The sequence below is a fragment of the Phocoena sinus genome, chromosome 9 (genome assembly GCF_008692025.1).
Source record: "Phocoena sinus isolate mPhoSin1 chromosome 9, mPhoSin1.pri, whole genome shotgun sequence".
Taxonomy (NCBI): domain Eukaryota; kingdom Metazoa; phylum Chordata; class Mammalia; order Artiodactyla; family Phocoenidae; genus Phocoena; species Phocoena sinus.
This window is the reverse complement of record NC_045771.1, coordinates 92196410-92318305: the sequence shown is the minus strand read 5'-3', so window position 1 is coordinate 92318305 and position 121896 is coordinate 92196410. Positions and strand designations below refer to the sequence as shown.

Here is a 121896-nt window from a genome sequence, read left to right as displayed (position 1 = left end):
ATCTTCACTTGTCCTTATACATCAGGCCCTATCTTGAGCAGCAAGCATTTCTGACCATGACGTTCCCAAATCTTCCTTTAACACAACTTCCCAATGAACTAAAGTCTCGTCTGGGAAGGAGTAGACACGGGCTTCATTTATCACATCACCATCCAGAGATTTCCAGTAACTGGGAATCGTTCGGGCTGAGGGAAGGAGTCACCGCGTACCAGGACTCCTAGACTTGGTACATGTATATTACCACACGCGATTATTACAACTGCCCTGCATGATAATCATTATCTGCCCATCTTATAGATAAAGAAGTTAAAGCTCAGAGAATTAAAATGATTGGCCAGAGACAGGAAGTCTATGCTCTTTTAACTGGACCTTGAGGCTCTCCTGAAAATTTATAGATCACAATTCTATAGCAAACAGAATACTTGAGGTCAATTTGGGATGGAGCACGTGTCTTTTTTTCTGGGGGAACAGCGGGATGTCTCCTCCCTTCACATTCAAGGCTGTGCCAGCCTGACTTCATCAGGGTAGAGGTCTGAGCTACTGAAGCCCAGGGTCTGTCCTCTTCATCATAAGAGGATAAAAAGAAGTACTGTGCATGGTTCCTACCTCCATGGAGAAAATAAAAGTCACCTTTGTGGAACACTCACTGGTACAATTTATTCTTTTATACTGACTCAGGTGAGCAGGATTGAGTCATTGCAGGCTTCACAGAATACATGAAATGCCAATAAGTTAGCAATGTATTTTCCAAAGTATAAAATCATAACATTCTATTGTTTTCTGGTGCCACCTCTCAAATAATTGTGAAGCAAAGGGCTATCCTGTAATCCATGCATTCTTTTTATGCAGTACATACTAGGCACCCCCTGGATATCATTTTGCATCTGTGCCATGAGTATTCCCTTATTTATTTGATAATTTCCAAAGTCATGGCAACATATTCACCCCCATCATCCCGTCTACTAAGTATTCCAGTCCTATTTCTAATTCAGGGAAGCCATGGAAAGAAAGAAGGGGGATTCACAGGAAAGACTGATATAGAATCAGTCTGTCAGCCTTTCTCTTCTTGCCTCTGATGCAGGCAACCTTTTCTGATTGCATCCCGTCTGTTTAATTTCTGTCCATCTCACTCACTCAGTGTGGGCCGCCATTGATTTCTTGAAATTAAATAGGGCGTTACTGGTTACCTAAACTTTGAACACAAGCTAAGGTAGAGAGCCAGACCTTAGAGAAACCAAAGGTCTGAAAACATAAGCCCTTTTGAGACAGGAACTCGAGGACAAGCTTGTCAACATACTTCTGCTCCCTTCGTGACATGGTTGCCCACTGAGTACTCAAAAGTGCCTCATAAAGCAGTATGAGGTGTCCAAAGCAGGACCCCGTGCGTCACATCTTAGAAGAGAAGTTTCCAGCAGGTTCTTATGTGTCGGACTAAATGGTGAATAACAGGGAAAGATTTACATTGTGTTCAAAGGGTAGAAAACTAGGCAGCCGTTGAAAACAACGTTTTGTGGATTTATTAATAGAATTGAAAAATACCCACAATACAATATAAAGAAAATTCATGAGGATATAACAATCTATTAAAATTATAAAGGTTGTATTGATAGAAGAATTTAAAGAGAGGAGAGGGAGTTCTCCAACATCTTAAGAATATTCTTGAGAAAACAAATAGTTTTATTTCTACTATGTACTTTGATAACCTAACTTTACTAAATGAGCTACTATGGTTTTACTGTAAAAAAGTATCTAACAAAGTAACTTTCTCTTGCTTGATTATAGTAATAACAAGATTTCCTAACATCACTGAAGACTCAGGATGTGCCAGGTACTGATATCTGAGCATTTTCTTCATGTAATAAGATAATGTAAGCCTCCTAAAACATCTGAAAGATATATATGCAGTCAAGGTGTACCTGTGGAAAGCGAGGCAGAAGAAGCTTGAATAGTTCAGCTCATGTCAGATAGGGTAAGTGGTATTGGAAGGTGTTGACTTATCCTTAGTCATTAGAAATAGCATTCACATAGTTTAGTTAAAGCAATGTTGCTTACTATCATAAGTTAACCAAGAGAAGAGAATATAAAGCCCCAATGCAAATCCCACTTAAATGTGTATTTATGTAAATAATATCCAGCAATCCCATCTCTAGCCATAAAAATGTACAGAAAAATTCAAACTGAGAGTAAAGGATGGATGCCTCTTTTGTCCTTCTTTATATCGTACTTTACCCATTTTCTTTGATAAACAAAGGTTACTTATGTGAGTTATCACATTTACCAACTCCACGTCTCTGAATGAGTCTGTTTGCCACTATGCTCACTGGTCACATGGAGATGTTCATACCAGCTCCCTCACTGGCTGATTTAGAGGATTAAATAAAATTATAAGAGAACATTTAGAACCACGCCTGACAAATAGCAAGTCCTCAATGGGTATTAGGTGCCATATTAATTTTAAAGATTACCGTTGCATATTAAACAGAATATTGCTTTTAAAATACTCCTGCATGTGACATAAAGTTCATGAGACTGTTCTCACGTCCAGGTTGAGTGAAGCTGATTTCCATAGATCACTCTGTCTCACAGATCCACTAGCAATTGTAATCTAGTCCCTTTTTGAAGGCACCCCGATTGTAAACAAAGTATGATTTCTCTGACTGATAATTTGCATGGTAACATCTCAATTAATTTAAAAAAAACACAAAAATACCCCAGTGCTTGTGCACATGGCATATTAAATAATGTCCAGAATGGCTCCCCTGGTGGCACAGTGGTTGAGAATCCGCCTGCCAATGCAGGGGACACCGATTCGATCCCCAGTCCGGGAAGATCCCGCATGCCGTGGAGCAACTAAGGCTGTGTGCCACAACTACTGAGCCTGCGCTCTAGAGCCCACGAGCCACGGCTACTGAGCCTGCGTGCCGCAACTACTGAAGCCCGTGCACCTAGAGCCCGTGTTCTGCAACTAGAGAAGCCACCACAATGAGAAGTCTGAGCACTGCAAATACAGTAGCCCCCGCTCGCTGCAACTAGAGAAAGCCCTTGCGCAGCAAGAAGACCCAACACAGACAAAAATAAATAAATTAAATAAATAAATTTTAAAATAATGTCCAGGAGATGTTCTAGTGTCTGATTATTTGCTGTAGCATTACAGAAAAATAAAGGTTAGTTTTCATACCTGAGTCCTGGCTCACCAGCCAGTTACAGAAAGATAGACATAGGGAAAGAGCACAGTAGGGATATTTCTGTAGCAACGTTACATATGTACAATTTCTGTACCTATTTCTGTAGCAATGTTACTACAGCATGGAATTTCAGGGGGATGAGGGGAGTGGCTGTGAGAACTGCTCCACCCCCAGGTATACGCATTCGTCTCAGGGTTTTCTTTCCAGATCGTGAGCCTACTTGGCCCACCTGCCCAGGACTCAGGGGCAGGAAAACCCCACGAAACCAGAACTGCTCATATCCGTAGCAGGTCATGAAGAACCCTAGAGAACCACCGGATCTGATCCATCGCTTCTTCCGAGACACGAGATCCAGCCTGGCTCTCCTGCCACTGGCCTGAGACTTCCCGCCAACAGAGCCCTCACTTTCTTACCTCCTCCCAGGGAGCCAGTCTGGGGACGGGATGGCACTCCTGGAAGCGATCCTCTTCTCCTCCCTCTGGGCTTGTGAGTTGCCTCCGAATCATTTCGGTCTACAGGAGAGACTGAAGAAGGTCTTTATCGTTGCCTCTTTACATGTCATTTGTTTATGGGAATTTCTCTTCTTTGCTTGCAGTTGGCCTTGGGCAAGTAAAGTTGGAGCAACCTGAAAGAGCAGTTACTGGAGTAAGAGATAGGAGTGTACTTATATCTTGCAAGGTGTCCTCTGGAGACTTTAGCAAGGAATACATCCACTGGTACCGGCATAAACCAAATCAGGGTATAGAACATCTAGCATACGTCGTAACAGCCCCTGCTCTAAAAGACTTAGGAGGGAAGAAAAACAAGATTGAGGCCAGAAAAGACGCCCCCACTTCCACTTCTACCTTGAAAATAAGATTCTTAGAGAAAGAAGATGAGGCCACGTACTACTGTGCCTCGTGGTTTTATGTCCACAGTGTTAGAGTTTCTTGGGTAACACACACAAGAACCATCTCCAGCTCTGTGCCTACCCACATCCTCAATACCAGCAACTACTGAGGCTGCACAGCTGAGAGCCCCGCCTAAGTCTCCCATTAAAGAGAGCGAGTCGCATGTGATATTTCTTTTACTATCTAGAGATTACTTGAAAGTTACATGGCTCATCCTCAAAGAGGAAATCACCCATTGCCAGAAAACACGCTGGTGGTGTTACATCTTAGGTCAATGTCACAACACTGTTGCAACGTAATTCTCACTTTTTCTACTTCAATACTAATCATTTGAGGCTTAGCAAGATAAAATGACTTTTTTTTTCAAGCCTGCATCTGATGTTAATTAATTAATTTATTTTTGCTGTGTTGGGTCTTCGTTTCTGTACGAGGGCTTTCTCTAGTTGTGGCAAGCGGAGGCCCCTCTTCGTCGTGGTACGCGGGCCTCTCACTATCGCGGCCTCTCCTGTTGCGGAGCACAGGCTCCAGACGCACAGGCTCAGTAGTTGTGGCTCACGGGACTAGTTGCTCCGCGGCATGTGGGATCCTCCCAGACCAGGGCTCGAACCCGTGTCCCCTGCATTGGCAGGCAGATTCTCAACCACTGCGCCATCAGGGAAGTCCCAAAATGACTTTTTAAGCCTCCAAATCCCATGCTACTTCAACTCTCTCAGGCCATCCTGAATAGGAAGTTTGGTTACTCCCTACATATTTGGGGTGAATGTGGGATGGGGCTCTTGCCCTCCCTTGCAGGAAGGGGGTCACTGTTAACTCCTCACTCAGGGTTTGTGTGACAGCCCGACCAGGGCACTTCCTTTTGCACAGGCCTCTGACCCCCAGGGGCATTAGGTGATCACACAACAAGGTGGAGACTCCTGTCAGGATCCTTTTCCCTGGGATTCTGCTGTGAACCTACAGAGCACCACGGAGTCCATTTATTCAGGCTGCTACTCTCGCTCAGACACTGTTCTAAATCCTTTAGGTCTAATTTTTCTCATGTTTGGGACAATCCGTTGACATCAGTGCTACCATGATTCACATTTTACAGGTGATGAAACACAGGCATGAAGATGTGATTTCTTTTGTGGTAATAGTTACCGAATGGGGGATGAAGCCTGCAGCCAGATGGGGGAAAAATAGTAGACTTTCTTCAGAAAGCATGCAAACAAGAAGACAGTGGACAAAAATCTTTAAAATATTGGAAGGGAAAACTGACATCTCAGTAAAAATATCCTTCGAAAGTCAAGGAGGATTGAAGAATTCTCAGACAAAACAGAAATTGAGGGGTTTCATTGCCAGCCCACCTACTCTTAAGAGATGTTAAAAGAAGTTATTCAGGCATAAAAAATATGGTATAGGTCAAAAATTTGAATTTCCATAAAGAAATGATGTGCATTATGAGTATAATAAATGAAGGTAAACAGTAATCCTTTACATTTTTTTTTTTTTTTTTTTTTTGCGGTACGCGGGCCTCTCACTGTTGTGCCCTCTCCCGTTGCGGAGCACAGACTCCGGACACGCAGGCTCAGCGGCCACGGCTCACGGGTCCAGCAGCTCCGTGGCATGTGGGATCCTCCCGTACTGGGGCACCAACCCGTGTCCCCTGCATCGGCAGGCAGACTCTCAACCACTGCGCCACCAGGGAAGCCCTAAATGTTATTTTTAATTGCGCTAAAATAGGAGTTGGCAGACATTTTCTGTGAGGACCAAAGAGTAATGATTTTCAGTTTTGCGGGCTGTGTAGCCTCTGTCCTTCAGCTTTGGCACGGCAGCATGAAGTCACTCTCCTTTTAGACCTTTAGGGACACGGAACTGCTATGACAACAGGGAGGGTATCTGTATTGAGAGGTCACTTTGGGAATTCCCTGGCGTTCCTGTGGTTAGGACTCAGTGCTCTCACTGCCGAGGGCCCGGGTTCAATCCCTGGTTGGGGAACAAAGATTCCACAAGCAGTGAGGCGTGGCCAAAAGAAAAAAAAGAAAGAGAGGTCACCTGCCAGGAGCTGTGGCCTTTAGTAAAGGGACACAACTGTCTGTCAGTGCAAATCATTCATAAGTCATCTTTAATAGGAAGAGAAAAAAAATTTTTTACTTGAGCTAACCTGAAGACAGCCTAGGAGACACAGATTCAAGGACCACAGCTTTCCTGTCAGTAATTAGGATTAGCGTCGGCAAGGTGTAAAGGGTGACTCTGAGCTGGCAGCTACGAGCAGGTACTGTTTTTGAAAGGGCTTGTCGTGTCCTTGAGTTTGATACACTTCAGAAAATTCAAGTTCCCCGTAATGCAGGAACGTGCCGGAAAACACATCCACAATGGAACCCGGCTCCACTTGGGATGCCTCAAACAGTTTTGTTTCTGTCAGAACAAAGGACAGACATTGAACATGACAAGGGCACACTTCGTCAAGGTCTCAGAGAGACAGATCAGTATGTCCATGGCGACTCAGCTTGACCTCGGTGTCTGGAAAGGAAATCTCATCTTCAAAGGAGTACTAGCATTGACCTCATAGGAAGGGAAGGGCATTCATTTGTATCTTCAAAGTGGACATCCTAAATAATCTGGTAATGCATTCTTTTTTTTCCCTTGAATGTTTAAAGCAAATGTGCAATATGTGTTTGACAGGCCATAAGACAGGCTGTTCTAGTTAGCACAAAGTTCAAGCCAAATGAGGTATAAACAAGAATGACTTCCCCATACCTCCGTATGTGAACATGTCTTCCATCAATACCTACCTATCCTAGTTTGGGTTCCCCAGAATAGATGACTTGGGATATGAGTATAAGTAGTTTATTTGGGAGGTGCAGGCAGTAAGGAAAGGAAACATGAAAGGCAAGGCAGATGACACTAGATGGCTACAGGGAGCATAACAAGGGTTCAAAACTGAGTGATGGGGCTTCCCTGGTGGCGCAGTGGTTGAGAATCCGCCTGCCGATGCAGGGGACACGGGTTCGAGCCCTGGTCTGGGAGGATCCCACATGCCGCGGAGCAACTGGGCCCGTGAGCCACAATACTGAGCCTGCGCGTCTGGAGCCTGTGCTCCGCAACAAGAGAGGCCGAGATAGTGAGAGGCCCGCGCACCGCGACGAAGAGGGGCCTCCGCTTGCCACAACTAGAGAAAGCCCTCGTACAGAAACGAAGACCCAACACAGCAAAAATAAATAAATAAAAAATTTTTTAAAAAAGAATAAAGATGTTAATCTGAGATCACAAAATGATCTTTATTAAAAAAAGAAAACTGAGTGATGAATTGTGTAATGGATTTCCTGTTATGCTCTCCTGTTTTGTGGACTGGCTATGTAAAAAGAATAGAATCTGTGGGACCCTAAGCGATCTGAGTCAACGTGGTGGTGAACCAGGGAATCTTGCTAAGAGTCAGAACACTGCAAGGAAGTACTTACGGAGTAGAAAAACGTTCATGGTATCATATTAAGTAATAAAGACAGAGCACAACCTTAAATATATGATATCATCATATCTATGTGAAACAAATTTTTTAAATGAACAGAAATTAATCTGTAAGTGAATGTACCAACTGTTACCAAGTAATTGTCTCTGAACGATGGGACAAAAAACGATTGTCTTCTCTTCTGTTTGTATTTCTTTATGATCCTTACTGAGGATGCACTCATTATATATTAGGAAATAACAATGGCTTTTGTTTTTAAGGTATATTAAGGCACTACGAGGACACAGCATCTCTAAGGATCCCATTTAATGGTCACATTCAAAAATAAGAGAATATGGGGCTTCCCTGGTGGCGCAGTGGTTGAGAGTCCGCCTGCCGATGCAGGGGACACGGGTTCGTGCCCCGGTCCGGGAAGATCCCACATGCCGCGGAGCGGCTGGGCCCGTGAGCCATGGCCGCTGAGCCTGCGCGTCCGGATCCTGTGCTCCGCAACGGGAGAGGCCACAACAGTGAGAGGCCCGCGTACAGCAAAAAAAAAAAAAAAAAAAAAAAAAAAAAGAGAATCTGAAATGTCTTCTTTAGCTGGGCTACCTAAAGTATAGAGCAGCGTCATACACAAATAAGCTGTCCCTTTAGCCTACATCTGAGATTGCCTGATGCGCTGAAGTGACCGTCAAAGATGTTAGATTAGAAGTTTCCCATGAGGCTTGTCAAGTATGGACGTAGGCCTCTTTCTCCCTCCTTTTCCCTCTCCCTCACTCTGTTAGACCAGTAAAGGACTTCAGTCCTTTAACAAGAAAATGGGTTCTTAACACTAACATCACTGGTTGGTGAAAATCACACAGTAATGAGAGGAATCTGCTGATGAATTAGCAGACCTATTTCCACAGGATGTCTTGAGCGTTTACCACGAGCCCTTTTCTCTGCAGTCTATGGCTCTTAGCTGTGTGTTCCGAGCAGCACTTCCTCTTACTAAATCAGTCCTCCAGTTTGCTCTGCAATATTCCCAATCTTCCCAGTCTTCAATTACCTCTCCTGACTAGAGCTGGCAGCACAGTGCTCCTGCCCCAGGTCTTGGCGGTGGCCTCCCTCTGGACATGTGAGTGGCTTTACCCAAGGGAGGGGATAGCTCACGGACAGTCCCATCACCCCTTCCAGGTGGACACTCGTCACGTGGTCATTCAAGCTAAGCTGACAAATTCCATCATCACCTTGAATTCTTCGGGCAGAAAATGTAAACATCAGTCCCCAGGCTTTTCATGAGGAGAGACCACATGTAGACTATGTTTATGAACATCAAAACTTTGCTAATTTTTCCTCTTGTTTTTCTTTCAGACACAAGTGGAGATATTCAAATAACACAACGCCTAACATCCATTACCAAGAAAAAAGGAAATACGGCAACTCTTGAATGCCAGATAAAAACAGATATGTTAAAGAAGAGTGCATATGTCCACCGGTACCGACAGAAGCCAGAGCAGCCTCTAAACCAAATTCTGTATATTTCCTCCAATGAAAATGTTGTTCACGAACAAGGGATTAGTGAGGAAAGATACGAAGCAAGGAAATGGCCAAGTGATTCACTGGGGAGCCTCAAGGATACACCGAGCAGCCGAGGAGGATGCGGTGCTGTACTACGGCACCTGCTGGGATACACGGTGTGCAAGGGCGCCGCTGCCACTGAACAAACACCCTCCCCCGCCATCACACCTGTGCAGACACACACCCCTCCTCCTTTCTGCCTCCCATAAAGGACTTTTCTCCTGCACGTGTGTCCTGAGCAGTGCCTGAACAAATAGCCCAAGGACCTGATCCGTGAGGCTTCTTGCAGTTAGGTCACGTTATCCTCCATCCTTACCTCTGGGGTCTTGGTACGGTTTGTAAGTGCCCCAGATTGTCTCTGCTTCACCATCTATGGGAGCCTCCTGGGAAGGAAGCCATAATCCAGTGCCGAACATGATGTGTTGGCTTGGAAAGGAGAACGAATGAATGAATGAGTGATGGAAGATTCAAGTCCTTTTTAGTGACATGGGACTGGGTTTCTAACCCCTGCTTAGCCACTCACTGACAGGGTGATATAGGAGAGTTACTGAATTGTTTATTTCTGTTTTCCCAATTTTATTTTATTTCATTTATTTTTAAAAAATTTCCATTGGGGTATAGTTGATTTACCGTGTTTTGTTAGTTTCAGGTGTACAGCAAGTGAATCAGTTATATACATACACTCTTTTTTAGATTCTTTTCCCATATAAATCATTATATTGAGTAGAGTTCCCTGTGCCATACAGTAGGCTCTTGTTGATTATCTATTTTATACATAGCAGTGTGTATATGTCAGTCCCAATCTCCCAATTTATCCCTCCCCCCACCACACCCCCGCTTATGCTCTGGTAACCATAAGTTTGTTTTCTACGTCTGTGACTCTACTTCTGTTTTGTAACTAAGTTCATTTATACTTGTTTTTAGATTCCACATATAAGCGATATCATATGATATTTGTCTTTCAGTGTCTGACTTACTTCACTCAGTATGACAATCTCTAGGTCCACGTTTTCCCAATTTTAAGTGGGCATGGTGCTCACAACTGCATAGGTTGCTGAAGACTGAATGAGGTTCACATATGCAAGTTTCAGCACGGTAGTCAACAAATCACAGTGTCCTTTCCAACTATGACTAAACCACTTCACTGAGCCATCACAGCTAAAGTAGGAGCTTAGGACCCTTTAAAAATCACATCTTACACTGTCCTCCAAACCACAGGAAAACATAGCTTTAATGCTGACAGACTAAGAATGGTGAATAGGAAAACTTGCAGGGTGTTTTGCAAACAAGGGAATTTTGTTTCCTTCAACAATCTTCTTCATTCACAGCAAAATGAAGAAATGTCGTATAATAACATCGTAGTATCCTAGGCAATAACTACAGCAATTGCTAGTATTCACCCAACTTTGTAAGCTTTCTACAAACCAATGATCTATATAATATACAACCTTCTGTATAAGGCTGTGGGATCGTTATTCGTGTATTACTATCTACAGTAATGATAATATCCTTCTAATTCTCATGAGAGCCATACAAAAAATCTATAACTCACAAAGTGAGAACGAGCCCAAGGATAAGTGTGTTTGAAGCCACACGTAAAGGAAAAGTAGGAGACCATTTCTCCCAAGGTGATGTTAACATCAAATGATTACAACATAAATGATTTTTGATGAGCTTGTCGGGAGTCTGAGAGCTCCTTTATACAAGGAAGATGATCAAAATCACACTGCGACATCTTACTGTGAAAGACTTTCATTGGCTCTAAACAAACCTTCCTCCCGTATTCTTGCCTCCACAGAACCAGGGCTGCCACTGCGTCCTCTGTCCTGTCCTGATTCACACCCCATTCTTACTAATCACTGGTCATGCCAACCATGTGGATTTTCCTTGTATCTTTGGCTTGGGTTTGTAGGTTGACTCTTCTCCTTTCTTGTCTTTCCATTGTTTTTGTGACCAGCGTCAGCCTTTTGAAGTGCCTCTGGTTGTCCCCCTTGCTTTTCAGATGGAGACACCAACATGAGAATTTCTCAGGATCAACTCTCCTCTCCCCGAAGACTAGACAGAACAGTGCACGTAAGTTGCAAACTGTCTGGGGTTCCCCTGGAGAATGCCATTGTGCACTGATATGAAGAGAAAGAAGGGGAGCCCCTGAAGCGAATCCTTTATGGCTCAGCTGACAGTTACAAGCGGGATGAACCTAATTCCAACTTGGACACAGATAAGAAAGAGGGTGGAATCATTTACCTGATAATCAATAACGTTGTCAAGTCCGACGAAGCCACCTACTACTGTGCCTGCTGGGATCTCACAGTGTCACAGAGTCAGAAGGGACCTGGAAGAAAACCTTCTCTGTTACTAACTCTCAACCCCCGTCACACTCGGGCAACCACGATAGACTCTTCAATCCTCTCAATCATGGCTTCATAGTTGTTGGAACAGGAAGGGCCTTTAGGACAAATTTAGTCCAATGCCCACACTTCAGATGAGGAAGCTGGGCCCCAGAGATGGCAAGCGGCTTTTTGCAAAGCCAGTTAACCACAGAGGTAGGGCACACCTGCGTTTCAGATTCTCATTCCAGTGCCTTTTCTCGCCTCTCTTGTGGTTAGCGTTGGACTCCTTTTAGTGCAATTACATTTCTCTCAAAGGGAGCTGTGACAAGGATGGCTTGCCTTCATAAGGGATGTCCCCAGAACCCAACTGAGTTTGATCTGTAGGTAAATTATGTGACTGCCACACTGTTTAGAAGGGATAAAGGTCAGCAGGGGATGGACTCCCAGCTCTGTCTACCTCCCTGTTGTTTTCCTATGGCTACCCTATTATCCTATTACCAGTCCCCCTTCATTTCTGTAGCTTCCTATCTGTTGTGAAATCCTCGATGATTGGAATAATTTTCCTGGCATACACATCAAACACGGGGATTGCTTTCTTCACAAATACGTTTGTAAATTCTTTGCCACTTACGGAAGGACCTGCCCAACCAAGCCCTTAATTTCCTGCTCTTCAGTCTGAAACCCGGGACCAATCCTAACCGGATGGTCGTGCACTTGGTTCCAAGTTTGGTAGCCCTGATCTGCTTTTTGCGGTTCTTACCAGCCAGACTCGAAAATAACATGAAGAACAGCAATAACAACAAAATCTACACCCTTACAATACAGCTAAATACCTCTCTTCTTGGATTTCTAATAAGTCGCCAGAATAAAATTATTGATTCCAATTCCATTCCTTCACCCCAATCTGCACAATTTGCATTGTCTTCCCCCCAAACTTTCCTATCTCAGTAAACAGCAAAGGTCTGTGTGTCATTTCACACCACGCAAGAATACTTGGTAAAAACAGATGGTGTTTTCTCGACCTTCCACATCTTTGGCTTTCTTTGGTATTTAGAGAAAAGAAGTGAGGAAACCTGACAGTTCTTTAGGTATTTCCTGTTGTATGAGATCTGAAAGGAGGAGACAGGAGACCCTGGGAACTGTAGATTCATCTGGTAGAAAGGAAACCACAAACCAGGCCAGAGCCTATGGTGTGCTGTCTGAGAACAGAACTGGCTGTCAAGACAAAGCCCAAAACCAAAACTCTCGGCTCTGAGGCAGAGAGCTCCCACTCGTCTGTCTCTCTGACTTGGTGCAAGTGTAGAAACTCTTATTTTCCAGCTGACACGTGCACGGTAATCAGCAAACCCAGCACAGAAATGGCCACATAATCCTAACAATAATTGTGAGATTCATAACTTCTGATGATCTGCCAAATTTTGTTGTATTTGGTCAACTATGAAATCATCATCACACCTGAAAAAGCAATGCAAAACTTCAAGGAATCCTTTTGAAACTTGTGCTTTAGTTCACTTGACTTGCTTGTTATTTCTGTAGTCATTCCTCATACTGAAGAAGAATTTAAGTTGCCTTTGTTGGTCACCTTAGAATGTGGTGAGTGAGGGGTGTGTGTGTTTGCATGTGTTACATAAAGCAGGGTTACGAGAAAAATAATTTTGTAGACAACACTAAGATTTTTCCATTCTTTCCAAGAAAATGAATTCTCTGTTCCTGAACTTTTGCATCATCTTTTCTAGATAAGTTATCTCATGTGAACTTTACAAAAGTCCTGAGAAACAGATATTATCGCCTCCCTTTTAAAGATGAGGTAACCGACACTCTGAGATGTGCCCAAGGACACGTCACAAGGAGCAGAGGATCTAGAATTGGAACCTGATCTTTCTGGTTTTAAAACGTCTTTTTCTTCACTTTCAACCTCCTTAATGGTAATTTGATTTCTCCCATTTGAATTCTTTAGAAGCTCTGATAAACCTGTTAATATTTATTGCACCTGCCCTTCCATCCATCCCCACTGTCACTGCAATAAGCTGGGTCCTCAGATGCTTCTCAGTGGCTCATGGCGACTATCTCTGAAACGTGTCTGCTTCACCAGCATTGCTCCCCTGACAAACCCACCTTTCTGCTCTTACGTTACCTTCTGATCATGTCACTAAAACCTTCAGTAAGTCACCACCATTTATTCTTTTCAAAAAATGTTTATTTGTGGGCTTCCCTGGTGGCGCAGTGGTTGAGAGTCTGCCTGCCGATGCAGGGGACACGGGTTCGTGCCCCAGTCTGGGAGGATCCCACATGCCGTGGAGCGGCTGGGCCCATGAGCCATGGCCGCTGAGCCTGCGCGTCCGGAGCCTGTGCTCCGCAACGGGAGAGGCCACAACAGTGAGAGGCCCGCGTACCGCAAAAAAAAAAAAAAAAAAAAAAAAAATGTTTATTTGAAAATACTGGAAAAAAATAAACGTTCTCCAACTTTCTCCTCTGAAACATTAAGTATTAAGTAAAGGTGCTTCTTAATCCTCTTCCCTTTCCAAGCTCCCCTACACAACAGACCCAATTAGTCCCCTACTTCTTTCCAGCTCACATCTCTAGATTCTTTTTCACTTGGATATTTATCTACTTGGAACCCAATTTATATGGTATGAGGTAGAGAGCTATTTTTGCTTTTTCCAACAGGGTAATCAATAGTCCAAAGCTTTTTAAAAAATAATCTATTATTTCCCTATTATTAAAAAATACCAGATCACTGGGGCTTCCCTGGTGGCGCAATGGTTGGGAATCCGCCTGCCATTGCAGGGGACACGGGTTCAGGCCCTGGTCCGGGAAGATCCCACATACCGCGGAGCAACTAAGCCCGTGAGCCACAACTACTGACCCTGCGCTCTAGAGCCCGCACGCCACAACTACTGAAACCCACGCGCCTAGAGCCCGTGCTCCGCAACAAGAGAAGCCACCGCAGTGAGAAGCCCGCGCACCGCAACGAAGAGTAGCCCCTGCTCCCCACAAGCAGAGAAAAGCCTGTGTGCAGCAACAAAGACCCAACGCAGCCAAAAACAATAAATTAAAAAATATATATACCAGATCACATTTTAATATCAGCATACACTTGGATCACCTTCTGGAGGATTTCTGTGTTATATAAGTTTCACTATTCTTACACCTTTATCCTACTATGTCAGTAGCTTTGTGATAAGTGGTAAAATCTACTATGCTAAATGTCTCTTCACCATTGTTTTTAAAAATATTTTTCAATTATCTCATATTTATTCTTCCCATTAGAATTTAAAATCAACTTATCTAGTCCACCCCGACATCTTACAACAAAGAACAAAAAATAAAAAGTTATCATAATTCTGGTTGGAATTGAGGTCAATTTATATACATGCTTTTAGGAAAGGTTAGCATCTTTATGATCTTGAGTTTTTCCTTTACAGATATGGTATATATCTGTTTATTCAGGTTTTACTTTATGCCCTTTAGTAAAATATTATACTCTTCATCTAGTTTTTGTAATTTAATAAAGGATTTTGTAACTCTTTACTTACTCTTTTGTATTTTACTACCTTCATGGATCCTGAAATATAGACAACTCCTAAAATACCTTATAACTCTCCTCATTTTCTTGGAATAAGGTAAAGCAGAGGAAAAACTATCAGAAAGGAATTGAGTGGGCATCATTTATGTCTACAATAGGTGCAAAGGGCATTTGACAGCTCCAAGTAATAATACCTTTGAATTTTCCGTTAAAAATCCCTTTCTAAACGTGATTTTCATCCAGGTCTTCCCCCATCTGAGCTGCTGTGAATGAACAGTTGCCCACCGTGGCCTCCTCTTACTTTCATTGTCAGGGCAGAGGCAATGATTGCTCACAGGACTGAGGCCGGAACCAAGCGGATCTGGAGAGGGCATGGGGATACTCAGGCCCTACCCTGTCCGGGTCCTGGCAGTTGGACAGCTCATCTGTATTCAGAGGAGCACTCAGCTGCTTCTGGCAATTTCTTTTCCCTCTGATCCATGTTGAGTGACATAACATTACAGGACAGCATCCCAAGATGGCATCTTTCAACTCATCAGGGAACTAGGCTTAGTTTTTAAGGTTTAGTTTAAATAAGGAATCTATTATTTCAAAGAGACAGAATGCTACAAATGTCTTCTTTCATCCCACGAAAAATAGTAAGTCATCACAGGACTTATTTTCTCATTTGACACTGCCTTTTTAAAAATCACGCGGCCCAATGGTAAAAGCGGTTTAGGAGAAAAGAAGAACTTTGTTCACATTGCTCAGTATATTTTTTTTTTTTTTTTTTTTTTTTTGCGGTACGCGGGCCTCTCACTGTTGTGGCCTCTCCCGTTGCGAAGCACAGGCTCTGGACGTGCAGGCTCAGCGGCCATGGCTCACGGGCCCAGCTGCTCCGCGGCATGTGGGATCCTCCCGGACCGGGGCACGAACCCGTGTCCCCTGCATCGGCAGGCGGACTCTCAACCACTGCGCCACCAGGGAAGCCCTGCTCAGTATATTTGTGTTGGCATATTTGCATTCTCAGTTACTGAAGCGTTTCCTCCTTTCAGAAATGCATTCCCTAATCACTAATGGAGCAGCCCTGGTGTTTGTGAGAACAAAAGAGACTTTCTTTGATGCAAACTCAGCAGTTTCAACACAACCGAACACCTGGAAATAAAAAAAAAGCCTTAATCCTCTGAATGCTTTTCCTGGTAATTTAGAAAAGCAGTTGGTTGACCAGTTGGTGCTGAACTGTTCTTTTCCTGCTTTTATCCTTTTCATTTTCTATCCGTGCTTTTTAAAGTTTATGACTTGGAGGAAAACAGACATTTGGGTCAATTGATTTGAGGAAAATCTACAAAATATCAGATGCCATGAAACCTACGTTCAGGTACGTTCGAAAGAACCGGAAGATCAAATTGACTCTACAAAGTTTTTTAACTGCTGGTCATGTCATGAAGCTAGGAGAAGGCTGAGATTTTTGTAGGCGCTCTAACCATTGTGATAGCTCAGGTTGGATCAAGATATTTGGAGGAGGAACTAAGCTCATAGTAACTCTCCCTGGTAAGTAACTTTTCTCTATTTTAACTTAATAGTGAAAAATTCATAGTTGCTTTTTAGAAAAAACAAAACAAAACAATTTAGGGTTCCCCCTTATCTGACTGCTACATTCTTGTCCTCAGCATCTGAACAGCAATTTTGCAGCTACTGGTCCCTATATATGGAAACAAAACTCTCTTGTAAATGGCTTTTCCCTGCTTGTTAGCAGTTCAAATTCTACCTTTAGAAATTCAACTTTTTATCCAAAAAAGAATAGACTCAGGGTAGAAATTAAAGTATTTTGAGGACCATGTCTGTAATCCGTTGCTGTAAGTTATTGGTTCAAAATGCTTTTCTTATAGATGGGCTTTTTAAAAAATAGAGTTTAAAAAATTTTTTATTATTTCTTTGTGTCTTTATTTTTGGCTGGGTTGGGTCTTTGTAGCTGTGCACGGGCTTTTTCTCGTTGCAGCGAGCAGGGGCTACTCTGCGTTGTGTTGCGCAGGCTACTCATTGCGGTGGCTTTTCTTGTTGCGGAGCACGGGCTCTAGGCACACAAGCTTCAGTAGTTGTGACACGTGGGCTCAGTAACTGTGGCACACGGGCTCAGTAGGTCTGTGGTATGTGGGATCTTCCTGGGCCAGGGATCAAACTCGTGTCCCTTACATTGGCAGGCAGATTCTTAACCACTGTGCCACCAGGGAAACGCTATGGATGGGCTTTTAAATGAGAGACAATATTTACCTCTTCTCTGTAGTTTGAGATAAACACATGGCTCCTTTCTCCCAATAACCTGAAAAAATGACATTATTGGTTTTCATCTCATCCTTAACAACAGTGCAAAAAAATTCTTATAGTAAATGACTATAGAACATCGATAAATCCCACTTCTTCTTACTCTAGCTTCTCAGACATAGGCTGAGATCAGCTGAAATTCATGCAGTTACAACCCTTGTTACATTGCCTGGATGTGGACCAGGTTCATGGGATTTGTGAGCGCAGTGAGCTGTATCAGCTCCAAAGTCCATGAAAAGGGTCTGCATGGTTGTATATTCTCACTTGCTCCTTCTCTCAGCAAACATTTATTGAGGACACTTTCTGTGCTGGATGCTGGAGATAAAAGGGTGAACAAGACACAGATAGGACAGGTCCCAACACTCAAACAGCTTCCAGTCTAGTGGAAAAGTCTTCTAGATTCTGGCTTGATTGGGCCCCATATTCTTTGGCCCGTGGCTGCCAGAGAGGTAGGAGGTCTTGCATTGATGAGATTGTTTCCTTTCTTAATTGATGTAATACCTGTAAAATCCATATACTTTGTTTACTGGAAGATTTTCATGAAATGGCCACAACCATCTCATTACAGGGAATAATAATATCACCTACTGTTTACTGAGGACCAGACGCCAAGATAAGTAGTTTCAGTGCCTTATCTCCTTCCTCAACAGGAATCCTCTTCTTCCCATTTCATAGATAAGGAAACTGAGGTTTAGAGAAGTTCAGTTACTTGCCTAAAGGCACATGACTAGTTACTGTGGCAAAATTTGGGACCCAATAGCGACTTGTTGATTCCAAAGTGCAGGGTCTGGACCATTATGTGATGTTAAACGTCATGTTTTTATATTCTGAACATTTAATCTTTTGTATTCTGACCTTTAAAAAGGATTTTGTAATTGACTACCTAATTAGTAATAGTTCATAATTTGTATTAATACTCACGTGTGAAAATAATGCTTCTGCTTCTAATCATGGCACCGAAAAGACCTTGCTCCTCCCAGAAAAGATCATGTAAGTCATACTGAATATCCAATTATTAAATACTCAAAATATGATTCTTAGAGTATCTTTATAGAACGGCAATTCATTTTGACACCATTTCACTCAATTTTCCTTCTGTATTGGCATCAAATTTGCTAAAAATATTGAATCTGGTAAAAGAATTATAGCAAATTGCACAACTTAGAGCTGCTTCTCCAGACATGATGGGAGTGAAAGATACCAAATACACACTATTATATTTAAAATAGATAACCAACAAGGACCTACTCTGCTCAATATTCTGTAACAAGCTAAATGCGAAAAGAATTTGAAAAAGAATAGATACATGTATATGTGTAACTGAATCACTTTGCTGTACACCTGAAACTCACACATTTTTAATCAATTATACTCCAATATTCAATAAAAATTTTTTTAAATAGTGCAGAAAAGGTGGTACCAAATGCTTGAGAAATACCAAACTGAATAGGATTCTCTGATGAGCAGCGGAGGATTTTATTTCAATGCCCTTGAAACCATAAGGTTATTTTCAGGTAGAAAGGAGCAGTCTTTCAGCAATGAATAGCTTAAGAGGCCATCATTAAAAATTCATACTCCTGCCACAACTCATCTGGTCTACTGAACGAGGATTGGATTCTGGAAAGAAGTTACTTTAGAATTAACCCAGATACCTACCTGTCAATACACATATATCACAAAATAGCTATAAAAGGTAATGAATAGACATTTATTAAACAATCAAATACATTATTCCTAGTTCAACTTTGGAAATTAAAGAAACATTAACTGTATACCCTAAGCATGAACTGATTTTATACATGAAAACCCTTTAAGGGAGGATATTTAGAAGATTTAGGCAAAATGGTGAGAAAAGATGGAATCATACTCTCCAGTGTACGTGAGGTGAGATGGGAGCAGATATAACCCAAGATGCCCAATAAGAGCAGGTTCAATTTTTCAATTCTTGACCACGTTCGTACCTAATGTGCTTTTGCTTGAGTTCCACCTTTGTTTATTGTTAGCAGGGCCATTTTTTAAATATATGTATACAAATATTGAAAAAATATGGGCACAATTTTAAAGCAGGCCGAGAGGGAGCTTTCTACAAAGGCTTTTTAGATAGTGGGCTAACACATGGCAAGAGCGTCAAAGTGTTTGGTCTGGAACACAGCTCATTGTTACAGGTAACTATTCTTTAAATTCTGTAGCAAGGTAGGGGAGGGAGGCAAGCAATACAGGCACTGCACACTGCAGTGCTGGTGTTGGCCCAGAATTCTTGGATTTGATCCCTGTTTGGTCACGAATCAGGGTGGGGTCTCTGGAGAGGTCGGTGACTCCATCCAGGTCCTTGGCATCTGCCTGGTTCCTTCTCTGCCTGACCTAGTACAGAGGACATTGACAAGAGTTAGCCAGTTAGACCAAGTGTGAGTCCCTCAGTGGTGGACACATTAGGTTCATTGGGTCTTGGAAAATTTCAAAGACTCTTAGGTGGTTTTTTCATTTGATGCCAGAAATAACTGATGGAAAAATTGGACAAATATTGTTCAACTTGTCATTTAGTTAGAGAATGATTAGTATCAAGTAGCAAGATATTTAACTTTGCAACCATATTCAAGCATGTCTTAAGGTGCATTTTTTTTTTCTAAATTCAATCCAGTAAATTTATTCCCTCTTCATTTGCCTTAAAGTTGAAATTTTGCCTGGATGAGGGGGGAACATCTCTCAAGTACGTTCCTACCCTATGAGATCCACGGAAATGAAAGTTTTAAAAAATTTTCACAAAGTTGATAAAGCATTGAAAAAAATGAAAGAATTATATATTTTGATCTCTTTAGTGGTTGTGATCATATGAACAAATGAATTTGTAAATTGAAAAGCGACATTCCGGTCTCCCTTTTTCAACTGAGTCTATTCAATGTAAAGTATAGCAATCAAATTAAATAAAGGTGACCCAAATATAACTCATAAGTGTCCTGAAAAATGATTTTTAGTAGTGTGTAGTGCAGGGAAAAATATGGACTTTGATTCTGTCACTTTCTGTATGATGATCCTTTAGCAAATAAAATTTGATTCACTGGTTAGTGCTTTAAAAAATTATGCAAATAATGCATGCCCATTGCGGGAAAAAATTGAAAAATACCAAAATAAAGAAAAATTAAAAATTTTTATAGACACATCACTGTTAACAGTTTTATATATTTCTACTCACTTATTCCATCTGTGCAACAACCGTCTCGAGTAGGTGTTGTGAGGATTAAACAAAATGAAAAATGAAAATTACCTACCACAAATGTTGGGACGTGGTCTATGATAAAAAGATCAATTCCTCTCCAGAATTTAAATTGTTACTCATTTACTCATTGGAATTCTTTATGAAATCAGGAGTGCAGCTCAATGTATTAATTACCGTCTAGTCTTAGGTCATTTTAGAACAAATGGTCGGTACTTAAAAATTCTCTCAGTTTCTATGACCAATTGTTACCTGTTTCTAAAAGTGGTAAAATGTAATAAGCATTATCTCAAATGTTATTAGCCTGAATATAAGGTACTCTCTCATCTTGCAGTAGAAATATCTGGAAGTAAAAAAAGTGGTTTTTTTTAAATATTTTTTTTTTTTGCAACTTGAACATATAAGCTTATAGAGATATAGACAAAAGTCAAATATTCAATTGTAGTATTTAATTTCTTATTTGGATTACACCTGAAAGTTAAAAATTATGTCAATACAAAACCAGTTGAGAAATATTGCTTTTTGCCCGCACATTTCATTAAAAATTTTGTTCAGACCCTAAACAGGCACCTAAAACATCTACCTTAGAGCAACTTACTAAGTCATCTCAGGGTCTGTTTGTTTTGTGATCCCCATACGATGATGCCAGTGGGTATTTCATTCAAAGAAATAATTACCCACTTATAAAATAAAAGGAAAGCATTTGTAAATTTTATTCTGTTATTCTATACATGTGCAAGGTAAGCACAAACTGTAGAGACTTCAATCCCAAATAATTTTTACCAGGTAATATTAATACTCCCAAACCAGCTTTAACTGAGTTCCTTTCAGGTTGATATCTTGTCCAGGTAGTACTTTTTAATCAGAGCAGAGTATTAGAAGAGTATCTTTTAATATGAATGGTTGCACAGGCACTGATACATAGGCAGCCCCTTGTTTTGTGAGGGATAATTTTGAGAATAAAAGCCTCACCTTATGTTCTGGCACCCTTGGTCTGTTTGGAATCCTGCATGTTTTGCTTCTATATCACAGAACTAGGATTAGTAAACATATTTTACCATACCTCATATCATACTGGAGTTAGATCTTACTAATTATGAACCCCTAGGGCAGAAAAAACAAGCAACCTATAATGCACAAACTATTTGTCACTTATTTAAACCGCTTGTTTGCAAAATCTATTTGAGAAGACCTAACAGAGCAAACATATATAGAGGCAGAGCATGAAATAAGAATAGAAGATCAAAAGCACTAAGGGAAGCAGAAGGAAAAAGGTCTCTGATAATCTAGCAAGAAGCACAGGGTAAGATTTTATGCTCAAAGGTAGGAGAGTTATGTGTCAGTCATATCTCAGTAAAAAGAAATGAATAAAAAAAGAAAAAGGAAGGTAGGGGAACATGTAGTAGAATACATACCCTTTGTTAACTGATCAAATGAAGCACACCAAATTTTCAAATATGATATGTTTTCCCACCATAAAATTAGAAAAAGACTTCAATGCAGGAGTCTTGAAGGAGGAAAGTGATGTAAAGCATGGACATTGACTTCAATATCCATTCCATAAAATGGAAGAAATGGTCTTTAAGCCAACCCAGTTTATACTCCCAGTGCATCGATGATACGGCACCATAACATGGTGACCCTCAGCAGATAACGTCAGGCAAGGGCATGATTTGGTCCCATGAGATTAAAATGTCATATTGGACCACACAATCATCACAAATTGCTAATAAAATGATAATGATAATAATAATTATAATCTCATTTCTGTAGCATTTTTAATCAAATTGCTCTTCAGATCTTGTTTTATTTCGGTCTCACTTCAGCACTGGTAGGGATGATGAACTGATTTACATTAATATCATTGTTTTCACATAAATAAAGGCTTTAGTTTACCTGATTAGCTCAGACACAGAACTTGTTAAGAGCAAAAAGAACCAGGAACAGAGCCCTGGTCTCTTGAATAGCAGGCTGTTATAGTTCCACTAGGATTTGAAGAAATCAGAGAAGCTAAATTAGTCTAAAGTTTTTGATATGGGTTGAATCACTGTGGAATTAATACATAAAAATTTTCGGCGATGGGACAAAACTTTTGGTCACAGGTAGGTATCAGAGGAATGCAATTTTTTTCAAGTTTTTGGAGGGAGGGAAGAAGAAGTTAGAGTAATAGTTAAGAAACTTTAGAAAAAACAGGGCTGTGATGGTATTTAAATGTAGAAACCTTAGAAGTGGTTTAAAACAAATCTGTATAGTAAAGGACAGCACAGATAACACTGTGCACATACTGTGATAGGAATTAGCTTTGTGTCCATGTGGACTTACACAAAGTGCTCATACGTATGTAATTATTATGAAAGTGTTTGACCCAAGGCTGCAGTTTGCTATTACAGGTAAGTTTTGTGAGTTGACGTATTACTTTGCTGATGGTGAAAGGGTGTTGTCAAGGAGCCTGGGCTTTGGCATCAGGCTGAGCTGGAGCTCCAGGTCCATCACTTACTGCTTATGTGAACTTGGAGATGATCCTCTGGCCTCAGTTTCCTAATCTGAGATTACAGATAAATGGGATAACAGTATGTATCGAGCAGGGCTTGTGCTGGAATTGAATGAGACAGTGTGAACAAATGGGATAACAGTATGTATCGAGCAGGGGTTGTGCTGGAATTGAATGAGACAGTGTGAATAAAGTACTTTGCACATTGGCTAACTCATCATAGGTGCTGGATAGGTGTATCTACAACTTATTCCAGGAGAACTGTGTCCAGGATAGAGTTATTTGCAGCCTATAATATTAACAGAACAGATATTCTCCAGTGAATACAGTTGTACTTCTAACTGCTCAAATGAAAAGTTATTTTACTGTCCACTCACACAAAAGGATTGAATTTAGACATACTTTTTTCTCTTTAGCAGAATTTTTCCTCACTTAGCAAGAAAAATGGGATTAAAATGTGTCTGTTTTTTCATTTCTGTTGTTGTTCTATGTTTGTAAACATAGATTATGAACACTTTAGGCACATAGAACAAGAAAATAAATCTTAATCCTTTATCTCAATTGCTATTATCTCGACACCAATATTTATTGCCTCTAAAATTTATAGCCAATAAGTTTGAGTTTCATACTCATGTTTATAAGGAAAAAAATTAAATTCATACAGAAAATGATCGATATGTAAAATCAGTTAAATGTAGTTAGAAATGTCATAAATTTGAAATTCTCATTTAAATATAAATTAGCTGTAATTAGTTATTTGATTAAAAATGTGACAAGACAAAATAGAACGTGTAAATCAAGATCAACAAAGTACATATACAGTTGGAGAAATTTTTAGTGTCATTATTATAATCAATCAAATATTATTTGTGCTAAAATTGAGATGTATAAAATTAAAATAAGCACACTGTGAACTAACTATATTTACAGTATGAGTAAAAAATCAACATTGTTTGCTTACTGATTTATGATAAAAATCAGGAACTTGGCTACAAAGGCAGAAATTCTCAAGAATATTTTTCCTTTTCTGCTCAATGGAGAAATCCAGTTCTTCTCTTAAGAAATTGCCCATTGAATTATTAAACTAAATCCAAACTAGTCAAAAGACAATATCAGTAAAGCATTAGTGTTTCAGTTGAAGATCAAATTGGAAAGAGTTCTAACATTTATAATTTCAGTTGTTATATTAACAATAAATGTATAATCAAGAACATTCCAGCATTCAAGTGACAGCCTTTGCAAACTGTGATGGTTTTGTACATATCTTGACGTTATGTCTGCAAGAAAACTCGGGAACCATAACTTTTAACATTACACTAATTATATATACTCTTTATTCAGCAGACGTAAACACAGAAATATTTGAGCTTGAAAACAGTTCAGCAGCCCAACAGGGTAGACTCAAATTTGGGGGGAGACAATAAAAGTCAAAATATGGTGCCTTTTTAGTCATGCTTCAACTTCAAATGAAATTCCAAAATAAAATGCGTTCTAGATGAACATTTTCTAAAGTGGAACAAAATTCTGCAAGTGCGTTACTTGGTAAGGTAAATATAAAAGCATTTCCAAAAATAATATATTTTAACAGAAATATTGGAAGTATTGCTGTTTTACTTCTAAACTCAAGGCAGTGTTTTGGAGGTGCAACTTTAATATTGCCCTCCTCAAAAATCTGGAGTGGTTCAGATGTGACATTGAGAAGTTGTACAAAATTAGAAATCAACAAGGAGAACTTCTTCACTTCAGAACTGAGCATGGGACCCACATTTGAAGCTCAAAATTCAACTTGATAGATTGTCAGATACAGATGGAGGTAGAGTCCCATGAATACAAGTAACTGTATATTGCTTTTAAAATGATAACCCCCTCCTGACATTTATTTATTTAGGAATTAAGATAAATATGGTGCATTCCAGAATCAGTTAAATGAAGAATGAGGTTCCACAGAGATGCAGGACATGAGAATGTATTAACCAGCCAAAGAGAGCGTGGTAACAAAACACAGGATAGGAAAGGGAAATAGCTTAGAAGTGACTAAAGATTCTTACCTGTCGAGAGACCATCAAAGTTACATGGTCTTCTCCCCCAACCCTACCACCCACTCTCATCCCCCTTAAAACAGACTCCACTATGATAGAACAAAAGAGATTTAAGAAGATAAATTTGTTCTTGAATGTTCCAAGCATTGATATGGGGCAGTTTTAAGTCATATTCCAACTTAGCAAGTGGAGAAGGAACCAAAGCCAAGGTGCGAGCCAGCCTCTGTTTCTGAACAGCTGTGACTTTGGGCAGGTTATATAACCTCTTGAACATCTCTTCCCATTGAAAATAAGAGCAATAATAAGTACCTAGACATCTACTGTGGATGAAAGGCCATGATGAGAACTAATTCAATGGAAGCTTTTCTGCCTTTTACTATAAGCTAGGTTGTTCCAAACCACACAATATTTATGTTTCTCTAATAATTCTTTTCAATTCTATTCCATTATCCCCTACAGATAGAAGCCTTGATGTAGACATGTCTCCCAAGCCCACTATATTTCTTCCTTCGATTGATGAAATAAACCTCCATGAGGCTGGAACACATCTTTGCCTTCTCGAGAAGTTTTTCCCTGATGTCATTAAGGTCTATTGGAAAGAAAAGAATGGCAACAGAGTTCTGGAATCCCAGCAGGGAAATATCATCAAGACTAATGATACATACATGAAATTCAGCTGGCTGACCGTGACTAAAAGGTCAATGGATAATGAACTCGTATGTATTGTCAAACACCAGAATAATAAAAGAGGAGTTGATCAAGAGATTCTTTTCCCTTCAATTGAGAATAATAAAAGTGGAATTGATCAAGAGATTCTTTTCCCTTCAATTAACAAAGGTATGTGATTATAAAGAAACATAACCTCCCATAATTCTTTTTTCAAAGAAAATACCCCACATTGATGATCAAGCATTAATGAAAAACAAATATAAATTGTTAAATGTTGTTACATTTAATGGTAGCATAAATGTCCTGTTATTTCCCCACAAAATTAAAATTGTATTGGCTTTGAAGCATAAAAAAGAAAAAAATTTACTGAAGCTTTTTCAGCTCAGTTTTATCACCTGAAATATAAAGGTCACAATGATGTATTTTAGGGTTGCTGTATAGATTAAATGAAACAACGCATGTCAAAGTACCTATCAATTTAGCACACAATAAATGCACAAAGAGAGATTCCATTTTTGATGACCTTACTTGATCAGGAAATAAGAACAATCACACATCTTTCAAGAAGGTTCCACTCAGCAAGCAGAGTTCCTCTCACTTCACTCTTACTTTACTCAAAGTATAACCCAGAAATAATGAGTTATTAAATGACAAAATGGTGTTCGTATGAGGAAGCCAGATCATGGCTCAACAAAACGTAGAATAATTCCTGCTGCATGTTTATTATGGTCTTAGGTTTCTGAGGTTTGTGTTTTACCTACCACTTAAGCTAAAATTTTGTAATTGAAGATTGGGTGAGCCTAAAGTGTACAGACTTACTCCCATTTTACATAATGAATGTATTTCTTGCCATTGGTAAACGCCTCTCAAGAAACTTTTCTTGCAGCCCTAGCAAGTGCCGAGCCTGGAGGGATGTGTGGATGAACACTCTCGGGTGAATTACTGTCCCAGGAGGATGCAGTACAGTAAAGAGAATATACACTTTTCCTAATCACTCAGGGTCTCTCATGATTCAGGCATGATGTCCCAAAGGAGACCCTTTGATGCAGATGTTGTGCACATCCGCACAGTGTGGGCAGAGGGCTGGCTGTACCTTGGCCCTGGCAGTGGTCCTTTAACTCACTGGACTCGGGACTTAATGACCTGAGGGTTCACCTAACAGACCAAAGGACCCAGAGTGCCCATCAGAAGAAACCATTTTGTTATCACTTCTTTTCTCTGTGGTTAGGAAAACTTTTTAAGCAGTGGCAACCAAGCATAAAACAAAACTGTGCAGAGATTTTGGTGTGTAGCAGTCTGAATTTCTGAAGCAAGTCTTTATCTTCTCAGATCGTGAGTTCATCCAATGATCAAATTACATCCGAGCACTTGCCTTGGCTTTGTCCTGGGGCTGCGATGAAGAGCACATAAAATAACGTCAGTGAAAATGCTTGCTTTCCAAACCATAACACTGATGTATTTATTCATGCATTCATCATATTTATTGATATGCTTTTCTCAAACTAACTAGAGTAAGATTACAAAAACAACCCTAATTTTCTATTTCTACAGCTAAGAAACAGAGGGGAAGCAAATACGCAAAGTGTAAGTTTAACATAACCTTGGGCTTAAAGGTCTTATTAGGTTTTGATTTTGCTAGTGATCAGGGAAAAACAAAATGATAAGTTCCATGGTGATGACGATCATAAAGGAGAGAAGTTCCAGTTCATAATGCGTTTTACTTGGCACTTCATTTCTGAAATAAATGTCTTCCATGGGCTTCTCAGTGCAACATAGCAAATGAGGGCATTTCTGTCAATGTCATTCTACACTAAATTCCTAATGCTGTTTCATAGAAGTTTTTGTTGGTTGTTGTTTTTGTTGTCTTAATGAAAGATAAAAAATAACATGGAAGCACAAATCAGTGAAGTGATCTTGAAGGCTCATAAAAGTAATCTGGTCCAAGTTCTTGATTGAGAAAGAGAACTTAGGATATTCACACAAATTTTATGATGAAAATTTTTTATGCTATTGTTTTTACCTCAATCAATGCATGGTGATAAGTGATTTTTATTTATCTTATAATAAATAAATTCACTGAAAGGAAAAGAAAGAGGTTTTTAAGACATATTAAAGTCAGTTCTTAAGTATATTTTAACATCTAACATGAGTGTACTAACATTTAACTTCTTGGGATTTACCCCAAAGTCTACACAGGTTTACCCTCTACCTGAAAGTAGATTGTTCCTATGAAACCTTTCCTAAGATGAAAGGCATAAAGCGAAGAAGCAATCATCTTAAGACAGATCTTGCTAACAGATGCGCAAAGTAAGTGGAGATAAGGCACAGATGCTCACAGATACAGTTCAGAGCTATGGCAGCTTGATGCTGAAATGCTGAGTGTAGTCCCTTGGCGATGCTGTTCTCGTTGCTGGAGCGCCCGCTGCCTCTATCATGGCTGGCTGCAAAACAAACACTAAATGCTATTTTTGCTTTTAACCTTTTCTCGTAAAAGTGAAAATCCTCTTCAGATTTCTTTCTGTTAGCAAAAATAGGTACTAATGTAGGTCTTTCGTAAAAGCGAAGTGGTGTAAACTTTTGAAAAATAGGGGATACTTGTACCTTGAAGCCATTTTTTAGAGCAAACGAACTAAAGATCTCCCTGAACCATATCATAAACTAGAACCATATCATATGTACAAAAACACACCTAGGAGAAAAAGGATAAACCAAACCACCTCTGTGTCTCTGATTTCCTCCATCCAACAGTCTACTATTTTTTTTAAGAAATTTTGTTTTTGTATGAATGTAGGAGGAAAAGGATAAACCAAACAACCTCAGTGTCTCTGATTTCCTCCATCCAACAGTCTATTATTTTCTTTAAGAAATTTTGTTTTTGTATGAATGTTTGCCTTTTTTTTTTTCATTGTAGATAAATACAACTTTCACCTCAGGTTTTCATATTAACTAGAAATATGATTTGGTCTATCTCTCTATCCTGGAAAGAATTGATCTGAAATGCTGAGCTCCTGTAATAAATATTTCATTTGTTAAGAATAATTAAGATCTCTGGAAAAGAAGATGTTTTCAGTGTCCACCATGGCGGGATTATGTTGTCTCTCTATAGATTAATTTCTCTGTATTTCTATGGATTATTTTTTACAAAGTACTTCCCACCTACTCTATCTCATTTAATCCCCCATGACCATCCTTTGAATGCACTCTGTCATCACTGATATGACTTATCCTCTAATCTTTATTCCTCTTTTGTACCGTGCAATACCCCCAAATACAACTCACTCCAGTGTCACCGGGGAGTTAAAGGAGATAATGCATATGAAGCATTTAAGCAAGTACCTGGCACAGCAATAATCACTCACTAGCTATTAGCCTCATTTATATTGTTATCCTGACGTCCACAAACTCCACAACTGCAGAAAATCACATACATGAGTTGGGGATACTGGGGGTATGTGTGATCTGGAAAGGTTTGACTGCTTTTTTTTTTGATGGGAAATTTACCTAAGCCAGACTCCTTCAAACATAAGATTCTGTTGTAGATTCTGGGATTGGATGCATCCATTTTGGGAGCATCCCTTCATGTCAGCAGTGGGCGCTGAAGATGTAGAGCAGCTGCTTTTTCTGACGATTTGTCTTTTGACAGTATTTCCTGATCATTTTGGGGTGTAGGAGATGCGAACACAGAAGGAAACCAAGATGGTCTTGGATATTACCCTCCAGTTGTAATAAAGAAAAACAAAAATGTACCCTTCATGAACGTGAACATCCTCAGATACAGAAAACAGTATATGCACTAGATCTACTGAATTACATTGAACCAGACCATCTATTCCCGGATTGTAGGCATCTTATTTTTAATGATTCTCTCCTCTCTCGGCAGATTCTATCAGTCTGTCTATCCAGAGACACACACAGAGATGCACACTGTCAAATAATGGATATAAACAATTCACTAATACTTGCTCTTATTTCTTGTAGAGGTCACTACACATGCCTGCGTGAAAAAAGGAAGTGGTAAGTTTTTGTCTAGGTTTTCCTTTATGCCATGCTGCAGCACATTTTTTTCCTCTGGATAAATTTAACTTTTGAACTTCCTTGGTTTAAGGTAGAAAAACCAGAATGTCTGGATGCTGCAGAAATAGACTGAGTGATAGTTTAAGTAAATCTATCCTCATTTCCTAGGAGTCACCTTAACACAGTAAATGCTGGTTTTGGTGTGACGTGACTCTAAATTAGGGGGTGCAGTGATAGGTTCTGAATTATTTCAACAGTGGATTTCCGCCACTTGCGTGGCTTGTGTTTCTAATGACTAGGGAAACGCGGTATCAAGTTGTTTGTAGATTGTTTTTTAAAGTTTTAGCCCTTGCTAGTACCTAATACATGAACTGACACTAACTGAGAGCTTCGTATACACAAGGTGTTGTGCTGTGTCTTGCCTACATATCCTGTTTACTGCTTATAATACTCCTAGGAGGTGATACAATATTTTCCCCTCACTTTACAGATGAGGGCAGTGAGCTACAATTAACTAAGTCCCTTGTACAAAGCCACACAGCTCTAGCTGCGGATTCAACCCAACCCATTTGAATCAATGGTTCATGCGCTTACTCAGTTCTCTATCCCTCCTCTAAGGTATAAATATAGAGCAAGAATCCCAAGGTCAAAGCCCTGAGACAGAGTGGGCAGGGGTGTAAAAGCGTGAGCTTCCACTATCACAGCCTGGACTTTAACCCCAGTTCTTTCATTACTAGTTGCATGAATCTGGGTAAATTCCTTACATTTTCTGAGCAACACAGTCATCATCCGCCAATAGGGAACAATTACACCCTACTCAGTTATTGCAGACATGAGGTCACATATGTAGAATAGGGTATCCATTTAGCTAGCACAGAATCAGTACTAGTTGGTGGCCCTTTCTCCCTACATGAAGGTTCTAAGTGAATTTAGAAGCACTGGCTCTGGCCCTGCTGATCCTTCTTTCGTTCCCCCTATCAGGGGGCCTGGAACTCACCTAACACCTGAGCTGACTGAGGGCAATGAGTTCTGAGCACATCACCTCCTGAGATCCCTTTCCACACCAAGTGCTGGTGATTCTGGAATTCTGACTCTATGAAGATGAAGCGTGGAAAAGGGAAATTTCCCCAGGAACGGACTCAGCCTTGTGGTCCATTCAGTAGCCAAGTCAGGCCCGTCATCACTGTTGTTAATTATTTCTTCACATCATATGTCTTCGAAAACTTGATAGGAGAGGAAGTGTCATTACCTAATAACATCCTAGCCACCGTGAGAGATGTTAAAGAAAATACAGGTGACTGAGGCACGAGATCCTAAAGTTTCAGAGAATTTGGATTAAAATGTTTATTCCACTTTGTGCAATGTTCTCTTGACTAAGCCCCCAACCACCCCACTGTGAACACCAGCAGATTTCCCTGATTTGTACCCCTCATACGAATCTCATTGATACTTCTGTGATGCGTTCCCCCATCACTGTTTTAGCCTCTCAAAAGAACAAGTGAAACTAACCAAGATGTCTTCTCCTAGATTCCCTGCAGCTGCAGCTCACGAACACCTTTGCCTGCTACACCTACCTCCTTCTCCTCCTCAAGAGCTTGGTCTACTTTTTCATCATCTCCTTCTGTGTGTGTAGAAGAACAGCCGTCTGCGGCCATGGGAAGAGCTCGTGACAGAGGGCACCACAAAGGGGTCACCTTTCCTTCATCATCTCTTGTCTCTAAAAGTGTCTGCTGAGGATCTAGCTGGGCTTCCTTTCTGGGTTTGGGTTATTTCAGTTCACATGTGTATTCTTCTGTGTGCCATTATTGTGTAAGGGCTTTTCAAACCACTGGGCAAGCAGACAGTTTGACTCCATAACAGGGAATTCTACCATTACTCAGGGGCAGGGCCCAGGGCTGGCCCAGGGGAGCCTCTCTCACCACTGTCCCCACAACCTCCTCAGGTCCTCCTGCCCCCGAGTCCTCGTGCCTCCTGAGGGCACACAGCGGGCAGCTCCCTTCTCCTCCCTCAGCGCCTCCACCCAAACCACGGCCCCCACCCTCCCTGCCACCCACCCTGGGGCCACCAGCTTTGCCACTTGAATCCTGTCCTTTGATTTTCATAAGAGACATGAAAAATAAAAAAACAAATCAAAAGTCCACTTTTGTCTGTGTATTTTAATCTCATGAAATCTAACCAAGGTAAGGAACAGCAAGACAACCGAGCTATCAAATCCAGTGCTGGTTGTAATAATGGTCACACCGCATTTCTGAGTCCTTCCCTGAGGTGCTGATCATAGTCCTTTCTTTGGGGCACTGGCTCCAACGGCACCCACCACCAAACAAAGGTGCCCGGGTTCCTTCACTTTCAAAGGTCACCGGATTCAGACTCATTGGTTTGGGACGTTCCTGTGATGACAGTATAACAAGCCAGCGTGACCTGCACCGTGTGTGCTCAGATCTGTACTAGTGTCTCACAGGCACTGACTCCTGATCCTCACGTTGACCCCATGAGAACTGCACCGACACCAGAGGGGCACTGGGCGGGGGGTGAAGCACACAGATTCTGACCCCAGAGGGCTTGAGTTTGAACCCTGGGTCTTTTTTTTTTTTTAATAAATAAGAGAGGCTGTTATAAATATAATTAAAGAATAAGAACAAGAGCAAGAGACTATCAAAATGATCGGACAAAATTTTCAACTAAACTCAATTGAAAAATACAGTAAACTGGAAACTTAATTGTTAAACAAGTCATGCACTGTAGAAAAAATTTATAAGCTAGAATCTAAAAATGAATAAATTACATGCACACACAGATAGATAGATAGATAGATCTCACATATAACATGTAGAAAATATATAAATATGTATATCTATATGATTAGAAAAAAAGGAGTAAAGAAAGAAAATATCTGACATACTTACAAATGGACTTCTGGAAGAAAAGAACACGAAGAATGGAGGAAAGACAATATTTAAAGAGATAATGGCTAAGTATTTTCCAGAATTGTTGTATGGCATGAATCCTCAGTTTCAGGAAGTCTAATCAATCTCAAATGGGATAAATAAAAAGCAAGATATACTTAGTCAAGTTGCTGTAAAACTGTAGGACCAAAGACAAAAACATGATTTTAAAAGCAGCCAGAGAAAAGAGAGAAATTGCTTACAAATGGCAAAAATCAGATTAAAACCTGACCTCTCAACAGCAGCAATATAAAACAGAAGATAATTAAACAATAGCTTCAACTTCCTGTGAGAGAACTGCTGTCAACTTAAAATTCATTATCCTCTAAGCCTACCTCTCCAGGACAAAAGAAAATATATTAACTTATAGATTAAGGAATTTCTAAGATAAGTATTTAAAAAAAAAAAAAAGAAAGAAAAAGTGATCTCGAATGGAGGCACCTGAGATGCAAGAAATTATAAGCCAAAAATATGGCATGCAATGTTAATCTAAATAAACAATTACTATATAAAGGAAAATAATATCTCAATTATAATCAAGAGAGAAATGATCTGTTCTAAGGCTTTGCTTTTATATTGATTTAACTTTACATTGTATTGAGTTAAATTCCCTTATTGAAGCTCTTTAGGGCAACCACTAAAGAGAAAAAGCAAGAGAGGAGAAAAATAGAATGGGGAAAATTAATAATAAAAAAGGTAAGAAAACAGAGACGAAAGAGAAAACATAAATCACAAAATAACCTCGTAGTAATGAATCCAAATAACTCAGTAAGCGTTTCAAAAATAATAGATTATATAAAAAACAGAATCCAACAATATATTGCTTGTATATGACACAATCAAAATGTAAAGGCATTTGGGTGGAAAAAGATCTACTAGGCAGGGCTTCCCTGGCGGCGCAGTGGTTGGGAGTCTGCCTGCCGGTGCAGGGGACGTGGGTTCATGCCCCGGTCCGGGAGGATCCCACGTGCCGTGGAGCGGCTGGGCCTGTGGGCCGTGGCCGCTGGGCCTGCGCGTCCGGAGCCTGTGCTCCGCAGCAGGAGAGGCCACAGCGGTGAGGGGCCCACATACCGCAAAAAAAAAAAAAAAAGATCTACTAGGCAAATACTAAGCAAAATCAGCTGGGCAAGTATTATAACAGAAGAAAAGTAAATAAACGACATAAAAGTTGGAAAGGAAGAACCAAATCTATCACAATTCACTATCCATAGATCATATGACTGTTTACAAGAAATTCCAAAACAAACAATAGGAAATGATTAGAATTAATAAGAACATAACAAAGATGTTGGATATCAAATTGATATATAGAAGATATTTGCATTTACACATATTTGCAGAAAATAGAAAATGAAATTCAAAAATGTGACATAGTAATTCTTTATATCTAACTAGCATCTATCTATGTATCTATCTATCACCTCTCTATCTACCTTTCATCTATCTACAAAATCTAGAATTAAGTCTAAATTTAATGTGGAACCTTTTGAAGAAAATTATAAAATTTTAGTGAAAGACATTAAAGAAGAATGAAATAAGTAAAGAAATACCATGTTTTGGGAAGGGCATAGTTAATGTTTTTAAGATGTCAGATCTCTCCAAAATTATCTGCGGATCCTGTACACGTCCAGTGAAAACACAAAACGTATTTTGTGAAATTTTACAAGCTGTTTCTAAACTTTATATGGAAGCGAAAGGGGCCAAAAGTAGCCAAGAGAGTCCTGGAGAATATAAATAAGGTAAGTGTGGGTGGGGTGGTGAATGGCCCTTCAATCTATCAAGATTTATTACAGAACTACATAATTTAGACAGAGTGGTATGGTACAAGGATAAACAGGGGGAAAAAGGTGAAGAGAACAGAGACCAATTCATATAAAGTCCTACACAAAACAGGGATGGCAATGGAGGAAATCAGTGGGGAAAGGATCAATCATTCACTGAATGCTGCTGAGGTAACTGGTTACCCATAAGGAAAACAAAATGAAATCGTATCCTTAACTCACACCATGCACAACTTTCTTGTTTGATGCCTCCTGATGCTTCCGAGGGGCTTTCTCCTGTCACAATACTGGGGCAACAGGACAGGGGCTTTCTCTAGTGATTCATGGTGGAAAAGCCCTAAAGAGAGAAACTTCTAAAAGCTACCAGTGGGTAGCAAGCTGATTCAGCTCTTCAGCAATTCAGCAGTAGGTTGTCACATAAAGAGCATATACAAATTTAATTCCCTGCTGATTCTAACTAACATTTTGGAATCCTAGTCACTTCTAAGTACATTTCCTTTCCTTTAAGAAAAGGTTAAGTGCTAATGTGGTTGCTGGTTTGCCAAGAGAAATCTGGCAACTCTTACAAGTACAGATGTAGAGTGTAATTAAATTCTTAATGTGGAGCCAGACAATTCATTGCTTTGAAAATAATACTTAACTACAAAGCCATCCTACATTCTTTTACTAATAAGTATTGACTGGAGTTGGATGAGGAATTTTTTTTCTGACCTGGTTGATGAATTCAAGTGACAGAGCCCTGGGTCTTTATTAGTACACTTCTGTGTGATCTCAGGCAGCGATCTGAACTCAGTGCTGTCATTTCCTCATGAGTGTAATGAAGTTACAGCGCCGTCTCCTGGAGCCTGAGGATTAGATGAGTTAATAATGTTTGGTCCATGCACATCCTCGACAACATTAGCATCCACCAGCGCCCCGTCTCCTGGAGCGTGAGGATTAGATGAGTTAATAATGTTTGGTCCATGCACATCCTCGACAACATTAGCATCTACTGTCAGTAGCTCTACTGTAAAAACAGCAGATTCCACACATACACACGCAGACACACCGAGGATCATCTCTAATCTCATTTCCCTGCAGACAGGGTGGGTGTGGATGGATCAGGGACTCGGTTTTAACAATTCCCCAGGAATCCCATTCATCGTCTAAGAGCCCTTGCGGGAGGGTACAGTTATAGCCACAGTTTACAGATTGGAGAGATTAAGTATTCTGCTCCTGGTCACTATTTTGTAAGTAATAGTCAGTTACAGCCAGGGCTCTCTGAACTCAGAGATCATATTTTGTTTCCTAGGATCTTATGGCTTGTCCTTGACTCACTTTCTACTGGGAAAAACAAACACAGAACAAGCCACAGCAAAATGAAACACGCACTGCTTCTTGACTAAAGACATCCTTCGAGGAGTCGGGGAGAATGTTCTAAAGGACTTGTGGGTGCACCTGTCTTCTCCTCACGTACGTACTCTGGAATCACCATAGCTGTTCCCTTTATCGTCCACATCACGGAAATCCTGCCTTACTCTGTGAGTGTGTCTAGACTTGTAACTGCTCTTTTGGGGGGTGTAACGGATTGGACTGATATTCTCAGGCAGAGCAGGACACTGGATGGTGCTCTGAGTATCCTGACACCACAGCTCCTCCCCTAGGCTCAACGGGCCCTGAGATCCTCAGAATCTCCCTGTGGAAGCCTCTTATATGTCCAGGAGCATTTCTGAGGTGGGAGGAAGGCATACATCGTTTTGGTCCAGTCCTTTTCCACTACACCGTGGCTGCAGTGTGGTATTGGGGGAGGAACCCTGGACCAGAGGTTCTACCTCACATCCCATCACTAGAGCCTCCACTTCCTGGTCTGTTATAACCAGCTGTGTCATTTCTCCTTGACCATGTCACGCTGCCTAAGTTTACCCATCTTTAGAAGAAAGTGTTCAAATTAAGTCACTTCAGATTTCTATGGCAATGTACAAATTCAATGATTAATAACCCAATGAAGTAATACTAGCAAAGGCTTTCTGGTACTGGTCTAAGTGCCTGTTAACTTATCTAACTCTCACAAGACACGTGCAATTATCGCTGTTGTATAGATGGAGAAACTGAGGCAGAGAGGGTTAAGGAGGGTCCCTAGAGTGAAAACAGCTAATAAGAAACAGACCTGGGATTTGAACCCAAGCAGCCTGGCTACTGGAGCTCTGCTCTTACCTTCTACATTAGTTGCTGCTATCATAGAAACAGGTTACATTTACTTTCGGTTAAAACAGGAAAATTTCCTTCCTTGTCCACGTTTCCTCTCCTTGCTCCTAGGCTGTGCGTGCAATTAAAGGGTCAGAGGCCAACCTGCCCCCAAATTTTTCCTGCCGGGAAGACTTTTATACACTGACTTGCCAACCACTGATAGAACCTCTGTGACTAAAGTCCATGACACTTGGTTGGATAAAATATATACCACGACAGCAGGCTGCATCTGCAGGTGTGAAATGGAAAAGTTAGGCAAAGATGGATACAATTCCACATTAGAACGCTCATGTGTCAGTTGTTTTTATAGAACTAGAGTACATCATACACTTCTCAAGTATACAAAAGGGAAACTTCAAGGCAGCAATTCTCAAAGTTTTTCCCATTATGAATTCTCTTTACTGTTTTGGATTTCTTTCCCTCACAGACTTCAGTTTTTGAAGGCTTCCTGTCAATCTAGCAGGCCATGATTAAGTAATACAGGATTTCCCACTTTATTTATTCAAAGTCATATATAATTGTCAATTAGAAATTCTGAGTAAAAAGAGATAACTAGAAATACTACACCAAGCTGGTATAATTCAGCCAAAAAGCTAGAAATTCAACATTTCTGTTAGCCATGAAAACTAGTCTGGGTGAGTGCATGGTCTCTGTGATGGTCTCTTAGGCTGCTTTTTGTATGTTTGCTTTCGTTTGTTTTCTTTGAATAATAGCAAGTACCTACCACTTAGTGAGCATCAGGAATTCTGCTGGGTAGTTTGCTTGCTTCATGTTTGATGCTCTCACTAAAACACAGATCAGGTATGACACTCATTTCACTGATGAGAACACCAGGCCCCAGAGAAACTAAGAAATATACCCCAAGTTAATACGGAGCAGTGCCATAGTTCGCATGGGCCAGGTCTGCATGACTTAAGCCCTACTGCTTTATCCATTATAACAGTTGCTGTCTTCTTGGGAACCCATGGAATGTTAATTATAACTCAAAATAAATGGAAGAGAGGGAGGGAAGGAGGGAGGGGGGGTGAGAGAGGGAGGGAGGGAGGAAAGAAGAATCACTAAGGCCCAGACTTCATAACAGCCCAGGCATCAGACTTTAAAAAGCCCCCTTCAGTAATTCTGATGTGCAGCCGGGTTGAGGCAGCAAGTGACTGAAACAGTCCCAGTACTGCCAGCTCAGATCTCAGGCAGAAAGGAGTCATCGCAGAGCCCATTACGCAAGTGTACAACGTGCTTCACCTGGAAACTGATCTTACCATCCACGCATCAATTTCCTAAGGAAACAAAATGTATGTACCGAGATTTATGTGCTCAGATGTCCATCAAATGTAGCACCACTTACAGCAGCCCAAAGTAACCCAAATGCCCAATTCTCAACTACAGAAATAAACTAAAGGACATCATATGACAGACTACTATGCATCTTCCAAAAAAATGTACATTATTTAAAGAAATGGAGAATTAGTCAGGAAGCGTTGTTGAAAAACTAATATGCCTAGCAAACTCCAGTAAAATTGTTAGATTATACCACCACATGGTTCCAAATCAATCAAAAAACACTCCAGAAATTGCATTAAGAAACCTTGCTTCAACCACTGTATCTACGTCCCTACCTCTTACAGGTCACACTTCTGTTTCCTCTGCACACGTCCAGTTTTTATTTAGCAAATGCAAATGAACATACAAAATAAATAAATAAATGAAACATATATGTATATGCGTGTATACGTCTTCTAATTTCCTGCTTCAGACACAAAGGTAGTAAACAATATACATTCTTCTGCACCTCTCTTCTCACTTATACAACCTAGAGCTCTTTTCATGTCAGTCTCTGGGGACACATGGACAGCTGTGTGATATTTCACTAGTGAATTACAATACTTTACGAAAATCAGTGCCCCCGTGATATGTCATTGGCTGATTTCCGCTCTTTTGCTATTGCAAAAGATGCTGAAATTATAATAGTGTTTTATGTCATTTTGACCGTGCATATTGGTCATTTTGACAGCTATGGCCAACTTGCCTATTATGGACACAGCACCATCCTGCACCTGTACCACAATGTAGGTGAATGCTGGGAGAGTGCAGTCAAAGGTCAGGATTCTGCTGATCTGACAGGTGAAAAACAGTATCTCATCTATCTCATTGTGGTTTTGTTTTTCTCTTTCTGTGAGTGAGGATAAGCATCTCTTTATATAAAGTCAATTCGTATTTCCTTTCCTGTGCAATATTTGTTCAGTCCTTTGATCACTTTTTTCTATTGGGTGGCAATAGTAACAAGTATGATGCTCATTTATATGTGTGTCTGTGTATTTCTACAGGCACGCACAAAACACAATGTTCACTGCATGGTAGGTGGGTGAAAAAATAAGTGATTGTATATTTTTCTATTTTCTCTGATCCTTTTAAAGTAAAAATCCTTTTTATGCATTAGAATTAAAACATTGTCTCCTTTAAAATTGGGAAGCTGTTTTTTTGTTTGTTTCTGTGCTTACAATTCACTTCAGCTTCCGTGAAACTAGTTCTTTTGAAAACCAAATAGAGGTTCCCATTTGGAAACAAATCAAGAGCAACCAGATACAAGAAGGATGAAATCTAATTTAGGTAGTCTCCTTGGTTGAGACTATCTAAATTAGATATTTGAGCAGATCTCTTTAGCCCAAGTACCTGGCCCTCCTCTTGGAGTTTGGTAACTATTTCTACGTTGGGAAAGCATAGAAAGGCAAGATGGAAAAATTGCAAATCTCTGAAAGTTTTGTGCAGCTGATTTCACCGCAGGGCCTCCTGTGGTTTCCAACTTCTCAGCAACTTCCTTTCCCAACTCGCCCTGGGCTGCCCTGGCCTGGGAGATGCAGAGACGGGAGGGCGGTGGTGGTGAGGGTGACAGCGTGAGTGGCAGGAGGGCGCTGGTGTGGCTGGTTCTCAGGCTTCTTTTGTTCGTGTGCTCTGTCGAATGTGGTTGATTCGTGGAAAATGCTCAAAGTCAAACCGGCCCCTGCTGGTTGGGACTGTGCAAGGGGTAGACGGGGTGTCACAAGGAAATAAGAACAGTTAAACCACAACCAACTTTGCTCACTTTCAAAGAGTCACAGCTAATGGAAAGAAAACATCGCTCTACACAGGCACGTAATTGCTATCAAACATACTCTAGGCTGTGGTTTAGGGTTCCCCATTATTTCTGTATGCAGTTCCTCCAATTAGCTCCTATGTGAGTTGGGAAACTTACGCCCAGAAGATTCAGGTGCTGCTTCTCTGTCCACGCTCAGGACTCTGTTCTGGAGGAAAGAGCAGACAGGACTCCTTGCAGCACTAAGATAATCCCTGACATTCCACCAACCACCCATGCTCTTCCATGATCTGTGATTTACCCAGGCTGGTACTTCTTGGTTTCATTTTCTGTGTAGACAGGGTGACATAAGACTCGATCCCCTAAACCCAGTCGCATGGACAGATGTGATGTGCTTTTTCCCTCACAAGAACAGAGATATGGAGGCCCTGATCTCACCCATGCAATTGAGTGTCACATACTGAGTCACATAAGTCCCCCGAATGGGACAAAATGACTTCAGAGTCATCCCGAGCAAGGCTTAATAGAAGCACTAACATCAGATAAGAGTGTGATGGGTGAATGAGCCAAGGGCTGCTCAGCAACGTGAGCACGGAGAGCAGGTGTCCCACCTCCACCCCACCCAGCAGGGGTCCAAGCCCTGCACTCCATCCGCCCAGTCCCAGAAGGAAGCACGGCTCTATGGCTAAGCTCAATGCTTTAGCTCTCACAGTCTGACCTTACAGCACATTCAAGTCACATCCTTCATTCTTCCTGGTCTCTGCTCTGAGAGCCAACATCTGGGGGGACCTTGCTCATCTAGGAGGACTGGCCACATCCTACTGGTCCAACCCAGTGTGTTGGGGAGAGCTCCTTCTCAGCTTAAAGGCACACAGGTCACATTAGTGGTCATGGTGTAGATGGGGGTCCACTCCCGAGACAGGATGTTCTCGTTGTGATGACACCACTGAATTCTTGAGGCTTTAGTCCAAAGCCAGACCCTGGAGCTCTCCCTCCCCCTTTCTCCATGGATGAAGCTCCCCCCGGTCAGGCCCCGGCCTCCCAGGGAGCCTCCAGCTGCACTTCGGTCCTGTGGCCCGTTCTTAGTCCAAGCATGGATGGAGTTGATCTGATCTGCATAAATGGTCAGTTTCCATCCAAACCAACACCATTTCCATCACACACAGTTGAGTATTTCTTGAATGACACAATGGATAATGAAAGAAAACTGATAGACATGCTGCCTTCCCATGAAGCACTGCGTTGAATATTCCTGTTTAACAAAACTAGCTCACAGTATAATTGAGCTCATTTTAATTCAAACTAGCTAAACACAAGGGAAAATGATTTCATAGAGTGGGTTCAAAGAAGAGTAATCAGACTATTTTACATCATACTTCTGAGAGAACGATTCAATTTCTGGGGACTTTTCACGTGTATTCACAATCCCTCATGTTCCCCTTTTGTAATTCCAACGCTTTGGGCCAAATACATAATGCAAAACAGGAAAAATAAAACCGATCATTTTGATATGTTGGACTTTATTACCTTTTAAAATTGTACAAACAGTGCAAGTGCATAAGTTAAAAAACACAAGGGAAATGCAGGGAGTTAAAAAAGAAAGACAGAAGAAATCCAAGACATGAAACAAAAAATTCCATTCTGCAAGTCAAAACAAGAAGATACTTTGCATACTAAAAAAGTGTTATTCCAATATATTAAGAAGTCTTTTGATCAGGAACACAGCACAAGACTTTCTGCAACTATTCTTTGACAGATCAGACTCAAGTCTCACTGAATACAGGATGGATCACGACATTATCTTACCAGCCACAGGCAGGTGACTAAATGTGTGTGGAGATGGTACCATGTCTGTGAGGTATTACAATCAATAAATCCTTTATTAGCCGTTCAGTAACGTCAGCAGTGGATGTCACCATTTCAACCTTCAAAAGGGAGACCCCCAGTTTCAGTGCTTTGTTCCCTCTGGTGACGTTCAGTGAAGGTTTTTCACACTTAGAAAAAAGAGAGAACACAGAAATATTTGAGATGCAGTGTAAAAAGGCAAAATGCTACATTTTGCTCTATGTATTTACAACAAAGTCTACACACTAAAGATAGGCTGTGTTACAGACACTTGAAAGACCATGCGTGAGGCCACCCAAGAATTTATTTTAAAGCATTTTAGAAAAGGACGTCCTTATTCACATGCTCATATTTTTGTCCTATGTCTGAAGACTGTTGTAGAAAAAGGGGCCGGAGCATGCTGGGTACCACTGATGCAGGGCGGGGCCTCCGTTTGCTGCGACTCTGGCCGCCTCTGGCTGCCTTTTATTTTTTTAAATAAAATTTTAAATTTTATTTCATTATTTTCTTAAGTTGAGATATAATTGACATATAACATTTTATTAGTTTAAGTTATACTACCTAATGATTCTATATTTGTATACATTGTGAAATCATCACAGCAAGTCTATTAACATCCCTCACTATACATAGTTACGGATTATTTTTTTTCTTGCGATGGGAACTTTTAAAATCTACTCTCTTTTCCCTTCTGTGATTAAATAATTAAGCAGGGTTGCTGCTTCTATAATTGCCTGTATGTTTATTTGCTCATATTTCTGAGGTTGAAATGTTTCCTTTGATGATTTGAAGGGAATGAACAACGTGCCCTGACCTGGAGGTACATCGGGCCCGACTGCTGTGACTGGATCCCATGTGTCATCTCAGAAGCTCCAGAAACGTCCATCCGGTGCGGGACCAGAGGAGATCCTGGTACCGCACGGAACGCCTGAGTCCCGGCTCTGCCCCTGCCAGCTGTGCGACCTTGGACCAGTCACTCACCCTCAGTCTCACCCGCCTCCGTGTAAGTGGAGACAATGACAGTACCAGCCTCCCAGGACTGCTGCCCTCGCCGCCCTCAGAAGTTAGGGTTTGTAATTAAACAAAGTCTGACACGGAGACATTCTGGCTACATAAACAAAAAGGAACTAAGTCGTCCTTATTTAGAAATTTGGGACTCTGAGGTATTTCTCATCCTTCGCAAATTCATACCTAGAAAAGTTTAAGAGATTTTACATCATAAAATGTGCCTGACAGATTCATGTACTTAGTACATGTATAATGTATAATCACACACATAATCTTTGAATTTTACTTTGAATCTATTCAAAGAAAGGCTCCGTATTTAACCACTTCATTATTACAGTTTCCTTTTCGAAGACTTACTTTGTTAAAAGTCTTACTCATAGTTCTAAAAGTGGTTTTTCACTGTCCTGCTTTTCTTCAGCTTCATTTTCCGATCCTAGATGGTAGGGAAGGGGAAGGAGAAAAAGTACCGCATTCGATTACAGTAACAAATGATTTCTTGAAAATTATAATCTACGAGCATAAAATTTTAAATGAGGGATACATGTGTTTAAGCCACAGGAGATTCAAGTTAACAAAACTGTAAAATAGTTTTACTTTATATCTTGTAGGAGGAAAACCTTTCAAATAGGACCTATCGCAAGCACCTATCTGTCAAAATGGATTTCACGTATGTCCTAAAAATATTCATATGGACCAAGAACTATTATGCACTGCTCCCCCTCTTGTGCTTCTTTGCTGCAAAGCTTACCTGTTTTTCTAGTGCAAGTATCTTTGGGTATTAATAATTTAATCTACGTATTTTGAAAAATAGCTGTATTCAGTGAGTGAGAGAGCAGTGAGGGATTCCAATGTACAGGCAAAGCTGATGTCACCACTGTGCGCTGTTGCCAGCGACCACGATTACAACCATTCTGGGTCAATGTTGCGTGAGCCTTCTATTATTCTTGAATGTGACCCAGTCATTCCACTCTGGGATGATATCCTTAGGATATCTCCCTGAGGAAATAACATTTTTTTTCCACCATTATGAAGATTTTTCCTCTAAAAATGAGAAGAAAAATCTAATGTCTGAGAGTAGAAGAAAAGTTAAGTAATTATTATATTTCCATGAAATATCTTCCATCCACTTAAAAACTGTGTTTATACAGTATATAACAACATGGGAAATGCATACGCTATAAAGTAAAAGCAAATATGTAATGAGAAATATAGTGTATGATCATTTTGATAAAAAATTTAAAAACTTGATATACTTGTACAAATCAGTAAGACTAGAAATAAATGACCAGGTGACTTATGTACATTTCTGGATATTCCAAAATTTCTACAATAAACTTAAAGTGACTTTATAATTTTTAAAACAGGGTATAAATAACACAGACAGTACGGCCAACAATTATGTAAATTACACAAAAGTAGAAGGAAACAAACTGAACTGTCAATACTAATGCGCTGAATAGTTTGAAGGAGCGTCATCTTTCATTTTTGTTCTTTTCACACATTTTTAAAACAATTACGCATTCCTATCATAATCAGGGAAGGGAACTAAAGAGAGTGGTGAGGAGACCAAGGGAACAGGTTAGGACGTTACCTACTCACCTGCAAAAGCAGCCAGCCTCACTGTTGCTTTACTCTTAGCAGATAATACACTTCAAAAAGGGCACTTCCACCGGAGGGAAAGTGGGGGGAGAGGGATGAATTGGGAGATTGGGATGGACATCTAAACTACTACTATATATAAAATAGATAACTAATAAGGACCTACTGTATAGCACAGGGAACTCTACTCAATACTCTGTAATGACCTATATGGGAAAAGAATCTAAAAAAAGAGTGGATATATGTATATGCATAACTGATTCACTTTGCTGTACACCTGAAACTACCACAACATTGTAAATCAACTATACCCCAATAAAAAGTTTTTTAAAAGGGCACTTTTTTCTTCAAGAACGTCTGCCTGGATTATAGCCAAGAACAAATCTGGTACAGAAGAATGAATGCCTGAGAATCTTAAGAAAAGTTTTGAGTCCCACACCTCAACCTCATAAATGTCATGTCGTTCAGGTTAAGTTTGTGGTAAAACAAATACATAAAGATATAATGGTTGGGAGGCTTCACTTCCCAGCTTATTAAACTGCTGGAAATCTTAGAGACACTGGAGCGGTTTAACTGCCATGTCACTTTGAAAGGAGTCTAAGGAAAGTGGTCATACCGAGCCTTCCTGTTTCCGGGCTCACTTTCCACCTGTCAGGGTAATGGCACTCAAGCCACAATTTGCGAGTCCTAAATAAAGCCAAACTTTAAATTAAAACATAATAATGCACATGCTTTCCGTAATTTAAAAGTGAATGCTAGCAAGGTGTTCTGGCTATTGTCGAATAAGGAGTTCAACAAATCTTCTCCTTGAAAATCGACTCTAAAACCGGACTAGATGAACCAGACAGCAAGTTCAGTGTTGGGGAAATGACCAAAGGCTTACAACTATGTGAGAAGTGCTTGAAAAATTGCAGAATTGCGGGAACAACCATGTTGCTCTTTCCTTTAGCTGCCCCCATTCTTCCCCCACCTCCCATCACCCAGCTCCAGAGTATGGCAGGCCGTGAGGACTGCCGGCAAACTTACACGGTTGAAGGAGCTCATTTAATCTGCAGTGAGAAGTGATGCAATGGTGAAATGACGGACTTGGTGGTATGTGAGCACAGGGGCCAGAGCCTCTGCTGGTTTGAGGTGATGGTCATGGCTGCAGCACGCGTATGTTTGGCTGAAGCTGTGGCATACACAACGGAAACCCAAGAGAACCCACGCTACAGCCTAAAAACCACGAGGCTGTGAGCATCTGCAGAGGAGGTGTGAAAATGTTCAGCAAAAGAAGACTCAGAAAGCTGAAAAAGCTTTTTGAAGAAGACTCAAAAAGACCTGAAATTTGAATGTGCTATCCAATACATACAAATATCCATTTGGCCGAGGATGAAAGTCTTAATCAAGGTGACTGACCACAAAGGCTGTCTAATCATTGGCTACCACTAAGCTATGTAGACACAGGGGTGACCCCTAGGAAGCCAGGCTTAAAAAGGAAAGAATTAAAAACAACAACAACTGAAAAGACACAGCCACACACCGTAGGGGACATAATTTCACAGACTTAGCCCACACCAGCATGCATGGTGTCAAATTCAAATTTCAATGCCTTACTCAGCCATAAAAAGGAACGAAATTGGCTCATTTGTAGAGACGTGGATGCATCTAGAGACTGTCATACAGAGTGAAGTAAGTCAGAAAGAGAAAAACAAATATCGTATATTAACGCATACATGTGGAACCTAGAAAAATGGTACAGATGAACCGGTTTGCAGGGCAGAAATTGAGACACAGAGGTAGAGAACAAACGTATGGGCACCAAGGGGGGAAAGCGGCGGGGGGTGGTGGTGGTGGTGTGATGAATTTGGGAGATTGGGATTGACATGTATACACTGATGTGTATCAAATTGATGACTAATAAGGACCTGCTGCTGTACAAAAAAATAAATAAAGTTAAATTAAAAAAAAAAGAAAAGATGTTTCAAAAACTCCAGAAAACTCATCTAACATACAAAAATGGCCCATAATTTACAAAGGTAAACTAGTATTTAAATGTTAAATTCCATTTTATTTTAATGACTTTTATTTATTTATTTTTTTAGACCTCAGGCAGTTTATTTTACTAACTAGTTTTTTTTCAAATGTACTAATAAAACTACATTTTGCAGTGTATATATATATACACGTTTAACACAAATAGACTTATAGTGTATATACTCTTCTGCAAGTTGACTTTTTTTACTTAATATATAGTGGACATCTTTTCATATTAGTTTATAAACCTCAGCCTCCTTTTAACAGCCTCATAGGATTTATGATAAGGATGTACCATAAGTTATTTAAATGTTTTGCCTCTTTTAGGTGTTCCCAGGCTTGGGTTTCATTTTGCTCTGCTTTACTTTATAAACAATACTGCACTGAACATCCTTGCCCACAGATCCTTGTGCGGTGTGGCCACATCCATTTTAGAAGGCACACACACACACAAAAATTTCAATGCCTTCATCTAGATTTGTTTAGCACAGATGATAGTATGCAATGAGCTATTCTTCATTTTAAGTCAGTCTTTCAATGATTCAAGAGGTGACAAATTACCTTTTCTCCAGCATCACAACTGGTTCATTTAAATTGTCTGAGCACAGAACAACCTCAACCAAATCATCCAACAAAGGACTCTGCTCCCTCATTCTTTCCATTTAATACACAGGCAAACAGGATATGGCTAAACCAACAATCAAATCTGTAAAACAAACCACCTTTATATCCTTTAAAAGTACATCCACTAAAATGTGCTAATTTTCCAAAGCTCTGTGATTCTAAAATTCAAGCCATTCCTTTACAAGGAAAAATGCTAACATTTAAATTTCTGGTGGCTCCAATTTCTTTCTTTCTCTCTTCATTCATTCCTTCAACAGTTCTAAGTTTACTTTGTGCCAGGCACTATATTAGGTGCTAGAGAAAGACAAGAAAAGGCAAGGCAGGCCTCAGACACCCTCTTATTGATAGGGACCAATTAGCACTGTTTAAGGGCAAAAAGCTTATAACTTCTGCTGCTAGAAGACTATTTAATATTTGTCTGCTGACCTCATAAGAAAGCTTTATTTTAAAATAAAATCTTCTTTTCTAGGCACATTAATTCCAATAATAGTTTTCAATCTTAATTCTTTCCTGAATTGAACATTCAGACAATGAAAATATAATACAACAAAGTAAGTCACTTTGAACACTCCTTTGCCCACTACTAATCTGGGCTTTGTCTTATACAATGCAGCCACCCAGTGGAACGCTGACAGGGGTGTTTTTGTTTAGCTTCATAATTCAATGAAATGGTAATGCTTCCAACTGCCACTAGGTGGTGGTAAAAGTCAAAGAAGGAAGCCAATGGCTTGCTGGATGAAAAATGCCTGAGGTATTCCTCCCATTTTTATCCTGTTGTTCTGAACTTCTAATTAAAAAAATACACTGGGGCTGAGAAATTTTATTAGTCTTAGAAAAAAAGTTATACAAAAGCATGAACTGTAATGCAAACTTTTTTTTTGAAAGAATGAGTGCTGTAACATACAAAAATCTCAAGGAAATCATCCTTATAATGAGGTAATGAAAGTTTAATACTCTAGTTTCTGCTGGCTGAGAAATAGCTTTTCTGCTAATTCATATCTTTATTTCATCTAACTCTATGATTTTGTGTTTTATATTGCTTTTAAATCTAACACCAACAGTCCAGAATATCAAGTTACTTCGAGTTTCCCTAATATCCTATGTCCCATTGTTGTGCCTTTGATATTCACGTGGCTCTTTCTGCCTGGAGTCTGTTTTTACTCTAGTGTGTGTGTGTGTGTGTGTGTGTTTAAAATATTTACTAAATGTAATGTGGGGAAGAAAACAACATAGTCTCTAACCCAAGTTTATATCCCAGTAATAGAAACAGGCCAAGTCACTGCCAAAGACAGTGCAGTCAACCCAGGATGACAGGGTTGTGGGAGAGATCTTACAGAACCGAGACAAAAGACCCTCTACCTAGGACTGCTGGGAGCCAGGGGGAGGGTGGGAGTGGGGAGAAGGCTTCTGCGCGTGTGAGTGGAAACTAGGACTGCAGAGGGTAATGTCAAGGATAGAACAAGCAAGATGGCTTGAGGGTTTTAGTGTATTTTCAGAAAGCTAAGAACAGCGCACAAGGAGCATGAGAAGAGAGCTTGGATCACTGGGTAAGGGTGGACACAGAGGTGCTTTCTGTCAGCCTAAGGATCCAATGACTTTTTTAATCCTTTGTGTCGCCGAAGGCTTTCAAGCAAGGAAATAACGTGATCAATTTTGCATATTCATTAATACTGAGAGGCTGTATATTAGCTATGATCAGGGACTCTAGCCCTGGAGCTGGGGTTCAAATCCTCCACCTTCTTACTCTTTGTGTGATGCTGGACAAACTACCTCACTTCTCTGTGTCTCAACTTGCTCATTTCTGAAACAGGGATAATGAGACTTTTACCTCACAGAGTGGTTATGAAGAACCTTTAGAACAATGCAGTTGTTCTATTTAACATGGAATTCTAGTGGCTGGTTGGGAGAAGGCAACTGAGGAGGGGGCTGTTGCAGAAACTGAGATGAGAAATGCTGGGGACTTCCCTGGCGGTCTAGTGGTTAAGACTCCACGCTTCCAATGGAGGGGGCGCGAGTTCCAGCCCTGGTCAGGGAGCTAAGATCCTACATGCCGCGTGGCGCGGCCAAAAAAAAAGGAAATGAGAAATGCTGAACTGAGGCTACAGATATGATAAGTGTGAAATTTAAATGAAATCAAGGAGGCAGAAACAAAGAGGATCAAAACGGCGTGGTGAACGATGGGCCGGGAGCCACAGGTAAGGGGCAGAGTCCCCAGTGAGGCTCTGGTTTCTGACTTGGGCAACTGGCTAGGCAGTGCTGCTACTTTCAGACATGGGGGATTGTGGAGGAAGGTCAGTTAGGGGATGACAGATAACAGAGCCTAGAGACCCTCCCCTCGGCCATACATCAGGTCTAAGGCCCTCTACCACGTTTATTTTCACATCTCTGCATCTCATCATGGGTCGCACATCAAGACCACGTCTTAGTTATATTCACAATCTAAATGCCCGGTATGTTAAATGTTTGCTAAGCATATTGAGAAGTAGAGGGGGTAGTGAGGGGGAGAGGGGGACCAAGTTATGAATGATGGACAGAGACGCAAATGATAATCAAATTTTGTACCTGCTTCGGATTCAGGAGGAGAATAAAACTGACCATCAGAAAGACCACCAGGTATCAGTGCTGCCCTCTCCGAGGCATCCTGAACTATCAGGAGTCCTGGAAGAGAAGAAATTCAGATACTGGGAATGATGTCAGTGTTCTGGTAGCTTAGTGGCCAGGTTAATCACAATAAAATGGTGTTACTATTACATTTTTTAAAAAACTCTTAGCAGGAACGGTACTCTGAAAATCTTTCAACCAAAACCAAAGTGTTATTAATAAACTATGAACCAGTACAATAAGGACAGGTTTCAACTAGTTAAAAAAAAATCCTTCATGGTACTCATGGGATTCTTTGGCTCTGTATTTATAGCATCTTTCCCTTTGGAAATACCTACTTCCCTGTAGAAATCAACAGCATCAAAACCAAAGCACAAAGCCAAACAAAAAATCTGGTCACGCTTTACATCTGTGTCTGGTTAGAGAAATGGCAGACGTAAAGCATCAAAGCACTAGCCCATGATGAGAGAGGCCGTCGACAATGAGTTCTTCCGGCTGAAGCTGAGTTAGCACCGAGATAAAGCTAGAGGAAGCACCGGGCCAAACAGCAGGTGCCAGGTATGCATGTGATACATGCTACAGTGAACATAAATGCTGTTTTCAATTTTTTCATTAATTATATGTTCTGCTTTATTAGTTACTTTGAACTTGGTTTAATCACATAGGCATGCAAGCCTCAGTCACATTAACAGTTGATAATGCTTTCAAGAAAGTTGTTTGATGTTTATATACAACTTTTTATTTTTTATTTTTGGCTGTGCCATGCGGCAGGGGGATCTTAGTTCCCCAGCCAGGGATCGAACCTGTGCCCCCTGCAGTGGACACGCAGAGTGCTAGCCACCGGACCACCAGGGAAGTCCTCTATTTACAACTTTTTAAAAAGTGGCTTCCGTTAGCTTTATTTGTTCCCTTTTCACAATACGTTTTCATAAAGGAACAGAGGGCACAGAATAGAAGACGGATCTTGGTCGGATTAATGTGTTTTAAAATCTACACTTGAAATTATAATTCTTTTCTTCTAGATTTCTTCTTTGTATATGAGCTTTTGAAAAATAAAACCCCTTGCAAGGTTATCTTCCCTTCTGCTGTATCTTGAGGTTACAATCATGCTTAACTTTCTATAAGACACAAGGATTTTTTTTTTCCTATTAGGCAGGGCAAATCCAGCCAGATGACCGACAGAGCATAAAAATAGCGTGTCTTGAAACTGCCCGGGTCTCTGCATTGAACTTTGATTATATCACCTCTAAGAGGGCAGGTGGGATGTGCAGGCTTTCACTAAGGCCATCATGAAGAGGAGAATTCCAGCCCCATACTTCATCCTAAAGTTCAATCAATCATTTGGATTTCCCAGTGAATATTCAGTGATGCTCAAAGCCACACAGGGAGATTATAACAGCTTTGACAGGACTCATGACTACATAACGTCAGCTCTCACCCTGCTCCTCAGAACAGGACTGGAAAGCCTGAGATGGGTGAACATTTCCAGCTGGCTAACTCCCTCCTCTCCATCTCCATCAGCAACCCATAAAACCGTCCCCCTGTAGGCACTCAGCTGTTATTCACACTGTGGCCCATTCAAAGGCACCACCTGTGGGATGGACAGCAATGGGAGGCTCTGAAAAATTGAGGACTTCTATGTAGAATTGCTATCTCGGCACAAAATGCTTTGTGTCCTCCAGCTATTACCGACAGGGAGAAAGGTCAACCTGTCCGAGGAGAAGGAGCTGTTCGCTGTTGTTGCTGCTGGAATGTCTTTTCCACCAGTGTTCACACTTCCTTCCGGGGAAGCCTGGCCTAAGAGCTGGAGTGAGGAGCCACACCCTGTCCCTGTCTTTTCATCCAACCCTTCCCTCGATGTCTCCTACAGCCCTGCAGGGTGGAGACATGCGATCTGCCTAACTGCACCCAGAGCTGCATGCAAAGCCAGATCTCTGAACCCTCCTACACTGTTGGTGGAAATGTAAATTGTTCCAGCCGCTATGGAGAACAGTATGGAGTACACTTAAAAAACTAAAAATGAAGCTATCATATGATCCAGCAATTCCACTCCTGGGAAAACCATAATTCGAAAAGATACATACACCCCAATGTTCACTGCAGCACTATTTACAATAACCAGGATGTGGAATCAACCTAAATGTCCATGGACAGAGGAATGGATAAGGAAAATGTGGTACATATATACAATGGAATACTACTCAGCCATAAAAAAGAATGAAATAATGCCATTTGCAGCAACATGGATAGACATAGAGATTATCATACTAAGTGAAGTAAGTCAGACAAAGACCAATATCATGATACCACTTATATGTGGAATCTAAAAGTGATACAAATAAACTTATTTACAAAAGGGACACAGACTCACAGACTTAGAAAACGAACGTATAGTTACCAAAGGGGAAAGGTGGGGGGAGGGATAAATTAGGAGGTTGGAATTAACATAGACACACTACTATATATAAAACAGATAATCAACAAGGACCTACTGTACAGCCCAGGGAACTCTACTCAGTACCCTGTAATAACCTATCTGGAAAAGAATAGATATATGTATAACTAAATCACTTTGCTGTACAGCTGAAACTAACACAACACTGTAAATCAACTCTATTCCAATATAAATAAAAATTAAAACAAACAAACAAAGACAGACCTCTGCAGCCCCTCCTCCCAGCCTGGCCAGTCTCAGGAGGGGAATTTGGAGAGAAACTTACGGTTTTCTTCTTCTGCCTCTTGAGGTAACACCTTGAAATCCAGGAACCAAGTCTCGATCCAGGCAAGGATGAAGGAAATGATGGGCAGCACGTAGCCGAAAGCCCCTTGAGAGAAAAGCTGGAAGAACAGACGTGACCAGGAGAGAGAAACGCAGTTACCATGAGTTCACCCTGGAGAACGCAGCTGTGTCAGTAGAGATGGTCATGGCACAGAAAAAGCGGAAAGCCATACCTTTGAGAGGATCACTTTTGCTAGTAAAAAGGCACTGGTCACTGCTGTCGTCAACTGAAAGACACATAATCCAGAAGCATTCAAATTCGATGTTTTACACTCTGAAGGCACCTTCCTCAAGCAAGAGACCCATCTGAGCCAGGAGCAGGTAATGCCTGAAAGGGTCTTCTCACCCAGCTCCCTCCCATGTCACTCTATCCCCTAAACCAGACAGGGGCAAAGTGGGCTTCCACGTGGCACACGAGCCCTGACCGGCAGCTTGAGGTTTCCCTTCACCCACACGCTGTGTGTTGGGAAACTCTGTTTTGTCCACTAGAGGGTACAACATGCAAAGACACTATCGGCATAGGAGAAAGGACCAGTGAAATAGAGGCAAGGCTCCTCCAGGGCTAGGGAAGCCCAGAGACAATCCCACAGCACCTGGGGTTTGTCTCTCCATCCTTCAACTAATATTTGTAGCAATATGAAACCTGACCAAAGTGAGTGCCAACGGCAGCCATGACTGACAAAACGGAGGTTGGAGGTTGGGGAACATCAGGCATCGTGCTTAGTGTTGACGAAGTTGCAGAGTTAGTTTTGTCGGCAAAACAAAACATACACACACACAGCAGACACACACACACACAACACGGGAGGGGAGGCATCTTACATTCTGATACTAATTAACTTTACAGGCTGACACTAAGTGCTCTTCAGGTACCAGCTGACTCCTTCCAGCTGCCTGGCCCCCTCTCTGTAAATGCTTTTTAAAACGAGAATCAAAAACAATAAAATGGGGCTTCCCTGGTGGCACAGTGGTTGAGGGTCCGCCTGCCGATGCAGGGGACACGGGTTCATGCCCTGGTCCGGGAAGATCCCACATGCCGCGGAGCGGCTGGGCCCGTGAGCCATGGCCGCTGAGCCTGCGCGTCCGGAGCCTGTGCTCCGCAACGGGAAATGCCACAGCAGTGAGAGGCCCGCGTACCGCAAAAAAAAAAAAAAAAAAAAAAAAACCAACAATAAAATGGATGTGCTAAATCCGACCTGTCCCTTTGATCATTTCAAAGAAAAGGTTGAAGAAACTCTCTTAAAACTCTCATTGCACGTCAACCACTTTCCTGAAACAAACACTGAGACAGATGGTCTGACAAATACCAGTGCACATCATGGAGACTGGAATAGAACGGCCCAAATTGGGGCTGCTGCAGACGGTGGGTAAGGGATAACCATCACAGCCGTTTGGTATCGGCAACAGCGTACACAATAAAGGGAGTCAAGTCCGGCTGAAACTGTCAGCCCTCATCCATGACCCGTGAGCTTGGGACTCAACGGATGGTCTGACAGCAGCCCTGGGATTCCGTGGATGCTCAGAAGAGATGGCCCAGGCAGACACGGCCCCTGGGGGACTCCCCGTTAGGACAGCGCACAACCCCGTGCCCAGCTGGACAAGCCCATGCCGGTCCCACATAGACTGAGGTCTCACCTTCCAGAAGCAGGACGGCAGGTTGGTCCTGCCCATGTCTCTCCAGTCTGAGGACTTCAACACCCCCCATATACCTGCCTCGTTAGAGCTCTCAACAAAGTGACTGTTTAGAAGTCCATGGAAACAGGGAAAATAATTCAGGCAGAACTGCTGGTAATTCTTCTCTCAATCAATAAATATTTATTGAGGGTGAAGAGCTTGTGCCAAAGCTCTGGGCTGAAGGCCAGGAAACAGAGGTGAGTTAAAAACTGCCACTGTCTTCAAGAAGCCCGAAGGCAACCATAAAAAGGGAGCTTTCCCCTTTAAGACTGGAGCGAGGGGGATAACACAGCGAGGAAGGCAGTGATCAAAATAAGCTGAGAGCAAGTCGTGAAAAATCACCAAGCAGTTTCAACCTGAGAGGAAACTGTGCAAATCGCTTCGTGACAGAGGGACGGAACTCATCTCTCGTTTGCATAATGACGTAGAGGGTGGGCTGATGCTTGGACCACAATCACGGGTCGGGCCCTAGATTCCTCACTTGTCTCAGTCTCCATAGCGACAAGGCTAGTTACTCATTACGTTTGGAAAGAAGCCCCGGAGAATGAAACCTACTGAGGTGTGGAGGACGGGGACTCAGGAAAAGCAAGTGGAATTCAACCCAGATGGAATCCACATCTGCCCCCGGCTCAGCCCTCTTGTGAGCAGGCCCCAGCCACCAAAATCGGAGGGGAGGGACCACTCACCAGGCGTACTCACCGCTATGGCCCACCAATGGCGCAGTCTGCACACGGCATATGCAAGTATTAACACTTTAAATCGAAAAACTGCCAAAAGCTGTATTAAAAAGAAAAGACAAGATAAGTTTTAAGGAATATACACAAAGGTAAAGTCACTGGGTTTCAGGAAGAACCCACCAAAGTGTCTTCATTATTCTGATTTAGCTGAAAACTGTCACAGATGGGTACTGGTCTACAGACCAGCGTTTGGGATCCTCTGCTCTAGGATTTATGGAACACTGCCCAAAGAGGGATTCAAATTAACTTCCCATTATCAACAAAAGAATATATAGTTAGATGTTTATTTTTCCTGTCTATCTGAGTCCATATATATATATTCTGAAATCCTTTTAAGGTTGGAGAAAATGCTTTGAAAGTTTCCACTCCAGTACCTTTTCACTCCAAGTACAAATACTGACTTTTTGGAAGATACCAGATTCTTAGTGATGTCCACTGCAAAGCTGTGAGTGACTGGGGTGTTGGGAGAGTTCTGCTATCCCAGGACCTGCCCTCTGATTTTTCAGGGTGGTTCAGGGACTTTTGTGAAAACTTTCATGTGCATTATTATCCCATGTAATCCCCCAGCCCAGCAATCCCGTGAGTCAACTGTCATTAAGATGGACAGAAAAATTGTCCAAGGCCACATAACTCTTAGTGAGGAAGCCATGATTTGAACCCTGGTAGCTTGACTCTAAAGACCAGGCGCTTATCCACTATGCCTTAGCTGTCTCAGTAATTCTACTAAGGAATAAACACGGAATAAAACTTTCCTAATTTTACTTGGAAAACATACTTATTCTGAGTAGGGAGAAGTCAGGTGGCTCTGGAGCAATGCCTTAGGGTAGGGGGTCTGCCCAAAGTTCCTCACTAATCACAACTGCCGAAAGGCTGGAGGCCGACAACTTCTTTGCTGCCACTGGCTGGGTGACCTCACTGAAGATCCTTTCACGTAAATGAACTTTGCAGTTGTTTTTGTTTTAATTTCCTCCTTTCATCAAAAACGTGTTTTCTAATAATCTGCTAACCATTTAGTTTCTCTATGTATCCTACCCCTATCTCTGCATTCTGGACTTGGCAAAAGTATAAATCTTTATTCCTCTATCTCAAAGTCTCCCAGATCCCAAGGTTTCCTGGAGGCTGTGTCCATTTCCAGGGCCAGGCATGACAGTCTTTCCAAGCTGAGCCAATAGGTCCCACCTATTTGTCCAATATCATTAACTCCCTAAGCAGAGTTCAGACAATCCTTGGAGATCTGGCCAGTGGATTAACTTGGCTTCCCGGTAAGTCCTGGCTCAGACTATGTTAAGATAAATTCAACAGGGGAAATAAAAGGAAAAAGAGAAGTTCATTTTGTTATTCCATGTCAATAGTTTTACAGGAAAAAATTGTCAAGAGATTTGGGATCTCACATGCTCTGCCACCAAGTACAGTGACCTGGGGTAGGTCAAGACACTGAACCATGAGACTCAATTTCTTCATCTGGAAAAGGAGATTAAATTATATCAGTGGTTTTCCAAATATTCTGTAGCAGCCAAACACTTTTTCAAAACAATCTTACTGGAACCCTAACATACCGTACAGATAAAAATGGAATTACTCAGATTGCAAGGGGGTGATGACATGAACCCTGATCTCTATTTACTGGGAACTCCATCTCTTTCCTCACACATACTTCTGCAGTGAGTGTGGGAAAAAGAAAATAAAACAAGACTTTTTAGAGTAGTATGAAAACCACTAGAAAATATAATCAGTAACACCCTTCATCCAAAACTAATGATGATAATAAACGTGATTGCAGGTGAGTCTCTGAGCTCCTAGGACGTACCTATCATTGGGCTTAAGTGTTTTCCAGGTAGTATTTCATTTACTTTTCAGAACGAAGATGATCTCATTTCACATATGAGGAAACTCAAGTTTAGACCTAATATATTCAAAGATATACAATGAGTGATAGTGTTGTGAATCAAACCCAGGTTTTTCTGACTTCAAGGGTCTTATCCGTTGTGCACACAGCTTCTAAAGATAGTGAGTAAAGTAGTTAAAATGAATTTAGGGGGGATTCTTTATGAATTTTAATTGCCTATATCGTGTCTAACACAATGTTAGAATCTGACTGACTTACACTATCACCTGTAAAGAGATACCGTGAGATGTATTAAACCCAACCAAAGTCACAGTGTGTCCTGGAAAGATACTGCCTCATCTACAGATAACTGCATCTATATAATTCTACAACTGACTAGTTTTGCCCAAGATTATCAATATATCACTTTTCTCAAAAACTCCTATTATGGAAAAATGAAACAGAATTATTTTTAAAAATATACACAGAAATCTATTTCAAGACAGAAAAGGAATGGCATTTTCATGTGTTATTACGTAAACAGGTGCATTTTCCTTTCAGTGATTAGGGTCTGTCAGTGGCTTCTATCTCAGCCATTTTAACGAATAAAGGAAAATCAGAATGGCTTCTTCTGCTATGCTCCCGTATTTCTCATTAATCTTTTTTTTCCTTGAGATGACCAGGCAATTTCTTAGAAAGAGAGAGAGACAGAGACAGAGAGAGAGAGAGAGAGAGCACTGGATGGTCCAAGAATAAGGAAAAAGGAAAGATAATGTTTAAAAGAGGAAAAAAGAATGGCATAGAATCTGAGATCTACTGACAGGAAATTTGCCTTTTGGTTAGTTTCATCATGTCCAAAATGAAACCTACAACAGAGAATACTTACAAATATATCAAAATAAGAAGAGTAGTAGTCATACTGCACCACCTCTTTTTCTAACGTGTTCTCAATACCTCCATTCACCTGGGAAGGAGAGGAAGAAGTAAAAATGAGGAGAGTTATGTGTGAAAATAATACAAGAGAACATACAAGTAAGGTTTTGCATACACTTTTCTGCCTTCTCCTAACCCAGAAATGTTAAAATATGGGAGAAAAGAACGCTCATAATTCGAATAGAAAAATGCTGAAGCGCATTTCCCACTTGAATTCTGAATTCATTTGTTCAACAAATATAAATATATAATGACGAACAATGCCGTTTTTTGTAGTTCATATTTTGGTAAACTGAAATGTTAAATGTGAAAACTAATTTTTTTTCTCTTGTAAGATAAAGTCTTCAATCACACAAACATATATTTTTATTATTTTTTAACATCTTTATTGGAGTATAATTGCTTTACAATGTTGTGTTAGTTGGTGCTGTATAACAAAGTGAATCAGTTATACATATACGTATGTTCCCATATCTCTTCCCTCTTGCGTCTCCCTCCCTCCCACCCTCCCTATCCCACACCTCTAGGTGGTCACAAAGCACCGAGCTGATCTCCTTGTGCTATGTGGCTGCTTCCCACTAGCTATCTATTTTACATTTGGTAGTGTATATATGTCCACGCCACTCTCACTTCGTCCCAGCTTACCCTTCCCCCTCCCCGTGTCCTCAAGTCCATTCTCTATGTCTGTGTCTTCACTCCTGTCCTGCCCCTAGGTTCTTCAGAACCATTTTTTAAAAAATTCCATATATATGCGTTAGCGTACGGTATTTGTTTTTCTCTTTCTGACTTATTTCATTCTGTATGACAGACTCTTGGTCCATCCACCTCATTACAAATAACTCAATTTCGTTTTTTATGGCTGAGTAATATTCCATTGTAGATACAAAACATATTTTTAAAGAAGAAAATTAACACTTATCCAGGGCTCCCCTCACTTTCTGACCACTGCACTATTTTAAGTCTTGGAAGGTAAAGTGGTCCCCTGATCTCTTAGCACATATCCATGACGACAGTTATCATGACTCAGAAGTGTAAAAAATCTCCTGGTTGATCCTATTTGCTCCTAGCACTTTAAAATTCTGCACTCTTATCAACTTATATGTATATATATATATATTTTAACTTGAACAGATAACAAAATAAGGACCAGGTCTCACATAGACCTATGTGAGAAAGTTATGGATGAAGAAAATTAAAGCTAATACGATAAATTTTCTGTCCTCTCCCAATTCTCCTATTAAGATGAATTTTAAATGATCAAGTTCAAAATTCTGCATATCGAACTACATAGAATACTAATCAAGGAAGGGAATGTATGCGTGGAAGCGAATGCAGCGTTCTAAGCAGACCCTCTATAAGGCGAGGGCCCGTGGATTAGCTGATAATAGGGAACATGATGTACAACAGTAAATTAGGGTTCTGATCTGGAGCACAGACATCGCTGGTCCTGGCAAACCAGTGCAGCTGGTTTGAGAAGGACAAATTAGAGGGCAATTAACCCAAGACCTGAGTAAAAGAAAAAAGGGGAAAAAAATCAATAAGGAATACCTTTGCAAGGTTTGCTAATTGGTCAAATTAGAATAAAAGTTGCCATAAGGAAAGGATTCTCTTGGCTTATATACCTTTTCAAGTACAGTTGACCCTTAAGCAACAGGGGTTTGGACTGCACGGGTCCGCTTACACATGGATATTTTGCAATAGTAAATACTACAGTACTACATGGTCCATGGCTGGTTGAATCCGTGGTTGTGGAGGAACCTCGGATACGGAGGGCTGGCTACAGATTATACAAAGATTACTGTCCCCCTCCCCCACATGCTGGGGTCAAGGGTCAACTGTACTTGTTATGAAAATGGGGTATACCATAAACACTATTCTGTACTTTAAATCCCTTAAGGAGGCTTAGACATCTGTGTAATTTGCGCAGGTTGCCTACAGACCTGCCTGACTATAGGTAGACCTTTACAAATGAATAGAATTGAAAACCTGGGAGCAAGGAGAATTAAAAGCCAACCAACCATCTAGTCTCACTGCTGTCTCTTCAGACTGAGGAAACTTACCAATATCCAACATATTTTTAAAAAAGATTATTCCAAGTAGCCTATGGCAAAGAGGAGTTCTCTACCACATAGAAGTTACCCCTCCTGGCTGAGAGAACAGGAATTAAAGCTGCTGATAGCAGTTCAATAACTAGCCAGTAGAAAAGGGTTCTCTTCGGTATCCATATACTTTAAGAGACCCTGATTTCATGTTGCCTTTAAATATAGAAATCTAAAATCTACATTTCTAGCCCATCTTGTACTCTAAATTATTTCAAAATCTTCGTCATCTCTAGCACAAGATGTCCCAGATTCATCTTTAGTTTCACATGGAACCCCTTCCCAATCAGAGTTCTGCCAAAGCTGGTAACTGTTATTCTAGGCTCCATCCTTAGAAATCTTAGAGTCACCTTTGGATACTGGGGGTGATAAAATCAGCCTATCAACAAATCGTCTGATATTTCTTCCTTTAGTATGTCTCTCAAGTTAGCTGCTCCTTTTCTACTCCTACCGCCTTCCACGGGGCTCCTTCAGCAGTTTCTGAGTTACGTTCTTACGGTCAGTCTGCACGGAACTTATCCTGATCTGCAAACCACGGCCATTATCTTGATCCATTCACCAAATACCTGTTGAGCACCTAGTGAATGCCAAGTACTGTTCTAAACACAGGAAATACTCCAGTAAACAAAACAATATATCTGTCTTTATGGACCTTCCATGCTAGCAAGTGGAGATAGAGACACATAAGAAAATCAGTGCTACAAAGAGGACAGAAGCAGGACAGTGTGATGGAATAATAGTTGACTCCTTTGGGTTGGGTGGTCATGGAAGTCTTCTCTTCGTGGCATTTAAACTGCTACCAGCATGCTAAGTTGAAATCTACATCAAGATAAAGGGAATTAACCATTTCATATAGAAGGAACTAGTATCAAAGTCTAAGACAGAAGAGAGCTTGTTCCATGCTGAGAACAGAAGTCTGGCTGATCTGGGTGGGCCAGGAACAGAGGGTGGGAAAGGAAGTCTGGGTTGGCTTCTGGGGGGCTTTGCAAGCCAAGTTTCAGCATTTGGACTTTATGCTAAGTGCTCCGGTTAAGTCCATGAAGGGTTTTAAACAGAAAGTAACCTCTGATTTATGTTTTTACTTTTAAGAGTCACTGTGGATTCTATCAGGAGAATGGATTTGGGGAGGGCAAGTGTGGAAGCAGGCAAACCGGTCAGGTACAGACAGGGTGCAGCAGTTTGGATGAGTAATAATGTTGGCTTGGTCGAGGGTGGCAATGGTAGAAATGGAGAGAAGGGATCACATTGTGAGTATACTTTGCTGGCAGATTTGACAGGACTTACTTTTAGACTGGACAGGGGGCATGAGAAATACAAAACAAACAAGCAAATCAATCAAGGATGATTCTTCACCTCTGGCCTGAGCATCAGGGTATTTTTTTTACTGATAAAGAAGTGGGTGTGTGTATGTGTCGTCGGGGAGCAATGTCAAGTTAAGTGTCCAAATCGACATAGCAGGTAGCTCGTGATGTAATGTGGAATGCGAGTCAGTGACCTCTGGAACATCTCAAAACCGTGTTTTTCAATCTGCTCTAGAACCTATCTCAGCTCACAACTGAGGTAAGTCCAACACTTCCATGTAGCTCTTTAAGAATTTCAATTGTTTAGAACCAGGTTACCTAGGCAATTTCATTTCCTAGAGGCACCTTATTTCTAGCCAGGCATCTGCCCTTGTCCCATCCAAAACACACACACACACACACACACACACACACACACACACACACACCTGCATAAACACAACAGTCTTGCCTCAGTGCTTCTGTTCACCTCCATCTCGAAACCCTCTCCCCATTGGTCCCACCATCCAATCCTAGATCACCCTTCTATCCCTAATTCCACTCTTCAGATAATTCTAACCCACTGAACTCTCCCAGTGAGTTTTTGTTATCGTGGGTCATCACAGTTTAGCTATAGAACATAATGACAGTAGGGTAATAAAATCAGAATCAGTAGGATAATAAATACCTGAAACATAAGTGTAACAATAGAGAGAGATTAATAACCAACTTGTTTTTTCTCTTTCTGGGTAGAATTTATTTAGCTAATAGTAAATTACATAATCTATAGTTACATAGAGCTTCATAACTGCCAAGGGGCTGTGGAATATATCTTTTTATTTGCTCCTCACAAGAATTCACAAGGAAGGCAAGACAGGTATTACCTCAGTTAACTGAGAAACCAAGGCTCAGAGAACTTACATGGCTTGCCTGAGGCCACAGAGTTGGCCATGACAGCTCTGGGACAAATTAGAAGCATTCTGCCACTTTCTGGTACACCAGTTAGAAAATAGGAAGACAGGCAATAAGCACTGATAAAGGTATTTCTTGAACCATAATCTCAATGAAAGTGTCAAAAAAAGAAAAAGACAAAGAAATCAGCTGGCCCAAGGTCTTCCAGCAGGAAAATGAACCAAGGTGCTCTTAGGCCGCTCCAGCTCACCTAGGCCCTGCACACCAGGCTGGGTTGGCGCCAGTCAGCTCCCTGGAGCCAGGAGGAAAAGTGGCTAAGTTGGAAGTCATATATGAAGGCAAAATATTTTGGTTATTATGATTGCATAGAACAGCTGGGTCCCCATACTCTTTTGAAGGCCTAAGCTCCCTTTATGCTATTTCTTTCCTCTTTTAAAGATCAACAGTAGGAGGCAATATAAGATCATCTGTTACACCTCCTCAGCTAAACTTTAAAGCTCATGTAGCTCTTTGTGGAGCTTGCAACACCTGAATCAGAAGCCTATGTCTTGGCACTCGGTAAACGTATAGTCATGTGAAAATAACAGTGCATCCGAGTGATTAGAGATTTACAGAGACAGACAACAAAAGAAAAAGGGATGGTACCGTGTGTAATGAAAAACCCGGGTCAGGGCTGACAATTCAAAACAAATAGAACTAGAAAGTTAAATGTTTTCTTTTTTTTTAAACAGCCTTGGTAAGAAAGTCATGATATACTGTCTCAAAGATCATATACTCTTTTTACAAATGGGGAAACTGGTAGTCAGTGGAAAAGTGAGGATAGAAACAAATTTCTTAATTGCTAGGTCTGGTGATTTTTCATTTATAAAATGTTGCATATGGATGGAAACAGATTGCTTATGATGAACGAAACAGGGTGCATCCCACTTACTTCACTTCCATTTCAATTTCCTTGAAGCAGTAAGAAAGGAGGGAAGTGAGTAGTGTAATCCCATGACCCACCACGGCCCCATCTCATAGCTTCCCTAACTTAAGTGCACACTCAGTGGTCATATTAGTGGCAAACCAATGAATGCCTCGATTTTGTGCTGTCACTGCAATAATTTTAAGTGTGCTTCCTTAAGACTGCTGCTAAGCTTTCCTGTTAAAAGATGCATTTCTTTTTCATCTCTCATGCTACAGCTGCTGGTTTTGAAAACATATTACTCCTTTAAAATATACCAATTTAAATATAGTCTTTAATGTGTACACATGGAACACATGGTTAAAAGAGACATTTTAAATTACTGTTGTCATATCACTGGCTTTTTTGGTTTGAAACAAAACTAAGGCATACCCACAATGCTAGATTAACAGAAGGAAAAATCTATAAACAGAAACTTAACGGTAGGTCTGTGCTGCATATGACCTTGATTCTGGGAAAAATCTATCTTCTTTTGTTTAAATTTTTTTAATTTTCTAATATAAGTATATATCTGCTTTCATGAAGTTTTATTACTCTATTAGAATTTATGATGAAATTAAATGAATCCAATGATGCTAATTATTAAGAGTCTAGAATCTAGAACTAAAATTGCTGCTATGAATCAGAATGTTAATCAGAGTTTAGATTAAGACATTGACTCTTTCTATCATGAGGCAAAATTAAAAATCATTTTCCAACAGGAATCTCAGCATCCTTTCATATTTTCTCTATTTTAATAAATTTCTTATAAAGCACCTAGTACCATGCCTAGCAGAGAGTAACCTCTTAATAATAAACACTAGCTACTAACTATTGCTTCCCAGGCCTTAGCAAATGTTTCTTGGAAATAAATGAACTGCTGAAAGTGAAGGAAACAGACAATTTTTGCTTGGGAGGAAGCATTCTGGAAGAGTTCACCTATTTGTTGGCAAGGGACGTAAACAGTCAAAGCCGAGGCTTTGGAGAAAACAGATATATTGGGTTAAATAAAATGTATTATTAAAATGAATTTTACCTGCTTATTTTTATTTTTGTTAAATGTAGCAGCTAGAGAACTTACATGAGGCTTGCATTCATTTCTATTGGATAGTACTGGTCTAGACAATTATTTGGCAATATAACCACATAAATTTGACAAAAGAGAGACAAAACTTCAAATGCCTCTAGGATTCTTTTTGTGTGTGTGGTACGTGGGCCTCTCACTGTTGTGGCCTCTCCTGTTGCGGAGCACAGGCTCTGGACGCGCAGGCTCAGCGGCCATGGCTCACGGGCCCAGCTGCTCCGCGGCATGTGGGATCTTCCCGGACCGAGGCATGAATCCGTGTCCCCTGCATCAGCAGGCGGACTCTCAACCACTGCGCCACCAGGGAAGCCCTAGGATTTTTTTTTGATAAAATATGAACAAATAATCTTTTGCAAAAAAATAAAAAATAAGGGCATGCAAAATCTTAAATATGGGAACTAGAAAGTAAATGCAACATTTAAAACATATTCCAGAAGCATGTTACATTTTTTAAAGCAGTGATTAGCAGTTTTTTTCTGAAAAGGGCCAGGAAATAAAAAACTTTGCCTTGGTGGGCCAGATGGACTCTGTCAAAACTACTCAACCCAACCACTCAGCACAAAAGCCAGCCACAGACAATATGTAAACAGATGGGCAGGGCTGTGTTCCAATAAAACTTTATTTATAAAACCAGGCCACCTGAATTTAGCTCTCAGACTGCAGTTTGCCAAGTCCTGTTATAGAGCAAAACCCCAAGAATTCAACTTTCATAATTGCAGACACAGTGAATTTTAAACTAACCAGGTTCTTTTTAAATATTGATAATAACCATAAAAAAACAAGAAAGGTCCAAATCAGCTGGAGAAGACCAATGGTGCCTCATTTGAAAAAAAGATGAAATTCACGAAAATGAGACAGAAATGATGAGAAAAAGAAGAAAACTGTTTTGTTTTTGTCTCTGGAAACAATTTGTATAATGTCATGAAAAAAAAAACCACTTACATTTAACTCTATTATCCACAGTAACGTTACAAATAAGAGGTCAAAGGTGACAAACAAACAGAAAGTCCTCCTGACATCAGATATGCCTTTCTTTTCCCTTCCTTCATAGGACTCAATCCTGGCCATGAGTTGCGTGGGGTTGATGGAATGGACGTTGCGCAGGGAAGCGTGCGAGCTCTGACTCCCCATGAGAGCGTTCTCCATGTCTTCTGGCACAGGGTTCATCCTGCAGAAGGGTTAAAGGAGCCCCTCTCCAACTTCACCATCCCTAGAGAGAAGAAATCTTTGGGGAATGAAAGAGAAACGCACGTTAAATCAGAGCCCACCTGATACCACAGTGCTACCTCTGCCCCGTGTGACTGCCTGTCTCACTAAGCATCAGGGTTTTTTAACTGAAGACATTTCTGTCTTGATGAAGACATAGAGAGAAAGAGAAATGAGAAGCAATTCTTGATGTTATCCATCAATACTATCAATACCAAAAAAGCTGTTATGGAAAAGACTGTCAGTAAAGAACAATGCAAATTTATAGTAAGTAGTATACGGTAAAAACAGGCAGTTAACAACAGAAAGGTGTGCCTGGAACCTGGAGCAAGCCTCTGGGTGACCCAGCCAAGCCAGCTCCCTTGCTGTGCCAGGGAGAAAACCTCTACAGTTCTGTCGGTGTCACTACCCATGGACTAGGAAAACATTTACTGAATAGCTTCCCAGAGAGCATGTAACCAGAACGTGTAAACCCACTATAAAAAAAAATGCTGTTTCCTAAAGAGGAATTGCTTTCCACCACAGGTATCTAATAAACCAAATTTAGTATTTCCATTACCTCTTAATGAATAAGCATGTTTCTGGGCCTCTTCTTGGAAAAGAAGTACGCATACCTCAAAAAGTTTACCATTAGTTTACCATTATAACCCCACTGATAATTGCAACAATCACAGTCCTATATGGAGACGCAGGACTCCCATCCCCGCAAGGCCAGCATGTGCTTCTATAATAAAAGGCTGGCGATCTGAATGATCTGATCTCCTCATGGATGAGGCAAAGTCATCAAATAGAGAGTATGATGGATGGTATTTTTCTTTGCCAAACATTGTAGTTTCCCTTCCTACACCACCTCGCCCTATGGGAGGATTATATGCCCCTGGCGCTACTGAATTCATGTGCCTTTCTTTGGCCAGTGTAATGTGGCCACTGTAATGTGTGTTACCTGCGTCCAGATCTTAAGAACCAGCGCATGGTTCACCCTGCTCTCCTTTCTGCCACAATGACTGACAATGTCCAGTAGAAAGAAGAACATTTTCCAGGTGGGTAAAATACAATTTCAGAACATTGCTGGAATTTCCCTAAAGTAATATGGTCCCATTTGGTCCTATTCACAGTCCAGAACTCTATATCTTCACACTTGACCTTCAGTTCTCTCCCTCCCCACACTCAGGAACAAAAGTCCTTTCCACATTTTCATACAATGTGGTGATTTAATGACATAGCATTTTTGAAAGCAATTTCGTTATGTAGTTTGAACTATGATACTTTAAAATAATCATACTGCTTGATCTAGTAACCCTACTTCTGGAAATCTATAGGAACTTAACTGTAGACCTTCAAGGCAAAAATTGATCTATGTCATTAGAGGCTGGGTCAGCGATTACCTTAGAGCAAGAGGAAAGGAAAAGTGACAAGAGGGTGCAAGCTTGGTCAAGTCCTCTTTCTTGGGCTGAGTAGTGCTAACACGGCTGTACTCACTTTTTGATAATTTATTGTCGTATCAATGATTTAAAGCCACTAGACTGTACAGAAAAATCAACAAATTCACAATTCAAACTGAGGACTGTTTTTAGGAAGAAAATCATTTGCAAGGTAATTGGATCATCTTCTTAGTCTCACTCATTCCTCCCTTCCTGAGCCCACCCCTCATGAATAAAAAGGACAACAAAGCAAAACACCCACCCCAGAAATCTGAGGCTATTTCCAACTAAAAAACTGACATCATACAATGCTGTACACCTGACTTGGGAAATGAGAATCATTACATTATTTTTCAGACGTGTGTATATATAACTTCTAATTAGCTAGAATGTATAGATACTACTTGCAATAGCTTCAATGATAAAGTTACCCACTGCACAGATTGCTCTCAGCAGCCTGACTCTAATTAGACTGATCTCTGTCTGGGACAGAAGTAAATTTTAAAAGGGAGGGAGAGCTTCCTTTTAATGTGTCAAGAGGAAGATACTTCTAAAGCCTCTTTCTACTCTACAATGATAGGATTTCATCCTAACCATGTCCTTCAGAAAGATTCAGTTCAAGTGTCAATTCCTTCAACAAGACTTTCCTGAAATGCTCCCCACATTCCAATCCCCACGCAAGGCCAAGTGCATCTCCTCCAAGCTCCCCTAGGACTGTGGATATGCCACTTATGGTGCCGCTTACCACACTGTGCCTTAATTATCCACTTACTTGCCCGCCCTCCTGCTAGCTGGAGTGCTCCCTGAAGGCCTTGAATTTGATTTGCACATCCCTGTGTCCCCAGGGACTACCTCAGTACACAGCACACAGCAAGAACAAAACACATATTGAATGCATAAATCCCGTCTAGCATCTAGCACAGACACTAACGCTGAGCGGGCTCTCAAAAGACTCTGCTGAACTGAGGAGACCACACTGTTTGTTTCTGAAGAAAAGCTTGGATATTTTCCCAGATATAATATTGAAAGTATTAAATATCCAGTTCTTGTACTGAGTCCTCTCTGGGGTTGGCTTGAGGAAAGCTATGCCTCTCTAAAGAGGGTATTAAGTTCTGATTAGCTGTACACCAGGAGACTGAATCTACAATGCAGGGTTTATTCCAACTGTGGAAGAAGCATGGGGAGGGGGGAAGGTGATAAGGAGTGGGGTGGAGAATTATAAAATAAAGAAAACCATCCCCTTATCTTTTACTGGAATTTGTGTAAGGAGATGAGCATCCTCTTTCGTTATTTTGGTTTTTGAAAAAGAGATTCATATCATAATTGTTTTATCTGGATGGGTAACTATCCTCCTCTATATGGGCTAGCTATTTCTACAGTCATGCTGTGCTCACAAACCACCCCCAAACCCAATGGCTTAAAACAATCTACATTTGTTCTCAAGCTCATGCGTCTGCAGGGTGCCTGCAGTTCAGCTGGTCTAGTCTGGGCCCAGCTGGCAACTCTGCTTCAGGTAGTGGATAGCAGAGCTTGGCTTCAAACTGTGTTGCGTCTAAGTCTGCTGCCTGTTTGTCTTTCCCCTTGGACCAGGACTACGTGGGGAAGTAGTCATGGAGAAACTACATGTTCTCTTCACGACAAGTGGCAAGAGCACAGGAGACAAGCTCGACTATGTAAACATACTGCAATCTCTGTTCACATTCTAGAGTTCAAATATATCTCAAGGCCAAGCCCAGAGGGCATGGAGCTGAGATGTACATTCCATCCAGAGAGGAGCAGAAGGTAAGTGGACATTTGCTGAGAAATATTCCAATCTACCACAGCTGTCAATGTTCTAAACTAGGAGTCAACATACTATAGCCTGTAAGTCAAATATTGCAGGCTGCTTGTTTCTTAATACGGAGTTTTATTAGAATACTACCACATGCAGTCCTATGGTTGGTATCGACTGCTATGGACACTTTCACATGAAGACAGCAGAGGTGAACAGTCACAACAGAGACTACATGGTTCACAAAGCCTAAAATATTTCCTTTACTACCTGTAGTTTTCTAGAAAGGGAGACTGCTGCTTCCATCAGCTTTTCAAAGGGGAGCCATGTGAGATTTAGATTTAATTAATTTAATTAATTTTTCCAATGCATGCTCTGATTCTGCAATTAGCAAAAACCTGTAATCCATTCTTATTTTTCCACAGGTGGCTCTCGTGACACAGCACAGCTCAGGCACAGGTGGTCTTGTTGTCTTACCTGAGGGCCACTTCAGCAGTACTTACAGCCCAAACACACACAGCTCTCTGCCGTATTCTCTTCCCTTAATCCCACCCTGCTAGAACTGGAGAAAAATTCTGCCATATCTATACTGGTGGCTTCCTAAATGATGATACCCTGTGCACGTGGGAAAACCCAAAAACCTGAAATCCTTTTGCTTCCAGAAAGAATAGCTTATATCTTTGAGATGTTACTACTGCACTGGTCCCCAGGCTGGTTTAAAATAATCTTAGCAAAGCTAAGCCAAAACTTCAGCTCCATCTGCTTCAGCACGGAATTGATACCACCCAGATGGTAAACAGCAGCTGCTATACCGCAGTAGCTACCACTGCTAGCATTTTACAGAAGTCCCACAGTCTCTCCTGGGAGAAGTGGAAAGGGCCTCTGGGCACCTACTGGGGTGGCCAAACCAAGTCTCTCAACCCAGGCACCCAGCCTTCTCCTCTGTATTACTTCCGGCCACAGCAGGACACTGTATGTTCTCCTCCAAGAGAGAGAGAGAGAATTGAGAATAACAGACACTAAAAATATTTATCATCTTTTCCAAAGGCCAGTGGAGCAGATTTGGCTTACAGACATGTTTTGCTTGGTCTTGTACGGTGTTTCTAAAGATCTTGAACTAATTGCTAACATTTTAAATAATGATCTTTCATCTAAAATTCCAGATGTCTAGCTTCTCTGGAAAAGTTAAAAGACACAGAATAGCCAGGCCTGCATTCCCTTACCATAAGAATAAAGCCAAGAAGATGCTGAACTCTTTAGATGGAGCCCGCACTCTCCACTTGGCCTCAGCCTCGACCTAGCCTGGAGTCATCTGAGTCTGCCACTCTGATCTATTCCCCCGTCGTCTGACAGGCAAAGAGAATCCTACACCTGCAGATTGTGTCTCTTCTTGTTCTTTCAAAGCTTTCTTCAGGGACTTCCCTGGTGGCGCAGTGGTTAAGAATCTGCCTGCCAATGCAGGGGACACGGGTTCGAGCCCTGGTCCAGGAAGATCCCACATGCCGCGGAGCAACTAAGCCCGTGCGCCACAACTGCTGAGCCTGCGCGCTAGAGCCTGCGAGCCACAACTACTGAGCTGGCGAGCCACAACTACTGAGCTGGTGCGCCACAACTACTGAAGCCCGCGTGCTCTAGGGCCCGCGTGCTGCAACTACTGAAGCCCATGCTCCGCAACAAGAGAAGCCACTGCAATGAGAAGCCCACACACTGCAATGAAGCCCCGACTCGCTGCAACCAGAGAAAGCCCGCACTCAGCAATGAAGACCCAGCACACCCAAAAATAAATATATTTAAAAAAAAGCTTTCTTCATCTATGTTGCCGAAATTATTCTTGCCTCTGAAGTAAATGTTTGCTTACAGATGAAAAATACAAAAAGGTAGCAGCTGAGGCCTACGTAGATTATATAAGGACACACTCGTCTGAGGGATATTTCAAGATATATCTTAGAATTAAGACTCGGGTCTTCCACTTCTGTCCTCTCCATCAGATTCCTAGAAGGAAACAGGAGGGACATCAGAAGGTGTTCAAATGGCCCCTGGGATGCAGTCATTGGATTTGTCCCTAAAGACACGAGCTGCCCCAGCTGTGCCCACTCTACCCTGGGTCTGGGTTCCTCTGGGGGCAAGAAGCACCTCAATCTCACGCTCTTCTTGCAAGCCCCACCACGTGTTATGAGACCTGGTTTATGATGGTTTTTAAAAGCTCTATGTAGAGCCCATAGTTTCCAAAATGAAACAGCTAGAAGTGGAGAACAGGAATCGTATGTCAGGGAGTAACCTGACATTTACAAACGTACTTTGCCAGTATGAGAAAGAGGCATGATAACTAACAAACACAGATGCTTTGGAAGTAAACATGCAGAGAGAAGAGAGAGCTGTGGGAAGGAAGCTAATCCACAGCAACAGAAACACATAATAAGACAACCTTCCTATTCTAAAGTATGAGAGAAGGAAAGTTCTGCATGCCTAAGAAGACCTTGGAAATCTACACGTCAGATTCAACCAACTATTCAAATTTTCATAAATTAAAAACTTTTATTTAGTGTCTTCTTAAATGATCTGCTTATGTTTTTAAAACATCATAAAGTTGGTTTGTGGTAAAGATGTTCTAAGCAACAAAAAAAGGTATGATTCATCATCCTGTACTTCTTCATGGTACTGATGCTATAGGTATGTCCATTTTACCTTGGAAGGTAAAGACCTGGTATAACTCTGATGAAAGTGTCTTTAGAAAGCCTGGCAGCGGCTGAGGTTAGGGAGTTGATGCATTTGTGTAACATTCCAGCTTCCTGGGCTGGAGAACTATCATGATGAAGCACTACAGGAAGGTTAATAAAATCAAGATCAAACAAACCTGTCTTTGGCAAATGTCCGCTACCATTATGTTCACATTTCAAAACAGCCCTGGCTTACTTTATGCTTTATGTATTACAAGTTAAATAGAATGTCTAGAAAACATTTCTAAAATCTAGACTATTGGATTGAATTTTAAAACACCTACACATCACATCCAGATTAGTAGTTGTAGCAATAGGAAATTACTGGATAAAGAAATATGGAAAATAAAGTTATTTTAAATTAATAAGTAAAAAAAATGTTTTTAAAGCATCTAAATAAAATCACCCAACCAACTGGCATTACTTTAAAGAAAAAACTTTGAATCAAGGAATCAAATTTTTTCCAGCAGATTCCTATTGATTTTCCAACTGAAAATGAGTGAAATGTTTTAAAAAGGAAGAAGAAAAAGATCTACATGTATGTATGAAACTCTGCTAGGCTTTTTATAGATTTGCCCATATCATCAGGACTACAATGGGGAGAGAATGTTGAAACAATTGAAATAATACTGCCCTCTGAAAGTTAAACCATAAAATCTGCACATAATGAATCAGAGTAGATGTGCTCTGCCCTTAAAGAAGCAAAACGGCTCGTAGGCCAAGACATAAGAACAAGGTGACAGGACATATGTTCAGATCTAAAGAGGTGAAGAGGGAATGTGCCCATCAGAAAGAGGGTGGGTCAGTCACGAAAATACAGGAAAAGGAGTGTCACAAGCAAATGGCACCTGTGCCCAGTCTGGCACTCTTCAAGTGGGGACACCTTGTCTGTTTGATTTTAAGTATCTTCAATCCACTGGCCTTCCTATTCCTATCATTAGTGTGATGGCATCAGGGTATCATCAGTGCCTTTTGTCACTGAACAGTTTAATAATTCCCTACATGCCTCCCACAACCTTTCACAATTCTGTGCTTCTTATTAAAATGTGATAGGGAGACAATAGAATGGTCAGCTTGAAATAAATATCCAGTCTACACGGCAGTTAACGGTGTTCACTGGAGATTCTGAGATGTAAGTTTACCCATGTGAGAAAGAGCCACTCTCCCTTGGGCTCTGAATACACAAGCCGACAAATGAGGTTTCTCAGTCAACAAGAAAGATGGCTGGACTCAAACCTAATAAAGTCACCAACGTGATGCCACTGAGAAGCTTTTTGGGAGATAAACGTCTGGACGTCTCCTGACGACCCTCAACAGGCTTATCGTACAAAATTGCTCTTTAGGAGCTTCTAGAGATATCATCCAGAGACCATTTTAGTGATGGTTAGCCACCAAAAAATATTAGCATATTCTGTATATAGTATGCAAGTGGTAACGTTTCAAAAGAGAATTATATAAGGGTTGTATTCATCACTCCAGTATTCTTCCAATATCTCTTTATAAACTTACATATAATTATCAATAATTTTCCTTAAGTAGAATTATTAAGTACATGACAGTTACCAAGCTCAACCCAAAGCTATAGTAACTGAACTTGATTATGCAACGGTGATCCAATATTTGCTTATTTTATTTTATTTTATTTATTTATTTATTTATTTATTTATTTTTGCGGTACACGGGCCTCTCACTGTTGTGGCCTCTCCCGTTGTGGAGCACAGGCTCCGGACGCGCAGGCTCAGCGGCCATGGCTCACGGGCCCAGCCGCTCCGCGGCATGTGGGATCTTCCCGGACCGGGGCACGAACCCGTGTCCCCTGCCTCGGCAGGCGGACTCTCAACCACTGCGCCACCAGGGAAGCCCCAATATTTGCTTATTTTAAATCTGACTTGTAAGCATTTGGGTATGATTACGAGTTCATACTCAATAAAAAGCAGGGGAGCGTACACAGTTCAGCTAAAGATTTTTAATAAGTACACAAAAACTTCGAAGACTCAAGAGGTATAATTAAGTTCTGAGGATTTTTATATATATACTCTTAACTAAGTAAGTATAGCTAATATTTGATATTTTTAAATTTAAGAAGTGTAATACGTTTGAAATCAGGTTTAAGATTTACCAATCAGTATCCATGTATTCCTTACCAGAAAGAACAGAAATACAAAATGCATCTTTAAAAACGAAGAAGCTAAAAAAGAGTGGATATATGTATGTGTATAACTGATTCACTTTGCTGTACACCTGAAACTAACACAACATTGTAAGTCAACTATACTCAAAAAAAAAAAAAACTAAAAAATTGCAAAAGCTTACTTAGTGATAGATTATAATCAAAATGGGAAGTTTTTGAAGATTACTTTTTAAAATCTACTGAGTATTTTAAAGATACAAACATGGATACAGATTATTTGAATACTGTAAGTTTTTTAAAGATAGATAATTAGTTTTTTAACCCTACAACCATAGACTATGTGCTATTTTGAAGATATGCCATGTTTACAAAATTGATAAAACTAGACTATCAAAAAAAATCTAGGGCTTCCCTGATGGCGCAGTGGTTGAGAGTCCGCCTGCCAATGCAGGGGACACGGGTTTGTGCCCCGGTCCACCACATGCTGCGGAGCGGCTGGGCCCGTGAGCCATGGCCGCTGAGCCTGCGCGTCCGGAGCCTGTGCTCCGCAACGGGAGAGCCCACAACAGCGAGAGACCGGCGTACCGGAAAAAAAAAAAAAAAAATCTAATTCAGTAAGCCTTGCAATTAGGAGCTAAATACAGAACAAATAATGCATAAAATAGGAAGTTATAACATAGTAGTATCTTCTAAAATAACTACTGAGATAAAAATATTTTAAAATTAAAACAAACTATTTAGAAAATAGTGACAGTGGAAAGCTGTCAAAGTTAAGCTTATTATCAAATTCACTTCCTTAAAGTGCTCTAATTACTTTTCAATAAAGAATAAAATTAAAGAATTAGGCATTTAAACAACAAAGTTACAAAAACTCTATCCCCATGGGAGAAAAATATAAAAAAGAAAAACAATGGGTACAATTAATAAATAAATCCAAAAGAAGAAGAATTGTTCCAATCTGAGGAATGAATACAATGTTATTCATTATATTAAACCCTCTACTTTTGCACATGGATGAACATTTCCACAAATTTAAAAAATATAAATAAACCCCAAAATTAGTCTTTTAAAAGGGAACATAGGTAAACCTAGATTCGGGAGGGGAGATTAGGAAAGGAATACAAGTCCCATAATAGGAGAGCTTATTTTTCAAAGTGTAAGTGATACTTTATACTAATCACATTTGAAAATCATAGAGAAAGTCCATACTCTGAAAAAATATATATATTACATCAAGAAGACATAGATCGCCTGAATAGAATGAACCATCCCCAAAAGAAAAGTGAAAAAGTTGACAAAGAATTACCTAGCAAAGGAATGAGGGTCAGAGAGTATGACAGGTATTTCAAAATTTTAAATAAAAGATAAACAAAATCCTATAAACTGTTCCAGAACATTAAAAAGAAAGAAAAGCTATCTATCCTATCATGAAATAAAGCTAGCATAATCCTAACACTATATGACCAAGAACACACAAGAACAAAAGAACATAAGTACAAACCTATCCCACCTATTAACATATTATTATATTATGTAATAGTGTATGCCTTATATTAACATATTAACAAAATCAATAGCTTCCTTACACTGAGACTGAGTCAGGCTTGGTGCTGAGTACTTAACATACATTATGTCATTTAAGCCTCACAATAGCTCCCACAAGTAAGACCCACGTATTAGAATGTATTCCTGAAACATCACAAAAATAAGTCAAAACTCATATTTTAAAAAAAAACAAACAAAAACTAAACCTAATCGGAAGGCAAATATTTCTGTTTACCCACTGAAATGTTTCACTGCATTTCGAAAGTACACATGAACACAACTTACAACTTATTTGAGCCAAAAAAGCTTTGAAATTATGTATGTTTTGACTACTCTTCATTTCCGCATAGATATCCACGACCTTCCACTTTTCTTAAAATGTGTCTCTCTCAAGTCTCTTTTTCTCCAGGCTTTGAAAGAGACCTAGGGAAAAATATGTGATATTGCAAAAAACACCACAGTAAGCTGAACAAAAACGGGCAACTGACAATCAGTGTCAGGAGACAAGGAACAACCGGCAAACAGGAGAGGGGCGTATGCCCAATATTCCAGGGCCAAATGTGTGGATATAGAGGATACTGTTATTTATCAGTAGAAGCCAGAAACGTTAACTGTCATAGGAAATTTCCAAAATATTAAACATTAGTTCAATTTAAAAAATAATAAAAACACTGACGGCCAAGGAAAACTCATTACCAATAAGCCACTGTGTGGCCTGTATTTCCCTAAGCTTTTCTGCAAGGAAAAACTTGTGTAAACCAAAAAATATCTATAGATGATAAAGATAACATCAAAATTCAGTTGCAAAAGAATAAAACTATTAACCAGTCATTCAAGTACATGGAGAAAGAAATCTACATATCAAAATATACTGAAGATTCTATTAAAAAGCTAACAAAGCAAAATCGTTTGTATGGTTTACATAGTAGAAGAAATTGTGGTAAATAACACATGATTTTAGGATGTGGAATTCTTTCTAAGACAATCTACAATGGAAAACAGAACTGAATACGTAAAAATCAAGTTTCTCTATTCAAAAACATTAGAAGCAAAACAAGAGTATTGAAAGACAGATAATAAAAACCTTAAATCCAATTAGAAAAATGGGCAAAGCAAGTCAAGGTACACTAGAAAAATTAATTTATTGATAAACTAAGGTAATTCTCACCCAACACCTGTAGATTTTTTAGGGGATCAAATTAAATTTATGAGATCATTTATTAATTTCCTGGGACCTTCAGGTAGAGCTCAAATTCCTTAATCTTGCCTAACCTAACACATGGCCTACTTCTGCCTACCTCTCCAAAATCATTTCACCATACTACAAATCACAAGCAGTTCCCTAAAGGAATCACATTCTCACCAACCCCGGCTTGTATTTTTCTCCCTACCTTGAGTGCTACTTTCCTTATCTCTATGACTCTTAGCCATCCTAATAAGCCTTAACTCAAAGGTCACTTTCTCAGGGGGGCTTTTGCTTCTCCTCTTTCTTCTACACCTCTCTGCCCCTATCAGAAAATACTGTACACAGACAACGACCATGCTGCGTCAAGATTATTTTCGATCTACTTTAGATAAAAACAAAATAAGACAAAACATCAAAAAACAAAAGAAAACAAAAAAAAATAGCTTATTCAGGATGTTGTGATTCACCTGTTTACCAATCCCTCCATTCTGGGCAGTTGGGAGTAGGAAGAAATGAGGAGGGGGTGGAATTCTTTTAAAATAGCACCAAAAACATAAAACACTGTAAAGCGATAAACTTAAAATATATGCAAGGTCTCAACACTGAAAACTATAAAACACTGCTGAGAGAAATCAAAGAAGATGAAAATAAACAGAGAGCTGACCATGTTTACGGGTTGGAAGAATTCATATTGTTAAGATTTCACTTCTCCCCAAATTGATCTATACATTCAACTCAATCCCAATCATAATCGCATCAAGCTTTTTTGGTAGAAACGGATAAGCTAATTCTAAAATGTATACAAAAATGCAAAGAAATGAGAATATCCAAAGCAATCTTGAAAAAGAACAAAATTGGAAGACACACTACTTAAAGACTTTCTATAACACTTCAGTAAGGAAGGCAGTGTGGCACTAGCAGAAGGATCAACAAATAGATCAGTGGAACATAAGGAAGAGTCTAGAAACAGACCCACACTTACATGATTTTACTTTTGACAAAGATGTCAAAGCAATCCAACAAGAAAAGAAAGTATGATGCTGAGACAACCAGATATCAAAATTGAAAAAAAACCATGAATCTCAAACCCTAACTCAAACCATGCAAAAAATAATTCAAGAAGGGCTTCCCTGGTGGCGCAGTGGTTGAGAGTCCGCCTGCCGATGCAGGGGACACGGGTTCGTGCCCCGGTGCGGGAGGATCCCACGTGCCGCGGAGCGGCTGGGCCCGTGAGCCATGGCCGCTGGGCCTGCGCGTCCGGAGCCTGTGCTTCACGACGGGAGAGGCCACGGCAGTGAGAGGCCCGCGTACCGCAAAAAAAAAAAAAAAAAAAAAAAAAATTCAAGATGGATCATAGGCAAAAAAGCTAAAAATATAAAGTTGATATAAGAATTTGCAGGAGAATATTTTTAAAACCTTTTTGTAGGCAAAGATTTCTTAAGAGAAGGCACAAAAAGCCATAATCATTAAAAAAAAAAAATTGTGTAGGCTATGAGGAGTTCCCGTGGGTCAGATTGGGTAACTTGAACATAAAAATGAATAATGACTGTAATGCTGGAATTTATGTTGGAAAAATTAAGAAGTTCCATGAGTCCATCGTAATATTGCAAAAAAGAGAGAGAGGGTAGAAATTCTCCTTTACAGGAAACAAATGTTAGATTAAGAAATGTAGAAAAAAATAATAAAATTAGATAAATCAACAGTTTGTAACCCCCAGTTGGAGTTAAGTGATTCAGGCAAGGATCTTTACTGGATGCTTAAAATTATTAAAACATAGTTGGGGAATAGGATATTCATAGTCTCAAAGTGTAACCCCTCAGAATATTTAATAATTTCATTGGGAATAATATGACTTTATAGTAGAGGGATCTGGTAGTCTCCACCTGTACCAAGTAATCAAACAGCATTACCAATATTAGAACAAGCTGACATTATATGCCTTTTAATGTGATACAGTCACAAGTATATAACAACAATTATGATGTTCCCTTGCCAAAAAATGTTTAGCCTGAATTCATCCATAAGGAAACAAACACAGTAGGTGGGACATTCTACAAGACAGGTATTCTGGAATTTTGAGCGAAGTCAACATGTTGAAAACCAAAACAAGAACAAAAGGTTGGAAAGTGGTGCGGATACTCTTCAAACTTAAAAAAGCATAAAGAGCCACAACCATCAAATGCAACGCAGAAGTCTAGACTGAATCCTGAATTAAAACAAAAACAAAAAAACCCAAAAGATAATGCTACAAAAGACAGCTGGAAAATTGATTATAGTTTAGTATTCTGATTATGCAGGAGAATTCCCTTATTCTTAGAAATTCTTAACCTCTGAATAGTTCAGAAAAACATAAGGACATAAGGATGTTTGGGGATAGAGTTGCTCTATCTATCTATCAATCCATCCAGTATATATAAACATGTATATATGATATAAATATATTTAAACATAAGTATATAGTATACATATGTGTATGTTGTGTGTGTGTTTATATAAACATGAATAAAGACAAATTTTCACTGCAAAAATTCATTAAATTAACTTTACTGTAAGTATGAGCGACCTTTAAGAGCAGAATAAGCAACTGGAATCATCTTAGAAAACTTCATAAATCATTCTATAAAAGAGAATGCATGTGGATTTTGTACACATACCTCTGTGTAATAATTCCTATGTATGTGACAATTTGAGACACACTGATAGACTCAAAGGAAAACCTATATAAGATTTCTGGGCATCCAAATCATTCTGCCCCTAATAAAACTATCAAATTTCTTGGACACAAATGGAGATTGGATGAACACTTCTAAAGTGCTTGTGACTGCAGACAGGAGTCATTCTGTCTGGATTTTGAGCCAATACCAAATACCTAATAATAGTCTTTTGCTGTTGTTGTGTCGTCACAAGGCTTAAATGAAATAACGGAGTGCACACCATGCAACAGTTTGGGGTCTAAAGTTTGCTCCGGTCTGTAGTGAAAATGTGCACAAGACATAACTTTACTGTAAGCTTTTAATGGCCAAATTTATCCGTCACTTATTCCATATGTTAGTACTTATACTCTTCCCAGACACCTGGGCAAAGATGGATCTTTTACAAAGCATCATCCACCAAGGCTTGGGGGCACCATGTGTTGTTTTGTTCATGCAGCTGACTTATTCCACTGGGGCCTACATTTCTACTGCACTTCCTTCTTTCTCTTACTTTTCTTCAAGAATTTAGAACTCCAACTCCATAGTAATATCTCTATGTATTAATTCCATGGGTTTATTCTTAATACTTATGTTCCAGGTGTCATATTTTCTTTTGTTGTTCATATTCATTTGGGAGGTAATGAAACATTTTATTCCATCCTGATAAGTCTGCTCACTCTGCTGCTATGTGTTCCGCCCTCTTCCCCCTCGACACACATTAAGGCTCTCTAATCAAGCTCTAGGTCATTTCTTGCAGTCTCATCTCATTTAACAATTTCTGTTAATATCAACAGATAAAAGTAATTGTGTGTGCATAAAGAGAATTTAACTTTTTGACAGCATGTTTCAAGACTCAAATTTATTTAGAAATTAGCATCAATGACTTGGAAGAATTAAAGCAGAAAACAAGTATGTGATGGTGTTTTTAAGTTACTCCCCTCACAGACACTAATTTATCTCCCAAGCCCAAACCTGTTCTTATGGCAACTTAATTTCTAAGTGACCTATTTCTATAGCAATATTAGAAATATTAGTGAACTTTTATTTGACATATAACATAGAGAGAAATATTAAGATTTAAAGATAGCTGGGTAAATACATATTGATGTTTTCATAATTTATGAGGCAAATCTAAAACGTTTATTAAGAAACTGAACCTGGATGTATACTGTAAGATTTAAAAATTGCACTTGATAATTTTTGAAAATTCAAAGTTTGCCGAGAATATACCGCATCTACTTCATTTACTCCACAAATAGGCTTTGAACTACCAAAAACATATCAGGTCCTCCTCTGAGCACTGGGGATGCGGCAATGAATAAAGCTGAAGGAATTTTCTCCCCTCACAGAGCTTACCTTCTAGAGTGCAGGGACACAGGATAAACAAAGGAGCCCTGTAACCGTACACTGCTTGGTCTGGATGACCTCACTGAGGTCATTTACAGATGAACAGAGTCGTGAAGCAAGGACTAGCAGGTGATAAGGGAGAGACATCACAGGCAGTATCAGAAGAAAGAGCAGGGCAGGTGGAGAAAGAGGACAGGCACGGGCCTGAGCGTGGGGTGGTGCGGGCCAGGCAGGAGTTCAGCAGGTCGTTAGCTTCCAGCTTTGCAGGAGCCGACAGCATGGAAGAGCAGCGGGAGGTGATAACGGAGAAGTCAACAACTTGGGGCGGCCTTGTGGCGCGTCAGAGGCCACAGTGAAGATTTTGAATGAGATGGGAAGACACTGGAAGCTTTTCAGTAGAAGAGAAGTCTGATGCAGCTGAAGCTTTAGGAGACGCTCTGGCTGACAGAAGCACAGAAGCGGGGAGCCCCTTTAGGGGGCTACGGCAATAATTCAGGAGAGAGAGGACATACTGCCTTAGTAGATGAGGGTGGTGATAGTGGTTGGTTCCAGACACAGAGCCAAAAGCAGTAGGGGATGGGTTGGGCATGGGATACAGGACAAAGGGAGGACTAAAGGAGAGCTGCCAGATTTATAGCCTGTGGGAAGGGAGAGACGGACTCACTATTTACTGAAAGGGAGAAGCTACAGGAGGGGCAACTCTGAGGGAGAACATCAGCTCACTTTGGACACATGGAGTATAAGATGCTTATTAATATCTAAGTGGAAATAAAAGTAAGCAGTTGGATATGAGTCAGGAGTTCAGGGGAGAGGTCTGAGAGAGAAACAGAAAGGGAGTCAACAGCATTCAGATGGAAATTATTAACAGCCATGAGATACAACAGAAATCAGAATGTTCTCCTTTCTCTCCATAAAAGAAGAGGGGGGAAAAAACCAAAGAAAGTGCATCTATTTGTAGAACAGAAAATAATTATGAGGCAGGCCCTGTTTAAATCCTCTAAGAGTTCTCATTTTCTTAAATAATAAGCATTGAACACCTACAGAATGTAAAACTCCAAGCAGATATTTTAAAGGATCCAAAAGGTAATTCAAGAGTTTCCCTGCTCTCACAAAAACTTCCAAACAGTCAAGGAAGCAGATATATAAATACTACAAGGGAGCGACCAGAGAGAGGGGAAAGAAATCAAGTGTATACTCTTGACAATAACCATGCCAGTGGGATGTTGCTTGGTCCAGGGGAGGATGGGCCAGCTGGACAGAGGAAGGTCTTTGGACAATGTATATCTGTTCTTCCAAAGATCATAGGTTGGCAAAATGAAAATAGGCCACACAGTGGTCAAAGTCATGTTGGGTGGTACATGTTGTTAGATCACCCTGCAGGGCTCAACAACTCGGTAGCCAGTTACATCACCAGCACTGGTTGAGTCAGACGGCTGGAATGTTATAGCTACACCTCACCATTTTTCAAAAGTCTCTCTCAAGATGGCCTCTGACAAACAAGAACACTACTTTATTTGTCTCTCATCTTTTTCAGAAGCTACTATCAAGTGGCCCGGAATCACTGGAACAACAAAGTTACTATAGCTACCTTCCTCTAGCTTCTACTGTTTCTCTCCAACCTCTGATTCTCCTCCTAATAGATCTCTTCTGGTGCTCAAATTGACTTTGCAGCTTGTTCCCCTTTCTGAGCTCCAGCTTTAACTCCTACACTCAAATATTTTCGCCACAGCTTACCTAGAAACTCCTTTGTCTTAATCTTCCCAATCACAGAAGCTACACATAACCTCATTTTCCTTCATGAGTCAGTCTTTTCCACAAGTCAAAAGACTGCTGATTTTTTTTTGGTTGCTGACTGCCTATCATTTTCCAGGACTTTTTTTCTTCCCATAGAACTAAATCTATTTTTAGCTTTCCTAAAAATCACAAAAATACCGAATGGTTATTATGGAGTTACCACTATTTTTCCCAATTTTAACCTCATTATTACTGTCAACCAGTCAACCATCAGCTGACAGTAATTCAGAGGAACCATGTTGCTCCTTAGTGCATATATTCTCATGAATATTTAAACCTTCCTCTTAGAGATGTGTTGCCAGCTTCGGCAATAATGGAATCAACAGTCATATTACTATCTAGACAGATGAAGGTCCCTCAGTTAAGAAACTTGAAATATATTCCAGTGCATACAAGGACACCTTTGCACTATGTAATGCCACTTCTTCAGTACTTACTGCAAGCAATTTTCCAACAAACGCTTTCAATTCTCAGGATGGAACTGATGATCTTATTGATCTAGATCTGAAAATCAATAATATCTCAAGGGAGTGAGCTCACTGCTCTCCTGGGAACACTTGTTTTAGTAACTGTCTTTCTTCACCTCAAAGACTAGAATTAAGAACGTGTGATGAACACATTCTTAGCAGGCCTCCCCAGACCTATCTTCTCTATGCAGAGAAAACAGAAGCTAAACTGTAAGTAGCTAGCTGATGAGCAAACAGCAAAGCCAAGGTGGATGTTTAGAGGCAAGATGCATTTCCTTTTATTCAACAACACAAGACTCCTTCTCTGGCAGGATAAGGGTTCCTGCAACTGTCGCTCTAGTTATCAGAGCCATCCTCTACTCACTGCTCCTGTAGTGGCTCTACAGCTGGTAGAAGTGGCACACTAGTAGCAATGCTAGGGAAGATGTAACATCAACTGCCCCCGGAGTTATCTGAGGCCAACTTCGTATCTCACAAACTAGAGCAAGTCAATAAAAGGGAAGGCCATTTGCATGTTTGCGCGGGGGTATCTACCAACAGGCAGAAGTTACATACGTTATCTCCCATAATTTGAGACATGGGTAAAACACAGTTCTTTAAAAAAATCACTAATCTCTACCATAAGTCAAGGTTTGGTTCAAAGCTTGGTGCATGTGACTTGGAAGGAAAGTCAATCTCAAATCTTGATACTGAGATTTAAACCAGTACCCTTTCCTCTTTCTTCATCAGACTTTTTAGGCAGTCACAAAGGAACACAGAGACTTGAGAGATCAGCATCAGAGGACTTTATCAACCTAGCTTGTGCTTCAGGAAACAGGATCACAGAAACAAAGACCACTAATTATAAGAGTCAATACAACTACAAGCTAATATATCCAGAAAATAGAGTATGAACTACAGCCTAATAATGAGAATGGGCTGGGAACACATGTTACAGAGTCAGAGGATATCACTAAAGTAAGACCTGTTTAAGCTCACAAGGTTCTCATTAGAGGTTTGAAACTAGCGTGTCTCCAAATAATTGCTCTCAAATAATTAATAAGAAATAAACAATTACAAAATCAAAAAAGAAAATTTTAAGAATGACTTAAAAATACTGACATTGTTGTATAATATATATACACTACCTATAAATACTTCACAAATGTTTAAGGTAAGAAAAATTAACCAATAATAATCAGTAAGATCTCGTTTACACCTTGTATTAAGACAATGTGTTGGGCTTCCCTGGTGGCGCAGTGGTTGAGAGTCCGCCTGCCGATGCAGGGGACACGGGTTCGTGCCCTGTTCCGGGAGGATCCCACATGCCGCAGAGCAGCTGGGCCCATGGGCCCGCTGAGCCTGCGCGTCCGGAGCCTGTGCTCCGCAACGGGAGAGGCCACAACAGTGAGAGGCCTGTGTACCGCAAAAAAAAAAAAAAAAAAAAAAGACAATGTGTTAAATGTGATTCTGCTACTGGCTCTATCTTCCAATACTGGTGACTGTGTCATTCCTCCTAATAGCTCTCATCAGGCTTTTCCATGGTTTTCCCAGTCAGCGTTTATCCACATTACTCTGTAATTCAGTCTCCTCTCTGCAAAACATTCTCATGCTAGCTTTTCTAAAATGAAAGCCTGAATAAACCATTTCCTCCCTCTACTCAGAACTCCATTTCCCTCACACCCAGGGCTCTAGATGTACTAACTCATTGTTGATTCCCTTGTCCACGAGGTGGCTGCACCATCCGTGCCTTTGTCCTAATACTCCTTCTGCCTGGAGTGCCTTTCCCTCCAACTGCCAAATGATTAACAGCGATAGAAGCCTATTCATTGTTCAAGAAGCTTAAGGATCACTTCCTCAATGAAATCTTCTCTGATCCCACTGATATATTATCTTTCTGTACCAGCACTTCTAATCTTTCATATGTATTTCACATATTGTTTACATGTCTTATTCTCAGCACTATACCAAAAGCTCCTAGAAGACACTTCTGTGCCCTTAGCACCTAGGGAAATGCGTGGCCATGTTTTAGGCATTCAATTTGTTTGTTAAATTCATGAATTACAAATATCACTGCATAAAAGTATGGAGTCTAGGTGCTTGATACCTAAAGTTAGACAAGTTTACACAGTTGTCTGGAGCTCTAATACATTATATTAAATAAACAAAGGATATTTCATCCCTGATTACTAGCACTGACAACGTAATTAATAAAGATGCTCCAACCTCCCCAAATTAATTTGGTCATCACTTTTTCCTACATATTCTGAATTCTATTTAGTGAAGTCCCTCTAACAACACACTACATTATAAACTGATACAAATATATGGAAAGAAAGGGAAGAGATCACTGTATGAGTGGGAACCTACCAGACTCCAGTGAATAAACTGAAACATATTAAGTATCTACCCTATGTAAAACACTATGCTAGATGCCATGGGGAAAAAGTGAGATGGGAAAGACTGTTCCCTATCCTCAAGTAAAATACAGTTTTATAAAGGAGGTAAAATGCTTATACAAATAATTAGAAATTAAAGCCTAAGATATTTATAAGTCTAAAGGACCAAACTTTAGGTTCTTGTGGCTAGAAAAGGCTTGATAGAAAAGCTGGCCTAGAGCTTCCCTGGTGGCGCAGTGGTTGAGAGTCCGCCTGCCAATGCGGGGGACACGGGTTCGTGCCCCGGTCCGGGAAGATCCCACATGCCGCGGAGCGGCTGGGCCCGTGAGCCATGGCCGCTGAGCCTGCGTGTCCGGAGCCTGTGCTCCGCAACGGGAGAGGCCACAACAGTGAGAGGCCCGTGAACCGCAAAAAAAAAAAAAAAAAAAAAAAAGTTGGCCTAAGAGAACATGTATGGCTTCAGAAGAAATGAAAAGGTGACATATAGCAAGGAAGAGGCAGACTAGAGGAAATTAAAAACGAAGGAGGACCAGGAACAAGTTCTGGAGACTGGGCCACAGTGGGGGAGGGGCCCACGTGAGGGAGTCTTAGGAGGTACTGGGGACTGAAGGACGGGACAGATCTGGAGGCCATGAAAAGTCAGCATAAGAAAAGGAGTTTGCTTTTCACACCAGAGCAGGGGCATGATGGCACACAGGCTCAAGGAAAATGCTGCAAAGGCCAGCAGAATTCCATCTGCTACTAAAGCAGGAAGACAGCCTGGTCTTACCTAGAGAGTGAAAACATACTCAACTGCTTACTGGCTGTTAAAAAAGTGAGGTATGGTTGTGGTTCATTTCTCCAGGATATAGCCACTGAATTCCAGAATTTATGTTTTCTCAGTGTCATATAAGATATGGGTTTTAACACCTGGACAAGCAGAGGTCATAAAAGAAACTGTTATGAGTGATGCTGCTGGAGGACATAAAAGTACAGAACTTGCAAACTGAGTCTGGGCAGCAGAGCATTAACATTTCAAAGTGTGACAGATGGCCAGCCTGAGTCTCGCACTCTTTTGGCTTATAAGAAAGCAAGACAACCATTTCTAGCTAGAAGCTCCACCCACCCATCCTTATTTTCAGAGCCTTCCAAGAAGCAAAACTTTCGCTCTCCACAGAGAATCTACCTCCTTGCCCCTCATCAAGTGAATATACAATTCTCTATAATGTTATATTGCTGCAAAGTCTCCACAAAAAAAGACCACAAACTTTAACGGCCCGGGACTAAATCTTGTCCATATGTAGGTGATACTCTTTGCCTGTCTAGTGGCTTGCACGATGTTTTGTAAACACTGAATTGCCAATATTAAAAGATAAGAATTTTTTCACACAAATAAAATCCAGATTTCTACCTTCTCTTGAAAAACAGGCAATTCCGGCAAGGCTCCCCAGTTCACTCCAGCCACCTCACAGCCCTGCTTGATGCCACAGGCATTTGTTTTGTCCCCTGGTTTACATGGGTCTTTGGATCCCTAACAGTTTGCGCCCAGTCTGTTGGATGCGCTGGGCCAGGGTTCACGAAGAGCAGTGCCTGGTTTCACATCCAGTATGATTGTTGACTAGTTGTGTAATCTTGGACAAGTTACTTAACCTCTCTATGCCTCAGCTTCTCCTTCCATAAAATGAGGACTATAATATGACCCACCTTAGAGGGCTGTTGAGAGGAATAAATTAGTTTATATAAAGCAGTTGTTCTCAAGGTGTCTGGGCTGTGGAGGGAAGGACTCTGCTCACTACCCCCTTCAGGACAGCTGGCTTGTCTAGAGACATTTTCGGTTGTCACAGCTAGGGGAGGGGCCCCTGGTACCCAGGGCATAGAGCCCAGGGATGCTGCTAAACCCCTTATGACACACAGGACAGCTCCCACCACAAAAAATTATCCAACCCAAAATGTCAACAGTGCTGAGGATGAGAGACCCTGACCCACAGCATTTAAAACAGCACCTGACACAGAGGAAGCCCTAAGGGTCAGGGGTTTATTTTTGGGGTTTTTTGTGGAACACGCCTCTCACTGTCGTGGTGTTTCCCGTTGCGGAGCACAGGCTCCAGACGCGCAGGCTCAGCGGCCATGGCTCACAGGCCCAGCCGCTCTGCGGCACATGGGATCTTCCCGGACCGGGTCACGAACCCGCGTCCCCTGCATTAGCAGGCGGACTTCCAACCACTGCGCCACCAGGGAAGCCTTAAGTGTCAGTTTTTATTAATAATAACATAAGCAAGTCCTGGTTGGTGCTCCAACCTCAGCTGGAGAAGATTCTAATTTCTCAAGAGCTCCTTGTGTTCCCTTGGAAGAATTTAACATACCATACCGATAGGAAAATGAACTTGAAATTCTCCGGTTCTACATCATTAATTCAGCAAGTGATTGATTAATTAAAAGAATTATGAGAATACATTTTCCTGAAATAAAAAGCAAACAAGAACATGCTCTAGTGAGCAACAATGCACAGTGTCTGAAAAGTAAACTGTCCTAGAAAATATGGGACGTGGAAACCTGTAATTACCGCAACTTAGAAGGCACTAGACTGAATTCCTCCAAACTCCAAGTTTAATACAAAGGATGCCCACCAGTCCCAAGATATTTTTTGGAAAACTGTGATGAGAGGGGAAGTAGAAGAGAGAGGTTTTAAACTAAAGAGCCTGCCAAACCCAATACCAGCCAATGCTTGCCCAGGAAGATCCCATGGGCTTAAATAGCTCAGTCTGGGATCCTTGGTGAGAGGTCCTGCTTTGACCATGAGCCACAACAAGAGGTGTCTCCCAGATCCAGGGCAACTCACTAGCAAAGCAAGTGTAACAATCCGGAAAAGGCCTAAGCTGTACTAATACAATCTTTTTCACTGTTGTGGCCTCTCCCGTTGCGGAGCACAGGCTCCGGACGCGCAGGCTCAGCGGCCATGGCTCACGGGCCCAACAGCTCCGCGGTATGTGGGATCTTCCCGGACCGGGGCACGAACCCATGTCCCCTGCATCGGCAGGCGGACTCTCAACCACTGCACCACCAGGGAAGCCCTGATACACTCTTAATAGGCTACCAGGAATTCTGCAGCAGAACATCAGCATGAGTGCTGGCCCACACTGGCCCCCGCCGCCGTGAACCAGTAGTGCTGACCAGGCTCCCCTGCCTGGCACTACAGGAGTCCCTGGCTAGTCCTCTGGGCTTCAGTTTTCTCATCTTCACTATTAAAAACTGGAATTACTGTTATTTTTTTCTAAAGCCATAAACACAGAGAACACTGATTTTTATTTGCAACAATGTGTCTTCAATATTTACAGCCCAAAGAGGTGAGTTCCTCTCAAGGGACCCTTTGGTAGCTGTAGCAGTCAGACCCTCAAATGAAAACAGGAAAGAGGTTCTACTGAATCAAAGCCAAGAAAAGCATAACAATGCTTCCAGCAAAGAGGAGGCAATAAAAGCTCTACAAATCTAAAAAGGCTAAACTATAAACTACAGGGCTCTATAATCTACAAAAAACTTTGCATGTCTATCATGAATTGTTAAGTCCCTTTTAAGCTCAAGTCAACATATATTTGAATACCCACATACAATATAGTGTATTACCAAAGATACCAAGATTGGTAAACTGTCACGAGAAAGACTACCAAAAATGCTGTGAAAGAGAAGGCTTCCATTAAAGAGATACAGGAAGTATCTCATTGAGGAAGGAGCATAGATGGAAACAGAGGCACAGGTAGAACTTTGTCTGGGTTTGTCCATCTAGAAGGCATACCAGGCTGTAGGCAGAGCACAAGCAATGGCACTGAAGCTGGAAAGGCCAGGAGTCCAGTTTGGGGCGCTGAGTTCATGGTGGAAGGACACACTATAATTTGAGTCCAAATCATGACAGCCTGGACCTTCAGAAGGTGGAGGTCAGTTGCATGAACAATCTTAAAGGATAGAGATACTCAGTCAAAACAGCCCGTAGATGACTTAAAGAGCAAAAGTTCTCTTTTGGCTAAATTTAAATATCTTCCAATGTTTAAGAAAGAAGGTGCTACTAATTCTAATAACATTATTCTGATTTGACTAATAGAAAAGATAATCTCCACTAAGTTACAGGAGAGTCAAAAAGCCACCAGAAAGTAAATTTAGCTATTTGTTAATTTACTATTTTTCATCAACCATATCCCTATCATAATTAATAAAATAAGCAAACCTTAGAAATAAAGAATGGGTATTTTTAAATTGTAGAAACAAAGTAACTCATTTTCCAGCCATATAATTTAGGAACTGATTTTTACTCATTTTTTAAAAATGATAATACATTACACTAAGAAAGAGAAGTTGTATTCCTGAGCTGACCCAACAGCTTCCTCAATTATAGGAAGAAACTCTACTTGCCAGCAGAAACTCTGAGCCAGCAAACACTCGGCAATATTCCCATACTTGTAAGCAAATGGTTAAAGCTGGGAAAACGGTAAATTTAAAACTCCCTTACAAAGATTTATGAAGTTAAAACTTAAATTTTGAAGTCATTTTGAAACCACTTTCTACTAAGAGAACCAAGATTCATCCAGAATATTTACACCTGCTCACTGCTGAAAAAGAGAAGTAAAATAAAACAAGGGGTTATTTTAGCCCAAAAAGCAGCACTGTTTCATCTTTTAAAAATTGCCTTGTATGCGGTTATGGACAGTAAATTCATGATGCTGAAAAATTATATTTTTGTGTATACAGAAACTCCTTGTGAAGGGACTTTCATGAAGTAAGTACAGCAGAAAAACAAGCAAACAAGCAAACAAGAACACTAGGCTGAGAATCAGCAGGGCGAGAATCTGGTGCCAATTCTGCCTTGAAAAGCACCGAATATCAATGGGCCTCCACAGTCTCACCTTTAAACTGAGAGGACTGAATCACGATCCCTAAAATGCTATTTCATAAAATATTAATTTCAAATAACAGAGGTTTGTAGTTGTTATGTATTCGGGAAGCGGTGAGGTGGAGTAGCATGGAATGGGCTTTGGGGGCAAGGCTAACTGGTTTCAAACCTGGGCTCCCTCAGTACCACCTGGGTGGCCTGAGGCAGAAGCTTCCTTTTCCACCAAGAAGGGATAAGATTTACCTTTGCAGTAGAAGGTTAGAAGGATCAGAATGTATATAATGCACCTGGTACATCGTAGGCACTAAATAAAGGCAGACGTTAAGTCGTCTCTGGTCAGTAATAAAAGTTTTAATGGAAAACAGTAATCCACTTGACAATGCAGTTTCCTAGAACTCTGCGTGGGGAAGTGCAGGGACCTAATGTCTGCACATCAGCACTGGAGAGGACTCGTGCTTGGGAGCAGGAAGGATAAAAGGAGGGAGTGGAAGATAAGCAGAGGCTCAGAGTCCTGCCAGTAATAAGAATGAACAGGAAAGAAACAGCTTGGGACACAGCGCTTGAGGGAAGAAGACATTTTTCCATTAAGAAAGAGGACCATCGGTAAAAAATATATACATGTAATGATTTCATAACCAATATAAAGCAGAGAGCTGGTTAGCTTCTATGAATGTCACTTAAAAAAATGGAGAGCTTACTGCAAAAAAAAAAAAAAAAAAAGGAGAGCTTTGACTATATCTAAATCCTATTTCCTTTGTCTGGTTGCAATTCTTACCTGGGGTTCAGATGACCTCAGTCCTGCCTACCTCTTGAGTGTCATCTCCTCCCCGTGTCTCCCCATCTTCCTCTCCCCTAGGTTCACCTCACTCCAACCACACAGCTTTTCATCCATCCCTGGAACATGCCAAGCTCCTTTTTCCTTCAGCTCCTTTGCACTGTAATTTCTGCTTGGAAACTTCCAGTCATCTTCCCATGGCCGACTCATTCTAAACACTCAGGTCTCCTCCAAACTTCCTCAAGGAATCTCCTCTGATCACCCACGTCTAAACTTCCGTCCACATCCCAGTCACGCTCCAGCCCCTTCCCCTGTAATATTTTTTTCTAGCATTTATCATTATCTAAAATTGTCATTTTTGTTTATATATTTATAGTATCTCCACCAAAATGGAAGGTCTTGAGGGCAGGACCCTTATCTAAACGTTTCAGCATTCAATCTCCAACATCTAAAACAAAGCATGGCATAGATGAGGCACTCATCAGATAAATTTTCCAAAGACTAAAGTCAAATAATAATAACCATTCTTCTGTGAACCTAAGTAAGGAAAAGTCCCCTGAAGCGGCTTTAATTTCATTTCTTTAATGCAGTTTTATGCAATAATGCAGTCTTAAAAGGTCAATGTCTGAGACAGCAAGATTTAAAGAGAATAAATTCTTCACAGTACAAAATACTACATATGGATACCTATATCCTATAGTACACATTTTCACTTTATGAGCATGAATTATGCCTCACCTTATTAGAACCCATCAATAAAGCAACGGTACCCTAAGTTGTTTTGTTTTGTAAGGGTGTATGGGTAGATAGTGTGTGTGTGTGTGTATGAATTATCTTTCAGAACCCTTCTCAACAAAGAATTCTGAGAAACAAACAACTAATTCCAGTATTAGTATTGAGAGGTTCGACCTGTTACTTTGTTACCTTGCTAAACTTATCCAAACTATTACTGAGTCAAGTGATGAATTCAGTGATTCCATCTGTGAAATAGAAGACACATGACATGGTGAACAACTGGCACATGAAGAGAGTGATAAGAAAAGTTCCACAATGTTAACTCATGTTTGAACTGAGAGAGAGAGAGAATCCCTTCCTAATCCTAAAACAAAAATAAGCATGCTACTGAGATTTCAAAATATGGCCAGATACCCATGAGTGGGCAAAGCAGTGAACTGAAACCAGCGCCAGAACATTCGGGACTTGAGCTTTAATTTTTCAATTTTGTTTCAAACACAGCTTTTCTTGATGAATAAAAGAGGTCAGTAACCGACCTTGTCTGTATAATCCACGCATCACCCCAGTAACCATTCTTGGTCATTCTGTAGGGCCCAAGGGGCCAGCACCAGTCTGGACCCCACCGAGGGCTCCTCGGGGTCCGCAGGGTTAAGGAATGGAGACCCCGCTACCTGCATCCATCCCCTGAATCCCAGCCCAAACCCTGGATGAAAAGGGGCTCCGCAATCTGCAACTTCACTTTTGTACCCTTTATAAACACAGCCTGCCTAGCCCCTCCTCCTCCCCGGAGGACGGCGAGGGCTCAACAAACACAACCGGACGCTCGGCTCTGGCCTCCGTTCGCGGGTCTCCAGTGAGTCTCGGGCAAATCATCTGATCCCAGATGACTCAGTTTTCCAATCTGTCAAATAGGGTGACGAGAAACCCAGCCTACCTCATCGGGTGGTTCCGGGCCGGCCGCCCTAGGCTGGCCCGGCGACAGCGGCTCTGTGGCTGCGCCCGCTGCACTCTTCGCGGGCGGAGGGGCGGAGCTCCGCGGGGCCGGACCGGGAATCGAGCCCTGCAGACGTCGCGCAGCCCACCGCCCGCGGACAGTGGCCCCCGGCTCCTCGAGTACCCGGCCCGTGACGTCAGCACGCTGACGTCGACGCACGGAGGCTGCATCTCGCCCGAGGGACCAAAGACCAGGCTGAGGGCCTGAGTGCCCCCCGTAGCAGAGCAGCGATTGGTGACTGACTCTGTCAATAATCTACTGCCCAGTAAGCGTCGCGGGAAGGCGGGAGAGGGCGGGCCGGCCTGCCCTGAGGAGAGAGTGGGAATCAGCAACTCCGGCTGGTTGGGTTTGCCATAAACCCGTACCACACCGTTTTGTGACACGTCGCTTTTCCCTCCTCAGCCATTCTTCTTCCGCCTTCCTCCAGTCGCTCGGTGGGGATTTAGGCTCCAGCTCTGGAAAAATAATCATGGGGACTGGATTTTCAGGGCCTCTGGGCTCTCCAGGAATGAAAAAGTAAGGACATTTCAGTTTCTCTGTTCAAGAGTCCACCTCAGCTTTTGACTTCTCCTCAGACCCCTCCAGACTTAGGACACACCCTTTCTCTGCGCCCTACCGCATACTAACACCTCAGTCTTATATAGTAGTCACATTCAATTATATTTGTATCGGTTTCGCACGAAATTGGCATCCTTTAATCATTGTCTGACTTCACATTATATTTTAATGAACCTTTTTTTCAATAGATGCTACAGTTACATCGTTCAAATACAGGAGGCAATAGGAGGTTACAGAGTGAACGTTCTCCTTCCGCTTCCAGGTCCTCAGGCACTCGGCTCGCCTGTTGAAGTCGTGTGCCTGAGTCCAGGTTGCTGATATTAATTCCATGTTAAGTTACCACATAACCATAAATGTAAACATCACACATTAGGCTAATCCTTTTCAGGCAGGAATTACAAACCAGTCCCTATATGGTGACTCCTAGTTCCTCTGCATCTAAATATGTGTAGATGTAATTTTTTTCCCCAATCAACATTATATCCTCGAGATCTTTCCATATCTCTATATAACTTTATCTCATTCTTTTAAAATACTACGTAGTAGTTCTCAGAACCAATAGATTTAATTTATGATTCCCTTACCCTCTATCCATAGTTTGTTTCTTTTTTGGTTTTTTGTTAGAAGCGTTGCTACCTTCAACGTGTGTTTGTGTCTTTTTGCACATATATCCAAGTGTTCTCTAGGTAGAGATACTAACGTGGGTGCGCTGGATAGAGTATGCACATTTTCACTCTCAGTAGTAGATTTCCCTCTATTTACTCCTCAAAGTAGCTGTTACAACTAACATTACTACCATAAATAAATGAGCACCCCTTCCCTGCACCCTCGCCAAAATTGATGAAATATAATTTTTAAAATTTTCTGAATGGTTGTGCGAAAAATTGTTAAGAGATAACATATGTACAAAAGTGCAATAATCCCGATCAGGTATCTTGGTAACAAAGTAAACGAACGTGTGTTACCACCTCCTAGACCAAGATGTTACATGTTTACCAGCAATATAGAAGCTCTCCTTGTGCTCCATCTTAGTCATTGCAACCCATACAGAAATGGTCACTGTTCTGAATTTTATCACCAAAATTAGTTTTGCCTGCTTTCCAATGGTTATAAATGGCCACACATAGTATGTACTCTTGTGTGTCTCTTTTCACTCAATAATATGTTTGTAAGATTGATCCATAGTAAAGAATATAGTAGTAGTTTATTCATTTTCATACTTGTATATATCCCCATATTTCTTTATCTATTCTAATATTGCTTAACATTGGGTTGTTTAAAGTTTGGGGTGACTACAAATGATGAATATGTAGTCATTGACTACAAATGATGCTGCTGCTATGAATATTCTTATAGCTGTCTGTTGATGTGCATAGTTACACACCTGATTTTGATATATACCTAGGAGTAGTATTACTGTACCACAGGATGTACATATATTCAGTATTAGTAGACACTGCCAAATAGCTTTTTGGTTTTGTCAATTTACATTCCACTAGCAGTGAATGAAAATTCCAGTAGCTCCACATCTTTGCCAGCACTCGATATTCTCATTTTTGTGTTCATCTTTTTTTGTTGTTTGTTTTTTGTTTTCAACTTTATTGAGACAAACAATATACAAAAAGTTGCAAAGATTTAATGGATACATTTTAATGAGTTTGGACACATGCATAGACCTGTGATACCATTACCACAAACAAGGTAATAAACATATCCATTGACAAAACTCTAATTCACAAAGATACATGTACCCCTATGTTCATAGCAGCACTATTTACAATAGCCAAGACATGGAAATGACCTGAATGTCCATTGACAGATGAATGGATAAAGAAGATGTGGTATATATCTATAATGGAATGCTACTCAGCCATAAAAAAAGAACGAAATGATGCCATTTGCAGCAACATGGATGGACCTAGAGATTATCATACTAAGTGAAGTAAGTCAGACAGAGAAAGACAAATAGCATATGATATCACTTATGTGTAGTATCTAAAATATGATACAAACTTATCTATGAAACAGAAACAGACTCACAGACATAGAGAACAGACTTGTGGTTGCCAAGGTGGAGGGGAGAGGGGGAGGGATGTATTAGGAGTTTGGGATTAGCAGATGCAAACTATTATATATAGAATGGATAAAAAATAAAGTCATACTGTATAGCATAGGGAACTATATTCTATATCCTGTAATAAACCATAATGGGAAAGAATATTAAAAAAATTTATATATGTGTGTATTTAAATACACACACACACACACATATATATATATATATATAAAACTGAATCACTTTGCTGTACACCAGAAACTAACACAACATTGTAAATCAACTATATTTCAGTAAAATAAATTAAAAAAAAAAAGTGTCCATCACCACTAAAATATTTCTTGTGTCCCCTTGCTTTTTTCTTTGTGGTAAGAACACATAGCAAGAGATCTACTGTCCTAAGTTTTTAAGTAAACAACAACCTATGTTAATCATGGGCTCTGTGTTGTACAGCGAATCTCTAGAGCTTATTAGTCTTGTATATAACTGTAACTTTATAACCATTGAAAAATCCCCCATCTTTCCTCTCCCATCTTCTGAACAACCACCATTCTATTGTCTGCATCTATGAGTTTGTACTTAAATACTTGATTTAAGGTGGAATCATGCAGTATCTGTTATTCTGTGACTGACTTATTTCCCAGGCCTAATGTTTTCCATGATGATATTGCATCTCCAGCTCCTCCCTCTGAACTTGTGTGAGCCGCGGGCTAGGCTGGGACTGTTGGTGTCTGCCTTTCAGATGGTTGGCGCCATAAGAGGGCCACGTGGTGTGCAGGTAAGAGGTGCTGCTACAACTGCAGATCTCCCTCTCCCCATCCCCAAGTACAGCTCACTCAGCCCTCACCTCACACTCCCCCAGGCCAGGCCGCCTGAGCCCAAAAACTTCTCTGCCCACTCCAGGTTTGGGCTTTGGGACACCACGGCTACTGAAGCAGCCCATGAGAGGTTTTAGCCCCTGAATTTTGTATTCCAGAAATCTTTAGGAATTATCTAGAAAATACAGATGCTGTAAAGAGAAAGTGGTGATTGAACCAAATGAAGCAATGTCAGAGTAAGAAGATGTCTCTGGTTGTGCAACTGATCTATATCACACTGCCTTTTAAGCAATTAGACACTCGATGGTGCAATTATTTGTCACCCAATTGAATCTGAAAGGCAAGAAATACATGGAGTAGCACTTTAGCTTTTGCTTCAGTCAAAGCAGTTGTTACTTAGATAAAAGGGCATTTAAAATGAAAAATTAATTTTGATAATAATGTAGAGGTATACGTAATATTTACTTCTAGGTCCATCCATGATGTCCCAAATGGTAGGATTTCCTTCTTTTTTAAGGCTGAATTACATTCTGTTGTATGTATATACCACATTTTCTTATCTATTCATCTGTTGATGGAAAATTTAGGTTGTTTCCAAATCTTGACTGTTGTGAATCATGCTGCAATAAGCATGGGTAATGTAGATATCTGTTTAAAATCCTGATTTCACTTCTTTTGGGTATATATCCAGGAGTGGAATTACTGGATCAGATGGTAAAAGTAATAGAAAATATGAACAGACTAATAACAAGTAAGGAAATTGAATTAGTAGTTAAAAAAACCTCTCAACAAAGAAAAACCCAGGATCAGATGGCTTCCCTGGTGAATTCTACCAAACATTTAAAGAAACTTAACACCAGTCTTTCTCAAACTTCTCCAAAAAATTGAAGAGGAGGCAACATTTCCAAATCCATTTTACAAGGCCTATATTACCCTGATACCAAAACCAGAAAAAGACATTACAAGAAAATTGCAGCTCCATATCTCTGATGAATGTAAATGCAAAAATTTGTAACAAAAAATTCTAGCAAACAGAAATTCAACACTACATTAAGAGTATTATATGCCATGATCAAATGGAACTTATTTAAGAGATACCAGGATGGTTCAACATATACAAATCAACCAGTGTGATATACCACATTAACAAATGAAGGATGAAAATCATATGATCATCTCAATAGATGCAGAAAAACATTTGACAATATTCAACATCCCTTCATGATAAAAACTCTCAGCATATTAGGTATAGACAGAATGTACCTCAACATAATAAAGACCAAATATTAGAAGCCCACAACTAACATCATATTCAATGGTGAAAAATTGAAAGCTTTTCCTCTAAGATCAGGAACAAGGCAAGGGTATCCACTCTCACCACTTATATTCAACGTATAACATAGGCAGTCCTAGACAGAGCAACTAGTCAAGAAAAAGAAAAGGCATCCTAATTGAAAAAGAAGAAGTAAAATTGTCCCTGTGTGCAGATGACCTGATCTTATATATAGAAAACCCTAAAGATTATACACACACACACACACACACACACACACACACACACACACACACACCTGTTAGCCCTAATAAATAAATCCAGGAAAGTTTCAGGATACAAAATCAATATACAAAATTTAGTTGCATTTGCATACACTAACAGTGAACTACCAAAAAAAGAAATAGGACAATAATCTCATTTACAATAACATCAAAATCAATAAAATATTTAAGAATAAGTCTAACAAAGGATGTGAAACTACAATACACTGATGAAAGATATTAAAGAAAACACAAATAAAAGGAAAGACATCTGTGTTCATGGATTGGAAGACTTAATATTATTAAAATGCTCAGACTACCCAAAAGAATCTATATATTCAATGCTATTCCCATTAAAATTCCACTGGCTTTTTTTTTTTGCAGAAATAGAAAACAATTCTAAAATTCATATGGAACACTGAAAGACCCAGAATACCCAAAGTGACCTTGAGAAAGAACAAATCTGGGGACATCACACTTCCTGATTTCAAAATATATTACAAAGCTGCCATAGTTAAAGCAGTATGATACTGGGATAAAGATAGACATACACACCAATAGAACAGAATAGAGATCCCAGAAATAAACCCATACACATATAGGTAACTGATCTTCAACAAGGGCACCAAGAATACATGGTGGGGAAAGGATAGTCTCTTCAGCAAATGGTGTTTGGAAAACTGAATATTCACATGTAAAAGGATGAAAACAAACCCCTATCTTACAACATAAACAAAAATCTGTTCAAAATGAATTAAAGATTTAAACAAAAGATCTGAAACTATAAAACTCCTAGAAGAATATGGGAAAAGCTTCATGAGAGTAGGCTTGGCAATGATTTCATGGATACGACACCAAAAACACAGGCAACAAAAGTAAAAATAGACAAGTGGAACTATGTCAAACCAACAAGGTTCTGCACGGTAAAGGAAAAAATCAAGAGTGAAAAGGCAACCCCAAAGTAGAAGGAAATATTTGCAAACCATATATTTAATAAGGCATTACTTTCCAAAACTTATAAGGAACTCCTACAACTCTTTAGCGAAAACCCCCAAATAACCCAATTTAATGGGCAAAGGATTTGAATAGACATTTCTCCAAAGAAGACATACAAATGGCCAACAGGTATATGAAAAGGTGCTTAATGTCACTAATCATCAGGGAAATGCAAATCAACCAACATGAGATATTACCTCACATCAGTTAGGAAAGATATTAACCAAAAAACACATGTTGGCAAGGATGTGGAGAAATTGGAACCCTTGTACACTGTTGGTTGGAATCTAAAATGGTGCAGCCACTATGGAAAACAGCACCGAGGACCTTTGGTAATGTTATACATTCTGATGCATCTGTAGGCTATCACCTTATGGATTTAATTTGCGTTTTTTGGATGACAAAAAGAGTTTAGCACCTTTTCATGTGTCTATATATCATTTGGATATTGTGAAATGCCTTTTCAAATCTTCTGCCCATTTTTAAATTAGGTTATCTGTCTTTTTCTTACTGATTTCTAAGAGGTTTTCTATATTCTAGATATGATTCTTTGGCAGATAATTGTATTGCGGATATTTTTCTTACTCTGTGGCTTTTTCATTGCAAAATGAATCTTTGACTTATTAGAATCTTCTGCAAGTTAGTACTTTCCCTAGTTTCCAGACAATGCAAGGACTTTAGAACACTTTAATTTCATTTACCCAATTCCTGATTTTTGTGCAATTGTTGTCACTTATTTTCATTCTGTTTAATCATTTTAAAACCCAACAAAATATTATTTATTTTAAACAGACAATATTAGTTTAGATTTATCCTTATATTAATGCCTTACTTCTCTTTTCATTGCTTTTTGCATTCCTGGGATTAAATTTGAAATCATTTCATTCTTTGTTAAGTTTTAGAACATATCTCCTGGTGACAAAAATCACTACCAGGCTATCTAAGATGAGATACCTAAGCTATCTTTCTTGGCTGCTTTCGATACCCTCAGATGCTACTGTTTCCTTTTCAAACTTAATCCAGCACTATGGTTATTCATGGTGGGAAGTTGGTCTGATACCATATACTCAATTATAGCTCAAAATGGGTTGAGCATGTTGACAGGTGTGAATAATATTATTTTAGGGACCCTCAGGCTAGAATAGCACTGTGCACCATAAGAAAATTATTTTTGAATGTCAGTGGTGAAAATGGCAGAGTATGCACGTTCAATGGCTTATCCCTCCACAGAAATTTTGAAAAATTAAGCAGAAACAGTCAGAATCAATTTTGCCAGAAGTCAGGAAAACAGGCAAAGGTTTCAAACAACCAAGCAAGTGCTGAATCAAGACAAGGCAACTTTATAATGGTAGAAGGGTTTTGGCTGTTTTTACTTGCCCTTGACCAGCCCCCTCCCAAGTACTGCAGTGGTCTTAAAAATATGAAAATATTTACTTAAAGAGACAAACTGTAATTTGGATTTTTAAGGATATAAGTGATATAAACCTGTAAGACGATAAGTGGAATATGGAGGACAAGCGTTATAGGAAGAGAAATGACAGCAGTAATGTGTGAGTAACCTTGAGGGTAGCCATGATTGAATGGTACATGAAACTATAGGTCTCTGAATTATCTAAATTGAAAAGTCACTTAAGGTTCTGAGAGGGCCTATGGTTGGTAATATGATGAAAGGAGGGATTAATGCATTTTTTCCTAAAATTCTTCTTATATTTCCTTTATCACTAGCTTGCAGCTAAAATAATCTTAGGAGTTTGTCCAAAAGGGACAATCCTTTTAGTAATTTAATAATTAGACACATTGTTACCAAACCAAACTTGGGTCTCTTTGCCCAAAGTGCAGCAAAGCCAATCCACTGTCACCAGGTTGTAGTGAAAGAAAGTACAGCTTTTATTGCAAGGTGCCAAGAAAGGAAAATGGGTAGCTTGTGCTAAAAAGATTGGAACTCCCCAGTGGCTTTCAGGAAAGGGTTTTTTTGTTTTGTTCTGTTTTGTTTTTGCGGTACACGGGCCTCTCACCATTGTGGCCTCTCCCGTCGCGGAGCACAGGCTCCAGACGCACAGGCCCAGCAGCCATGGCTCACGGGCCCAGCCGCTCCACGGCACATGGGATCCTCCTGGACCGGGGCACGAACCCGTGTCCCCTGCATCGGCAGGTGGACTCTCAACCACTGCGCCACCAGGGAAGCCCAGGAAAGGGTTTTTAAAGACAGTGGGAGGGAGAGGGTCATAGGATGTGTGATCAACTCGCGCACAATTCTCTGAGTGGTTGATGGTGAGGTAACAGAGTGAAGTTTTGGAAATCTGAATTATCAAACTCTGATTCCAACTGGTTGGAATCAGTCTACATGTTGGTGGTCAGCATGCAGTTAACTTCTTCTGCCTGGTGGAGGTTTAGTATCTGTAAAATAACTCGAGGATATGGCTCAGAATATTATCTGTGGCCCTTGAGGAGGAACTAAAAGTCCTTGACTTTGTTTTATGGGTAAATTATTATTTTGTCTTGCTTGACTGTTTTGGTTTGTTTGTTTGTTTCAGCATTTTCTCACTTTTCTGATTATATTTACTCTTTGGAACTTGGGAAAAGCCTAGGAGGCTAAAGTTTTTCTACAAACGAGAGTTGGGGGGCATGTGGGGTTCTGTCCCCAGGAAGGCTCAGCAAAGTCCTGCTTGGTTTCAAAATCACTGATGCACACTGCAACTTAGTTCCCACTAAGTAATACTACTATATAAATAAAAATGTGAAAAACCTGGGATAGATGATTTCAACTTGGAAAAGCACACCAATCCTGGAGAAGAATGAAATAGTAGATACCTGTTAGGAAGGGCAGTATCTATACCACGTAAAGTGACATGGGTTCTGGGCAACTTGGGACATTTGGGTCTGATCCAGGATAGACTTTAAACATTAATTTACTTTAAAACAGAATGTAAATTCATATTGAATTTATTGAAAAGACAACTTCAGCTGCAGGAATTTAAGTATTAGAAGTCTAAAAGACTAAGTAAAACCCAACTTATGAGACCAGAGCTAATGTTAGAACTTCATAGAAGTTTGCCAACCCAAAACATCAGTGAATTTGTTCATTCTCATCCTGTTCTCTCCTAATTTGAGGGATCTGGTTGCATTTTGGTGAAGCCGTTTAGCTCACCATGGTCTCTCATGTAACACAGGACCACAACCCCAATGAGCATTCTCTTCTGCTCCCGAGTGAGTCAAGACAGCCAGGAAGGAGGCTTTCTTCTGCCACTGTGACTCACAGCACATGAGACTGAGTTGGTGCCCTGGAGTAGGGAACCACTGTACCCCCCCCCCTTACATGTGGACCTGATGTTAGCCAAGGCTGGTCAAACCACCAAATCCACAAGTCAAATTAGGCCTTCGTCTTGCAAAGTTACTAAGAAGTCATACAGAGGTTATTGGCTATTCTTCCCAGCTATGTTTGTAAAGTTTTCACACAATGCTTATGTTGGCAAGAATCAGCTTCTATAAGATTCTAGTGGTAGCATGTGAGGAAGGGCCAAAATAACGGCAGAATATTGAGGAAAACAATGTTTGCTATTATCATTAATTATTTTCAAAGAAAGTTTTCCACATTGCTTTTTTGACTTTTTGGGGTTTTCTTAGTCTTTTTGTAAGCCTCTGTAATCTGATCTTCTTTCTATGTTAAAAAAGGAATTCAAGTAAAAACATTGTTAGTAATTCTTAACTTTTGGGAGCACCATGCTGATATAAAATTTCTCCATAAATTACGCTATCCATAAAAGTGCTTTTTTAAAAAAGAAAAGGAATACAAGCAGACAGCACTATAATGCTCAGTATTTGTTCGTAGTGAACTCATTCACTATTACCAGGAACTGATAGAGTTAGTGAGGTGTTTTTTCTGTTTAAAAAATTAGTTTGTTTAAAAATTTATAGCAGTGATTTTGACCCTGCTGAAGTTGAAGCTAAAGGGATGGGGAATGGGGAAGAAAGAGAGATGGAATGGGAGGCAAGTAGGAAAGGTGTTAACTGTAATGTAATTTTGTAAGATGGCTCCATGATCTCTGGGCCTGGGAGTTTTGTATTATTTTAACTGTGTTTTTTTTAAAAAAAACAAAAAACATCTAAGACAATATTTACCATCTTAACCATTTTTAAGTGTACCATTCAGTAGTATTAATTATATTCACATTATTGTGCAACTGATATCTAGAGCTTTTTTATCTTGCAAAACTGTACCTCTGTACCCACTGAGCAACAGTTCCCCATCTCCCCCTCACCCCAACCCATGGCAACCACGATTCTACTTTGCTTCTGTATATATGACTACTTTAGGTACCTCATATAAGTGGAATCATATACTATTTGCCTTTTTGTGACTGACTTATTTCTTATTTCACTTAGCATGATGTCCTAAAGTTTCTTCCATGTTGTAGCATATGACAGGATTTCCTTCTTTTTTAAGGATGAATAATATTCCATTGTACAGATGTACTACATTTCTTTATCCATTCATTTTTCCATGGACATTTAGGTTGCTTCAACCTCTTGGCTATTGTGCATAATACTACAATAAATATGGTTATGCAAAATGTCTTCCATCCTGCTTTCAATTCTTTTGGATGAATACCCAAAAGTGAGATTGCTGGATCATATGGTAATTCTATTTTTTTTTTTGAGAAACCTGTATACCATTTTCCATAGTGATACATCATTTTACATTCTCACCAACAGTGCACAGGCTTCAAATTTTTCTGTATCCTCACCAACACTTGCTATTTTCTGAGTATATGTCTGTGTGTGTGTGTGTGTATGTGTGTGTGTGTGTGTGTGTGTGTGTGTGTGTGTGTGATATCTGCAGTTCTCTAATGATTAGTGATGATAAACCATCTTTTCATATGCTTGGTGGCTATTTGGATATCTTCTTTGGAGAAATGTCTATTCAAGTCCTTTGCACATTTTAAAATTGGTTTGTTTTTATTGTTGTTGAGTTGTATTCTTTATATATTTTGGATATTAACCCTTTGTCATATATATGATTTGCAAATATTTTCTTTTGTTTTGTAGGTTGCTTTTTCACTTAGTTGATTATCTTCTTTAATGTGCAGAAGTTTTTAAGTTTGTCTTTTTTTTCCCTTTTTTGCCTGTGTGTTGGTGTAATATCCCAGAAATCAATGCCAAATCCATTGTCATGATGCTATTCCCCTATGTTTTCTTTTACAGTTTTACAGATTTAGATCTTATGTGTAGGCCTTTAACCCATTTTGTTTTAATTTTTGTATATGGTGTAAGGTAAAGATCCAACTTCATTCTTTTGCATGAGGATCCCCAGTTTTGCCAGCACCATTTGTTGAAGATACTGTCCTTTCCCCATTGTGTGGTCTTGGCACCCTTGTCCAAGATTATATAACCATATGCGTGAGTATTTATTTCTGATCTCCCTATTCTATTCCATTTGTCTATATACCTGTCTTTATGCAGTACCACACTTTTATGATTACTGTATCTTTGTAATGTTTTAAAATCAAGTATGAGGCCAACAATTTGTCCTTTTTCAAGATTTATTTGGGGTCCCTTGAGGTTCCATACAAATTTTAGGATGGCTCTTCAATTTCTTTAAAAAGGTCATTGGGTTTTTCATAGGGTTTGTATTGAATCTGTAGACTGCTTTGAGTAGTATGGACATTTCAACAATATAAAGTTTTCCAATCCGTGAACATGGGATATCTTTTCATTTATTTGTATCTTCTTTAATTTCTATAGCAGTGTTTTGTAGTTTTCAGTGTATAAGTCTTGTTCCTAAGTGAGTTTGTTCCTTAGTGCTTTGAGTGAGTTTGTTCCTAAGTATTTTGTTCTTTTTAATGTTACTGTAAATGGAATTGTTTCCTTAATTCCCTTTTCAGGTAGTTTATTGTTAGTGTGTAGAAGCACAACTGTTTTCTACCTGTTGTTTTTGTATCCTGGACCTTGCTGAATTTGTTTATTAGTTCAAACAGTTTTGTGTGGGTGTGGGTATGTAATCTTTAGTTGTCTACATATAAGTATATGTCATCTGTGAACAGAGATAATCTTACTTCTTCCTTTCCAAATTGGATGCCTTTTTTTCTTAACTAATGGCTTTGTCTAGGACTTCCAGTACTATTTGAATAGAAGTGATGAGGGTGGGCATCCTTGCCTTGTTCCTGATCTAAGAGGAAAAGATTTCAGTTCTTCTATGTTGAGTAAAATGTTAGCTGCAGGCTTTTCATATAGGACCTTAATTATGTTGAACTGGTTTTCTTCTATTCCTAGTTTGTTGCATAATTTTATCATGAAAAGGTATTGAATTTTGTTAATGCTTTTTCTTCATTGATTGAGATGATCATGTAGTTTTTTTCTTCATTCTATTAATGTAGTGTTGATACACTACATTAACACTACAAATTGATTGCTTTTCATGTGTTCAACCATCCTTGCATTCCAGGAATAAACCTCATTTGGTCGTGGTAGGATGCTTTTAAGATGCCGTTGAATTCAGTTTGTTATTATTTTCATGAAGATTTTTATATCAATATCCATCAGGGCTATTTTTAGTTTTCTTTTATTGCAGTATCTTTGTCTGCCTCTGGGATCAGGGTAATACTGACCTCATAAAATGATTTTTGAAATGTTCTTCAATTTTTTGGAAGAGTTTGAGGAGTATTGGTAACTTCTTCTTTAAATGTTGGTAGAATTCTGCAGAGAAGCAGTCTGGTTCTGGGCTTTTCTTTGTTGTGAAGTTTTTGTTTACTGATTCAGTCTCCTCACTGATTATAGATCTGTTTAGATTTTTAATTTCCTCATGATTCAGTCTTTTTTGGTTCTATGTTTCTAGTAATTTATGCATTTCTTATATACTATCTAGTTTGTTGGGTATATTTCTTCAAAGTAGTCTCTTTTTTTATTTTTATTTTTTACATAGTAGTCTCTTATAATCCTTTTTATTTCTGGAAAATCAGTTGTAATAGCTTCTATTTCGCTTCTGATTTTATTTATAAGGGTCCTCTCTTTCTTTCTTAGTCTAGCTAAGGGTTTGTCAATTTTGTTGTTTTTTCAAAAAAATTAATTCTTATGTTTTGATTTTTCTATTTTTCTATTCTCTATTTCATTTATTTTTGCTTTAATCTTTATTATTTCCTTCCTTCTGCTAAATTTTTACTTAATTTGTTCTTTTCTGGTTCCTTGATATGTAAAGTTAGGCTACTGACTTTAAATCTTTCTTCTTTTTTAATTTCAGTGTTTACTGCTGTAAACTTTCCTCTTAGTACTGCTTTCACTGCACCCCATGAGTTTTGGTATGTTGGGGGTTATTTTCATTTTTATTTGTCTCAAGATATTGTTTTTTTCTTTTTTGACTCATTTATTCTTGGGTGTTGTTTAATTTCTGCATTTTGTGAATTTTCCATTTTCCTTTTGCTGTTGATTTCCACTTTCATTCCATTGTGTCCAGAAGAGATATTTGGTATAATTTCAGTCTTCTTAAATTTGTTAAAATTTATTTTGTGGCCTAACATGTGGTGTATCCTGGTGAATGTTCCATGTATACTTAAGAAGAATGTCTGTTCTGCTGACGTTGGGTGGAATGTTCTGTATGTCTGTTAGGTCTAATTGGTCTATAGTATTGTTATTGTTCAAGTCTTCTGTTTCCTTATTGATCTTCTGTCTGGTTGTTCTATCCATTATTAAAATTGGGCTAATGAAGTCTCCTACTATTATTGTGTTGCTGTCTATTTCTCTCTTCAATTCTGTAATTCTGTTTGCTTTGTATATTTGGGATTTCTGATGTTAGGTGCATATATATTTATAATTGTTATGTTTCTGTGGTAAATTGACACTTATCTTTATAAAATATCCCTCTTTGTCTCTTGTGACAGTTTTTGACTCAGAGTCTATTTTGTCTGTTCAATTATGGTCATCCCTGCTCTATTTCAGTTACTATTTGCATGGTATGTCTTTTTCCATTCTTTCACTTTCAGCCTGTATGTGCCCTTAGATTTCAAGTTAGTCACTTGAAGAGACCGTTTGGATGGATCTGTTTGGGTTTTTTCCTAATCTTTCTAATCAATCTATGTCTTTTGGTTGGGGATTTTAATCTGTTTACATTTTAAAAGTAATTACTGGTAGGGGAGAACCTGCTACTGCCATTTGTTAATAGTTTTTGATATGTCTTGCAGCTGTTCTGTCTCTTTTTCTCTTGCTACCTTCCTTGTGTTTTTTTTTGTAGTAATATACTTTGACTCCTTTTTCATTTCCTCTTATAGATCTTCTATAGATCTTGTTTATGGTTACCATGGAGATTACATAAGACATCTTAAAGTTATAACAATCTATTTTAAACTGATAATAACTTAACTTACATCACATACAAAAACTCTGCTTCTTTACATTTACACTTCCCAACTTTCTGTTATTGACGTCACAAATTACATCATTTACATTGTATATCCATAACATAGATTTATAATTATTTTAAATTCTTTTGCCATTTAAATTCTATTCCAGAAATAAAAGTGATTCATGTACCAACATTACAATACTTGAGGATTCTGTATTTGTCTATATATTTACCTTTTCCAGAAAGCTTTATTTTTTTGTATATTATCTTTAAAGTTTTGTATATTTTACTTTAAATTTTTGTATATTTTCATGTTGCTGTCTAGTGTCTTTTTCATTGAAGTATAGTTAATTTACAATGTTGTGTTAGTTTCAAGTGTACAGCAAAGTGACTCAGATTTATTTATTTATTTATTCTTTTTCAGATTCTTTTCCATTATAGATTATTGTAAGATATTCAGTATAGTTCCCTTTGCTGTATAGTAGGTCCTTATTGTTTACCTATTTTATATAAAGGAGTATATATATGTTACTCCCAAACTCCTAATTTATCTCTTTCCCCACCCCGACTATCCCCTTTGTAACCATAAGTTTGTTTTCTATGTCTGTGAGTCTATTTATGTTTTGTAAATAAGTTCATTTGTCTCTTTTTTTTAATATTCCATATATAAGTGATAGCATATGACATTTGTCTTTTTCTGTCTGACTTACTTCATTTAGTATGATAATCTCTTGTTTCCTTAATTTCTCTTTCTGATATTTTGTTGTTAGTGTACAGAACCAGCAACTTTACCAAATTCATTGATGAGTTCTAGTAGTTTTCTGGTAGAATCTTTAGAATTTTCTATGCATAGCATCATGTCATCTGTAAGCAGTTACAGTTTTACTTCTTTTCCAATTTGGATTCTTTTTATTTCTTTTTCCTTTCTGATTGCTGTGGCTAGGACTTCCAAAACTATGTTGAATAAAAGTGGCAAGAGTGGCATCCTTGTCTTATTCCTGATCCTAGAGGAAATGGCTTCAACTTTTTACTGTTGAGTATGATGTTAGCTGTGGGTTTGTCATATATGGACATTATAACGTTGAGGTATATTCCCTCTGTACTCACTTTCTGAAGAGTTTTTATCATAAATGATGTTGAATTTTATCATAAGCTTTTTCTGAATCTATTGAGATAATCATATGCTTTTTATTCTTCCATCTGTTAATGTGGTGTGTCACATTGATTGCTTTACAGATATTGACAAATATTTGCATCCCTGGGATAAATCCCACTGATCATGGTGGATGATCCTTTTAATGTATTGTTGGAGTCAGTTTGCTAGTATTGTGTTGAGTATTTTTGCATCTATTTTCATCACTGCTGTTGGCCTGATGAAAAATTTTCTTTCTTTGTGATATCTTTGTCTGGTTTTGGTATCAGAGTGATGGTGGCCTTATAGAATGAGTTCAGAAGTGTTCCTTCACCTGTGAAGCCATCTGGTCCTGGACTTCTGCTTGTTGGGAGTTTTAAAATTACTGATTTAATTTCAGTCCTGGTAATTTTTCTGTTCATATTTTCTATTTCTTCCTGGTTCAGTCCTGAGAGATTGTACCTTTCTAAGAATTTGTTCATTTCTTCTAGGTTGTCCATTTTATTGGCTTATAGTTGCTTGTAGTATTCTCTTATGATTCTTTGTATTTCTGTGGTGTTGGTTGTAACTTCTCCTTTTCCTTTCTGATTTTATTGATTTGGGCCCTCTCCCTTTTTTTTTTTTTTCCTGAATAAGTCTGGCTAAATGGTTATCAATTTTATTTATCTTCTCAAAAAACCAGCTTTCAGTTTCACTAATCTTTTCTGTTGTTTTTTAGTTTCTATTTCATTTCTTTCTACTCTGATCTTTATGACTGCTTTCCTTCTACTAACTTCACATTTTGTTTGCTCTTCTTTCTCTAGTTGCTTTAGGCATAAAGGTTAGGTTGTTTATTTGAGATTTTTCTTCTTTCCTGAAGTAAGCTTGGAATGCTATAAAATTCCCTCTTAGAACTGCTTTTGCTGCATCCCATAGGTTTTGGATTGCTGTGTTTTCATTTTCCTTTATTTCTAGGTATTTTTTAATTCCCTCTTTGATTTCTTCAGTGACCCATTTGTTGTTTAGTAGCATGTTGTTTAACCTCCACGTGTTTGTGTTTTTTGCAGTTTTTTTCTTGTACTTGATTTCTAGTCTCATAGCATTGTGGTTGGAAAAGATGCTTGATATGGTTTCAGTTTCCTTAAATTTATCGAGGCTTGCCTTGTGGCCCAGCATGTGGTCTATCCTGGAGAATGTTCCATGTGCATTTGAAAAGAATGTGTATTCTTGGGCTTTCAGATGGAATCCTCTATAAATATCAATTAAGTCCATCTGGTCTAATGTGTCACTTAAGGCCTGTGTTTCCTTATCGATTTTCTGTGTGGATGATCTGTCTATTGATGTAAGTGGGGTGTTAAAGTCCCCCACTATTATTGTGTTATTGTCAAATTCTCCTTTTCTGCCTGTTAATATTTGCCTTATATGTTGAGATGCTCCTATGTTTGGGTGCATATATATTTATAATTGTTATATCTTCTTATTGGATTGATTCTTTGATGATTATGTAGTGTCCTTCTTTGTCACTTGTAACAGTCTTTATTTTAAAGTCTATTTTCTCTGATATAAGTATTGCAACTCCTGCTTTCTTTTCATTTCCATTTGCATGGAATACCTTTTTCCATCCCATCACTTTCAGTCTGTATACATCTCTAGATCTGAAGTGAGTATCTTGTAGGCAGCAAATATACAGGTCTGGTTTTCATATCCATTCAGCCAGTCTGTGTCTTTTGGTTGGAACATTTAGTCTGATTAGCAAACTAATAGAAAAATATGTTGACACATGATTAGACACTATTTTAATATTTTATAGGACTTAGAATTTGACCTCTCTGCCATGGAATTTGTTAGATACTTGGAGTACAGTATCATGTGGAAGTTGCAGAAAAGATATTTTGACCAGTAGATGTCTAGTATACCTACAAATTTGAGCTTTTCACTGAAATTTCATTAGTCTTGCATGTTCTGATGTGTGTATGTGAGGTAGGCGTAGTGATTGCTGATGCTAAGAAATTGTCTATAATATCTGGAAGGATACTGGCAGCAAGACTGCATTAATTTTATAGCTCCTTTAACCACGTACCACAAACTAAGTGGCCTTAAATAACAGAAATGTATTGTCTCACAGTTCTGGAGGTTAGTAGTCTGAAATCAAAGTGTCAGCAGGATCATGCTCCCTCTGAAAGCTTTAGGGAATATCCTTCTTTGCCTTCATATAGCTTCTGGTGGTGGCCATGGTCCCTGACATTCCTTGGCTTGCAGCGGCATCATTACATTCTTGGCCTCTGTCATCACATGGTGTTTTCCTTGTGTGTCTCTCTTTAGGTGTCTTCCTTTTCTTATAAGGACACTGGTCATATTAGATTAAGGACCCATCCTACTCATCTAATTACATCTGCAATAACCCTGTTTCCAAATAAGGTCACATTTGGAAGTGACACATTTGAGGTATGGGGGGTTATGACTTCAGTGTATCTTTATAAGGCACACAATTCAACCCATAACAATGACTAAACCCAGTTGTAGAGGTACTGAAGTAGTAGTGGTCAGATTACCTAGAAATGTTATAAAGAACAAAGAACAAGACAGAAGTCCAGTTATAAGAATCAGAACAAAAGCTCAGAATGAAGCTGAGATCAAGGATAACTTACTGCCAAAGCAGACATTTAGCAAAAGAGATAAGGCACTGTGGCTAAGGCTAGGATTTATTCTAGAACTATAATATTGGGGTCAGGTGTAGAGAGGGGATTACAGAAATTGGAAGCCAGATAGGTGAAGATAATCATTAACAGTTGTATCTCATATTTAGTGCTGTGAATCACTTTGTATAATCCTTTAAAGTTTTTAAACCATCTTTTATGTGCCAAGTCCTCTGGCAAGTAGCTGGACAGGTACAGTGATAGTAGATGCAGTATGTCCCTTAGGGCTATCTAGCATTTTGCCAAAGCACACATATGGCATTTACAATTAACCCTTGAATAATAAGGGGGTTAGTGTCACTGACCCCAGGGCAGTCAAAAATCCATGTATAATTACAGTCAGCTCTCCATATCGAGATTCTGTATCTGCACATTCAACCAACTGTGGATTGTGTGGTATTGTAGTATGCATTTATTGGAGAAATCCACGTATAAGTGGACCAGCACAGGTAAAACCCATATTGTTCAAGGGTCAACTCTACACACAAATGTTACTGATATGGGGCAATCAGACTGATAATTGATGCATAAAACATGTTATTGAATGGAGGGAAGGGATGAATTGATCTTGACAGGGAGGATATATGTTCTGTACCCCTCAGCCCACTGCTCCTTTCCCCCACCCCGTTTTGGTTTCTGTTTTCCTCTGTTCCTTCTATGTTGATCTTGGCAAGCATGTCTTCCACCCTTACTGTCTGACACTGAACCCAAAGACAGTGTTATAGACTAAATATTTGTGTCCTCCCCAAAATTCACATTGAAACCTAATGCCCGGTGTGATGGTGTTAGGAGGTGAGGCCTTTGGGAGCTGCTTTCATCATGAGGGTGGAGCCCTCATGAGTGAGATTAGTGCCCTTATAAATGAGACCCCACAGACATCCCTAGTCCCTTCTGCCATGTGAGGTTACAGTGAGAAGATGGCTGTCTATGAGGAAGGGGCTGTCACCATACATCAGATCTACTGGTGCCTTGATCTTGGATTTGCAGTCTCCAGAACTGACAGAGAAATCTCTGTTGTTTATAAGTCAACCAGTTTATAGTATTTTGTTGTAGCAGCCCATATGGACTAAGACAGCTGCTTTCGGTCTTTATTTCTACTTTGGTGTCTGCTGGCTAGTTGGAAAGAGGGAAAGAAGGTGGGAGGGAGGAATAGACATCCTCAGTGTACCAGTGAGAAAATGGGGTGGGGAGGGAATTATTTGGAAAACACACAGATTAACACTGAAATATAATCCTGCCACAAAAAGGCCATGTGGCAAAATCACCTTCTCAACCTTCACTGTAATTAACTTTTCAATCCTGCAGGCTACTAATCAACTCCTAACTCTAAGGAAAAAATTATTGAATTTAAGCATGTTATGACTTAGGAAAAATGTAATTTTAGTGGTTGACTTGCATGTATACACTTTCTCCCAGTCAGCAAAATGGATAGATCAGCTGATGCACTTTTTTTCTATACTTGCCTTGTCGTAAGAACCACGTGGGGCAACAGTTAAATGTACAGATTTTTGCCCCGGCCACAATGCATCAGCCTCTCCAGGGGAAGGGCTCCAAACATCTATTTTTAAGTTAAGAAGAATCTCATGATCAGGCAAGTTTGGAAACACTGAGCAAACATGGGGAAATATTTCGGAGAAGGAAAATAATAGTGCACTCAATTTATAAATATCATAACATGCATTTGGAAATAACTATCCCATTGACTAAACATGTCTTTTAAGTGAGGAAAATCCAGGTGAGATCTTAAATCTTTTCTAAGTTTGAGGAGGATGATTTTTCAGATTCGCAACACTGAAATTTCCCCTTTGCCTCATCTTCTATAATAATATCATCATCATCATGAATTGCCCAATCAGTATCTTTTTTTTTTTTGCAGTACGCGGGCCCCTCACTGTTGTGGCCCCTCCCGCTGCAGAGCACAGGCTCTGGACGCGCAGGCCCAGTGGCCATGGCTCACGGGCCCAGCCGCTCCACGGCATGTGAGATCCTCCCGGATCGGGGCACGAACCCATGTTCCCTGCATTGGCAGGCAGACTCCCAACCACTGCGCCACCAGGGAAACCCTCAATCAGTATCTTTTAACTAAATGAGAATTGTAAGTAATTGCTTATGAAACACTATGTTATTATTTGTTTTTAAAAACAGTTCTGTAGAAATAAAAGGAAAATTAATCTGCCTTTTATATGAAGGGAAGAAATGGTGTTTTTCTGAGCACTTATCAAGAAATGTATGCTGCTATGCCATATAACTGTTTTCAAATCAGAGCAAAGTTTCCATTTTACTTATGGAGAAGCAGATTTAGAAAAGCAAAGAGGCTTTCCCATGACCACAGAGTATATGGTGGACCAGTATACCAACCCAGATAATTTATTAAGAAAGCTAAGTCAGTAATTAAGCAGAGATGAAAAGTTTGAGAATTCATGTTGTATTTCAAAAATAAATCTGCCATAGCGTATACAAGAAAGAAAAAGCTTATAAACGCTTCTTTTAACTCCAAGAGAATTCACAGTGCTTTTGTATTGGCAGTTGTATTGTTTATAGTAACATCAGTGAAGTCACAGACAGTGGGTTGACTTTACAACGGTGATGAGTAAGTTTAACTAGAGCAAACAAATAATGAATCAACACAATTTCCCACAAAACAATACAAAAGCAAACTGTAGGAAAATTTCTTGAAAGACAAACTCATGTTTTTATGTCAAAATATAGTATAATGGGACTTAAATATTCTTCAGTGGTTCATCTGCTCCAGGCTTCTTTGGTGCTTGCCAGCAGGATTCAGTTCCTCACTGGCTGTTGTACTAAAGGCTCTAGTTTCCCCTGGCCATTGGCCAGAGGTTGCCCCCAGTTCCTTGCCACGTGGGCCTCTCAGACATGTCATTTAGGCCCACAAAAGAGTCTGCTAACAAGACAGAAGTCACAATTGTTGTAACCTAATGAATGGAAGTATTCTACTCATTAGACCCAAGTCATTCGGTCCAGCCCACACTCAAGAGGAGAGCATTACACAGGGTGTGGATACCAGGAGGCAGGGATTGTTGGGGGTCATCTGGAAGTTGATTTATGGCCTAAGGTCTCTATAGGCATCAACCCAGAAGCATCTTTCCCCTTTGCCTTAAGATTTCTCTGTTTTCTACCACATCTCAAGAAAATCTTTGGACTAAAATACATTAAGCCAAGGAATTTGCAAACATGTCAGAAGAGAGAAGAGATTGCCTCAATATAAGCAAAATTTTGGTTCTTAGATAGCTATGAAAATGATAAAATTACAGAAGCAGCAGAAATTCTAGAACATGATATTCATCCATCCTGCAGTGATTTTAGTACAGATCACACAAATTTGTATAAAGAGCACATCTTTTTGTGTTTTCAATAAGAATGTTTTTAGGGCTTCCCTGGTGGCGCAGTGGTTGAGAGTCCGCCTGCCGATGCAGGGGACACGGGTTCGTGCCCCGGTCTGGGAGGATCCCACATGCCGCGGAGCGGCTGGGCCCGTGAGCCATGGCCGCTGAGCCTGCGCGTCCGGAGCCTGTCCTCCGCAACGGGAGAGGCCACAACAGTGAGAGGCCCGCGTAACGCATAAAAAAAAAAAAAAAAAAGAATGTTTTTAGTTCAGGCATGCTCTCTCTAGTTCCTCACTGGCCCCTTCCACTGCTCCTGGGCGTCGTACAACCCTGGTTGGTTTCTTACCTTAATATAAATAACCAGCCTGGCACCAAATCCTTTGAGTTGGAACTCCTTGTGATATAAGGTACCACTTGTCAAAAACTGTTCTGTGATTTTGAGGTCCCCCCATTTCCCTGTTTCTTAATGATGGAGTCTTTTAGAAATGCTTTAATGCTCTGAAAGAGGATTCGCATAATAGAGGAGCAGCATATTGCAGGACAGCATATAACTTTCATTGTTTGCTTAGTATGGTCAGTCAGCAAACCCAGACAGCAGATCTTTTAGGCTTTGCGGGCCATATATGGTTTCTGTCACCTATTGTATGTTTATTTTGTTTCGGTTTTTGTAACTCTTTAAAAATGTAAAAATCCTTCTTAGCTCCAGGATGTATGAAAACAAACTGCAAGTTGGACTTGGCCTGTGGTTGTAGTTTTTCAACTCTATTAAAGATTTGTTTAATGAAATTTTTTGATGTTTAAAAATTGAAATACCATAATCCTCAAATTTGAGACACAGGCACATTTGTTACAAAGAGTGATTCAAATTTACTTATTGAATGTAGTTAATATTTTTTCTTTATATTAACTAAATATTAGTTGAATATAAACTATAAGGTAAATAATAGTCCACCTGTCATGCTAGACACTTGGTAGGCCATTTTGATTTGGAAAATCTCTGCAGGAAATTTAACTGCCTTACTTCTGTTATAATTTCATCCTTTTCATTTTTCTCTACTCTTTTTTGTGAACTTGTTATTAATAAGATATTGGACCTCTTGAATCTTTTCTATCACATTTTCCCACTCATCTTTGGTTTTTAGTCATACTTTTGGGGAGAGTTCCTTAATTTTTATCTTTCAATCCTTGTATTAACCCCTAAAAAGTTATATTTCTAAGAGTCCTTTTTTGTTCTCCAATTGTTAATTTTCCATAACACTCTGTTCTTGTTTTATAGATGCAACATCTTCTCTGATTGTCCTGAGGATATTAATTAAAGATAATAGTTTTGAAGAAAACCTTAAAAAAACACCCAGGGCTGTATTTTCCTATATTCATATCTTTCTTACATATGGGAGATTTTTCTCAAATGTCTCATAACATTTAATTTCCATTAATATTTCATAGTGAGACTCTGAAAAGCAGATTGGAAGCTGTGTGGTTTAGCTCAAGGACTGGTCATTCATTGACTCTTTTGCTTATTTCAGCAAATACCATTTGTAGAGGTATAGCCCAAGAACTACTAAGTTCTTCAGAAAAGAAACTGCCAATCTCTTGCCCATGGTGAGAGATGGGAGGAGCTTAGCTATCACTCTTCCATGCATAGTGTGGGAAGGAGGGTGGAAGAGTTAGTTGTATACAATTTTTGTACTGTCTACAAAAATTCAATTTTGCCCTGTGCCTCCTCATCACTTTCCTCTGTACTTTGCACATTCTAGTCCTGAGCCCCTCCTAGTCCTGGCATGTGAACTATCACTCTTCATTCATTGTGACCGTGTCTTCCTCAGCATCATTAAATCCACATATGTTTGGTTTTCTAGAAATTGAGATTCTTCCTCTAGCTGTCCTCCTTTTCATGTTCTCTTTGTATTTGTCAGTTTATGTCTTTTTTTCTCTTTAATGTTACTTCTAGGAGGGCGATTAGATGAACAGTTGACTGATTCCATATATTTGGAATTAATTAATTTGGATTCATCTTGTATTTAGTAATTTTATTGGAATATATCCTTTAGTAATTATATTAAATGCAGTTTGAAGTTAGTAAATTTTATTACTTGTAGTTACTTAGTTTACATAATAGTTTTTGGATCTGGGAAAGTCAAAAGACATTCTTCTAAGGGCTTAGAAGATAGCACTTCATTATCTTCTTGTATCTAATTAGTTACTTGTGAGATACCTAATTTCAATCTGACACCTGTTAGTTTATAGATAATTTTTGGTTGTTAGCTGCCAGTCAACAAGATCCTGAGAAGTTTTCCTAACTTTATAGTAGGAAAGTATTCAAACAAATAGGAAAGTTGAAAGCATGGTGTAGGGAATACCCATGTATCTGCCACCAAGATAAACATTTAGCCATATTTGCATGATATTCCCCTCTCTACATGTGTGTGCATTCTTTTGCTTAACCATTTGAAAATACATTGCAGCCATCATGAGTTTTCATCCCTAATATTAACATACTTTTTAAAAGAATAGTGTAGTCTTCTATTATCCACAAGCCTCTCATTACATCTAGGAAAATTAATACTTATCATTTTAAGTAATATTTTTTATTTTCTTTCTTTCTACATTTTAGAATTTTTCCTTGATGCTCTGATATTTTTCTTTAATGTATACCAAAGTTGGAGCTTTCTATATAATTTCTTTTTAATCTCCTCTGTTTAGCACTTAGGCGGTTTCTTTTAATCTTACACCAAGCCCTTTTTAGTTCTAGGATTTTCTTAGAACTAAACTTTCTTCTTTAATTTTCTTTTATTTATATTATGTACCACTCTCTCCCTTTGCTCTCTGTGCTGTCTTCCTCTGGAACTGCTTCTGGAAATTCTGGACATGCTTGCTATGTCTCTTATCCTTTCTTCCATGTTTTCTGTCACTTGGTTCATTTAGAATTCATTTAGGGAGAACTCCTCAGCTTAATCTTTCAGCTCACTAATTTGTCTTTCAGCATTGTTTATTTTACTGTTAATCCAATCTCTAGAGTAGGATCCATTTTTAAATTTTGTAGGTCTCTTAGAGTTTTTGATGTATGCAAAATCTTCCTGAACCTCTCTGCAGGGGAGGTGTCTCCATTTATACATTTTCTACAGCTTCATTTAGTTTGCTCTATTACCTCTATTACTTTATCATTTTTCCTTAAGTGTACAGTGATTACAGGTTGTGTGCTCATCTTTATCTGTGTTTCCCTTTTAGCCCTCTGTGGACATAGTATGTTTTTACTACAGTCTTTCTCTTTTGATTCTGAGGAAGGGACATTTCTTGTTTCTTCAAAGCTAGTTTCTTTATGTTGGGTTTTTCCCACTCTCCTTGTATTTTGCCAACATGACACCAACCTGATTCTTAGCAGAAATCCCCACTACTCTTTCTTGCACAGATACTACTGCTGCCTGCTCAAATGGCATAGGTCCATCTCCATGAGTTACTGGGGCTGGATCCCTAAGGAAGTGTAGATGCCTCTCAGGATTAGCCTCCTGAGGCACAGTAGGAAAAGCAGTTATCCATCAATTCCTGACCCCCATTGGTTCAGGGTCCCCCCACTGTTTGCTAAAGCTCCAGAGCTTCTAGGCTGCAGAGGCATGTGTGCAGAGTGGTCTTCTGTGTCCCGTGCTGCAGCAACAGGAAACCCTGGTCAGAGAGCATGGGCACTTGAAGTGTTAGTTGTTAGTATGACATGAGACAAAGTCTTCAGAGAGCTATTTGCTACAGCCATGGAATCAAGGGTGTGACTGAGAAGGTCTAAGACAGGCACTAGTGGCATATGATACAGAAAAGGAGGTAGGAAATTTCAGGCAAAAGATATTAGACAGACTCCTTCAGGACTCATAGTCCTTGTGAGACACAGGAGGAACTTAATAAAAGCAAAGACAGATCCCGCTTGCCGTTACCTGTTATCTGGCTTTACAAGGACAATGACATTCAAATGAGCCTCACAACACTTCAAACCTGATTGAAAGGAATACATTTTAGGCAAAGCTATATAAACATCACCCAAAACCCTCTTCCCATTGCCCCTTTTTGACATTGGCTTCTAATTTCACAATCCACCTAACACTGTAATAATTCATGGCAGGAAAAAAAAAAAAAATTCATGGCAGTGAGAAAGTGGACCATCAAAGGGTGATGTGGGGGTCGCTAGTAGCATGTGCTGTCTTCACCTACAGCAGGGACTTTGTCCTTGAAAGTCTCCCATAGTTTCCTTTAGCTCTTTACTCCTTGTGATTTTCAGCATCTTCCCACAACTGCTAAAGGATCTGGACTTTACCAGACATCTCAGAACAGAATATACATATATATACATATATATCTATATATATATATATATCCACTAGGGGAAATTATTCTTTGATAAAAACTATGGGTGAATTTTTGCTGAATAGCTTCATTTTATAGAAAAAGAATAACAGAGTAACAGGGCTTCTATGTAATTGAATCCTGTAGGAAAAAAGGGAAAATATTATGAGAGGAGATTTACCTCTAACGTCCACTGTTTATGGAAAGCTTCCACAATCACAATTTCTACCAGATATTCCCCCTTTAAGGCTTCCATTTCAAAGACAAAAACAAAAAAGGGAAAAGTTATTGCATGAGCAAAGGCAACTAGAGGAGAAATAGTTTTAAGAATCTGGGAAATATCATCCATTCCATGGTGCTGTAGCAACGTCAAGTTTGAGGCAGAGGATTGTGACATTTATAGCTGAAGGGGTAGGCAAGGGTTAGATCATGAAGAAGTATCATGATAAGTTGCCCAGACATTATTCTATAGACAATAATTTGTGGGTATTAAACATAAGCATGATGTAATCACTCTTCATCTAAGAAGAGTGATTGGGAGCTTTGTGGAGAATGAATTCTATGGGACAAAAGCAGCAGCAGAGAGAGTATGTTGTCATCTTTTTTTTTTTTTTTTTTTTTTGCGGTACACGGGCCTCTCACTGTTGTGGCCTCTCCCGTTGTGGAGCACAGGCTCCGGACGCGCAGGCTCAGCGGCCATGGCTCACGGGCATGCGGGATCCTCCCGGACCGGGGCACGAACCCGTGTCCCCTGCATCGGCAGGCGGACTCTCAACCACTGCGCCACCAGGGAAGCCCTGTTGTCATCTTTTGTATCTCCAAGAGGGTTATGATGGCAGCCTGATGCCTGGCAGTTTTAGTGCAGATGAAGGTTCCAGAGACCAGAATATTTGAGATATAACCAATGACAAAGTTAAGGGTGTGATATAAAACAGTGAGGGAGTAGAGAGCTAAAAGGAGACACCAAATTTCAAGCTTTAGTTAAGGTGGCTGTTTAAATAGGCAGTGGATATTGGGCATTCTTTTTGGTGTTCTGAGACCAATTTCCAATGTGTGGATGGGGGGTTTCACCATACATCCGACAATTCTCCAGACACTAGCTGGATGTCCTACAATTCAACTGAATTCTAACACTGTCTACCCAGAGACAACATCAGATTCCACAGGTTAAGAGTTCATTCCTTCTAGACTGCCCCTCTTCTGCCCCAACACCCGCTACTTCAGATCCCCAATTGCAAGCCCAGGTTGTTACCTGTGCTTCTGACCAACCAGCTACAGACCGGACCTCTTTCTTGGACTTCACATGCTAGTCACAAGTCCAGTTGTGACCTGTACTTCTGACTGAGTGGCTGTGCATTATGTTCCCAAAACCTCCTCCTTGGTTTCAACCAATTTACTATAGCTCTTCACAGAACTCAGAGAAACATTTCCCTTACTAGATCACTATTTTATGAAAGGATATAACACAGGGACAGCCAGATGAACGAAATATATAGGGCAAGGTATGGGGAAAGGACACGGAGCTTCCATGCCCTCTCCAGGCACACCACTCTCCCCAATCTGCACATGTTCACCAACCCAGAAGCTCTCCAAACCCTGTCCTTTTGGAGTTTTATGGAGGCATCATTATATAGATATAATTGATTAAATCATTCACTATTAGAGATTGATTTAACCTTCAGCCCCCTCCCTCTCCCTCTCCTCGGAGGTGGGAGTTGGTCTGGAAGTTCTAACCCCTCTAATCACATGTTGGTTCTCCTGGCACCAACCCCCATCCGTAGGTGCCTCCAAAAGTCACTTCATTCACATAACAAAAGACACCTTTATCACTCTCAACACTTAGGAAATTCTAAGCATTTTGGGAGCTGTGAGCCAGGAACTGTGGACAAAGACCAAACGTGTATAAGATATATATTTTGGTACTCGGAATGACCAAATATATTTTCTTATACATCATAATATCACAGGTGTATATATGGGTTTTGGGAAGAGATGCAGGGTAGTGGGAAGAAACTAGTTTAGAAATACTGGGTTTAGGTTCCTCTCAAAAATTAATAATCAGATCCAGCCAGCTAGTGAAAACATGTCTTCAGATCTCAAGTAAGGGAGGGAGTTGAGTTGAAAATAAAAATTTGGAAGTCAAAAGCATGCTGATGATAGTTTAAAATGACATAATTTTACGTATTTTTGGTTGGTCTGTGTTGAAGGCGGAGAACTGAGAGAAGAATCCAAAATTTAAAAATATGTGAGAGAAAGAGATTCCACTTACAGAAATGGAAATACAAGTAAGAAATTATTGTTACTCGATTTTATTCCTATTTTAGGAATTCTATTCCTATTCACTTATAAGAATGGAAATAAGAAAATAGTGTGTCTTGGATAACAAGGGCAGAACAAATGTTTAAAATGTTACTGAGTCCAAGCTCGCTCTGCTCACCGCACGACAGGCCAATAAATCGGAGACAAGGTGTTGAGGCAAGGAATATGACTTTATTCAGAAAGCTGGTAGACCAAGAAGACGGCAGACTAATGTCTCAAAATAACCATCTTATTGGGGTTTGGATGCCAGTTTCTTTTATAGCACAGAAAGGGGAAGGAGATGAGGAAATAAAGGGAAAAGGCCATAAAATTTGCAAATATCCCCTGGAATGGGCAGCCTCGGGGAGGGGTGTGTTAATTTCTTCTTTCTTTCAGCCATCCACAGGTAGACAGGGTCCAGATGTTTCCCTGAAAAAAGGCACTTTGGTTTAACATTCAAACAAAGGGGCAGGGTCCCCCAAGGCAGGCCATTAAGTATAGACAGTATCCTTTTAGTGAACAAAGGTTACAAGGGAAGCAAAGGTTAAAGTAAAAGAAACAGATCCAACATGTAGTCAGATCTGGCTCTTCCCTGTTACTAAAAGAATGGGATGAACAATGCCAAGTAAAGTGGAGAGATCTGGTAAGAGAGCAACTGAAAATGACTATTAAATTTGGTGAAAATGTTATTATGGACCCCAAGAAGAGTAACTTCAGTGGAGTGCTGAGAGTGGGAGCCATTAATTCAACAGATGAAGTACAAATGCTTGATAAACTAGTCTAGACTGGTCTCTTCTCCCTTATTAATCTGAACTTCAGAGAGGAAAATGTTGCTCTTGAAGAATTCAATTCAGGGGAAGGTATCTGTTCTTATTTTGTTTTGGGAAGGGCAGTTAAAGAAGAAGTAGGGCAGAAGAGGTTACACTTATAAGGGAGACAGTGGATGATTGAAGGGAGTGTGAAGGCTCAAGGGCTGAGTGGTTGGTCGACACGTGACATAAGAACTTAGACCACAGGAAATAAGGTAAAAATGGACCGGTGGAAAATATATTTCTAGATAGGGTAGAAAGTTCAAAGTGAAAACAAACACACAAAGAAACAAGCAAACAAACCACTGAAAATGTTAAGCACACTCTCAGTAGAAAGTAACATTGAGAAGATGTGTGAGAACAAGAAGCTGGGAAACTGGAAGTTGGATTGTGAATTTAATGGCAGAGAAGTTATGGTTTAGATTTACAAGAGTCATTGAATGGAATGGAGGGGAAAACTTCCATTAGCTTGCAAGAGTGCGGTTAGGAGGTGCCTGTGGCTTATGTAGCCAGAGTCTCAAAGTGTGGTTTCATCAGTTTGCGAGGTTGTGTGTCTTGCTCCAGCAGGCCCAGTCCCCTGCATAGAGTAGGAGAAAAAAGGTAGATTATTTCTTGTCTTTTATCCAAGGGTCAGGGAATATGCATAGTGGGTGAGGCAGGAGGATAGGGTGTAAGTAAACTGAGGTGCTGGTGGAGAGCAAATCAAGCCTGAGGTTCAGGGTAGGTAGTAAAGCTGCTGGTACAAGGGCACATATGCTCGAGTGAGGGGAGATGAGGAACAAAGGAGGGAGGTCTGTGGGGTAAAAATGAGGAGATCCTCTGAGAAGTGGAAGGTTGTGGTGAGAGTACAGGATATTGGAATCTATGTTTCTGAGGCCTAAACTGAACCAGTCTGGTCTTTGGGCTTAAGGACAGAATATGAAGACCTAAAGGATTATTTCTACCACATTTAACTATCTCTTCATCAATGCTCCAGATCAGTACTGGGGTAAAAAGCAGCACAGTGGTTATTGACTCACAATTTTTCTGATTCCCACCCCTTTCATCTTATTATTTAAGGGAAATCTGGTTAAAAGCAGCAATCTATGGGAGCCTGGGGAGAGCTGACTATGCAGAAGAATGGGAAAGCTAATCTATTAGACATTCCCTCAATCGCCACTCAAACATAATGTGATTATGAGCAATCACTGGTGGGGATATTTGCAAGGTGGGAATACTGTACCGCAGGAAGTATCATTATATACTTGCTTCAGTATATTTTAACAAAATGCTATGTGATGGAATAATCTGATACTAGGTACAGTGTTTAAAGATACGTCAAAGAGGATGACTTAGCTTAGAGGTTTTGAAGCACTATGGAAAAAATGGAAATCTTGGGCT

The 121896-nt window shown here is 39.9% G+C and overlaps 2 protein-coding genes across 6 annotated transcripts; one reads left to right on the top strand and one right to left on the bottom strand.

Moving 5' to 3' along the window:
• Nucleotides 1–3172: 3172 nt before the first annotated feature.
• Nucleotides 3173–31781, top strand: LOC116759197 (T-cell receptor gamma chain C region C10.5). 4 transcript variants are annotated; one of them, XM_032642633.1, is made up of 8 exons: nt 3175–3671; nt 3781–4081; nt 6434–6437; nt 12075–12080; nt 22490–22532; nt 25420–25797; nt 29608–29643; nt 31171–31781. In XM_032642633.1, exons 1-8 carry the CDS (start codon nt 3629–3631, stop codon nt 31311–31313), a joined length of 954 nt encoding a protein of 317 aa, XP_032498524.1. In that variant the 5' UTR covers nt 3175–3628; the 3' UTR covers nt 31314–31781. The 4 variants fall into 4 exon arrangements, with proteins under 4 accessions (XP_032498521.1, XP_032498522.1, XP_032498524.1 ...); XM_032642631.1 differs by lacking the exons at nt 6434–6437; nt 12075–12080; nt 22490–22532 and adding exons at nt 12353–12358; nt 16393–16448 and having other exon boundaries at nt 3174–3671; nt 3781–4084; XM_032642632.1 differs by lacking the exons at nt 6434–6437; nt 12075–12080 and adding an exon at nt 16980–16987 and having other exon boundaries at nt 3781–4091; nt 22489–22532.
• Nucleotides 31782–41161: 9380 nt separating this feature from the next.
• Nucleotides 41162–91850, bottom strand: STARD3NL (STARD3 N-terminal like). 2 transcript variants are annotated; one of them, XM_032643386.1, is made up of 9 exons: nt 91577–91738; nt 64561–64843; nt 57254–57331; nt 54505–54582; nt 52305–52358; nt 52073–52190; nt 49314–49409; nt 42870–42945; nt 41162–41653 (listed from the first exon to the last, which is right to left on the bottom strand). In XM_032643386.1, exons 2-8 carry the CDS (start codon nt 64783–64785, stop codon nt 42887–42889), a joined length of 708 nt encoding a protein of 235 aa, XP_032499277.1. In that variant the 5' UTR covers nt 64786–64843; nt 91577–91738; the 3' UTR covers nt 41162–41653; nt 42870–42886. The 2 variants fall into 2 exon arrangements, with proteins under 2 accessions (XP_032499277.1, XP_032499278.1); XM_032643387.1 differs by having other exon boundaries at nt 41619–41653; nt 64561–64828; nt 91577–91850.
• Nucleotides 91851–121896: the final 30046 nt, after the last annotated feature.

Bases quoted from the DNA above. Each gene is read 5' to 3' on its own strand.
- STARD3NL (XM_032643387.1), bottom strand. From the start codon at position 64,785: ATGAACCCTGTGCCAGAAGACATGGAGAACGCTCTCATGGGGAGTCAG. The intron at 57,332-64,560 runs GTAAGTGGTTTT...TCTCCTTCCCAG, and splicing joins TGTGGATAATAGAGTTAAAT to GTGAATGGAGGTATTGAGAA. The intron at 49,410-52,072 runs GTAAGTTTCTCT...CTTCTCTTCCAG, and splicing joins AGAGGCAGAAGAAGAAAACC to GACTCCTGATAGTTCAGGAT.
- LOC116759197 (XM_032642630.1), top strand. From the start codon at position 3,629: ATGGCACTCCTGGAAGCGATCCTCTTCTCCTCCCTCTGGGCTT. The intron at 16,449-25,419 runs GTAAGTAACTTT...TATCCCCTACAG, and splicing joins GCTCATAGTAACTCTCCCTG to ATAGAAGCCTTGATGTAGAC. The intron at 25,798-29,607 runs GTATGTGATTAT...TATTTCTTGTAG, and splicing joins TTTCCCTTCAATTAACAAAG to AGGTCACTACACATGCCTGC.